The sequence below is a fragment of the Macaca mulatta genome, chromosome 10 (assembly GCF_049350105.2).
Source record: "Macaca mulatta isolate MMU2019108-1 chromosome 10, T2T-MMU8v2.0, whole genome shotgun sequence".
Taxonomy (NCBI): domain Eukaryota; kingdom Metazoa; phylum Chordata; class Mammalia; order Primates; family Cercopithecidae; genus Macaca; species Macaca mulatta.
This window is the reverse complement of record NC_133415.1, coordinates 96,950,897-97,086,757: the sequence shown is the minus strand read 5'-3', so window position 1 is coordinate 97,086,757 and position 135,861 is coordinate 96,950,897. Positions and strand designations below refer to the sequence as shown.

General features: G+C 46.7%; 2 protein-coding genes and 2 long non-coding RNA genes across 5 annotated transcripts; 2 read left to right on the top strand and 2 right to left on the bottom strand.

The window, feature by feature from the left end:
- Positions 1 to 20,630: 20,630 nt before the first annotated feature.
- Positions 20,631 to 30,411, bottom strand: LOC114670320 (uncharacterized). The gene is made up of 3 exons (XR_013399976.1): positions 30,050 to 30,411; positions 26,347 to 26,463; positions 20,631 to 23,961 (listed from the first exon to the last, which is right to left on the bottom strand). It is a non-coding gene; the product is annotated as an uncharacterized LOC114670320 (long non-coding RNA).
- Positions 30,412 to 30,633: 222 nt separating this feature from the next.
- On the top strand, positions 30,634 to 43,774 carry OSER1 (oxidative stress responsive serine rich 1). Its single transcript, NM_001277969.1, has 4 exons — positions 30,634 to 30,707; positions 34,455 to 34,572; positions 38,054 to 38,167; positions 43,087 to 43,774. The coding sequence occupies exons 2-4, from the start codon at positions 34,496 to 34,498 to the stop codon at positions 43,772 to 43,774; spliced, it is 879 nt and encodes a 292-aa protein (NP_001264898.1). The 5' UTR covers positions 30,634 to 30,707; positions 34,455 to 34,495.
- A 9,512-nt stretch (positions 43,775 to 53,286) lies between these two features.
- On the top strand, positions 53,287 to 131,300 carry JPH2 (junctophilin 2). Of its 2 annotated transcripts, XM_001083346.4 has the most exons (6): positions 53,287 to 54,576; positions 83,542 to 84,331; positions 124,320 to 124,438; positions 126,614 to 127,335; positions 128,142 to 128,236; positions 129,506 to 131,300. In XM_001083346.4, exons 1-5 carry the CDS (start codon positions 54,198 to 54,200, stop codon positions 128,220 to 128,222), a joined length of 2,091 nt encoding a protein of 696 aa, XP_001083346.2. In that variant the 5' UTR covers positions 53,287 to 54,197; the 3' UTR covers positions 128,223 to 128,236; positions 129,506 to 131,300. The 2 variants fall into 2 exon arrangements, with proteins under 2 accessions (XP_001083346.2, XP_077807961.1); XM_077951835.1 differs by lacking the exons at positions 83,542 to 84,331; positions 124,320 to 124,438; positions 126,614 to 127,335; positions 128,142 to 128,236; positions 129,506 to 131,300 and adding an exon at positions 62,909 to 67,988 and having other exon boundaries at positions 53,341 to 54,576.
- LOC144332177 (uncharacterized) lies at positions 93,697 to 105,571 on the bottom strand. The gene is made up of 2 exons (XR_013399981.1): positions 104,745 to 105,571; positions 93,697 to 99,042 (listed from the first exon to the last, which is right to left on the bottom strand). It is a non-coding gene; the product is annotated as an uncharacterized LOC144332177 (long non-coding RNA).
- Positions 131,301 to 135,861: the final 4,561 nt, after the last annotated feature.

Sequence of the window (135,861 nt, the reverse complement as noted above, 5' to 3'; positions counted from 1 at the left end):
TTCTACCAAGGCATAACCAGGTAAGCCCAAAGAAAGCCCATAATGCCTTTGCTGTCACAAAGTCTGCCCTAAACATTCATAAGAACTTCAGAAAAGTTCCTTAATACACCTATACTTCCATTACTATAAATACTGTGTTTTAATTTATTTACCATTGAGGAAATACAGAAGCAGACCCTGGGACAACAGATGGAAATAGATGTACTAGGAAGATAAGCTCAGTCCTCCCTCTTACCCCCGACCACCCACCCCCATCCATCATGCTGCTAAGGACTCCTGGGTACCTCATCCCCCAGGCTGTAAGCCGTACTCAAAAGGAACCAGTGAACCTCCTTCTACCAGGTAACAGATGTTCTGTGGCCCCTGGGTTTCCCTTTTGCCTTGGCTGCCACAAAACCTATAGCTACATTTTCTATCAAGTCTCAGTTGCTACATTAGCCTCCCTCGTTCAGCATACATTTTTTGTCACTCTTTTGTGAAATTTTTGTTGTTGTTCACTGTTCGATTTTGCAAAAAAGGGCATGGTATATCTTGAAGGAAAATTCAATCCTGTATGCTCCCAGGGTCACAATCTTGCAGGTTTAACAAGTGCCATAGGCGATTCTCATGAGATGCAAGGTTGGTGATATGGTTTGCATCTGTGTCTCCACCAAATTTCATGTTGAAATGTAGTCCCCAGTGCGGGAGGTGGGGCCTTGTAGGAGGTGATTGGATCATGGGGGTGTACCCCTCTTGGCTTGGTGCTGTCCTTGCAATAGTCAGTGAGTTCTTGTGAGATCTGATTGTCTAAAAGTGTGTGGTCGGGAACAGGTTAAGAAAGCAAAATAAAAAAATAAGTATGTGGCACATCTTCCCCTACTCTGTCTTGCTTCCTCTCTCACCATATGATATGCCAACTTCCCCTTTGCCTTCAGCCATGATTGGAAGCTTTCTGAGGCCTCACCAGAAGCCAAGCAGGTGCTGGTGCCATGCTTCCTGTATAGCCTGCAGAACCATGAGCCAATTACACCTCTTTTCTTTATAAATTACCCAGTCTCAGGTATTTCTTTATCTCAATGTGAGAATGGTCTAACACAGTTGGGAAACACTGAGATAGAGGAAAGATCCCTGGATTGGAGGCAGTAAGATAGGGCTCCTGGTTGGGTGACTTCTCACAGGTCACTTACCCTCTCTGAGATTCGACTCGTCATCTGTGAAGTAGAGATGATGATAACTGCACGAGGCAGAGATGGATCACTGTCACCCAGTGTTCTCAGTCCATAGGACACAGTAGTTGTTGGAAGGTGGCTGCCACTCACCAGGGACTACCCCACTTTGCCTTGAGGTGGGGCAACCACATGACTGAGTTGTGGCCAATGAATGTGGGCAGAAGTGAGGAATGCTGCTGCCCATAAAACCCCCATGATCCTCCACTCTCTCTTCCCATCTGCCTATTGAATATCAATGCCTGGAGGAACTTGAAAGCCCCAAGGGAAAGTTGATAAAACTCCTTGTTCCTCCCCACACCTGCTGCCAAATGGACTTTATATGAGTGAAAATAAAATTCTATTGTGTGAAGTCACTGAGGTTTGTATCTGTTATAGCAACAAGTGCTGGGTTACTGAACATACTGCCTCTAGCAGTGTGGCAAAAGTTAAATACGCTAATGCAGAAGTTGCAAACTGACAATGTGTTGGCTTGGACCCACCCTGCAGATATGTTCTCTTACGCCTACCCCAGTGTTATTTTATTGACAAATTTTAAAATGAGCAATTTCACGCAAACATCTGGATTTCCAGGTTCATGAAAACCCAGAATAGCTGGCACCTGGGTTTGCATGCCAGCAGTTGGACCAGGAGCGGCCATCCTGTTGGGTGGAAATTTGATGGTATGGAAAATCTGGCCCCTATCGATGTCTTGAAACTGGTGGCATTCAGGGAGCCTGACTCACAGCAGTCATGCTCAGATACGTGTTCATTCCCTCAACTAATATTAATTGTGGACCCACTGTGTGCCAGGTGTGTTGCTAGGCACCAGAGATATAGCAATAAGACAGACAGACAGACAGACAGACACTGGCCTGCTCGTTGGCTTGTTCACTTAGCAAGACATCTTGGAAAGAGTTTCCTATCAGCACAACAGGTCTACCCCTATACTTTGTAGGACTCTGTACTATATGGATAGATCACAAAAAATTTACTTAACTTCTACTGATGGACATATATGTTGTTTCTAATCTTTTATAATAAAGATAAAGCTGCAGTGAATATCCTTATTTATATATATTTGCCCATATTTCTATATAATCTGTTTGCTAAATTCCTAGAAGCAATTGAAGGGCATGGCTTTGCCAAACATCACTTCAAAGAGGTTATACTACAGTGCCCATTTCCCTCACCCTTGCCAACGCAGCCTATTTTAAAACTGTTTCTTTGTGAATCTATGGGTAGAAAATGGTATGTCTTTAGTTTGCTTTTTTTTTTCTTATTATTACAAAACAATTTCAAACATGTGAAAGTAGCTCAATGAACATCCATATATCTATCACCTAGGTATAAGCATTGGGAAAAATTTGCCATATTTGTTTAATTGGGGAGTGAAGTATTTTGAAATAAATTATAGGCATCATGATATTTCTCCAACTAAATATATCGGTATTCGATACTTATAAAGTATCAAATAATTTGTATCTAACATAGGTCATTTTCTTACATAAAATGCAATTTTCATATTAAGAAATTAACAATATGAAGGCCAGGTATGGTGGCTCACGCCTGTAATCCTAGCACATTGGGAGGCCGAGGCAGGCATATCACTTGAGTCCAGGAGTTTAAGGCCACCCTGGGTGACATGGTAAGGCCCCATCTCTACAAAAAATACAAAAATTAGCCAGGCATGGTGTCATGTGCCTGTTGTCCCAGCTACTTAGGAGGTTGAGGCGGGGGGAATCGCTTGAGCCTGGGAGGTGGAGATTGCAGTGAGCTGAGATTATGCCACTGCACTCCAGCCTGGGCCACAGAGTGAGACCCTGTCTCAAAAAATATATTTATATTCAAATCTCTCCAGTTTTGCCAGAAATGTCTTTGCAGGTGGTTTCAACCAGGATCCAATCAAGGACCACGTAATGGATTTTGTTCCTGCAGTCTTAAGTCTATTTTAATCTAATATGGTCCTCACTCTATTTTTTTTTTTTTTTGACCCCCAATGGCAGTGACTCATGAAGAGACTGGGCCAGTTGTCTTGGACAGTGTTCCTCTCTGGGATCTGTCACGTTGCTTCACTGTGGTGTCCTTTAACTTCCTGTACTCTCTCCTATATTTCCCAAAAACTAGTATTTACATCCAATGGATGGATTAGATTTAGATGGAACATTTTGGGGTAAGAAAGTAATTATATTTCACGAGTGGTGCTATGTGCTCCATTTCACCTCACTTCATGTCTAACTGTCCCACTGCTAATAATGCCAAGCCTGATCATGGGCTTCAGGCGGTGACCACACCTCTCTAGGTAAATGTCCACTTCTCCTCTTCTGACCAGCTCCTTGTGGGTGTCCAGTTCCTCATTCATTGATGGTCTGTGACTGAATCAGTTACTATCATTAGAAAATGCTGATTTTCTAATTTTGTCCTTTTGTTGCCATTTGTCAGCTGGCATTCTTTATGTGAATTTCATTAATTATGAGTGAAATTCACCATACCTTCAACTGTTTAAAAACCAGGCCGGGTGTGGTGGCTCACACCTGTAATTCCAGCACTTCTGGAGGCTGAGGTGGGTGGATTGCTCCAGTCCAGGAGTTCAAGACCAGCCTGGGAAACATGGCAAAACCCCATCTCTAGTAAAAATACAAAATATTAGCTGGGTGTTGTGCCACACACCTGTAGTCCCAGCTACTTGGGAGGCTTTGCAGTGAGATGGGAGGATTGCAGTGAGCTGAGATTGCGCTGCTGCATTCCAACTTGGGCAACTGGAGTGAGACCCTGTCTCAAAACAAACAAACAAACAAACAAAAGCCAACTTAACTTCTTTCCTGGTGAATCATCTGTGTTTTTGTGGGGACCTGGACAATGATAGGACTGTGTGATAAGTGCTGTGACTGCAATGGGAAGGGGGTGTGGTAGAGCCAGAAAGGGACGTCTGGATCCCCTGTCTGAGCACTGGTGATGCCAAGGAAGGCTTTTCAGAGGCAATGGCTCTCAGTATGGGTTCCTGCCAAGCAGACCCTAAGACACGTACTCAAGGGCACATAATTAACTTTCGAGAAAAAAGACATCCTGGGAGGCAAGTGGGGCAGACAGGAAAGACAGCCAAGGAAGGTGTATTGCCAAGCAAGTTACTACTGTGGGTGACCAGGGCTTAATCCCAAAGGGAAATTCTGAGAGCCACACGAAGGCCCTCAGCATTACCCTGCCCAAGGAGGGAAAGAACTGGGGTATTTACACAGAAAGTCCTGTCAGTCGTTGTTTGAGGGCTGCTTCTTGAGAGAAGTTTTAATTCCCTGGCACTTCAGGCCTGCCCTGCAGTTGGCAGAGTGGTTCCCAGTGGCCACAGAAAGCCCTCCGGCAATAAACATGAGTGTTTCGAGCTAGGGGTCAGCTGATGTGCACTGAGTGGGAAGAGTGGGGCGTCCAGGCAGGCATCATCAGCATTTGCTCAGGGACTTGAAGCAGAGGCTTGTGGGATGAGGGGGCATAGCCAGCTGGGGGGAAGGAGGTGGAAAGGATGCATGCTCCAGGTAGAGACACAGGCCCAGAGGTGGGACAGGGGCAGAGTGCTTGACAGGCTGATGCTCACTCATCTGCTGGAGGCAGAGTGGAGACATGAGGCTGAGTGGTACTGCTAGGCCACTTAGGCCACCTGTAGGAGTCATCACATTGTGCCAAGGGCACTGGGAAGTCCCTGAAGAGTAGTTTTTTTCTTTTTTTGGGTGGGGGATGGAGTCTCGCTCTGTCGCCCAGACTGGAGTGCAATGGTGCCATCTTGGTTCACTGCAACCTCTACCTCCTGGGTTCAAGCGATTCTCCTGCCTTAGCCTCCTGAATAGCTGGGAATACAGGCGTGCTCCACCATGCCTGGCTAATTTTATATTTTCAGTAGAGATGGGGTTTCACCATGTTGGCCAGGCTGGTCTTGAACTCCTGACCTCAGGTGATCTGCCTGCCTCGGCCTCCCAAAATGCTGGGATTACAGGTGTGAGCCACCATGGCCAGCCCCCTAGAGAGTTTTAAGTGGTGAAATTATTGTCCAGTTTGGGTGTCAGAAATCTGAAAAGTACGTATTCCTCACAGGGTGGGACTACTCTTCCCCTCCTTCTGTGACACCTAGAAATGGACTCAGCCAAGTGGTTGCCACTGAATGTGAACTCAGGGCACAATGAGATGGGACACCTGGGGAACATCTCACCCAGACCTATACTGGCAGACTGTATAATAAAAATGTCTGATAACACATATGATCATATGTTATCATGACATAATAACAGCCAGGAGGATGTTCCATGTGCTCAATACCTCGCTAAGCACCCCACTGCCATTATCTCATTGAGGTCGATACTGTTATCACCTTGATGTGAGGATGGATGGTTCAGTTGGCCCATTCTGGGATTCCCCAGCCAGTGTCTCTCCTCCTTGAACATGGCTAGGACACACGGCTGACTTCTGGCTCTCTGGGGCCGCCTTTCCAAGTTTTTTTTACTGACTCTCTGTCTCCTGTCTTTTTCCAGGCAGGTTTAATACAAAGATCTCAGGGGTGTTTAGTGACTCACAGTCAATCCTCCAGTGGTGCCTCATCTCACACAGAGGAGGGCCAAAGTCCTAATGACTTAAGGTGCTACCCCATCTGGCCCCGTCTGGTCCCCATCACACCTCCCCATCTCCTTTCGCCCTCCCTTGCCCGCTGCCCCAGCCCATCGGCCTCCCGACTCTTCCCTGGAGGCAGTGGGTGCCGCTCCACACTTTGCCCAGGGTCTCTTCACTTGCTGTTCCCACTGCCTGCCATGCTCTTTTTTTTTTTTTTTTCCCCAAGCTGTCTCCCTCAGCACCTTCATATCTCTGCTCATGTAAATGCCAGCTTAGAATTAGCTAAACCTGGCCGGGTGTGGTGGCTCAAGTCTATAATCCCAGCACTTTGGGAGGCCGAGACAGGTGGATCACGAGGTCAGGAGATCGAGACCATCCTGGCTAACACGGTGAAACCCCGTCTCTACTAAAAAATACAAAAAACTAGCCGGGCGAGGTGGCGGGCGCCTGTAGTCCCAGCTACTTGGGAGGCTGAGGCAGGAGAATGGCATGAACCCAGGAGGCGGAGCTTGCAGTGAGCTGAGATCTGGCCACTGCACTCCAGCCTGGGCAACAGAGCGAGACTCCGTCTCAAAAAAAAAAAAAAAAAAAAAAAAAAAAAAACAAGAATTAGCTAAACCTTTCTTGACTGCCCATGTAAAAGAGGTAGCTACTCTGACCCAGCACTCCTTTACATGACTTTATTTTTCTCCATAGCACTTACCAACAGGGGGTCTGCCACGCAGGGTTTTTCTGTTTGTTTTTTGTTTGTTTGTTTGTTTTGTTTTGAGACGGAGTTTCACTCTTGTCACCCAGGCTGGAGCGCAATGGCTCGATCTCGGCTCACTGCAACCTCCGCCTCCCAGGATCAAACCATTCTCCTGCCTCAGCCTCCCAAGTAGCTGGGATTACAGGTGTGCGCCACCTTGCCTGGCTTATTTTGTATTTTTAGTAGAGACGGGGTTTCTCCGTGTTGCTCAGGCTGGTCGCAAACTCCTGACCTCAAGTGATCCACCGCCTCGGTCTCGCAAAGTGCTGGGATTACAAATGTGAGCCACTGCACCTGGCCTGCCGTGCAATTATTATCTATCTCTCTGATAGGGATATAAGCTCCATAAGGGTAAGGATGTGGTAATGTTCACTGCTGCCTTCAGCTCCTGGCCCAGAGCCTGACACAGAGTAGGTGCCCAGTATTAAATAAACAAGTCAATCAATGAATGACCCCTGGCCTGCCCCGGAGATGACCTCTGGTCAGCCTGATGGAAGTTTGCCGTGACCCTAAAGTCTCCGTTCCACACTTTTAGGCAATCTCTCAATTCTCTTTTTCAGAACACTAATCGCATTCACTGGGTATCATTTTAATTCGAGAGGTGACATTATTTCCAAGGTCTTGAAGGGCACTGCTGCTCCCCATCATTTTCCCTTCCACCCCAAAACACTTTAAATCCTGCTTGGACTTAAAGAGTAGGGGAAGGGCTGACAGATTTGATACACAAAGCTTAACAAATTTTGTACCATGAAAATTATAAAATAAAGTTAAAAGAAAAGCAATAGACTGGGAGAAATATTCACAATTTACATAAAAACATGTATTTATCCATTTCCATATTGCTATGAAGAAATACCTGAGACTGGATAATTTATTTTTATTTTTATTTTTTTTTGAGACGGAGTCTCGCTCTGTCGCCCAGGCTGGAGTGCAGTGGCGCGATCTCGGCTCATTGCAAGCTCCGCCTCCCGGGTTCACGCCATTCTCCTGCCTCAGCCTCCCGAGTAGCTGGGACTACAGGCGCCCACAACCGCGCCCGGCTAATTTTTTTTTTTTTTTGTATTTTTAGTAGAGACGGGGTTTCACCGTGGTCTCGATCTCCTGACCTTGTGATCCGCCCGCCTCGGCCTCCCAAAGTGCTGGGATTACAGGCGTGAGCCACCGCGCCCGGCCAAGACTGGATAATTTATAAAGAAAAAGAGATTTAATGACTGAAGAGGCCTCACAATCATGGTGAAGGTGAAACAGGAGCAAGGACATGTCTTACATGTACTCTCTTGGCAGCAGGCAAGATGAGTGTGTGCAGGGGAACTGCCCTTTATAAAACCATCAGATCTCATGAGCCTTATTCATTATCATGAGAACAGCACATGAAAACCCACCCCCATGATTCAATTACCTCCCACCAGGTCCCTCCCACAACATGTGGGGATTATGGGAGCTATAATTCAAGATGAGAGTTGGGTGAGGACACAGCCAAACCATATCAAGACATAATATTCGTCATACATAAAGAGTTCCTGCAAATCAATAAGTAGTAGTTAAAATTAGAAACAAGCAATTCATACTAAAATCTGCAGTGGACACTGTAGTTGTCTGTCCAACATCCATTCTACACACATCTACCTCCCCTCACCCCACCCCTTCATGTTGCAGCCAAGGGACTAGGGTGGGGCTTACCTTGACTTCTGCCCCAGTGGTCAAAGCCAATCAGGTTAATCTCATCCTCCCTTGTTCCAGTGATTGTTTCTAATACGTGAGCCAGTCAGCCCAGAGCATTTTGCTGGTGGTCCAGGGGTGGTCCTGTTAGTGCAAAGCTCAGGTTTTTGTGCAGTGCCTGTGGGATGTGTCTGCTCTTTTTTTTTTCTTTTTCTTTTTCTTTCTTTCTTTTATTTTTTGAGACAGTCTCACTCTGTTGCCCAGGCTGGAGTGCAGAGGTGTGATCTTGGCTCACTGCAACCTCCACCTCCTGGGTTCAAGAGTTACTCCTGCCTCAGTCTCTAAGTGTCTGGGATTACAGGCATGTGCCACCACACCTGGCTAACTTTTGTATTTTTAGTAGAGACGGGGTTATACCATGTTAGCCAGGCTGTTTTTGAACTCCTGACCTCAGGTGATCTGCCCACCTTGGCCTCCCAATGTGCTGGGACTACAGGCATGAACCACTGCACCCAGTCATGGGATGTGGCTGCTCTTTTTGCTAAACTTTGGCCAGGAAGCCTGTAGCCTCCACTGCTCCTGGCAGCCATTCTTGAGGGGAGCCAGGCTTGAGTGAAGCTGACACCAAATGACAGGGTACTGAGCTGGAAGCAAATGACCTCTGGGTGAAATAACTGAGTTGCTGTCTTAAGCAACCCTGCAGCTCCAGCCCACTAAACTTGCCAGTTATGAAAGCCAATAATTTGCTAACTGCAATTTTAAAGTCCAAAGTTATAAAATCAAAAGTTTTCTCTCTCTATCCCCACTGCAAGTTACAAGTTTAAGACAAACTCATTTAGTGGCAACATCTGCAGTGAACTGATATGAGACTATGATTTTTATTTATCTTTCTCTAAAGAAACATTAATGTATTTGATTATGAGGTGCTGCCCCGGCCCCCACTGGGAATTTCATTAATATTTAGTATAGTACTACATTACCTTTCTAAAATCCCACAAAAGCCAAATTCAAAAATTCATTTCAGATAAGAGATTGTGGATTTGCCTAGCCTTTCAGGAAGAAAATTTGGTGAAATTTAACGAAAATCTGTCAAATGTACTTACCTTTTAGGAATTTATCCTATAGAAACTATTGGCTAGGTATACAAGGTTGTACAAATTTATAATAATCATAGTAACAGCTACGAGGGTTTTCCATGTGCCAGACAGTGCGCTAAGCACTTTATGGACATTATCTTGAGAAAGATATTGTTATTATCCTGATAATATACATCGGGAAACTGAGACTCATCTGGATATGAATGGTAGTAGCCTAAAGTCAAGAGCTAATGAACACTAAGTCCATAGAAAATGAATTTTGAAGTGTCCAGACAATAGGGGATTTGACTTAAAAATTAGAGTATATCTATAACACAGTTGGATGAATTGATTGATTGAGAGGGTCTCACTCTGTTACCCAGGCTGGAGTGCAGTGATGCAATCATGGCTTACTACAGCCTCCACTTCCACAAGCTCAGGTGATCCTCCCACTTCAGCCTCCTGAGTAGCTGGGACAACAGGCTTGTGCCACGATACCCAGCTAACTTTTGTACTTTTTGTAGATATGGGGTTTCACCATGTTGCCCAGGCTGGTCTTGAACTCCTGAGTTCAAGCAATCTGCCCATCTAGGCCTCCCAAATTATTGGGATTATAGGTGTGAGTCATCATACTGCACCATGGAATAATTCATATCCACTAAATATAAGGAAGGATTTCATGATATGTTTAAATTTTAAGAACAGGTATTGATTATATAAGGTGTTTTAAAAATTCTATTTAGCTTAGGTTATTACAACCTTTAAAATGTAAAGAGGAAAAAAGCAGGTTACCAAAAAAGTATGTACAATTCAATTTTTTAAGACATATAAATAAAAGTTTAATAGTAGTCATGTGGTTATATTGAGATGGGTAGAGACAAGGGTAAGAAGAGATCATGAGTGGGGTTTTTTTTTGTTGTTTATTTTTCTTTCTTTCTTTTTTTTTTTGAGATGGAGTCTTACTCTTGTCACCCAGGCTGGAGTACAGTGGCACAATCTCGGCTCACTGTAACCTCCACCTCCTGGGTTCAAGCAATTCTCCTGCCTCAGCCTCCCAAGTAGCTAGGATTACAAGTACATGTCACTACACCTGGCTAATTTTTGTATTTTTAGTAGAGACAGGGTTTCACCATGTTGGCCAGGCTGGTCTCGAACTCCTAACCTCAAATGACCCACCCTCCTTGGCCTCCCAAAGTGCTGGGATTACAGGCATGAGCCACTGCACCTGGCCTGTTATTTATTTTTCTTAATTGGAGTTTCTGGTTTTCCTTCTGTTATGGACTTAATTGTGCATCCCAAAATTGATATGATGAAGTAACCCCTAATGTGGTTATATATGAAAATAGAGCCTTTGAGGACATAATAAAGGTTAGATTAGGTCATAAGGGCGAAGCCCCAATTCAACAAGACTCTTTTCCTTCTAAGAGGAAGAGACATAGGAGTGCTCACAGAAGAAAGGCCCTGTGAGGACACAATGAGAAGGTTGCTGTCTGCAAGTCAGCAAGGGGGGCCTCAACAGAAACCAACCCTGCTGGTACCTTAATCTTGGATTTGCAGCTTCCACAACTGTGAGAAAATGAGTTTCTGATTTTTTTTTTCTGTCTACTTCTTTCATTTAGTTTCTGATGTGTAAGCCACCTCGGGTGTGATATTTTGTTATGGCAGCCCAAGCTGACTAATATACCTATTGTAGACATGCATTATTCCATCGTTTTTAAAAATTTTTTAAATCTAAGTTGTTCAGAAAAAAAAAAAAAAAAGATACTGCTTGATTTCCCTGTGCCAGTCCTGGTCCTCACACTGCAGGAAAAGGGAAGGGACTTCACATTGTCTGAATGTCCTTCTGAGCTAGACCTGTTACCAAAATCTCATGGAAAGGGCATTAATGTCCACATTTGACAGATGGAAACAGTGACTCAGTAAACAATAAATGCTGGCCAGGGCTGTGGCTCACACCTGTAATCCCAGCACTTTGGGAGGCCGGGGCAGGCGAATCACCAGAAGTCAGGAAGTCGAGGCCAGCCTGACCAACATGGTGAAACCCTGTCTCTACTGAAAATACAAAAATTAGCTGGGCATGGTTGTGGGTGCCTGTAATCCCAGTTACTTGGGAGGCTGAGGCAGAAGAATTGCTTGAACCCAGGAGGTGGAGGTTGCAGTGAGCCTAGATTGCGCCATTGCACTCCAGCCTGGGTGACAAGAACGAAACTCCATCTCAAAAAAAAGAAAGAAAGAAAGAGAGAGAGAGAAAGAAAGAAGGAAAACAAGAAATGCCTGGCCCCCAATCCCCAGCTAGGAAGCAAGCATAGCTGGCGTTGGGACCCAGGGCTATCTGACCCCCAAATCCAGTTGAGCTTGTCCCATCTCTTACCTCTGCCTCCATATAGTGGATGCTGAAATGGCCACAGATATGGGTAGGGTTGGGGTGGGGAACATCTTTCAGCCTGTAAGGAGCACCCAGAATATTTTTGCTTCCAAATTCTGGGCAAGAATGGCTTTCCTGAGAGTAAGAAGTCACTTGAATTTTGCTGTGACAAATCTTAACAGCTAACGCATCACTTCTACATCTATTGCATCAGGGTTTATAGCAGGACGAGCCGCAGACAAAATTTCTCAGACACCAGATTAAAGAAGGAAGAGGTTTTTTTTTCCGGCCGGGAGCGACGGCAGACTCGCGTCTTAAGAGCCGAGCTCCCTGAAGAAGAAATACATGACCTTTTTAAAGGCTTACAACTTTAAGGGATCCATGTAAAAGGGTCGTGATAAATCAAGCAAGCATGGAAAACGTGACGAGGGGCTACATGCATCAGCTAATAGAACAAAAAGTTTTACAATGCTTTCTCATACAATGTCTGGAATTTATAGATAACACTAGTAGTTTTGGTCAGGGGTTAATATTATTATTATTATTTTAACCACCAGGGCCAGGTGGTGGTGCCAAGGTCATCTAGCTATTTATTTATTTATTTTACTTTTGTTTCTTTCCAACTTTTTGCTTTCTCCCCCTTCTCCTGTCTTATAAACTAGGGAAAAGGGGAGATGGGGAAAAGCTGGGAAGGACAACAGGAGAAGTGGTGGTCTCATTCTATAGGTTCACTGACTTGAGAAGCTGCAGGCATGGGAGAAGTGCCATGAATGAGGCAAGCCAGGCGTAAAGCAATGCTGTGTGGTGGAGACTGTGGCAAACTGGAGAGCACAAGTTCTTCTCAACACGACAGTCGCTCCTCGTCCAGCCACTGGAATGCAAACCCAGGTGCCAGTGATTCTGGGTTTTCACGAACCTGGAAATCCAGATGTTTGTGTGAATTTGCTCATTTAAAAATTTACTGATAAATTCGGTTGGGTGCAGTGGCTCCCGCCTGTAATCCCAGCACTCTGGGAGACCAAGGCGGTGGATCACCTGAGGTCAGGAGTTCGAGACAAGCCTGGCCAATATGGCGAAGCCCCGTCTCTAAATACAAAATTAGCTGGGCATGGTGCTGTGCAGCTGTAATACCAGCTACTTGGGAGGCTGAGGCAGGAGAATCGCTTGAACCTGGGAGGCAGAGGTTGCAGTGAACCAAGATGGCGCCACTGCATTCCAGCCTGAGTGACAGAGCGAGACTCCATCTCAAAAAAAATAAAAATAAAAATTTATTGATAAATTTATATAAAAAAGAACACTGGGGCAGGCATAACAGAACATGTCTACAGGGTGGATCCAAGTCCATACATTGTCAGTTTGCAACCTCTGCATCAGAGCATTTAATTTTTGCCACACTCCCAGAGGCGGTATGTTTGGTAACATAGCGATCCTTACTGTAACAGATACAAGTCTCAGTAGCTAAACACATGGAAGTTTACTTTTCACTAATATAAAGTCCAGTTGGCAGCAGTGTGGGGAGGAACAAAGAGTTCTATCAACCTTCCCTTGGGGCTTTCACGTTCCCCCAGGCATTGATATCCGATGGGCAGATGGGAAGAGAGAGTGGAGGATCATGGGGGTTTTATGGGCAGCAGCATTCCTCACTTCTGCCCACGTTCATTGGCCACAACTCAGTCATGTGGTCGCCCCACCTCAGTGCAAAGTGGAGCTGGGAAATGCAGTCCCTGGTGAGTGGCAGCCTCTTTCCAACACCTACTGCGTCCTATGGACTGAGAACACAGGTCTCTGGGGGCAGAGATGGATCTCTGCCTCATGCAGTTACTATCATCATCTCTATTTTACAGATGAAGAGATGAATCTCAGAGAGGGTAAGTGACCTGTGAGAAGTCACACAGCCAGGAGCCCTGTCTTACTGACTCCAATCCAGGGATCTTTCCTCCATCTGTGTTTCTCAACCTTGCATCTCGTGAGAATCACCTATGGCACTTGTTAAACATACAGGTTCCTGGTCCTCACCCCAGACTTTGAATCTGAATGTTCAGCAGAAGAATGTAGTAATCCTAGATCGTTCTTATATTAGACTCTACACTGGTGGCTGAACCTCAGCAGCATCTGGGTAGCTTTCTGAAACAATAATCTCTTGGCCCTGACACCTAGTAATTCTGATTCAGTTGGTCTGGGACAGGAGCCCTGACATGGACATTTTATAAAGCTCCCAGGTGATCCTGAGAACCACTGCTTCTGCTCCAAACCAAACTGGGCTGGCATCAGTGTCACCCAGTAGAGATTTCAAGCTAAAGCAGTGAAAGAGAAGGTGGCGGGGAGCGGAGGGGTGTCAGTCAGTGATTTTTTACCCTGTGTGCACTTTAGAACTAACTAAGGTCTTTATTTATAAAGTAGCAATGCCAGGAACCCAGCCCTAGAGATTCTGATTTAATTGGTTTATAGTACAGCGTGGGAATCCACATTTATTTATTTATTTATTATTTATTTTTAAGATGGAGTCTCACTCTGTTGCCAAGACTGGAGTGCAGTGGCATGATCTCAGCTCACTGCAACCTCTGCCTCTCGGGTTTAAGTGGTTCTCCTGCCTCAGCCTCCCTGAGTAGCTGGGATTACAGGTGCCTGCCACAACAACTGGTTAATTTTTGTATTTTTAGTAGAGATAGGGTTTCACCATGTTAGCCAGGCTGGTCTCAGACTCTTGACCCTCAAGTGATCTGCCCGTCTTGGCCTCCCAAAGTGCTGGGATTACAGGTATGAGCCTGTAATAAAATAAATAAATAAATAAATAATATAGAATATAAATAAAATATAAATATAAATAAAAATAAATAGGTGCCCGGCCTATTTATCAAATAAATTTATAAAAATTAATTTATAAAAATAAATATAAATAAATAAAACATAAATAAATAAAAACTGTAAATATAAATAAATAAATAGGCTGAGGCAGGAGAATTGCTTGAACAGGGGAGGCAGAGGTTGCAGGGAGCCAAGATTTCACCACTGCACTCCAGCCTAGGTGACAGAGTGAGACTACGTTTCCCTAAAACAAATGAAAAAGAACCACATATCTGGAAGGCTTCCACCAGGACGCCATGGCCTCTGAGTGGGTGGCATCATGGGTGTTCTTTAGGAGTTACTTTTTGCTTGGCTGTATCTCTTTTTTTTTCTCTTCCTGTTCTGAGCATTGCTTACTTTTGAATAAGAGACAGGAGCTGGACTTACTCTAAACTCTACTTTAAATCTCTAGTTCATTTTAGCCAGCCTTCTCTAATTGGCAGTGTTTTAAAGAAAACTTCAGATTGAAAAAGGGTGAATGCTTTTAATAAACAGTTAATGAAGAAGCTGAAACCCAAGAGGTCCAGTGATTTATCTGCCCAGGGCAGGCGGCAGGGCAGGCTGAGAACTCAGATCCGTCTCCTTACGTCCTCTCCGCCCCTCCCGCTTACTGCCATCTCTCCAAGTCAGCAATGCCTAGGTGTCTCAGGCATTCATGGCCTCGCAGCTTGGACACTCCGTGCCCGACATGACTGGTGTGGATTCTAGGGAGTGGAGACTTAGACCACGCAGCCTTCATATACGCCTTTGCTTTACTGGAAAACCACACTGGGCTGCAGATCAAACACACAGAACTGCTGGCAGAAGTCCTGTGCCCAGCACCAGGGCCAGGAGCTGTCTGCCCACTCTGAACGTCGGCTATTGGAGGAGCCCACTCCACATGATTCACAAGGGCTGCAGGCAAGTCTACGCCACTTCTACCACGTGGGACATTTTCTTGGGAATATCCAAGTGTTATCAACAAGTTCCCCAGGACACTTCCTCCAGGCTGACTCTGGCTCGCTCTGCACCAAGTGGAAGGAGCACGGCACTGCTCCGGGAGTCCTTGCCCTGCCGGGGAGCGGGTGGGGACTGGGAGTGGGTAAGACTGGGCTCCACTCCATTTCCACTCTGACGGGATGTGGTGGAGATGAGGAGGGAATGTGACCCCCACCAGAGCCTATGCCAGCAGCTCCAGCTCTGCAACAGCACCAGGGGGCTTGGCTCAGCTCTGACAGCCCTGGAAGGTCACTGGGCAAACAGATCTCAGATTTCAAAGCTGGGAAATGAACGTGAGCATGAAATGTGCCCCTGGGCAGATGAGTCCATGGAGTATGTGCTGGGTTTCCCAGGGTCAGCCGCAAGGTACATTTTGTTTTGGAGGTCTGCTCAGTGGTAAGGAGTCTCTCTGGGCCAAGATGATTCTTGGAGACAGACCCTGGGCCTGGGTGTCCACCAGGTGAAAATGGTTTGGAAGAGCAATAGAGGAATTCTGAAGGCCAGAGGATGGGAGACTGGAACCTGAAGCACGATGGATTCTCAAGGCCCACACTGAGGACTTCTTTCTATACCTTATCAGGGAAAAACAAGCAGGCACATACACAATTGTCTTAGGAACACACTGCAAAGTCAGTCAACAGTTAATGGTCCAAGAGGTATAGATCTTTAAAAAAACAAAAAAACAAACAAAAAAAAACCTTAATGGCGCCAAGTGCAGTGACTCATGGCTGTAATCCCAGGTCAGGGGTTCGAGACCAGCCTGGCCAACATGGTGAAACCCCGTCTCTACTAAAAATACAAAAATTAGCCAGGCATTGTGGCGGATGCCTGTAGTCCCAGCTACTCGGGAGGCTGAGGCAGGAGAGTTGCTTGAACCTGGGAGGTGGAGGTTGCAGTGAACCGAGATCATGCCACTGCACTCCAGCATGAGCAACAGAGTGATACGCCACCTCAAAAATAAATAAATAAATAAAAGATCCTTAATGGCTTTTCAAAAGAATTATAGAAATCATACATGTTCATTATATCAAATTCGAGTAATATATAAAGAAAGAAAGAAAAGATTTCTCTATTATCCTGAAGAGGTACAGAATAAATTGTCATTTTGCAAACTACCAGATTGGCAAGACTGAAAAGAATGACACTGCCAACCATTGGCAATCTTGGTGGAGGCCAGGGTTTCTCATCCTTGGAACTACTGACATAATTCTTTGTTGTGGGGGACTCTCCTGTTTATTGTAAGGTGTCAAGCAGCATCCCTGGCTTCTGTCCACTAGATATCAGTAGCATCTCTGTCACCATCCCCCAAGTTGTGACAGCCAAAAATATCTCCAGGCATTGCCAAATGTCCCCTCAGGGGCAGAACCTCAGAGGAAGAAGCATCTCTGGCTGAGAACCACCGTAGGCCAATGGGTGCCCCAAACACCACTGGTGGGAGTGGAATCCAGGAATTCTGCCTGTCCATCAGATATTACAATCTGTGTTACCAGCAACTTCACTTTAAAATACATTTACAAGAGTACAAACTTGTTTGACAAGCATTTTAATGCAGCACAATTGGTAGTATTTTAAACATTGGTAATAACCAGGCCAGGTGTGGTGGCTCACGCCTGTAATCCCAGCACTCTGGGAGGCTGAAGCAGGTGGATCACCTGAAGTCAGGAGTTTGAGACCAGCCTGGCCAATATGTTGAAAACCCATCTCTACTAAAAATACAAAAATTAGCCAGATATGGTGGCGCACGCCTTAATCTCAGCTACTCGGGAGGCTGAGGCAGGAGAATCACTTGAACCCGGGAGGTAGAAGTTGCAGTGAGCCGAGATCGCACCACTGTATTCCAGCCTGAGTGACAGTGAGACTCTGTCTCAAAATAAATAAATAAATAAAATAATAAAAATTGGTAATAACCCAAATTAATACATTAAATATATATACCTGTAAAATGCCCAGATAGTGAGAAGAGTTTCTATGTCTTTTTTTTTTTTTTTCTTCTGAGATGGAGTTTCGCTCTTGTTGCCCAGGCTGGAGTGCAATGGCAAGATCTCGGCTCACTGCAAACTCCGCCTTCCGGGTTCAAGCGATTCTCCTGCCTCAGCCTCCTGAATAGTTAGGATTACAAGCGTGCGCCACCATGCCCGGCTAATTTTTGTATTTTTAGTAGAGACAGGATTTCACCATGTTGGCCAGGCTGGTGTTGAACTCCTGACCTCAGGTGATCCACCCGCCTCAGCCTCCCAGAGTGCTGGGATTACAGGCGTGAGACCGTGCCTGGCCATGTCTTTCTAGAATAGAAAAGTAGCTCTGATATAGCAAGGTCTTAAAATTATGAGGGGGATAAGTCGAGATGCAGTATAGAGGACATTTTTATAAAATTTAAAGAACAAACTGTATGAACAAGTGCACGTGTACATGTACTGAAAAAGTATACACAGAGAAATATGCATGGGTTTAGTTTATGTAAAGCCTGGAACCAGGTGTACTAAACCACAAACAGTGGCTGTCTCTCTGCAGAGGAGAATGGAAGGGCATGGTGGAGCACGTGACAATTTTCATTTCTACTTTAAGTATTTCAGCACCATCCCAATACTGGATATATTATACTCAAAGGAAAAGAAATCATTCTACCACAAAGACACACGCACCCATATGTTCATTGCAGTGCTATTCACAATAGCATAGACATGGAATCAACCCAGGTGTGGATCAACAGTGGATTGGATAAAGACAATATGGTACATATATACCATGGAATATTAGGCAGCCATATAAAAGAATGCAATCCTGTCTTTTGTAGCAACGTGGATGCAGCTGGAGGCCATTATCCTAAGTGGATTAACATAGAAACAGAAAACAAAATCATGCATCACTTTTTTTTGTTGTTGTTGTTGTTGTTGTTTTGAGACGGAGTCTTGCTCTGCTGCCCAGGCTGGAGTGCAGTAGCGCAATCTCAGCTCACTGCAACCTCCACCTCCCTGGTTCAAGTGATTCTCCTGCCTCAGTCTTCCAAGTAGCTGGGACTACAGGTGCCCACCACCACGCCTGGCTAATTTTTTGTGTTCTTAGTAGAGACAGGGTTTCACTGTCTTAGGATGGTCTCGATCTCTTGACCTCGTGATCCACCCACCTCGGACCCCCAAAGTGCTGGGCATGTTGTTACTTCTAAGTGGGAGCTAAACATTTGAGTACACAGGGTCATAAAAACGGGAACAGCAGACACTGGGGAATACAAGAATGGAGAGGGACGGAAGTAAGGGCTGAAAAATACTACTTATCGGGGACTATGCTCACCACTGGGATGACTAATTCATTCGTACTCCAAACCTCAGCAGCCCACAATATACCTATGTAACAAACTTGTACATGTACCCCAATCCTAAAATAAAGGTTAAAAAAGAAAAAAAAAATTCAGCAACACTTGTTTCATCTTACAAGGGCATTGTAAAATAATAAAGATAAAAGTTAAGAGATAGGGAAAGAAAAAAAAGGGAAAAAGAAAAGAACCCTCATTGGAGTCCTGTTCTGCCCAACCCTGGAGTTACTAAGTAAGCCCAACTCAAGGGGTCGCTTGAGCTCCAGACTTTAAAGCCCCCAAGGCAGCAGCATCTACACCACCTTATCAGATCCTCAAAGCAATTCTAAGTTGGTAGACTGGGATAGTTATTTCCATTCTGCAAATGGGGAAACTGAGACTCAGAAAGTACAGTGACTTGCCCAAGGGCCCACAAGAAGTGGTGGCCCTGGAGGGATGAGAAGGAACGTGTTCCCCAGCTCTCTAGAGTCTCAGGCCGCTGTTCCTTCTGCTGCAACTCCTCAAGTAACAGGAACAGGTGCAACAATGGGCCTTTACAATCAAGGGCCAAACACGCAACCCTGTTCAAGCTTGCGCCTCAACTCCTTCAATTCCTCGTCAGCTTTTATTCCTTCAAAGCTGGTATTCATCTTTCTAAAGTAATTTTCATCCTTCTGGCTCTTTTCTGAAGGCAGCACGCTTTAGAAAGAGCAGGGCTTGAGATCTGTCACTCACGAGCTCAAATGGTTCACCTCTCTGGGCCTCATCTGCAAAATGGAGATAAACTTATGTAACTCCCAGAATCATTCTGAGGATCAAAGTAGTCATGTGTGAATGCATTTTGTAAAATACAGAGCACTGGGGAATACTGATTTTACTTTAACAAAATAAAACTCTAGCCCTCTTTCTGGGAGGTCAGGATACTAGTAGTAGGGTAACTTAAAGGGTGAGTATACTGAACGGGAATCTGAAGTTGAAACAGACACAAGTATTGGCAGTATCAGTTGGGAAGGTCACACACAGATTTCAGATAATGGGCCAGTCCAGCTAAGCTTGTACCTGAGTCAGATCTCTTTAAAATCTATTACTGGGCTTTGGGACTGTGCTGTCACCAGGGAGGGAGGCCACATGCTAAACACCTTAAAGCAGGGGCAACAGAGAAACAGAAAAACCAACGTATTGGCCAGGCACAGTGGCTCACACCTGTAATCCCAACACTTTGGGAGGCCGAGGCGGGTGGATCACTTGAGGTCAGGAGTTTGATACCAGCCTGGCCAACACAGTGAAACCCTGTCTCTACAAAAAGTACAAAAAAGATTAGCTGGACATGGTTGTGTGAGCCTGTAATCCCAGCTACTCGGGGGGCTGAGGCAGGAGACTTGCTTGAACCCAGGAGATGGAGGTTGTAGTGAGCCAAGATGGTGCCACTGCACTCCAGCCTGGGCAACACAGCAAGACTCCATCTCAAAAGAAAAAAAAAGAAAATTTCCAGCACTGAAATTATATTTCCACCCGCAGGAAAACAGAGCAGGCAGGAAACAGGTAAATATGTCCACCCAGGGCTTATGGGACTGCTAGCTAATTTAAGAACATTGTAACAGGCAGCATAGCTGGAAGCACCTTGGGCATGGGACCTACCCCCACCATCCCAGGGACACGTAGTAAAACCTGCCTTGTAAATAAATAGCAACAAAGGTGAACTTTAAAAAAAGCTCGCCTGGCTGCCTGAAAGGGTGTGGTGAGGACAGCCCTAATATACACACTGCTGAGAGTAAACGGTTGAGAGCTTTCCTTTGAAGCAATTATCAGTGTGTTGCTGGAGACTTTAAACGTTTATACCTTCTCACCCAGGAGTTCCAGGTGTAAAATTCTACTCTAAGAAATAATCAGACAAGGATTTTTGGTTTAGAGTTTTTTATTACAACAAACACCCACACACACCCCTAATTGTCCAGAAACAGGTGAATGGTTAACTACAGAGTAAGTTATGAATATATTTAAATGATGGACTATTATACAGTCATTCAAATAATGTTTTGAGGAATATATTGTGACATAAAAATGCTCATAATAGTAAATGGAAGGAAAGCAGGATATAACCCGTATGCCCAGTGTATGGGGCTGTTCATGCACTGATATAAATAAATGCCTGAGTCTGTGTCTTTATAAAGAAAACAGGTTTAATTTGTTCTTGGTTCTGCAAGCTGTACAGGAAGTGGGGTGCTGGCATCTGCTTCTGGTGAGGCCATAGGGAATTTACAGCCATGGTGGAAGGCAAAGGGGAGCCCGTGTGTCACATGGCAAGAGCAGGAACAAGAGAGGGGGGAGGTGCCGCACACCTTTAAACAACCAGATCTCCTGTTAGTTCACTCATCACCACGGGGATGGCGCCCAGCCAAGCATGAGGAATATGCCGCCATGATCCAAACGCCTCCCACCAGGCCCCACCTCCAACACTGGAGATTACAGTCCCACATGAGATTTGGAGGGGACGGACATCCAAGCCAGCTCACACAGTGTACCAGCAGTTAAAATGCACACACTTAAAATACTAATGATAATAGTAGCAGTGGCTAATGTTGTTGGATGCTGTATTAGTCTGTTCTGTGATGCTATAAAGGAATATCTGAAACTGCGTAATGTAGACAGAAAAGAAGTTTGCTTGGACCACAGTTCTGCATGGCACCAGCATCTGCTTGGCTTCTAGTGAGGTTCTCAGGCTGCTTCCACTCATGGCGGGACGCGAAGCGTAGCTGGCCTGCGCAGATAACACAGCCAGAGAGGGAAGCAAGAGAGAGGAGGTGGGAGGTACCAGACTCTTTCTAACAACTGGGCCTGGGGTGAACCCATTACCATGGGAGGGCACCACACCATTCCTGAGGGATCCACCCCCAAGACCCAAACATCTCCCATCAGGCCCCACCTCCAACAATGGGGGTCACATTTTGACCTGAGATTTGGAGGGGACAAATATCTAAGCCATTATCAGATGCTGTGAGCCAGGCAGTGTTCTACCACATTGGTCATTCCATTCTCTCCTAGCCCTCTAAGGGAAGCCTATGATTACTATCATCATCCCCATTTTTCCGAGGAGTAAACTGGGCGCAGAGGCTTGGGCAGTGTGTCCAAGGCCACACAGAGGGGTGGGTGTGTGAGGCAGGGCTTCTCAGAGTAAGTGTGGCTCCTAGGCACTCTGCAACACCATGACCAAATGCTGCCAAGGGACATCCTCAAGAGGGGGCCAAGTCGAGTCCTTCTGAGGCAAAGGCCAAGCCCCTCAACTGAGTATCCCAAAGACAAGACCGCCTCCAGCTTGCAACCAGAAAGACCTGGGCTCAAATCCGGCATAGATCCTTCTGACCTGTGTGAAAGCAGCAAGCCACGTTCCTCTCTGAGCCTCAGTTTCTTCATCTGTAAAATGGGGATAAATAATACTGTCTGCCTCCCAGGGCTAAGCAGGGGATAAAAAAGATAAGGTGCCTGAGTCCTTATATTTTCTAAATTTTCTACAGAGGTATATTTTTCTTTTGTTAAAACTACTTTTTATTTAAAAAATAATATATTAACACATTAAAATATTTCCAAAGTTTGGGGGGGTATTAACCCAGAAGCCAGACGGATGGGAGGAGGTGAATTACATTCGATTTGATTCAATTAAATTGGAAGGCACTGGGGAAAGGCCAGGAGACCAGGCTTAGAGGGAAAGATAACCTGCTCAATTAGAAACACATCATGTTTCACCAGGTGTCAGAGGGACATCCACGTAGGCGACTGACTAGGAGGACAGTGGACACAGAGGCATGGTGTCGAGGAGACACACAGGCTGCAGATACGAATGCGGTATCAGCAGCAGGCAGACGTGACCTGGAGCTATGGAAGACATTGACTGTTTCTGCCTGCCCTTTCCCTCCACCCCTTTTATGGGTGACAGCAGCCCACTTTTCCCTTTGGAGAAGTACCCCACCCCTCTCCACACAGTCTTGGTGAGACAATCAAAGTGTCCTGCCACCCAAGCAGTGGGCACATCTGCCAAGACAGGTGTAAAGGAGGATATTTCTTGAGATAAAACCAATGCACTTCTGTTGTAGCTAATTCCTAATTCCTAGTTAGCCTGCAGCTCCCTCCAGCCAGTCAGTCAATGGAAGCCATTGCCTGGCTCTGTTTTAAATTAGATTTTCTTGAGTCCACAGCATGAGACATTAGTGTTAAAATGTGACTTCGTTGAGGCAGAAAAAGTTTTCTTAACTTCCAAAATCTTCCTTTTACAGAGCAAGAAGACAACTTGGAGATTAAATTATTACATATATGTACAAATGTCATCTACAGGGTAGATTCTTAGACTTGTAATTTCGGTAGATATTGCCCAAATCAACAGGGCTGTCAATTTCACAGTCCCACTGGTAATGTACTAAAGGGTCTGCTATTTATTCTCCCGACTCCCCCACCTCCAGCCCCATCCACAGGGCATGCTGTCAAGCTTTGGGATTTCTGCCAATCTGACAGGTTAAAAATGGTATCTCCGCATACTTTCAATAAGCACTTCTCTTTGAAGATTGAGACTGAGCACCTTTTCATACGTTTAAGGGCTATTTGTATTTCTTTTGCTGTGAACCATCTGTTCATGTCCTGTGCTCACTTTCTCTATTCGGCGGCTGCTGCAGAAGTCCTTAACCAGTCGTTTGTGGCTTTCACAGAGGAAGGGAGGAAGGGCTGTCTTGTGACTCAGATAAGGTTAAGAATTGTAGGGAAAAGAACAGCTCACCCTAACCTGACACCTATTTTGTGGTATACATAGAAATGTTTAAGTTTTAAAAACTTTAATTGAAGTTTAGTTATACACACAAAAAAATGTACATATACTACATTACAGCACACACTCCTATAACCAACATCAGATGAAGGAACATTACCTGCACCCCAGAAGCCCCTCTCAACACTCCCAATCCTTACCATGTGGAGATTCTTCTGCAGTGTTATTTCTTGATTCTATTCTAAAGGCAAGTGATCCACAAATCCAGGGTCTTCCACAGTTTTGAAGCCACAGTGAACGGCTTTACCACCGGTAAGGAAAGAGGCCCTGTGGTCCTAGGGCTCCCTCTGCTGGTGATCAGCAGTTACCTGGAGCTCTGAGGATTGACTGGAGTCTTGGAAATCAAATCCATGCAGAATGGGAATCGGCACACTGGTGCATGGCTGAGGTATCACAGACTCCTCCTTCACTCTCCATCCTGTTAACATTTCGGGAAAGCAACTATCAAAACAATAGACCACAGTAGCTTGGGGGCTATGAAGAGAATGACAAGAAAGAGCAGCGAATGCCCGCTTCCCAAACCTTGCCTATTCCCCACCCACAACAACAGGAGGCTGTTGTGAAAGGTCCTGCTGCTCAAATCAACTGTCAAAGGCATCGACAGTCCCCAGTCATGTTTCTAGAAATCTAGTAGACAACTGGAATTATTTGCTAAGATGACTGACTGACTGATGGACTCCCTGGCTCCTGTGCTAGGTACAGAGATACAAAATGCAGCTCCTATTCAGGTGGACTGCATGCGAAGTCCCGTGGGACAATGCCGTCAGGCCATTTAACCCACACAGGGGAGCAGGGGTTGAGGGAGGGAAAGTCAACGTAATAGGTTCTTCTTGCCCTCCAGAAATTTAGAATCTAGCAGGAGATACAAGAAATGTTTGGATAAAGGGCTGAAAATAAGTTCAGGAGGGACCTGAAGAAGCTCCAGGTGAAATGTTACTGTGGTCCTAGAAACAGGGAGGGGACCTGAGCTGACAAAGTCGACGGGCGGTAGACAGAGGAGCTGGAGGCTCTTCCGTGGTAGGGAGGGGCAAAAAACAGATGCCCAGAGAAGCCAACAGGCCCACAGTGGACTCTCATGGTAGAAGAAAGTGGGGAGGATCACCACCACTGAGGCAGGTCCTTAGGGTTGTGGGTCCAGGAACCCCATTTTTGTCAGGGTACCCAGAGCCAAACAAATTCAGGGGGATGGACTGTCTGTTGACTGAAGATCTGTAAGCCAGGTGCAGCATATTCATTTGCAGAAGGGACTATGTCCTTCCCACAAGTGGAATGCTTGTTTGCCTTCTAGGGCTCCCTTGTTTCTTTCCTCCGATTATTTCCCACCCTCTCCTTAAGGGTCCTGTCCTTTCCTGTGGCTTCAATGGCCACCTGTATGCAAACTCCACAGTCTTTATTTCCAGTCCCCATTTCCCATGTGAGCTTCAGAACCATATATCTTCCTGCCTGCTGGACACCTCCACGTGGCTGCCCCACGGATCTCTCAGGTTCACTGTGTCCAAACTGAGCTAATTTAGAGAAATATCAGCACAGAGAGGCAGTGACAACACAGACTCTACCAGGTTGCCTGGGTTCAAATTTTAGCTCCACCACTTGTTAGCTGTGTGACCTCGGCGAGTTACTACTCTTTGCTTCGGTTTCCTCATCTGGAAGATGATGGTGATAATAGTAATCTCATAGGATTGTGGTGATAACTAAAATAAGTCTTCTGATACATAGGAAGAGCTATGAAAGTATGAGTTCTCATATGCTGGGCGCAGTAGCTCAAGCCTGCAGTCCCACCACTGTGGGAGGCTGAGGCGGGCAGATCACTTGAGGCCAGGAGTCCAAGACCAGCCTGGCCAACATGGCAAAACCCTTTCTCCACCAAAAAAAAAAAAAAAAAAAAAAAAAAAAATTCGCCAGGCATGGTGGCACACGTGGGTGACTGAGGCAGGAGAATCATTTGAATTAGGGAAGTGGAGGTTGTAGTGAGCAAGACTGCACCACTGCACTCCAGCCTGGGCAACAGAGCAAGACTCTGTCTCAAAAAAAAAAAAAAAAAAAAAAAAGGTAAAGAAAGAAAGAATAAAAGAAAGTATTAGCGTTACTATGATTCTCCATTTAAATGTCCTTCCTCTGCTCACTGTCAGCTGGGTTCAACAGAGTTTAATTGAGACGGGCACCAATATCCATTCAGTTGCTCAAGCTGGAAAGCAAAGTATCATTGTCAGCTTTCTCTGACTGCCCATCCTGTTCGTAGTCAATCTCTCCCTGAGGCCTGATCTACACAACTTTTCAATCGGCTCACTTGTTCTCCATACTTAGGGCCACCTGCCCCTTCGATCACCATCATCGCGGGCCTGGATCACCATGCCGGCTCATGCTGAAACCAGATAAAATAAATCCGGACATTTCTTTCCATAGCTCCTACAGTTCTTAGAAGGAGAAACCTTAGGATAAATCCCTTGCTGCAGCCTTTGGGACCTGATTCCTGGTTTCATCTGCACTTGAAACTTGTATGTTCAAAACCAAACCCTCCCACTCCCCAAACCTAGTCTTCTTGGATTCCCTTCTTTAGTGAAGGGGGCCACCTACTGGCTTGGCTCAGGCCAGACATCTCTGCTCAGCAGGCCGCCGAGCCCTGCTGGTCTCACCATCCTTCAGCCATGGTTCCCATTCTGGTCTTCCCTCAGATTATTTCGAGTGTCTTCTAACTGGTCTCTCTTACATTCCCCACCATCCCCATCTACTTTCTAAGAGTCTACTAGAATGATATAAATTGCTACTAAAAATAAAAAAATTAGCAGAGCATGGTGGTGCTCACCTGTAAGTCCAGCTACTTAGGAGGCTGAGGCACGAGAATCAGTTGAACCTGGGTGGTGGAGGTTACAGTGAGCCAAGATCGTGCCATTTCACTCCAGTCTGGGTGACAGAGCGAGATCTCAAAAAAAAAAAAAAAAAAAAGTTTCAATAGTTTCTGGCACACAACACTCAATGCCTTCCTTTAACAAGTAATTACTGAGCGCCAACTACGTGCCACATAGAGTTCAGGCCCTGGGGATACACGGTATTTTCATCAATTCCAAGACACCATGATTTTAAAGACTCACCACTTACTGTAGGTACAAGAAAGAAAAAAAAAATACTACCAACTAAACCAGAACACACTGGTGATTATAAGACACATCCAGATGTTCTAACTGCTATTAATAAATTGTGGGAAAATGTGCATCTTTGATTCAACAGAAATAGTGACTAAAAAAAAAAAGACACAAAGTCCCTGTCCTCAGGTAGCTTCTATTCTAGTGACGGGACCAAAGAATAACTATACATTGTCAGGTAGTGATAAGTGCTATGATAAAGCAGGGTAAAGGGATACAGAGGGAAGGGGGTGCTGGGGAAGCCAAAGAAGACCCCCCCACCCCGGAGCTGATATGAGCAGAGACTTTGAATGATGAGATGAACTGTGGGTAAACAATGCTCCAGGAGGGGAAACATCACATACAAAAGATCTGAGATCTGAGAGGGAAATATGCCTGCTGGGTTCAAACACATGCAAAGAAAGTGTGGCTGGAACAGTCCTAGGCCCTGGGCAGCCAATTTCCTCAAGCCCAGTGGTATTTTCCAGGTGAAAGCAGGTATCCCTGGTCTAGCTGGGTACCAACTACAGGAGGTAAACGTGGGGAGGCTAAGAAAAGCAGCGTAACTCAGCTATCAGCAGGGTGGATAGCCAGACTGCCTAGATTGGAATCCCCGTTCTGCCACTTACAAGCTATGTAACCTTGGACAAGTTATCTAACTATTCTGAGCCTAGTTTCCTCAGCTATAAAACAGACATCATAAAAGTACATTTCACAAATTGGCTATGAAGATACATGAGCTAACAACTTGTAATCAAGACAAACAATCATTATCACTACCTTCTATCCCAAAGTCATTTTCATTTTCATTTTAATTAATTGATTAATTAATTAATTTATTTTTTGAGACAGGGTCTTGCTCTGTAGCCCAGGCTGGAGTGCCATGGCATGATCTCGGCTCACTGCAACCTCTACCTCCTGGGTTCAAGTGCTTCTCATGCCTCAGCCTCCAGAGTAGCCAGGGTTACAGGCATGCGCTACCACTCCCGGCTAATTTTTGTATTTTTATTTATTTATTTTTTTTAGGAGAGATGGGGTTTCACCATGTTAGCCTGGCTGGTCTCGAACTCTTGACTTCAAGTGATCCACCCGCCTCAGCCTCCCAAAGTGCTGAGATTACAGGCGTGAGCCACCACGCCTGGCCTACCCCAAGTCATTAAGAAAAGTATATCCAGGTAAGAAATAAATTAATTTGAGTCTTAAAACATAAGAACAGAATATTTTCCAGATTACCAACTGGTAGGATGGCAGTCACATTGTTAGGGAAATAATTTTCTTTATTACTTTGAACTTGGCTTCTCCAAAGTTATTTTTTAAGCGAAACTATTATCTTCCTATATAAATTGTTCTTGCAGTACAAATTCATGGAATTAAGTCTCTCCTACTAAAGTATGTACAAGACACTTGTAACAAGAAGGAAGCACTGTTAGAGGAATTTTACATCTACCACAGCTTTTTAATTAAATGGCATTACCATGTGCATTAATACAAAGTTGATTTCTTGAATATAAAGTCCACACACAAATTCAGGCTTTTTTCCCATGGTTAAAAAGACCCGGAATTGCTGGTATAGGACACTGATCTGGCTTTTTGTTCACTCAGATCCACCCCATTTTGTTGCTTTTCTATCTCATTCCAAGTCATGATGTACCACACCGTGAGCCAGTCCTATCTATAATGACTTAGAACCTCCGGCCACGTCAGGTGTGTGAGTTAACAGGCTTCGGTATTCACAAGAGGTTCTCATCTTCCAAGTACTCCCTGAGTAATGAGTCACATTCTTGGAAAGCATCTAACGCTTTATGATGGAGATGTGCTTACACAAAATGAAATATTGTAACTTTTTAGTTTTTAGTATTTAATATAATTAGGGATGGAAAGCAGGTAAAATGAGAATTCATCAAAACTGTATTTAGTACCTACTAACCCCCAGGAACTGTGCTAAGCTCTGGGAACTCAATCAGGATTCAGACAATTCTTTCCCCTCAAGGATATATGAGATTTTTTTTTTTTTTTTTTTTTTTGACAGTTTTGCTTTGTTGGCCCAGGCTGGAGTGCAGTGGCGCAATCTCCGGCTCACTGCAACCTCTGCCTCCCGGCTTCAAGAGATGCTCCTGCTTCAGCCTCCTGAGTAGCTGGGATTGCAGGTGCATGTGCCACCACGCCCGGCTAACTTTTGTATTTTCAGTAGAGACGGGGTTTCGCCATGTTGGCCAGGCTGGTCTCAAACTCCTGACCTCAAGTGATCCATCCGCCTCGGCCTCCCAAAGTGCTGGGATTACAGGTGTGAGCCACCGTGCCCGGCCTTCTCAAGGATATATGAGATTTTATCTGAAGTTATATTTTGAAGTGGCAGCTTAAAAAGATGTATTTGGTCTTGATACATTTCACTTGGCAAGGTCTGAGAAACAAAAATGCATCATATTTCCCGCTTTTTCTTTTCCAAGAGATGTTGAGAAGGGCAGTTTAAATCCTGACTTACCAGCACTGTGAGACAAAGGACAAAGCCAGCTAGAACAAGTTATCTAATCTCTAATATACTCTAATGCTATCTAATTAGCATCATTAGGTTACAATGAACAGTTTTCTTTCATCCCGTCAGTTACTGAACCTCTGGTATGAACGACGAGAATTTAAAATGTTTTACCCAAGGCTAACTTCATGCTTTATGTTTAACAACGTTATACAATAAATTGTTAGATTTCATTTACGAATATAGGCCAGGCATTCCAAAGACTGGCTGTAGTTAAGCTGGACACAGTTAAACCATCTTCGGCAGCCTATCTAGTCAGTTGACTACAACTAAGGTATTGGGGAATGAGGGTGGATGGGGCCAGTTTTGGTTCAGGGAAAAACCCTCACTCTAGGGGTGGGCCACAATCAACACCAGCCAACTCTATTGAGCAAAATCATCTGTTCTCATGAAGCTTTGAGAAGTGCAGACGTGGAGCTGGAGACTGCCAGGCGAGGAGAGGCACAGCTAGATTAGCAGAACCAGTCCTGGTGATGAAGCAGGTGGCAGCTGTTGCACAGATCACCTTTTCCCGCCTGCCATCTGAGCAACATTCAGAATCAGAAAAATGTAAAGAACCCTAAAATTCATCTCCTTTGGTGAACTGCCTAAATCTTTTTGCCAAATTTGGTGTGTAGGTGCATTTCTTTGGCAAGAGGGTCTACAGTTCTTACCAGATTCTCAAAGGAGTCTACGCCTGAAAACATGAGATTCACCGATAAGGTTCAACTTCTTTACTTACTGGATGGAAAACTGAGAGGCCCAGAGGAGGAAAAGCAGTTGCCTCAAGACAAACACAGCGATATCAAAACCGAGGCATTTCAATTCAATTCTAATTCTGGCTTCACACTATTGACCCTGGCCACGTCCAATACCTCTTCGCTTCTCTGCAGGTCCTGAAAGATCACCAGGAGGCGAGGGTTGGTGTCCGAGTCCTGGAGAGGTCGCAGGCAGTCCAGATTCTAGCATCACAGAAACTCTGGCCAAGCGCTCAGCCGGGGATTGGCTGCCATAAAGACCCCCGCACGTCCTCGCCCCCGCCCCGCGGAATTCCGCTGCATAGGTGACTCCAGGTAGAGGACCAAGCACAAGGAGATGCCGGGGCGGTGGAGGCAGAGAACGACTGCGAAGAATGACACCTATTCACTCACCTGACAGAGAGGAGGAAGCAGGCACGCCCCAAAAGCTGCTCGGGAGGAAATCCACGCCACTGGGAGGAGGCAGACCGAAGAATAACAGGAAATTACGTAAGGCGCACGTGCTTCCGAGGGGGGCGGGTGCGGGGCGTTCGAGAGGCGCGGCCCCCGCCCTGCGCCTGCGCAGCCGTCCCCTGCCGCGCTGCCGAGTCACCGGGGTGGGAGGAGCATGGGTAGGGGGCGGGGTGCATGCCGGAGTGCGCAGGCGCAATGCGACTCCCGAGGCGCGGGCCGCCCCTTTGGCTGGTTTGGATCCGGGTCAGTCGGGCGCCGAGATTCGGGAGAGACGCTCTGAACTGACTGCACCGCATCACCGGAGCGCCCCAGCTGCGAGGCGGTAAGTGCCCTGACGTGACGGGGAGGGGCCGCAGCATAGCGTCTCGGCCTGCACAGCCGGTCTGGCCGCGGGCGGTTTTTCCCGGGCCCGCCCGCCTTGGGTCGCGTCGTCTCCCGACGCCTCCTGCCTGGGCCGGGCCTGGGCCTCTCCGCGCCCCCTTATCCGCCGCGGCCTGTGCCTGCTGGAGCTCCGACTCCGCGCTCTCTCCCCTTCCCGCCTTCCTGTTCTCCCGCGGACCCCGCCCCGTCCCGCTCCTCCGCCGTCTCCCGCCCAGCGACAGCTTCCCCTTTTCGTCCTCCTTGGCCGCCCTTTGCCCCTTCCCGCCCTTTCCCTCTCGCCTCGGAGCCCCATTCTCGTTGGCTACCTCTTCGGCCCCACTCCTTTCTTCTTCCGCATCCCTGGTGCCTCGCTCCAACTCCAGCCTCTCGTTCTGACCCCGGGAATCTCCCGAGGAGCGCAACTTTCCAGCTGGAGACCCCGGGCGGGCAGAGCCCCTGGACAGCTCCCTCCTCGGCGTTGTCCTCACACCTCAAGCCACTTCCTACCCCTCTGGGTTCTGACCAGGAATTTTCTCCGTTTGTGTTTAACCGCGACAGGCACAGACTCTGGGTGAAAAGAAAGAACTTCGTGGTTTGGCTGCAGCACTGCGAGTGTAAAGGGATGAGTGGGTTGCACGGAGAGGTGTGAATGTGCTTTTTGTCCTGGGGACCGATTGTTTCCTCCCGGTCTAGTTTGCCTCTTCGAGTTGCTGGACAGGGTTTTCTACCCCATACTCTACGCTTCCTGGTGGTCTGGGAGTTTCGAAATCTTTAACGTTGTGATAACAACGCTTACCCGCGCCATCCCTTCTTGATCGTTCTTAGGTCTTCTCGGGCGTGGAAATGTAGACCTAGACTTGAGGTTCAATGAGGTCTTGGTTAAAACGGCAAGATAGAAGTAAGATTGTGACGCATCCATTTCGTTGAAAGAGAAAACCAGGAATTCGTCCTTTTGATGGAGGAACTTAGAATAACTGTAATTTTTGTAAGGTTGTGGAAAATCCGAGGCAAAGTTAAATTGCCCGGTTTGATTTGACTTAACATGAAGTAACTTCGAATAGGCTTTTTAAAGTTTCATCTCTTTGGATGTTGTTCAAGAGTTCACTGCAGTTAAAACGCCAAGACCGCCTCCCACAAATTTGGTATTAATGAAGAAGGGCAAGCCAATTGTATCTGTTGTCCGGAGTTAGTTGTACAGCCCTTTCTTTGAGTGAATGGGGATCTGGGGATGCAGAGGAGCTTAATGAGCCTTTTATAATTACAGAGATGCTCTTCTCTGGCCCTTAAGGTCATGCCTAACGCTCACCTTTGCTTTTGGCTAAAATAACTGAGAAAAAAGGTGAGTAGTTAAAAATGCTAGAAGTCTGAAAATCATTTAGACAGAACTTCATTCCTGAAGTTGTAATCTGTAGTCAGATTTTAATTCTGGCCTGTTTTGGTTTTTAGATGATAGATCTTTTAGTGTGTCAACAGGAATGTAAAGTTTGTATTAACATCTAGGGTGATCACCTGCCATGCTATTAAGTCAGCATAGTATAATTAAAAGTTACATATGTGGGTTCAGAGCCTCTTAGCACAGTGTTATATTGTAAGCTCTTGGAGGGCAGGAATGAGATTCTTCTAGTCCTTACAGAAATGGAGTTTAGGCTTCTATCCCTAGCATTCATTCTAGTGCCATGCACGTGGTAGGTATTCTGTAAATATTTGTGAACGAAATGAATTTCTGCCTGTAGGGTTCAGTAGTGTATACTTAAATGTGACATGTACATAAATGCTGACTAATTTCCAGAGAGGGCGAAAGAGGACTTGTGTGGGGTCTGCGGGTTGGGGAGACTGGCTCAGATGATTTATTAACTCGGTAAGGGCTGAACATTGACTAACGGATCATAAGGTAATTGAGGAACACTATAAGTCAAACTTCAATTTAGTTCTACCAGCAGGAAGAATTTGTTTACAACCTACAGTAGTACTCTTTTAGATGATGTGAAGCTTTGAAAATACTGAAATAAGTGACTGCTCACCTCTCCCCCCAGGTATATAGGAATTGATTGTGTATTTGGGGGGATCCTACCCTAAATTGAGAATTAGAGACTAGTGAAGCATGGGATTGTGTGGATAATGTTTCTTCATGTTTATGTACTTAAATACCAGCAAAATATACGTGGAGAATGTATTTATTTATTTATTTATTTATTTATTTTTTTTTTGTCCTAAGAAGTTGAAGTGCAGGCTGGCTGAATTTTTTTTTTTTTTTTTTTTTTAAGTAGCTGAATTCTTTTGAGACTGTTTTCAGTGTTCCCCAGAGAGCTCTGCCTAAAATATCTTAACTTCTGCAAATAAATAAATAAATAAAGTGAAAAGTCCTGATTCCTTGCCTTTTTATTTTGCGCTGGTACTACAATAATGTAATGGTTACATTATATGAAACATGATGACACCTTGACCTTTGGAATATTAGAGGTCTCACAATAACTTCAGAGCCACCCTGAGAGAAACGAGCAGATATGAATCAGAGAGGACCCAAGGCCTGGTGGAGAGGCACTGCTCCCTCTGAGAATGCCTAAGTGGGGTGGGGGCGGGGGGCGGGTAACAGCTTAGAAATAAAGAGGTGAAGTGAATCTTTTGCTTCAGATATCCTCTATTTCTGTTTTTTTCGGTACTTTTTTCTTTCTTTCTTTCTGATTGTCTCTGATATGTTCATAGATGCTGGTTTGCTTAATTTTTATTCAGGATTTGGTACTAATAACCCTGAGTGAAAAAATAATTTGGAGACTAGATTCAAGGGTTTTTTAACAGACTTCTTCATTGTGTTTCTTGTTGCTTTGGTTGGTTCTTCATCTCCCTTTCTCTGTTTAAAATATAAAAATCAGGTGGAAAATATGGAGGACTTTGGTTAATCAAACTAGTTAAGAGATCATTTAATGGTACGTCTACACAATAGTCATTTCTATTTTTTTTCCTTTCAACCTTTAGGCTAAAGAAAAGTGTTTTTTTTTTTTCTTTTTCCACTCATGTGCACAATAATTTTTTGTGGGGTTGCAAGTATATAGTTCATTTATTTTCTTTCTTGTTTAACAATTAATTATATTATTCCAGGCTATGAATAAAAACACAAATGGAAGTATCAGCCTTACTGGTAGAGTGTATTTATAATTCTGCTTTCACAGTGGTAACGCCTTGTTCTGTAAAACGTATCTTCCTGAACATAGCTGTCTGGGTCAGGATTGCTCTAGAGAAATGCTATCATGTGTCATGAAAGTTATACTTAACTAGGGTTAGGCCAGACAAATACTCAGTGTCATTTTAAAGAATCAGAGTGCTATAATTTGAGCTATTCCCTTTTATTTCTGATGTCATTTTGTTCATAGATTTCTAGACCAACTGGGGAGATTCCCATGTTAAAAAGTATGTATACTGAAAATAGATTTCAGATCATCTAGTTTCCAAAATTGTGTAATAGGATATTGGCATCAAGTATGTGAACAGTTTATATTCTGTCATAGTACATATCCATTTTTGGTATCATTTCATTTGTTTTCCCTTAAGAAAACCTATAGTCTCCAGTTATCTACACTGAAACTTCCTTTTTGAAATAAAAATTTGCTTTTTTTTTTCTAACAGTAAAGGTAACAGGAATGTAAAATCTTAAAAAAAGGTATACTTTTGATCCCATCTGTTTTTACTTTGCTCACTTTATTTTCTTTTTTAGTGTTAACAGGAACATCGATAAGTAGTGTAAAAACTTGCACAATGAAATCCGAAGCCAAGGATGGAGAGGAGGAGAGTCTACAGACTGCTTTCAAGAAATTAAGAGTGGATGCATCAGGGTAATTAAATATGTAATACATTATTTGGAATTATTTGTTTACTCATTCAAAATAGTCTCTTCTCCCTAAAAAGCTCTTCCTCTTTTAAAATTTCTCATTATTGAAAGAAGATATAAATGCTAATAGTGCAACACAACATCCTTCCAGATTCTCTGCACAGTATTGTTTTAGTTTAAAAAAAAAAACCCTTTGGTTAAATTTGAAAAGTAATAGTTCATTTGCCCTCCTAGGTTGGGTGTTTTGGTTTTCGTTCACTTTGAGGAGGGCTTCCCCCCACCTCTTTTTAATAAAAGATTATCAAGTGGTGTCCCATCAGGGATTTTATCATACATCTCAAGAGAATCACAGTATTTTTCACTAAAAGTGGATTGGCTCAATAGAAATCTATGAAGACATTGTAGATTTCATGGTCTGTGATTGCTAAGTCTATCACTATGGAAACCTCTATTCAGTAGGGTTCTGTCACTGAGATCAATAACCTTGGACCCTTTGGCCAAACTAATTAGTGTACCTGCATACCAGCTGCTGTCTGAATGTTAATGTTTCACCCTTTGCAAAATGTTCTGTGTAAGACTCTTCTCACCCCAATTCTTTCTCCCAGGCCAAAAGAAATCAACATTTTTAATGGATATAAGAATTTCTTTTCATGAATGGAAACTAAACACTGGAAGCTCAGAGTAGAACACCCACAAGTAATAATCATCATCATTAGTGTTTATTATTTACTTCCTGTGCCCTAAACACCGGGTTAAGTACTTTGCACATTATTTAATCCTCACTACCACCTTAGTGCATGGATACTACTGTCATTTCAGTTTACAGATGAGACTCACACAAATTAAATTACTTACTAAAAGTCACATTGGTAAAAGTTGCAGAGCCAGGATCTGAACCTAGACAGCCTGTCTCCAGAACCTCTGCTCTTAACCATCCTTTATGTGGTACCTTGAAGACAATATGAAGAAATGCATGCAGTACCTAGCACAAAGTAAAAACTAGATGTTAGTTGTTATAGCCACCTGCCTGTTGCTAGTACTATTTTTGGCCTATCAAATTAAAAGGTTTATGCTGATAGATTTGCACAGTAGATACTATAGGTGCTCATATTTGCTTCCATGATACTTCTAAAACGTATCTTTCGTCTTGATGGTTTTCTAATGTGGTCGTCTTGCCAGTTCATATCAGTACTTTGATAAATCGTCTGGGGAAACAGAAGCAAAGCAGAGAAGCAGATAGTTCCAGATTGTGGTTGCAGTGTATCCTTTGTGATTTCTTATATAGGAATAATTTTTTTAAATCAGGAAAATACTAGAAATGTGTACACACAATTATACATACAAATCTCTTAGTGTGTAAATTTATATAAGTAACTCTTGATACACAGACTTCTTTCCTGATGTTTTAAAAGAAGTTGAAATGTAAAATAAAGCCAGGCTGGGCATGATGGCTCATGCCTGTAATTCCGGCACTTTGGGAGGCCGAGGTGAGCACATCACTTGAGCTCAGGAGTTTGACACCAGCCTCGGCAATGTGGCGAAACCCTGTCTCTGCAAAAAAACCCAAAAAATTGGCGTGGTGGTACATGCCTGTAGTCCCAGCCGCTCTGTAGGCTGAGGTGGAAGGATCACTTGAGCCCAGGAGGTGGAGGTTGGAGTGAGCCGAGATCGTGCCACTGCACTCCAGCCTGCGCAACAGAGCGAGACCCTGTCTCAAAAAAAAAAAAAAAAAAGTAAAATTAAGCCATTTTGGTATCCCTAAAAATTACTTGGAACATTATTTAAAAATTTTTCAAAATATATGGTCAAAAATTATGTATATGTAAAACCAAATGCTGCATGTTCTCACTTAGAAGTGGGAGCTAAGCATTGAACACACATGGACATGGGAACAGCAGATACTGCTGACTACTGGAGTGGGGAGGCCAGGAGCAGAATGTGGGTGGAAAACCTACCTATAGAGTACTGTGCTCACTACTTGGGTCCAGTATGCCCATGAACAATCCTACGCATGTACCACCTGTATCTAAAATAAAAGCTGAAATGAAAAAAATTATATATTTGTAGCATATATTCTGCCTTGAGTAAAATTATAAGGGAAGGAGAACATTTGAGAAAACAAAGAGAAGGGATGAGTCATTAGCATGACTAAGCAGAATAAGACTTGTGTAGTAGTGTATCATACATTCTAGTTGTTTTATATTGTTGCCAGTTTACAAATGGGACATCTGAGGATTGACTCATAAACTAACCAAGCCTTGCCAGGAATTTAGCATGATCCCGTTCAACAGGTTTTGACTCCTTAATGGTATTTGTCTTATTAGGACAAATCTCTATATAGATATAAATCGATATATATAACAAAACAATATCCTATTTATCTGACTGTAATATAATACATGCTTATAATAGAAAAATTTACGAAAACAAAACAGGATAAAAACAGAAGTAAAAATCACAGTTTACCATAACTACTGTTAACACCTATATCACTGGTTCATGATAGCCTATACTTATTTTACCTAGTTGAGATCATAATAATATGTATAGGTGTTTAACCATGCTGCTTTCTTCTTACAAGCATTCCCCTATATCATTAAAAGTTCTTTGTACACTTAATTTCTAATAAATTCCCAACATTTTACTGTATAGATGTGCCATAATTTAGAAATACAGTATTTTTTTTTCTATTACATCTTTAGGTTATTCCCAGTTACTTTTTACTTTCAATTATGTTTCATTGAACATCCTTTCATTTTAGTAGATTAATGTCTCTTTCTAAAGAATTTTGTCAGCACTATAGCATGTATAGTAGGAGGGGTGTGTGTGTGTGTGTGTGTATGTTTATGTGTGTTGAAAAAGTCTGTAAGGTTTTCCACCAATGTTCGATGTTGGTAGTCTCTGGGTTGTGAGGTTATGGATGATTCTGTTCTTCTTGCTTTTAGATTTTTTCATGTTCTTTACTGGGAACCCATATTATCTGTATAATTTTAAACCACAAGGATTTAACTCTGATTAATATTTCAAGTTTATTAGTTGCAAAAGTTAGAATATTTTTCTAAAAGTTGCATAATATTTGAAAATGTATTCAGTGTTAAGTTAGATGGAGTCTCCTAAAGTTTTTGCTTCTAAACTTAGTTCCATGACTCTGGTTTGCCTGCGTAAGATAAATGGTCAGTGTCATTAGCATTCTCTGACCATAAGGCCTGATCTGCCCCAGGGAAACAGCCTGAAAGTCTATTTATATCCTGCTGCTGGGTACACTTACCAATCATTCTTCGGCTTATGATTTTGCAGCCATGGGCTTTTAGGGATCCTCTAAATTTGGTTTTGAAGGAAAATGTACACTAAAAGCTGAGCAATTTTTGAGAAACCCAAACTGGAAAAAAAAATGTATGATAAAAATTGTATTTGAGTTAGTGAGAACAATATGTTCTCCTCATTTTATAGTGTTGTGTAGCCATAAACTTTGTTCTTGTCTTCAGGTCCATAGCATCTCTGTCTGTTGGAGAAGGCACAGGTGTCAGAGCACCAGTCAGAACAGCAACAGATGATACCAAACCTAAAACCACATGTGCATCTAAAGACAGTTGGCACGGGTAAGAGCTTCTTATTGAAATGATTTTCATTCCAATATTATAAAATATTATTGGATTTTCCTTCCTGAGTGTCCAGAAAAGAGTAGGTTATGATATAGAACCTAAGACCCAATGATTAGAGAAGGACCTATTCCTTCTTTTGCTGAATTTGCTGAGACTTTCTTTTTGGCCTGGTCCGTATTCAATATTTACAAATATTCTATGTGTATTTGAGAATATTGGGACTTCTCTCATTATTCTTGGATTCTATGTCCATTAAATCAGGCTTTTAAATGTGTTATTTGAACCTTTTTTTCAATTTTTTAGTTAACTTGACTTACAAATAATAAAGATGTATGTTGAAATCTACCCCATGGAAGTGAATTTGTCTATTTTCCCTTTAAATTCTTTGTTTTTGCTTTATGTATCTTGAGGTTATTTTGTTGGATTTATATAGCATAGGTTTTGAATGTTTTCCTCCTGGTGAATTGAAACTTTTATTATGTAGTGACATTCTTAATCCCTCATAATGGCTTTTGTCTTAAAGTTTTCTTCTAGTGAATGTTTCCCTTGTGTGTCTTTTTCTTTTCTTTTCTTTTTCTTGAGACAGAGTCTTGTTCTTGCTCTGTCACACAGACTGGAGTGCAGTGTCACAATCTCAGCTCACTGCACCCTTCGCCTCCCTGGTTTGAGCAGTTCTCCTGCCTTGGCCTCCCAGGTAGCTGGGGTTACAGGTGCCCGCCACCATGCCCAGTTAGTTTTTGTATTTTTAGTAGAGACAGTTTCATCACATTGGCCAGGCTAGTCTCAAACTCGTGACCTCAGGTGATCTGCCCACCTCGGCCCCCCAAAGTGCTGGGATTATAGGTGTGAGCCACACCTAGCCTTCTATTCTTTCAAGCATTCTGTGTTCTTGTATTTTAGCTGTGTTTCATATAAATATCGTATGACTAGGTTTTTTTTTTTCTGTTTTATTCAATGTGATCAGTTTTTTTTTAACTGCTGGGTTTAGTGTATTTACGTTTATTTGATTATTGATATCTTCAGAAGTGATTCTGCCATTTTACTTTATTTGTCCTGCTTTTTTGTTTTTCTTTCCTTTTTTTTCCCCACCTTACTTCTCCTGGTTTCCTTTCCAATTGTTTCAAAACAATTGTTTGCAAGGATTTTGTTTGTTCTTTTCCTCTGGTGGTTTGGAAATGGCATACTTTGTTTCTATTCTTTCAGTAGTTGTTAGCCTTGATTTTGCCATGCGTGCTTTTAACAAAGACACAAATTAATGGTATTTTAGCTCTTCTCCTCAGAACCCCTTTCCTCTGATCTCCTGACTTCCATGATGTAGTTGCCCAGTATTTTAGTTGTGTTACTTATTTTTAATCTCACAAACTAGGTTTTATTATTATTATTTAAGCAGACAGTGTTTATTTAGATTTTTCTACTTGTTTATAACTTCTTTTCTCACCATACTTTCACCTCAGACCTCCTATATACAATCACTTACTTTTTTCCTAAAGTAGTTTTTTCAGTGAAGGGTTATTGCTAGTAAATAGGACCTCTGCATTGTATAATTCCATATAAATACATTTGAAAGGGCCCCTGATGTTAACGTCATGTCCTATTGGTAAATAACAATCATCTATATCCGTGGGAGATCGATTCCAGGTCCTCCCCACTCACACACCTCTCTCAATACCAAAATCTGAGGATGCTTATGTCTCTTAGACAGAATGGTATAGTATTTGCTTACAACCTGTGCTCATTTTTCTGTATACTTTAAACCATCTCTAGAGTACTTATAATACCTACCACAGTGCTTACACAGCACTTCACTCACACAGACTCAGCATAGTGCTCAGAGCACAGCAAATTCAATGTTTGCTTTTTCGAACTTGGTGGAACGGATGTTTTCAGTCTGCTGCTAGTTGAATCCACAGGTGTAGAATCCATGGATACAGAAGACCGACTGTACTTTGCTTTCATTTATCTGAAAATGTCTTTATTTCATCCTTGTTTTTGAAAGATAGAGTTGATATACTTGACATTATATTTCTAGATTGACAGTTATTTTCTCTTAGCACTTAAATGAGGTATAGTTGATTGTCTTCTGGTTTCATTACATTGATACTGAAAAGCATATCTTCAATCCAATTGTTATTGATTTGGAAATAATCTTTCTAGTCTCTGGCTGCTTTTAAGATCTTCCTGTTGTCTTTGCTATTCTATAGTTTTGCTACAGAGTATTTCTATGTGGATTTCTTTTTATCCTGCTCTGGTGTATTTCCTGTGTTCATAGATTCTCTTATCAAATCAGAAAATTTCTCAGTCATTATGTCTATAAAAATCACTTGTCCTCTGTTCTCTGTATTCATTTCTTCAGAAATTCAGACTTACTCTGTCATCCCTCTTAACTTTTACATTTTTCCAAATCCTTGTCTCTGTACTGCCTTTTAGGTCAGGGGTTAGCAACTTTTTTTTGTAAAGCACCATATGGTAAATTTTTTAGGCATTGGAGGCCAAGAAGCAAAATTCCAAGGATATTAATAAGTGCTTAAATAAGAGAGAAAACTCCTACTCTACCCTGTTTGCCTGGGGTTGGCCATCCTGGCTGTTGGACACATTTTGTCTTCAGTTGCTGAGACAGTCGCAGGATAGAGTGACTAGCCTGAAAGGAGAACCTTGTGGAATGGGTGGGTAGCAGGTAGTGCCAGGGTCATTTCTACTCTCTGTTCCAGTGAGGCTCAGATCCCAGCATGCTCTTTTCTCCTCCAGAGATCCCAGCACTGGTTGGAGTCTTGAACTGAGATTCTGCCTCTCAACGATCAGCAGTTGCCAACAGTAGAGACTCAACATGTAGATGTTAGCCAGTGTGGGCGCTGGACAGTGGTGCAACGTGTCCACTGGCCAGGAAGGTGGTCAGGGAGAATAGGGACAGGGGAGGATCCTCTAGCCTGGTCTGTGGCTCACAGTGCTAGCCCACTGGAGCAATGTCCACAAGCTGTACAAAAACAGGCAGGGAGCCAGATTTGACCCACAGGCTGTAATTTGCTGGACCCTGTTACAAATAATTCAGATTTATTTTCCAGTCAGGTAATTCTTTCTTTAGCTGTGTGTACAAGTCTCCTGTTATCCATAGGGCATATGTTCCGGGAACCCCAGTGGACACCTGAAACTGCAGACAATATCAAACCCATTTGCCATCAGTTAGAACACGTTTTTGTTCATGTCTTCCACCCACACATTTAATGCCTTTTCTATCTTAACTAAGGACTTACATGCACTGTGGCTGTAACTTTTGCATTTGAAGTGCAACAGTAAGTCTATCACAAATTTGTTTTTCCTTCCTCACCATGTTTCAGACAGGAGATTCGTTTTTACCGTACATCTTAGCAACCTCAGTATGTGTTTTGTTTTTTTCCTTTCCTTATTAAGTCAAGAACTTTCACCTTTTCTCTTAAAGAAAGCTGTTTTAGTTCATTTTCTATTGCTGTAACTGAATACCTGAGACTGGGTAATTTTTAAAGAGACTTATTTCTTATATTTCTGGAAGCTGGGAAGTGTAAGAGCATGGCACCAGCATCTGGTGAGTGTATCATTGCTGCATCATAACATGGGGAAGGATATCACGTGGCAAGGGGGCTCGTGAGGAGTAGCCAAACTGGCTTTTATAACAGAGCCGTTCTTGTGATAACTGTCCCTCTCCCTCACTAACCTTTTAATTCATTAATCTGTGGATGGATTAATCCATTCTTGAAGGCAGAGCCCTTGTGACCCAATCACCCCCAAAGGTCTCAGCACTGATGCGTTCAGGACCAAGTTTACAACACATGAACTTGTGGGTGACACATTCTAACCACAGCAGAAGCACTTCGTGGCTTTCCTTGGTATACCCAAACTGCTAGCATCACTACTCTTGCACTTGGGGCCATTGTTAAGTAAAATAAGAGTTACTTGAACACAAGCACTGCAGTACCATGATAGTGGATCTACTAACCAAGATAGCTACTAAATGACTAATGGGTAGGTAGCATATACAGTGTGGATACCCTGGACGAAGGGATGATTCACATCCCAGGTGGGATGGAGCAGGATGGTGCAAGATTTCGTCATGCCACTCACAGTGGGGCGCAATGTAAAACTTATGAATTGTTTATTTCTGGAATTTTTTATTTAATATTTTCAGACCATGGTTGACTGCAGGTAACTGAAACTGTAGAAGTGAAACCATGGATAAGATGGGACTACTGTGTTCTGTTTAGCTCATTCATTTTAATTCCAAATAAAACATTTTTTTTTAGTGTCCTGTTTGGTTCTTGTCTCTAATTCACTTAGCAGTTTTGAGTATCTTTTCTTTTCACTCACTTCTTTATTTAAATGTTTTATAAATAGTTACCTTACATAGTGTGTCCAGTAATTCCCAGTATCTGAAAACCTCAGGGATTGTAAATATTGTTAGTTTTTTGGTTTTGATTGATTGGCTGTTACCAATGATAGAAACGAATCAAAAATCTATTTAATAGTAATGGCATAATGGTCATTTGTAACGTTAGCCTCACAGTGGTTCTGACGCTGCTATATTCAGGTTTAGGGCACAATATTTAGACTTTACGGGATTGGTTTCAGTTGTCTGTCTGAGGTGCTTCCCTCAGACTCACTGGTCAAAGGCTCCCAAGGTGTTCTATCCCAAATGTTTGGCCCAAGTGATTCAGTTTAAAAATACCATTATCTCACCTGGTTGTATAGCTTGCTAATAAGATGATTTTGAAGTTTTTGAGACACAAAGACTTAGGCAGCATGGAATTGGAGGCAGGTGCATCTTTTGCGGGAAATTTATGAGCTTAGACTCGTAAATCTGACGGGAGGTAAATTTCCTATTATCATAAAGAATCTGTTTAGGACAGCTCTGTATCCCAGCATCTTCTTGTGTATATTTTTCCTCTTAGGTCTACAAGGAAGTCTTCACGAGGAGCAGTGAGAACTCAGCGTCGTCGACGTTCTAAGTCTCCTGTCCTTCATCCTCCAAAGTTTATACATTGCAGTACAATAGCATCTTCTTCCAACAGTCAACTGAAGCACAAAAGCCAGACTGACTCACCTGATGGCAGCAGTAGGCTGGGAATTTCAACCCCGAAAGAGTTCAGTGCAGGAGAAAGCTCTACTTCTCTCGATGCTAATCACACAGGGGCAGTCGTTGAGCCTTTGAGAACTTCTGTTCCAAGGCTCCCATCAGAGAGTAAGAAGGAAGACTCCTCTGACGCTACCCAAGTCTCCCAAGCAAGTCTCAAAGCCAGTGATCTCTCTGACTTTCAATCTGTTTCCAAGCTAAACCAGGGCAAGCCATGCACATGCATAGGCAAGGAATGCCAGTGTAAGAGATGGCATGATATGGAAGTGTATTCCTTTTCAGGCCTGCAGAGTGTCCCTCCTTTGGCTCCAGAACGAAGATCCACACTTGAGGACTACTCTCAGTCGCTGCATGCCAGAACTCTGTCTGGCTCTCCCCGATCCTGTTCTGAGCAAGCTCGAGTCTTTGTGGATGATGTGACCATAGAGGACCTATCAGGCTACATGGAGTATTACTTGTATATTCCCAAGAAAATGTCCCACATGGCAGAAATGATGTACACCTGATAGCAAGAAGCTAATTCATATGCTTTAAACCAATGAAGGCTTGTCAAAGAGATTGAGTTAATGGCAGACCTTGTGGCCACTTTGTGTGGGAAGACATCTCTCTCTGCTCACTGTGCTTGCAATAAAAACTTTACTTGGCATCTCAGTCAATCTTCATTCTTTAAACTTACTCTCTGAGCTCTTCCGCACACTTCAAGGCAAGCAGATCAAAGAAAAATTTTGAAATGTTCCTGGGGGATGAAGAAACTATAATTACTTGAGACTGGCAACAGTGGGTAAAAGCCTTTGTAAAACAGTGCATTTTTCAGATTTGTTTAAGGTTTGGTAGCCAAGGAAAGTAAAATGTGATTTTGTAACTGCACTAAACATTTGTCATGCTGTAGTTGCCAGCCCAGAATATTAGAAGTTACAAGACTGATTTAAACCATCTCTGATTTAATGCAAGATTTATTGTGTCTATAAAGATTTCTCATGTTATTGTTAAGCCAGAGATCTAAGGTTTAGATTCATTTTGAATAAACTAGCTGGCCTGCCCTCTATTGTTTGAGAGAGTTATTAACCATCACTAAAGAAGCCCCTGCTGGTGCTATTCATCCTGAGACATGTTACATGCAGTTACTCAAGCAGCTTGGAATGGGCTGCTTCAGTTGGAGGGAGGAGGTGTAATATTTGAAACTAGTGTGTGTCTTCACCATCTCCAGCATTTTAAGTATATGGTGTGTTTTTTTGTTATTAGTTGTAATACAGGTCTCATACCTCAGTTTCAGATGTTCTAGATGGTTACCTCTTTGAGCTGCCCTGTCACCCCAGCAACCCCAAAAGAGAATTTTGTACATTCTGTATCCCACAGATTTGGTCAACCATTTCAAAATTCCCTCCAGTTTGGTAAAAAAATCTGTCTTCGGTTTCAGCTGGATGATGAATCCTTGTTTTTCAGGTGGCTCCAAAAAGAATGTTCCATGTGTTCAGACCATCCTAAGCAGAGCCACCAAATTTAGTGACAGTGTCTAGTCATGTTAGCAATAATGTTAACAGAAGCTTTTGTTTAAATTACAAAATACATTTATACTATTTACTAAAACATCGCACTGGCTGTCTGGTTGATTGATGATAATGGGATGTGGGCTTCAACAAATAGGTGATTTGTTCTTGGGGGAGAGGGGAAGGGTGTTTACTAGAAAAACCCTAAGCTTAAGTAGTGGGAGTCCTCTACTGGTCATTGGTTTAGTTGGATTTAGTGACATCTGAAGGCTTTGGTTAAAGGGAGGGAGCAAAATACCTTATCACAGCTCTAGAAGCTGTGACATATTTCCTAATAATGGTGACAGAAGGTGTACTAGTTAGTATATCTAAGGCAGAAATTCTCAAACTTTTTGTAAGCACCTCCTTTACACTGACAAATTCAGGACCCAAAAGGTTTTGTTACAGTCTCCAAAAGGATATATGTTAATGTTTACCATATTAGAAATTTAAGATAATTTTAAAATATTTAATTCATTACAAGCTAACAATTTCTGAATGAAAAATAGCTTTTCCAAAACAAAAAATATTAGAAGAGTGGCATTGTTCTACCTTTTTGCAAATCTTTTTTAATGTTTGGCTTAATTAGAAGACGGATTCTCATATGTTTCTGCATTCAGTCTGTGGGATATCGCATATTGTGTGGTCTCTGGCAAACTTTTGTACACTTGTGAGTATGAATGTGAAAAAGGCAACTAAAGGTTGAATATTGCTTACATGAAATACTTGGGACCAGAAGTGTTTCGGATCTCAGAATTTTTTTAGATTTTGAAAGATTTGCATTAATCCTAAAAGCCAAACTGCTCCAATGAGCAGGTCCTTTGATCCTCATGTCAGTGCTCAAAAAGTTCTAGATTTTGAAGCATTTCAGATTAGGGAACCTCAACCTGTAATGTTTTAGTACTATGAAAATAATGTTGACCTCAGATTTCCTAAAAGGGCATCAGGGACTCCCAGGGATTCCCAGACCAAAATTTAAGCTTCTGGTTGTAAAGGTACCACCCTGCTTTCACCTCCACAACTAATGTTTTGGCTCACCTTTAAAAAAACAAAAACTAGGCCGGGCGTGGTGGCTCACGCCTGTAATCCCAGCACTTTGGGAGGCCGAGGTGGGCGGATCACAAGGTCAGGAGATCGAGACCATGGTGAAACCCCGTCTCTACTAAAAATAGAAAAAATTAGCCGGGCGCAGGGGCGGGCGCCTGTAGTCCCAGCTACTCGGGAGGCTGAGGCAGGAGAATGGCGTGAACCCGGGAGGCGGAGCTTGCAGTGAGCCGAGATTGCGCCACTGCACTCCAGCCTGGGCGACAGAGCGAGACTCCGTCTCAAAAAAAAAAAAAAAAAAAAAAAAAAAAAAAAAACCAAAAACTGGGCTGGGCGCGGTGGCTCACGCCTGTAATCCCAGCACTTTGGGAGGCCGAGGTGGGCCGATCACAAGGTCAGGAGATCGAGACCATCCTGGCTAACACAGTGAAACCTGTCTCTACTAAAAATGCAAAAAATTACCTGGGCGTGGTGGCGGGCGCATGTAGTCCCAGCTACTCAGAAGGTTGAGGCAGGAGAATGGTGTGAACCCAGGAGGCGGAGCTTGCAGTGAGCTGAGATCGCACCACTGTACTCCAGCCTGGGTGACAGAGCGAGACTCCGTCTCAAAAATAAAATAAAAACTGGAGAGGAGTGGAGCTATTGTAATTAAGTAGTGAACTATTCAAGTTCATCTTAAGTGGGCTTAACATGTTCTTTGAATTAAGACGAGTTCTTAAGCCTTTAAATCCCTTTTAGTTTGCTTTCCAAGCCAGCGGTCTGGTTATTTGCTTAGTGCTGTATGTTAGTGCAGCAGTCACCAGAGAATGATGATACGTATATTTTTCATACGAAGGTGTTAGGGGTGTAAGGATTGAAAAGGGCAAAGTTCCAATGACCTACTAACTCAAAATCCAACTTGGATGAAAGTTGAGTCATTCCCGATTTGTGGGAATAAGTTGTAAGTTATCTACATCTCAGCAAAATCTTCCTCAAAACATGAATCTTGAAGTTAAAAATTACTCTGCTCAGACCCAGTTGGGCCAACTTTAACATCAGGGTCCCTTTCTTTTGTGAATGCGACTTACCAAACTAATCTCCTTTCTCTCATACATCTAGGAAAATGGATTTGGTTTGTGGATTGAGGGATTAAGTCTCACTCTGATGTTCCAAAAAAGTAACATCTTGATTTCTACATGCCTTTATTGAACAAGTTTTCATTGAATGTTCATTCATTCATTCATTCATTCATTCAATGAGTATGAAGTGCTTACAACACATCAGGGACACTGTACTAGAGCCTGGCAATCGAACAGTAAGCAGAATAATATCCTTGTCCTCAGTAGAGAAAGGTGATGAACATACAAGTTGTATGGAGAGAAGAAGAATTAGGAGATAGAAAGGGGTGGGCTAGGGATAGGGTTGCTATTTGGGGTGAGCAGAGAAGATGCTGTGATAAGGTGATATTTGAGCAGAGACCTGAAGGAAGTAAGAGAGTGAGCCATGGGGGCATCTGAGGGAGGGGCATTCTTGGCAGAGGGAACCACAAGGATGTCAATGCAGCTTGAGCAGGTGGGGTCAGAGAGAGATGGGTCGGGCCAGATCATGGAGGGCCTGATAGGCCATTTCAAAGGTGTTGACTGTTACTGTGAGTGAGATAGAGAGCCATTTGGAGGGGCAGAGGAGAGAGACATCACCAGACTTAGCTTTTTTTTGGAGACAGAGTCTTGCTCTGTCACCCAGGCTGGAGTGCAGTGGCACGATCTCAGCTCACTGCAACCTCCACCTCCCGGGTTCAAGCAATTCTCGTGTCTCAGCCTCCCAGGTAGCTGGGATCACAGGTGTGCGCCACCATGTCTGGCAAATTTTTTTTTTTTGTATTTTTAGTAGAGATGGGGTTTTGCCATTTTGGCCAGTCTGGTCTTGAACTCCTGACCTCAGGCAATCCGCCCACCTTGCCCTCCAAAAGTACTGGGATTACAGGCATGAGCCACCATGCCCAGCTGAGACTTAACCTTTTGAAAGAGCACTGGCTACTGTGTGCAGACTAAGGGGAGGCAAAGAGGACAGTTAGGAGGCTACTGCAGTGAGTCAGGCAATAGGTTTGGTACTGGGTACTTGGCAGTGCAGGAGATAATATGTGTTCTGGAAGGTTTTTGTTTTGTTTTGTTTTGTTTTGTTTTAGACGGAGTCTAGCTCTGTTGCTCAGGCTGGAGTGCAGTGCCGCAATCTCAGCTTACTGCAATCTCTGCCTCCTGGTTCAAGCAATTCTCCTGCCTCAGCCTCCCAAGTAATTGGGACTACAGGCGCATGCCACCACACCCGGCTAATTTTTGTATTTTTAGTAGAGATAGGGTTTCACCATGTTGGCCAGGCTGGTCTCGAACTCCCGACCTCATGATCCACCTCTGCCTCCCAAAGTGCTGGGATTACAGGTGTGAACCACTGTGCCCAGCCTGTTGTAGAATTATTTTAATCCAAATCCCTTCAGGGATTTGCTGATGGACTAGATTTAAGGTGTGAGAGAAAGACAGGAATGAAGGTTGACTCCAAAGGTTTTAATAAGTTTGTGGAGTCGGCTGGAGGGACAAATTTGCAAGTGGAGACTGAGAGTTTTGTTTGTTATTGTCAAATCTGAGATGCTCATGAGTTATTTAGAAATGTTGAGTAGGTGGCTGGATGTCTGACAGAAGATCAGGAGAGTGGTGCAGACTGGGGACGCAGACTTCGAAGTCATTGGTAGAGGGAGTTTATGCAAAGCCATGTGACTAGAGACCTTCTCAGAAATGAATGTAGATAAAGAAGCCAGAGAATGAAGGTCTGGCACATTCCCAAGGTACAGAACTCAGGGGGATGAGGAGGAACCAGTAAGGCAGGAGCAGAACCGAGAGAGAGAGAGTCTAGAAGTCAATTGAAAAAGGATTTCAGAAGGGGTCATCAGCTGCTAGATGCTGGGAAGACCAGGAGCACCCACTATGTGCAGGCACTGGGTAGACACAGATGAGCTGCAATACCTGCTGTACAACAGGTGCTCAGGTTTTTTAATAATTTTAAGTTCTGGGGTACATGTTCAGGACATGCAGGTTTGTTACATAGGTAAGCATGTGCCATGGTGGTTTGCTGCACCTATCAACCCATCACCTAGGTATTAAGCCTATGAAGCCCTGTATGCATTAGCTGTTTATCCTGGTGCTCTCTCTCTCTTCCTGCTCCCCCACCCTACCCACAGGCCCCATTGTTCCTCTCTCTGTGTCCATGTGTTTCCATTGTTCAGCTCACACTTAAAAGTGAGAACATGTTTGGTTTTCTATTCCTGTGTTAGTTTGCTGAGAATAATGGCTTCTAGATCCATCTGTGCCCCTGCAAAGGACATGATCACGTTCCTTTTTGTGGCTGCATAGTATTCCATGGTGTATCTGTACCACATTTTCTTTATCCAGTCTATCATTGATCGACATTTGGGTTGATTGACTGATCACTAGAGAAATGCAAAATCAAAACCAGAATGAGATACCACCTCATACCAGTCAGAATGGCAATTATTAAAAAGTCAACAAACAAGAAACAAAAGATGCTGGTACGGCTCTGGAGAAATAAGGATGCTTTTATACTTTTGGTGGGAATCTAAGCGAGTTCAACCCTTGTGGAAGACATTGTGGCGATTCCTTAAAGACCTAGAACCAGAAATACCATTTGACCCAGCAGCCTCATTACTGATTTATATTCCCAAAGGATTTATATTCCCAAAGGAATATAAATCATTCGATTGTAAAGATACATGCACACCTATGTTCACTGCAGCACTATTCACTATTTTTTGGAAAGAAGAAAATCCTTGCTTTAACAACTCATAGATTGGGGGAGGAGCCAGCATGTGGGAAGGGCACTAGTCCAGCCAGGAAACCTGCCTGGAAAGGCTTCCAGGGTGATGAGGCTCGCTCTGCTGAACCTTCCACGGCTGAGAAGAACCCCAATGGATTTCTGGGCACAGTCCTTCTCTTTGTTCTGGATTTTCAGTTCTCTCCCTTTGAGGCTCCCAGAGAAGCAGTCAAGCTTGAGAAGTTGAGCAGGAAATAGAGGGAGAAAGTGACCAGGGAACAGAACAAGGGAGTGGGAAGAGATCTGGGACGAAGAGAGGGAATAGGCTAGCTGCCTTTAAAACCAGTTTATAATTATTTCAAGTTTATTTTATTTTTTATTTTTATTTATTTATTTTTGAGATGGAGTCTCACTCTGTCGCCCAGGCTGGAGTGCAGTGGCATCATCTCGGCTCACTGCAATCTCTGTCTCTGGGGTTCAAGTGATTCTCCTGCCTCAGTGCCCCCAGTAGCTGGGGTTACAGGAAGGTTCCACTCTGCCCGTCTAATTTTTGTATTTTTAGTAGAGAAGGGGTTTCGCCATGTTGGCCAGGCTGGTCTCGAACCCCTGACCTCAGATAATCCACCTACCTTGGCCTCTCAAAGTGCTAGGATTACAGGCGTGAGCCACCGCGCCCAGCCTATTTATTTTTAAATGATAATAATTATTATTATTTTTGAGAGAGGATCTTGCTCCATCACTCAGTCTGAAGTGCAGCGGTGTGATCATGGCTCCCTGCAGCCTCGACCTCCCAGGCTCAAGCGATCCTTCTGCCTCAGCCTTCTGAGTAGCTAGGACCACAGGCATGCACCACCATGCCCAGCTAATATTTCAAGTTTAGTAAATTCCATTGGATTTGAAGAACTTGTTTTTTCTGAGGAAAGTCTGTTGTAATGCATGTAACACCACAAGAGGTCTCCCTTTCCCTGAAATGCATCCGTTTAAAAGGCAGGACGAGTGGTAACTTATCAGAAAGCTCTGGGCAGGTAAGGCCAGTACCAAATTTGGCAAAGAATCTTACTTAAACTTTACAAAGTCATAGTATCCCTTTACCAGTAACTTCGTTTTTCAGTTTAAAACATGAGAATAAGGAGTGCTTCGATGTCAAGATATTTAATATTTGGGAAGGGTTCTCTCTTCCCTCTTTGATGACTATTTTATTAAGCCTGAAAAGTAATTTAGTATGTAAGAGTAATACTCATAAGCGCTAACACTGATTATACGTGTAGTGTGTTCTGAGCCTTTTTACAGTATTAACTCTGTAATCCTCACCCAGTCATATAAGGTAGATACTGTTATTCTTGATACCAATAATCCTCTGAGGTAGGGACTTTTACAGATGAAAAACTTGCATTTTAGAGAAATTAACAATTGGTCCCAGGTCACACAGCTTGTGAGGGGCAGGACTGGGATTTGAAGACGTATCTAACTCCAAAACTACTCATCCTGCAGTAAACGGATTCATGAATCTTTATGTTATTAAACAGTTTCTTAATTTGAAATTTTACCATGGTTTCGTTGTTATTTTCTATCTATCTATTTATTTATGTTTTGAAACAGGGTTGCCCAGGCTGGAGTGCAGTGGTACCAAAATGGCTCATTGCAGCCTCCAACTCCTTGACTCAAGCAATCCTCCTGCCTCCGCTTCCCATGTAGCTGGGACCACAGGTGTGTATCACCACACCTGGATAATTTAAAAAAATGTTTTTTAAATTGTAGAGGCGGGGGTCTCACTTTGTTGTCCAGGTTGGTCTCAAACCCCTGGGCTCAAGCAATCCTCCAGCCTTGGCCTCCCAAAGTGCTGGGATTACAGGTGTGAGCCCCTATACCAGGCACTTACAGTGTTTTTAACCAGAGATGAGAGTCAGATTCATCTGACGAGCTTTTAAAAGAATACGACTGCCCAGGTCTTCTCCCAGGACAATCTAATTCTGTAGGTCTCAGGTGGGGCTCTCGGATCTCTTTATGTTTTTAAGTTCCGTAGGTGGTTCTTGCGTGTAGTAACCCTGGGTAGAGAGCGACCCTAGGGAGCTGCTATGGATGGACAGTGGTTAAATTCACATAGGTGCAACACCCTGCTAAGATGCAGCAATGGCCGCCTGGCCTAAGCGTATGATTACAATATTGAATCCGCAGCTCAAACTCCCCTAGCTTCCAGTTGGAGATGCTCTTCCCCTGACAGCAGAGCTCGAAAAAAGTTTGTGATTCTCGGAAGTCCTCAGTGAGAAGTGGCGAAAGCAGAACTCCCCAGGAGTAGCCCTGAGGTGTTCTTAGAAGTGAATTGTGCAAGCAGACTGTCAGTCAACCTGGCCAGGGCTCACACCTAACTACCCAGAGGACACAGTCCTTATCCACTATGTGCTCCCTGTCAGCTTGGCAAACAGACGGTGACAGTGAGCCCAAGAGGCTGGGTGCCTCTACCTGGTGGTGAAACGCAGATACAGAAGAGGCTCTTTAAGGTCAGGGGCTGTGACCAAGGATGAAACCAAGTCCTGAGAACAGATAACCCGCTGGAAGGAAAGCAGGGAACATTTTTTACCCACTTCCCAAACAGGAACAAGACTTCCGCAGTGACTTTACGTGGCCTAAATTATCACGGGGTTAGGAAATATGTCAGATAAATTTAAAGTCAGATAATTGTCTGATGTTCTCTAGCACCTTCTGTGCTTAGTTCTCTCTTTCTCTTCCATCCCCATCTTCACACACACACTCACACACAAACACACACACAAACACACTCACCACACACACTCGCAACACACTCTTGCCACAGACACTCTCATACACTTCACACACACTCTTACACACGTTCACACACACTCTTACACACACATTCACACACACACACAGACACACACAGATGTTCCTGGTGGCTCTTACCTTTCCCAGAATTCCTCTATACTCCCATTAACCTTGGGCTTAGCTGGGATTTACAATCATTAGCTCTGGCCACAGCTTCTTGCCGTGGAGATTTATTTGTTCTTTTTACTGGAGTTTGGTGGGAACCTGAGTGGCTGGGAATCCACCCGGGCCCTTCTCTCCTGGCCCTGCCCCAAGAGCTTTCTGAAGTCTGGCCTCACAGGCTCCTAGGACACTAGAGGAAAAGACAGCTCGGAAAGGGAAATTTTTAAAAAAACATGACCCTTGAGAATTTCTGAGAGGACCTCATTACAGCACAACCCTGGGTTGACAGGAAGGGGACTCCTTTGACCCTCAGGGTCTGCCGGGTCTGCGGCAGGGAGGGCGCAGAGGTACCAAGGGGTGGGGAGAGGAAGCTAGCGGGAAGCCCAGTCTGTGTCTCAGGCAGCGAGGAGGGCAGGCTCCTCTCCCTTCTCTTTGCCTTTCAGGGGAAAGAGAAAGGAAATAGATGATTGCTTCTTGCCCAGGTTCTCCGGGGTGGAGGGAGCTCAGGGTGGTGCGTGAGCACTGGACTGAGATTTGGTGTATCTTCCAGACTCTGTTTCCACAGCCTCCCCTCTTTCTGACTTCCCTCCTCTGCTTTCGGAAGCACATGTGAAACTGTCCCCATTCCTTTCTCTTTAGGTCACCGGATTCCTTGATGGGGCTGGCAGTGGTGCTGTAACCCCAGGTCCCCTTAGGGCATGTGAGTGGTGATGGGGCTGAGATCTGCCAACCTCCTCGCTCTGGGGGATTTTCAGTGTTCCAGGACTGGGCGTTCTACTGGTCTCCGTCTCCCCTCCCTTCCCCGATTCCCCGGCGCCCTCCCTGCCCGCAGACCCAGGGGACTCGGAGAATGGAAGGCAGCTCTTATTCCCGGGAGAAAAAGACACCAGGTTCCCTGGGCTGCCTGCACTCAGTTCTCAGCCTCCTTCCTCATCTCTCCAGCCACTGCCCGGGTCTGCAGCACGGGCACGGTTTGAAATACCCCTCCTTCCCGCTTTGAAGGAGGCTGGGCTGGCCGGGGGTTATTTTGGGAGCAGCTTCTGAGATCCAATGGCCTTGTTAGGGCAACACTGACCTTTCCGTCCGGGGAGGAGGGCAGGATTGGAGAAGGGGGCGGGGCAGCGGCGGGGAGACCGACAGCCCCGCACACCCACTGGGGTGGAGAAGGGGGCCAGCGGGCTGCGGGAACCCAGCCTCAGGCGGGGGCTGTCACCGAGGGGAATTTCCCCTCTTTGAAAAGGCTGGGGACCCCTCCACCCCACGCTTTCACTGGGCTTCTTGAAGAGATCACACCGTTTTCCCTTGGACTTCTTGGAAGGCAGACTTGGGACGCTTTGTGGGGACTTTGAACCTTTCCTTTCTGCTTTCTTCCCAGCAGGCAGCCTTGCTCTGGCTGGTGGAGTCGGGGCTCCTGGGCATGGCACTGACTAGCCAACCCAGTGCTGACTTGGCGCCGGGGCTCTTTCAGCCTCTGCTGGCATCCTGCTTCCCCCCTCCTGGGGCGCAGTGGTGAGTCTGGGGGCCTGTCCCCGAGGGCACTGGAGGAGTGTTGCAGGCATCACCCACGCCCTCTGCACTCACCCTGGAGGACGGGGAGGTTGTCAGGGGCTATGATGAGATGAGCGGGGGCCGCTTTGACTTTGATGACGGTGGGGCGTACTGCGGGGGCTGGGAGGGGGGAAAGGCCCACGGGCACGGACTGTGCACAGGCCCCAAGGGCCAGGGCGAATACTCTGGCTCCTGGAACTTTGGCTTTGAGGTGGCAGGTGTCTATACCTGGCCCAGCGGAAATACCTTTGAGGGATACTGGAGCCAGGGCAAACGGCATGGGCTGGGCATAGAGACCAAGGGGCGCTGGCTCTACAAGGGCGAGTGGACACATGGCTTCAAGGGACGCTACGGAATCCGGCAGAGCTCAAGCAGCGGTGCCAAGTATGAGGGCACCTGGAACAATGGCCTGCAAGACGGCTATGGCACCGAGACCTATGCTGATGGAGGTGAGGCCAGCTGGGGGCCTGCAGAGGTGGGGCAGGGCCAGGGAGGGTGAGAAACCCTGGTGGAGGGTGGGAAAGGTGATGGGCAATTGGCACAGAATCAGATGGGCTAGGATGTGATTTGCTGTGTGGCTTTGGGCAAGCTGCTCTACCTTTCTGAGCATCCATTTTCTTGTAGTAAAGATGGAGCGAATAAAGGGGTTATCAAGAGGATTAGTGGGAGTGCTTAGTACAAAGCCTGCCATATAAGTGCACACTCAACACACAATAAAATATAACTACTACCGTTAGCATGTTCGGTATGCTCCAACATAAACAGCCATGAAATATACTCTAGCAGAATCGGGTTCTAGTCTTAACTTTGCCGTGAAAATTATTTTCAAGCAATAGATCATGAGGAGTATTCATTCGTCCACCCACCCATCTACCCATCCACCCATACATCTATCCACTCATCATCTATCCACTCATCATCTATCCACACACCAATCCACCCACCCGTCCATCCATCCATCCATCTGTCCATCCACCCACCCACCTGCCAGCCCATCCATCCATCTACCCACCCACCCACCCATTCATGCTTCCACCCAACCATTCATCTACCCATTCAGCCATTCATACATCTACCTGCCCATCCACCCATCCATCTTTCCATCCATCCATCCATCCATGATCCATCCATGGATTCTCTTTTTTTTTTTTTTTTTTTTGAGACAAGGTCTCATTCTGTTGCCCACGCTGGAGTGTAGTGGCATGATCTCAGCTCTCTGCAGCCTCGACCTCCCAGGATCAAGCGATCCTCCAACCTCAGCTTCCCTAGTAATTGGGACTATGGGCATGCACCACCATGCCTGGCTAATTTTTGTTTTTTGTTTTTTGGGTTTTTTTGTTCTTTTGTAGAGACAGGGCTTTTTCATATTGCCCAGACTGGTCTCAAACTTCTGAGCTCAAGCAATCTGCCTGTCTTGGCCTCTCAAATTGCTGGGATTACAGGTGTGAGACACTGTGCCCGGCCTACATTCCTTTTGTGTTTCCTTTTTAAAACTTTTTAAAGATAGGTCTTGCTCTGTTGCTCAGGCTGAAGTGCAGTGGCACAATCACAGCTCACTGCAACCTTGAACTCCTGGGCTCGAGCAATCCTCCCATCTCGGCCTCCTGAGTAGCTGGAACTATAGGCACATGCCACCACGCCTAGCTAATTAATTGTTATTTGTTTTTTTGTAGAGATGGGGTCTTACTATGTAGCCCAGGCTGGTCTCAAACTCCTGGGCTCAAGCAATTCTCGGCCTCTGTGGCTCACACCTGTAATCTCAGCACTTTGGGAAGCCGTGGTGGGAGGATCACTTGAGGCCAGGAGTTCAACACCAGCCTGGGCGATCTAGCAAGATCCCCATCTCTACAAAAGGAAAAATCAAAAAACAAAGATAGGCATGCAGGCAAACAATTATATACATTATACACAAGTATGTACAGATGCTGTTGTGAAAAGCAGCATTTAGATTTGAGGAGATCAGCTTTAAGTGGAGGTGACGCCTGAGCTTGGTCTCTACAGGAAAGTTACATTTGTGAGGGTGGGCGTGGGACAGAGAGAGAAGTGAGGACAAAGGCTCAGAAGCATGAGAGTGGTAGTGGGTTAAAGAAACAGAGAGGAGTTTTCTGTGGCAAAACAGCCCTGTGAAGTGGCAGAGCAGCCGTCATTACCTAGTCCACGGGGTGTAACATTGGGCATATCACTTAGCTAAGCCAGTTTCCTCATCTATGAAAAGGGACACTTTAGAATCAGCACCGCTCAAAATGTGGGCGGTGGGGGGACAGCATCAGCACCATCCATCCACCAGTTAGAAATGCAAATTCAGTGGCCCACCCAGACCTTCTCATCAGAATCTCTGATGAGAAGGGCCCGAACGCTGCTTTCACAAGCTTATCAGGCAATTTTTATACACAACAAAGTTTAAAAATTGTTGCTTTAAATTAGGGCCTAGCAAACCATAGATCATGGGCCGAACTGGCCCACTGTCAGTTCTGCACAGCTTATAAGCTGAGAATAATTGAAAAAAAGAAGAGCAATATTTTTTGGCATGCAAAATTATTTGAAAGCCCCTACGTAACATCCTCAATTTTGCTTCTTGTCCTGCAAAGCCTAAGGTATTTACTACCTGACTTTTTTTTTTTTTTTTTGAGGGAGGTTCTTACTCTGTAGCCTAAGCTGGAGTGCAGTGGCACAATCTCAGCTCACTGCAGCCTCTGCCTCGCAGGTTCAAGTGATTCTCCTACCTCAGCCTCCCGAGTAACTGGGACGACAGGCACCTGCCACCACACCCGGCTAATTTTTTTTTTTTTTTTTTTTGTATTTTTTGGTAGAAATGGGTTTTTGCCCCATTGGCCAGGCTGGTCTTGAACTCCTGACCTCAAGTGATCCACCTGCCTTGGCCTCCCAAAGTGCTGGGATTACAGGTGTGAACCATCACACCCCGCCCTACCTGACTCTTTATAGCAAAAGTTTGCTGGCTGCGGTTTTGAATGGTCATTCCAACTCTTTCTGATGCAGGATAATTCTATAAAGTCTTCCTAATGAGCTGCATTGGAAAGAGGAACTGACACAGATAACTCATAACTGGCTAATTTTTACAAATGACATTTGGTGTCAGAAGGCATTCGTAGGACATTGTATTCATCACTAGTGTCTCCTTTTTTGACAGTGGCTAGGAAATGTAGGACTGGGGCTGGGATCAGGGCAGCTGAGGCAGAAAAAGGCATCAGCCAGCCCAGGGAGCAAGGTTTGTTGAAGCCAAGGCTGTTGGACACATTGAGAGCAGCCTCAGGTGCAGGATAAATTTGCATCTGGGCTGCCAGTTGGTGGGTGTCTGGATGTTAACGAGGTCGCTGGAGTTTGTGCAGGTGCCTATGGCTGCTACCCAGCACTGGCTGGGAACTGAACAGCCCTGAGCACAGATTCTGGCTTCACCACTTGCTAGTTGGGTGACCTTGAGCTGTTTTCTGAGCCTCTTGAATCTAGTGCAATTCAGTTCAGCAGATGTTTATGCCAGGCACAGTGCTAGACACTGGAGACACAGCAGAGAGCAAGCCTCAGTTTCTCTGGCTAAAAATGGAGATAATCCTTGAGTGCTTATACGGCGTCTGTTACCTATGGTGCACTGTAGGCATGCGTAGAATGTTCGTTCCCGTCCCTCTTCTCTTCAAACCAAGGTGTGTGTGTGCGTGTGTGCATGTGTGTCTGTGTCCACGTGTCTGTGTGTGCATGTGTCTTTATGTGCATGTGTGTGTGTCTGTGTGTGTTTTGGGTCTGGATGTGAGTCACAGGACACAAAATCTCTGGGTCAAAATGAGCATAGGAAACCATAGACCCATCTCCTAATATGTCTAAAAGAGGAAAATCTATTCATTCATTCATTCATGCAACCAGTACTACTGAGCACCTGGTCTGTTCCAGGCACTGCTTCACGGCAAGTTCTAGGGCAGGGGCAGTGAGCAAGACGAGGTCCTCAAGGAGCTTCCTGTCCAGTGGAGAAGAATAAACTAGAAAACAAACATACATGTAATCTCCAGAAGTTACAAGTGTATGGAAAAAACTAATAGAGGCAGAAGAGGATGGTGTTCTTAGATGGAGTGGTCTCAGAGGCAGGATGGAGGGGCCTGGAGAGGAAGTAGGTCCCCTCAGGCAGACGGAATCCCGTTGCAAAGTCCCCAAGGCAGGTTTGAGGAACAGCACAAATGCCAGAGTGAGCGAGGGGTGCAGACATCGTGGGCCTGGGCCGGATCACACAGGCTTTGCAGGCCCTGGATTTTATCCCAGGTGTGCCCAGGAGCTCTTCAGGCCAGGTGACCAGAAGCCCTGCTGCCTTGGTTTATCAGAGCCCCAGACTTCTCCCAGATGAGATGACCCCACATCCAGATGACCCCACATCCACATCCACCTCACAGATTCTCTTTCCCAAGCCACACACGAGGTGCAACTCTCCAAAATTAGATGTGGCCACTGCTTCGGAAAATCTCTTTAATCAAGCTGTCACCAGTCCCCCAAGGGTTTGTTAAGGACCTGCCCTCACCCTTGGCCCCAACCTGGGTATCACTGAGGGGAATGTGGACAAATAAGATCCTGTGATTAGGAACGGTTGGGAGTCTGGCAGCCCTGCCCTGGGTCCCTTCCCTGGCCCTGCCACATTATTTAAACTCACCAAACCTTAATTTCCTTGTCTATAAAATGGACCTATCCTACTCTCTCAAAAGACTTCTCATGGGATGAATAAGTACTCAGTAAATGGTGATTGCTCTTATTACTATTACCTATTATTGATTCATCCAGTAAATATTTATTTAGTGACTATGATGCAGCTAGCACGATGCTACACCTGTAGTGTAGAAATAAGCAGAAGGGAAACACTCCCTGTCTTCGTAGCAAATCTAACAGGAAATTGTCCTGCAGTTCTGTGTTGGGTGCTAGGTAGGGACAGACAGCGGAGTAACAAAGCCAAAGCGGGCAGCTGACCAGACCCAGGCATTCAGGGAGGCTTCCTGAAGTCAGCTGCAAGCCGAGCCCCGACATACGTGCAGGAGTGAGCCAGGTGACAAGGGCGGAGGGAGACTCCAGGACGAGAGGACAGAGAATGCAAAAACTGGGAGGTCCACAACTTGCCACCAGCTAGGAGATAAAGCTGAAACTCGTATCTTATCCTCAAAGGTTCAGAAGTCTTCTCCACTGCCTGCTTTCCTGGCAGTCAAATGCTACAAAGGAAACAGCAGTTTTCTAAACTGGAGATGTCAACACATTAGTGGATGGTGAAGTCAATTCAGTGGGTCAGGACCTGCATTTTTCAAAAAGGAAAGAACAGAACAGAACAGAATAGAAAAGTATCGGAGTATTTCACAGAGAGTAAGATAAAGTATTATTTTCTGAAATATTTATTCAGTTGGGGAGATACACATATATATGCACACACACCATGTGTGAGAGTGTGTGTGTGTTCAAAAGTGTCTGCATTTATGTGTGTTTTGCAATGTAATATGTGTTTCTTACTGCAAGTCATGGTCCAAAAATTTTGACACTCATTGTTCTAAGGTGACTTGACTTGGCGTCTTCTTCAAAGCCCTGCCATTCCCGTCTGGCAGACCCCTCCCTGTCCTCTAGACTTTCTCTTTGGTCTGAGGATAAGCTCTCCAGCTCTCGCATGGGAAGGGGAAGGTGGGGCTGGTGCAGGAGCTCTGGCCTTCCAAACCCTGTTGTAAGCTGCTTGGCACCCCTCCCCCTCCTATAGCCCTCATTCCTCCCCTGGCCATATATAGCAAAGCTAAAAACAGCTGCTGACTTAAAGCACACGCACACGCCCCAGCCCTGAAAGAGTAATGTGCCTGTTGCGTGGCTGGCTGTTCCCACCAAGACACTCACGGGCTCCAGACCTCCTAGAGTCTTTAGTGCTTGTTGTTTTCTGAGGTTCTTGGTCCTGGGGCCCTTGCTTTGGCCTCAGAGACCCATAAATACCCTGAAACTTCAGGCGTGATATGAACATATGTGCAAGACTATCTGTGTTTTTCTGGGAGGCATTTTCTCACATAGTCTCGGATTCTCCAAGTCATCTCTGGCTCAGAGAAGTTCCAGAACCACTGATGACTTTATTAATCCTGTCCCCAAAATGTGCACTGGAAGAATCAAGCCCGAAGTGGACTTTTTCCATAAAGCTAATAAAAATAATAACAGTAAAGCCAATTGTGGGCAGACTGCTGGAGCCCAGGAGTTCAAGACCAACCTGGGCAACATGGTGAAACCCCATCTCAACAAAAAAGAAAAATACAAAAATTAGCTGGACATGGTGGCACTCACCTATAGTCCCAACTACTTCAGAGGCTGAGGTGGGAGGATCGCTTGAGTCCAGGAGGTCGAGGCTGCAGTGAGCCATGATCACACCACTGCACTCCAGGCTATGCAACAGAATGAGACACTGTGTCAAAAAAATAAAATAAAATAAAATAAATAATAATAATGATAGTTAACATGTTTGGAGTGCTTACTAAGTCCCAGGCACCATTCCTAGCACTTGAGGTACTTGAGGTATGTTGTGTTATTTATTGATTGATTGATTTTTTGAGATGGAGTTCCATTCTTGTCGCCCAGGCTGGAGTGCAATGGTGCAATCTTGGCTCACTGTAACCTCCGCCTCCTGGATTCAAGCAATTCTCCTGCCTCAGCCTCCTCAGTAGCTGGGACTATAGGCATGTGCCACCATGCCCGGCTAACTTTTTGTTTTAGTAGAGACAGGGTTTCACCATTTTGTCCAGGCTAGTCTCGAGCTCCTGACCTCAGGTGATACCCCTGCCTCGGCCTCCCAAAGTGCTGGGATGACAGGGGTGAGCCACCGCGCCCAGCCTGCTGTGTTGTTTAAACCTTCACCCAACAACCTCATGGAGACATAGTTATGGCTCCTGTTTAATATGAGGAAGCTGACATGGAGATCATGCAAGTACCTCGCTCAAGGTCATCTAGCTAATAAGAGGCAGAGATGCAATTTGATAATAATAAGTGATCATTAAACATTTGGTATTATAAATAAGTATTTTAAATAATAAACAGTAAACAATGATACAGAATAGGACATGCTTCATAATTCGTGAGACCCAGTGCAAAATGAAAATGTGGACCCCTTCTTTAAAATCATTAGAATTTTAAGATGGGGACAACAGAGCATTAACTCAGGCGCAGGGGCCTTCTGAGTGCTGGGTCCTACGAGACTGCATAGTTCCAGCACTCACGAAGCTGGCCTTGACAATAGTAATAACTGTGCCTGGCTACTAGTTAATGTGTCTTTATTATGTACCAGGCTCCAGCTAAGCGTCTTATGGGCATTGTATTACTTAGGTTTCCTCATAACCCTGTCATCTACTACCCTAGTGGCTTTTAAACTGTTATAATTGCAATCCCACTATAAGATATGTATTTTATTCCTTCTCTGGGCAGTGAATGCAAAAAAAAATGTATTTTACATTGTAATTCTATATCTATACACATATAAAAAGAATGCAAAACTGAAACAAACCATCGCGAAACAAGATTTCCCTTCCTAGGTACGATGCTTGCTATTTTCTCTTTTATTCTATTTTGTGGACAGAATTAAATGAGGCCCTGATCCATGTAAAGCTCTTAGAACAGGGTATGGCATGTGTTAGTGCTTTCATTACTAATATTATTATTATCATTACATGCTGAAAAGTTGAGACTTTATGTTTAATTATGACGATTGGGTCAAAAACCCAAGCGTTTGCGCTGTGGATCCAGTTTTCTTTCTTCTGCTCAAAGCTTATGATTTAAGCTAATGTTAGTCCAATTGACTCTGAACACAGGAGCAACGTGATTTTGCCAGACTGAGCAGTAAGTACCTGGTGTCACATTCTCTGGGCCTGTGATACATGTTCCTGGCAGAGAGAAGCTTGAAGGAACTTAACTTTCATATTTATTTATTTATTTGCATAATAGAATATCTTTTCTGTTGATCAGTTTATCTATCTTTATGCCAATGTCATGCTGCCTTGGTTACTATAGCTTTATATTGTCATAAAATCAGAGTAAATCCTTCAACTTTGCTCTTCTTGTTCAAGATTGCATTATTCTAGGTCATTTCTATTTTAAAATCAGCTTCTTCAGCCTGGGCAACAGAGTGAGACCCTGTCTCAAAAACAAAACAAAACAAAACAAAAACAAAGAAAAGAAAACCAGCTTCTTGATTTCTGAAAAGGCCTGCTGGGATTTTGATGAAGATTGTATTAAATCTATAGATCAGTTTGAGAGAATGGACATCTTATTAGCAGTGAGTCTTCCAACCCATGAACATGGTATATATCCCTATTTGTTTAGGTTTTCTTTAATTCCACACAGCAATGTTTTAGAGATTTCAATGTCTTATACATCTTTTGTTAATTTTATCCCTAGGTATTTTATTTTTTGTGATATTGTAAATGGCATTTAACATTTTATTTTTTCAATTGTTCACTGCTGGTTTATAGAAACACAACTATTTGTGTATATTGACTTTGAATTCTTTTACCGTGCTCAGTTAATTTCTTAGTTCTAGTGGATCTTTTTGTTTTTGTTTTTGAGGTTAAGAGGAATATCTTTTAACTTAAAACAGTTTGATTGTTATTGAAAATAAAGTGTAGAGGCCCTGAGAGAATCTGATATTACTAAAGGAAGACATATGATATTTAAACATCTGAAACTTAGAGTAGCCAGATCTGGGTTCAAATCCCGGCTGTTCCGGTTCTTAACCATATGAACCTGGGCGCACCATGTAACCTCCCCGAGCTTCTGTTTCCTTTTTTCCTTTAGGGATGTGCTAACATCTCCCTCAGAATATGGTCGAGACAATGAAACAATATAATACCTACGAAGCACTCAGCATCATGCCTGGCACGTAGGAAATGCCAAAATATATACTCCTGTATTTCCTTCACATTCCAAAGGGTGAATTAATTCAGCACGGCCTGAACCATAGCTGTCCCTGTCTTTGGGAGGATATTTGAGGAAAAAAGGAGTTTTTGACTTTGGAACAGTAAATAAGACAAGACTTTGATTCGCGTAGTTCTGCCTTGAGTCTTGCCAGTGTAGATGGAATCCATGCCAGACACAATTCCATTTCGAATGTAGAATCAGCATAATTTAACCTCATCTTGGAAATCTCATGTCCCAGTTCACAGCCAGGCATCAGTGTGACAGTCAGCTGAGCTGCTGCCTTGGCAGCCTCTGGGCATTCTACGGAGACCCCAGGAGAGCGCAGCAGACCCTTAGCAGGACAGAAAAGCGGACATCATTAGTCTTTCCTCTCCACGGCCTTGTTTTCAGTGATTCATGTGCCCGATTGGCCAAATCTCTGCAGACGTGCTCCTGTCCAAGGCCAGGCCTCTGGGATTTATCGAGCTTGCTTGTTTCCAGGGCCTACTAATTCCGTGACCAGCAGCTGTTCCCCGGAGGAGGCCCTGCCCTCCACACCCTTGTGAGGAATGCCGAGTCTCATTTTCTGAGGGCCCTGGTTGAGGGTGGGGTGTGGGGCCGGGGGGGACAGGGTTGCTTCCTGCCATAGACTTCCTGCCTTGGAGGGTTATCCTTGTTCTCACCTATACCTTCCCGAGCTGAAGCCACAGAGTAGGAGAGAAGTTAGGGCCGGCACTCCTCCCTCCCGTGTAACTTTCACTCCCTGCTTAAAGGGAACTGATGAGAGTTGCCTGGCACAGATCTGTGCCTGGCAGAATCCACAGAGCAGCCCAGGTGTGCTAGGAACTCCAGAGTGACCCCTGCTCCAGGCCAGGAATGAGCACCTTGTGCCTGGAGGTATTCCTGCCAGTGCTGGCTGACCATTGCTGTGGATGGGGTAGAGTTGGAGTCACAGTTGGAGGCCAGACGGCTGCATGCAGCCTGCAGGGCACACTCTGGCTGGCATGCACCATGTTTTTATTATTTCTATTTTTAATTAAATTGGAATCCCTTATGGGTAGAGTTTTGTTTTTTTTTTTTTTTTTTTTTTTTTTGTAGGGTCTTGCTCTGTCGCCCAGGCTGGAGTGCAATGGTACAATAACGGCTCACTGAAGCCTCAACTTCCTGGGCTCAAGCGATCCTCCCATCCCAGCCTGCAAGTTCCTAGGATTACAGGTGCACGCCACCATGCCTGGCTAATTTTTCTGTAGAGACGGGGTTTCTCCATGTTGCCCTGGCTGGTCTCAAACTCCTGAGCCCAAGCCATCTGCCTGCCTCAGCTTCCCAAATTGCTGGGATTATAGGCCTGAGCCACTATGCCCAGCCTATGGCTACCTTTTAACAAAGTGATCAAATTTAACATCATCAATGACAGACAAACCGACAGTATGTACCCTGGATGGGATGTACGGAGAAGGCCAGCACTTTAAGAGGCCAAGGCAGGAAGATTGCTTCAGCCCAGGAGTTCAAGACCAGCCTGGGCAACGTAGTGAGACTCTGTCTCTAAAAAAAAAAAAAGATAGACAGGATCTGACCCATTTGATGAGATTCTTTCAGCTACTGTGTTGAGAAGAGGCTGTTTTGGGAAGACAGGTATTGGGTGAGGGGGAGGTGGCATGGAGACCAACTAGTGAGTTTAACACAATTATTACTGGTGAGATGATGGTGGCTTGCACCATTACCTTGTGGCAGCAGGGGTGGTGAGAAGACGCATTTTGAAGCAAAAGCTTATAGACTGGACAGGATTGAGAGAAAGAGGAGTCAAAGATGGTCCCAAGGCTTTTGCCTGAACCATGGAAGGATGGTGTTTCCATGAACTGAGATGGGGTGAGGGTTTGAGAAGGGAAGGTCAGGAGTTCAGTACTGGACACCATGGGTGAGAGATGCCTGTTGGAAGTGTCCATGGGCATTGGGGTTGTGGGCAGGCCTGTGCACAGGTAGGTGGGGATCCTTTTAGACCCTCTCCCCTTGACCTTTCTTGCCTGCTGCACACACAATCATTTCTGGTCTCCAAGTCCCTCAGGGTTGCTGAGCTGACTCAAGGCCTGGAAATGGGCCTTTCCCCCAGGCCACAGGCTCCAGGGCTGTCAGCACCCAGGCGATGCCTCCTGGTTAATCCCCTGCTTTTGGGTGAGCTACGGGGCATCATCTTGGGCAGCAGCCTCTGGATGGAGGGGTGGTGGAGCCCTGCGGGCTCAGGGACTTGTCATCCACCCACTGCAACCTGACCCTGCTCCCGGGAGCTGGTCCCAAATGCAGCCAGCTCCTCTGCTTTGGGTTGTCTGTTGGTGATCCCAGGAAACCAGAGACTGTGGAGATGTGATGGACAGCAGCATTTGGAAGCCATGGGAAGGGACTTTGGTGCCAGCCTTGCAGGCCAGCCAGAGAGCAAGGCCTTGGGATTGTTATGGGAAAAATGTAACACAGTCTAAATGCTCACCGAAGGGACTGCTAAATTAATTTATGAGACCATGCGATGAACTACAAAAGGCCCTTAAAAAGGCAGAGGTGAACCCACCTGTATTCATACAGAAAGAAATCTAAGGCATTATAAGTGAACAAAAGCCACTTGGCAAATATCTATTGAGTGCCTGCTAGGTGCTAGGTATGTTCTCAGAGATGGGGTCAGTGGTAGACTGGTGAACAGCTAATCTTTTAGTCTATTTGTGATAAGTATATGGTTGCAAATTGGCAGAAAAAGGCCTGGAAGGATCTAAATCATTAACAGGAGTTACCCTGGGGAGATCGCACAAAGGTGTTTTCTTTTATATACTCTTCTGTTGTTTGGATTTTTTGCAATGAGCATATGACTTTTAAAATTTTGTCTTCTTCTTTTTTTTTAATTTGTGACAGGGTCTCACTCTGTTACCCAGGCTGGAGTGCAGGAGAGATCTTGGCCCCCCGCCACCTCCACCCCTGTACAATGCAGGGGGCTCAAGCAATCCTCCCATGTCAGCCTCCTGAGTAGCTGGGACCACAGACATGCACCACCACACCCAGCTACTTTTTTGTAGTTTTAGTAGAGAGAGGGATTGAGCAGGCTGGTCTTGAACTCCTGAGCTCAAGAGATCCACCCACCTCAGCTTCCCAAAGTGCTGGGATTACAGGCGTAAGCCACTGCACCTGGCTCAACTTTTGCAATTTTTAAAAAGTACTTCCTCCATACAAACAGTATTTACATGTAGACATAATAAGGAGCCCTCAGGATGCAAAAAGGGTTGGGGGTGGGGGTGTCTAAGCACAGTTTTCCAGAATCTAGGCTCAGAATCCTGGATTCCTCCTCACTCTGGGTACTCAGCTTTTCAATGCAAGGCAGGGTTGAAAGAGCATTTGAGGCAAGGGACCTGTTCTTCAGTCCCAGCTGAGCTACTCCCGGGCTGTGTGGCCTTGGCCAGGTCCCTCTACCTCTCTGAGCCTAAGCTTCCTCCCCTGTATAATGAAGGAATAAGACTATACTTTCCCATGAAGGTAAGCAGATTTTCTCACGCACAACACTGGCTAATCGGGTGGGACTACCTGTGGAAGTGGTGAGGGGGGACTGCAGGCTATAGTGCTACTCAGCCTCAGGACCCATTAGCAATGTCAGCTGTGGACACAGGATGGGGAATAAGTGGCCTATGTGATGAATTACTTATGGGCTTGGACTAGAAGATCTTATCATCGTCCGATGAATTTTTGTGTTTGTTTTTCTTGAGACGGAGTCTTGCTGTGTCGCCCAGGCTGGTGTGCAGTGGTACAATCTTGGCTCACTGCAACCTCCGCCTCCCGGGTTCAAGCAATTCTTTGCCTCAGCCTTCTGAGTAGCTGGGATTACAGGCATACGCCACCACACCAGGCTAATTTTTGTATTTTTAGTAGAGATGGTGTTTTGCCATGTTGGCCAGGGTGGTCTTGAACTCCTGACCTCGTGAACCACCTGTCTTGGCCTCCCAAAGTGCTAGGATTACAAGTGTGAGGCACAGCGCCGGGCCTTTGTTTGTTTGTTGTATGGATAAAATTAACTTATTGGGACAATGGCATTGTAGTAGAGAAAGAGTTTAATCGATGTAGGGCTAGTCAAGTGGGAAGATGGGGGCTTATTATTTAAATGTGTGTCTCTGAAAGTTTGGAAGGCAGCGTTTTTTAAGGGTAGGTTGGCGGGCAGGGGGCTAGGGAGAGGGAAATGTTGATTGGTTGGATGAGGGATGAAATTATAGGAAGTTGAAGCTGGCTTTTTTGTACTGAGGCAGTTTCGGGGTGGGGGTTACAGGACTGGTTGAATTAGTTTTTTATTATGAGTCACAGGTCTGGGTAGAAGCGTCAGAATGTAAAAGTTCAAAAAATATTTGAAAGGGCAATTTTAGGTTTTGACAGTAGTGATGTTATCTACAGGAGTCACTGGGGAGGTTACAAGTTCTGTAACCTCTGGCTATATTTCTCTGGAGTCATAATTTTATAAAGGCGGTTTTGGTCTCTGAGTCAAGAGGGCGTTAGTTTCAGGAAAGGACTGTTAACTGTTTTTGTCTTAAACTATTAACTCAATTTTTAGTTTGGTCTACGTCCAGGCATGAATGAAGACAGTTAGCTTGTGAGGTTAGAAGTAAGATGGAGTCAGTTAATATCAGATTTTTTTACTGTTACAGTATTTTTATGTCAGATTTTTTACTGTCACAATTTTTATAAAAGCTGTTTTAATCTCCAAGCTCCACTCCAGCTGTGACCTTCTCAGGATTGAAATATTCTCACTTACACCAGAGCTGAGGTTATCTATGGCTGTGTTGCAGATTTGCAATAGAAACCTGAGTGCTCATATTAAATATGGGTTATTGGGCCAGGCTTGGTGGCTCATGCCTGTGATTGCAGCATTTTGGGAGGTTGAGGCAGGAGGACTGCTTGAGTCCAGGAGTTCAAGAGCAGCCTGGGCAACATAGTGAGACCACATCTCTACAAAAAAATAAAATTAGCCAGGCGTGATGGCATGCACCTGTGGTCCGGGTTACTTGGGAGGCTGAGGTGGAAGGATCACTTCAGCCCAGGAGGTTGAAGCTGCAGTGAGCTGTGATTGTGCCACCGCACTCCAGCTTGGATTACAGAGTGAGACTCTGTCTCGAAACAAAACAAAACAAAAAGTATTTCTATATACACACATACGGGTTACGAGAGCCAGCTCCTACTGGCTCGTGAGAGCTCAGGAACTTTGCAGTCATGGTGGGGGTATTTGCACAGTGGAAACTGACTAATGTTACAAACTGAGGTTGGTTGCTTTGTTTTTCCTAAAGAGCTGGTTTGCTACTATATCCTGACTATTGTACGAATACGAAATGCCCTTTTTTTCCTTCTCACCCCAATTTAGGGTGATCAGCCATCTCAATTTGCCTGAAACTGCCCAGTGTTAGCACTGAAAGTTCCACATCCCAGGAAACCTCTCAGACATAGGCAAACTGGGATGACTGGTCACCCTACAGTCTTTTCCCATGAAGTGAAGGGAGCCAACCTTTGTTGAGAGCCTGAGATCTCTGCTAGATAAACCATGTAATACAGCAACCCTGCAAAGGAAACTTGCTATGCTCACTTTACTGAGAGAAGACAGACTCAGGGAGACCTTATTCAAAGCCTGTGCTTGTTAATGCATTGGACAGTATCTGCTGAATGTCTTCCATGTGTTAGTTCCTGCACGGAGTGCCGGGGATGCTGTGGTGGGCAAGGAAGACCTGTCCCTGCCCCCGAGTGCGTGTATATAACAGCAGAGACCGGTATCTAAATACAGTTACTTAAATACAAAATGTGATACATATTTTGAGGGAAGAATAAAAGAGTTTATGAACTGATAACAGGGAAACCTGGTCTGGTCTGATCATCAGAGAAGGCTTCCTTGAGGAAGTGATGTTTGAGCTGAGATCTGCAGGATGAATAGGGATAAACTGGGTGACAGGGGAGGCCACACAGGCAGGCAGAAGGGACAGCAAATGCAAAGGCTTGGAGGTGAGACCTGAGCATGCTGTGTTCCAGAAAAGGCTGGAGCACAGACTCAGAGGGAGAGTGGGGTGGATGAGGCTGGAGGGATTGGCAAAGCCCAGATCATGAGGGTTTTGTGGGTCACAGTGAGGAGCTTGGACTTCATCCTTCTGATAGACTCCGGGCTATCCCTTCAGACACTCCTTAGGACACATTCCCCGAGCTGCCAGGAGTGTTAGCAGCTGACAGATCCTAGCTGGGTATTTCTCTCCAACAAAGGGAGCTGTCTCATTCACATCCAATGACTGTAATGACCTGGCCCCCTTGCTTTGATTTTGGGCGACTCTGAAGGGCTATCCCAGCTTAAATGCCCCTGGGATCAGTTGACGATTCTGTTGCAGATGTTCAGCTTCTCACCCTGCCAAATCCTGCTTCCTTCCTTACACGTGCTCTTCCTGAGAGCGCTCTCTGCTAAGTCACCCACACATCATCTCAGCTTCAGAATCTGTTCCCTAGGGATACTGACCTGAGACAATTCTCAAGGCACTGGGAAGTTACTGCAGGGTTTTCAGAGGGGGAGTAACCTGCTGAGATTTGCATCTTACGAAGAAGATGAGTGGCAGCAGCAAAGGGTCAACTGAAGTGGGGGGCAGGGAGGATACTACTGTCATCATCAAGGGAGAAAAGGACGTGGCTTGGACTAGACAGATAGGGTGGTGACCAAGAGAGGTAGAAAAATTAAGGAATAGCGCAGTGCGTCATCATGAGAAAGTCATTTAAATTCTTAGTTTCAGTTTTTCCAATTATAACATCGAAATGATGATGCCTGTATCTGTTACAATACTTTCTTACCTATTTATTTTAACCATATATTAAGCAAAATTAAGGAGATATTCAGAGTCAGATCTATCTGTTTCTAAAGGGCGTGTAATTTCCATTATTCTTTGCTACCTCCAAAGATGTCTTAGCCCTGACTTACTTTCTCTGGGATGCTGGGTCCATAGTCTTTATCAAGGTGGGTTAGAGCCAAGCTGGGATGAGTCCCTTATACTCAGGAGCATCTGTGTGGTGTCTGTGGCACGGGCATGCGTGCTGACCGCAGTGAGCATTTCTGGTTCACCTGGTCTGATCTTGGTATGCTTGGAGAAGAGCCTCTAACCCCTGGACTCTCTGATGCTCACTCTATATCTGCCACGCGCCGTCTTAAACACTGTCTGAAATTTGTTGATGATACTTCTATGGGCCACCCAAATATCTTGTGCCAACATCTGGTACTATGTGAGAGGACTTGGAGAAGGATCAGGGATGGCTGGTAGACAAAACGGGCAAGATAAAGATAAGAGAGCTGCCATGGGAAGTAAGAAGTGATAAATGTCTTGGGCAATGAGAATCTGGAGGAAGGAAGGTGATTACCTGAAGGAGGTGGTTTGAAACTGGGCTATGAAGGATTTGGGAAGACAAGGCTGGGAAAGTGACTTGGAACCAGGTCATGAAGGGACTGGACTATCAGGTAAGGACTTCCATAGGCAATGGGGACTCCTAGAAAGGAGCTAGTCCTCGTTCCTTTCTCTCCATCTCTGCTCAGTTCTCCAATGTGTTAGTCTGCTTTCTGTTACTTATAACAGAATACCTGAAACTGTGTAGTTTATAAGAAACAAAATGTATTTCCTAGAGTTCTGGAGGCTAGGCAGTCCAAAGTCAAGGGGGCATATCAGGAGAGGCCATTCTTACTGGTGGGGACTCTCTGCAGAGTCCCAAGGTGGCACAGGGTGTCATGTGATGAGGGGACCAAGTGTGCTAGCTCAGATCTCTCTTCCTCTTCTTATAAAGCCACCAGCCCCACTCCCATAACCAATTAAACCATGAATCCATGAGTGGATTAATCACCTCATAAAGGCCCCACCTCTCAATACTGCCACATTGAGGATTAAGTTTCAATATAAGTTTTTTTGGGGGGACAAACATTCAAGCCATAGCACCCAGAACTGATCTTCCAACCTCAGATAGTTCCCTAGAAATAGGAAGGTGTCACTGGCCAGATGGGGTGGTGTTCTCAGTGTCCATTCTATATTTGGAGGCAGAATCCTGGTCTGGCCCATATGTTTCTTTGATATCTCAAACTGGATTCTGGATCTCTCAGCTCTTCCTTGGTGTCTTAGTCAATTTTGTGTTGCTATACAAGAATACCTGAGGGCTGGGTGTGGTGGCTTATGCCTGTAATCCCAGCACTTTGGGAGGCCAAGACGGGTGGATCACGAGGTCAGGAGTTCGAGACCAGCCTGGCCAATATAGCAAAACCCCGTCTCTACTAAAACTACAAAAATTTAGCTGGGCATGGTGGCAGGAACCTGTAGTCTCAGCTACTTGGGAGGCTGAGGCAGGAGAATTGCTTGAACCCAGGAGGCGGTGGTTGCAGTGAGCCAAGATCACGCTACTGCATGCCAGCCTGGGCAACAAAGCAAGACTCCATCTCAGAAAAAAAAAAAAAAAAGAATACCCAAGGCCAGGTAATTTATAAAGAAAAATGTTTATTTGGCTAACGATTCTGGTGGCTGGAAAGTTCAAGGTGGAGCATCTACCTCAGGCTGCTTCCACTCATGGCAGAAGGTGCAGGGGAGCCAGTGTGTGCAGAGATCACATGGCAAGAGTGGAAGCAAGAGTGAGAGTGAAAAGGTGCCAGGCTGTTTGTAACAACCAGCTCTTGTGGGAATTAATAGAGTAGGAACTCAATCACCCCCAAGGGAAGGCATTAATCTATTCACGAGGGATCTGCCCCCATGACCCAAACACTTCCCATTAGTCCCCACCTCCAACACTGAGGATAACATTTCAACATGAAGTTTGGAGGGGACAAACATCTGAACCATAGCACTTACATTTCTGAAATGGTCATGCTTTCTTTAGAGCTGAGATTTGGGTGAGAATTTTGGAGCCTTTAACCTGTCAGGGAAGTTCTCATATTCTTAGAAGTGAAAACACTAGTCAGGACACTTGGCTGTAACTGCCAACAACTGCCACATTGTCTCATCATGAGCAAGTCATTAAAATTCTTAGTTTTGGCTTTTCCAACTGTAAAATCAAAATGATGTTACCTGTATCCATTAAGATGCTCTTTTGTTTGCAGGTCACAGAAAACCCTAACTCCAAATGACTTAACCTAGCACTTCCTAATGGAAGTATAATATGAACTACAAATGTAATTTAAAATTTTTTAATAGTCATATTTAAAAAGGTGAAATTAACTTTAATATGTTTTATTTAACTCATTGTCCACAATAATATCTTTTTTGTGTGTAACCAATATACAATCATTAATGAGACATTTTCCATTCTTTTGGTATGAAGTTTTAAAAATTTAGTGTTCAATGACCACAGGTGGCTAGTGGCTACCATATTGGACAGCACACACTTAAACAGTGAGGATATTTATTATTTCATATAATCAAAAATCCAGAGGTAGAGGAGCCCCAGGATTGGTTAATTTGGAGGCTCAACAGCATCAACAAAGATCCAGCTTCCTGCCAGCTTTTTGCTCTGTCATCCGCAGAGTATCAGCTTTGTTTTCAGCTAGCTCTCCTCATGGTCCCAAAGTGGCTGCCACAGCTCTGGGATCACCTCCAGATGCATTGACATCCAGCAGAAGAAGAGGCTGTGTTTCTCTGCATGTATCTTTTTATGAGAACAAAAAACTCTTTTCTGCCTCCCCTCCCAGCTGATTTTCCCTCAGTCTCAGTGCTAGATTTCACCACATACTCATGTATAATCCAGTCATTGGCAAGGAAAATCTGAGTCTGGCTTAGAGCAATCACAATTTACCCCTAGAGTTGGAGATAGGCTTACCCTTCTCTAAATCTCATGGAGGAGAACTAGGCACTGGAACAAAACTGAAGTCCTATCAGCAAAGAAATAGAGAATTGCCATTGCCCAAAGTGGGTTCTGTGGAACACAAATCCTGGCAGACGCTCTGTGAACAGGATCTTCTGATTAAATAACATCTGCTTGGAGAGCCACAGTCGTCATGAGCACATTAAGGCTTCTGATAAATCCCATGGGAAGGAGACCTTTCATCTTATTTCACTTCGATTTTCTCAGACTTTCTGAACTTCAGAACTGTTCTTTATTCCCCCATGATAAAACACATTAACACAAGTTTTGAGAAATACAGTTTTGGAGAACCTGCCTTAATGGATTATTAGTTTATAGAGCAGGGAAACTCTTCTACAGGATACATGCTCATACGTTGGCCTCTTTTGGATACAGCTGAATGACCTGTACCAAACACACCAGGAAAATTCCTGTAGACCAGGCAAAGATAGAGTACCCAGTGGCTCAGCCCGCAATCATCATTTCCCTGTAAAAGAATGAAAAGTACAGTTTCCTCCTTGCTCAACTCATCCAAACCTTGGATTCACACCCTATGAAAAAGTCTCACATAAAAGCACATACTGAGGCCTTTGGCATATGGTGATTTGCTTATTTTCTCCCTCTCTTCTCCTCTCCTCTCCTCTCCTCTTTTTTGAGACAGAGTTTTGCTCTTGTTGCCCAGGCTGGAGTGCAATGGCATGATCTCAGCTCACCACAACTTCCGCCTCCTGGGTTCAAGCAATTCTCCTGCCTCAGGCTCCCGAGTAGCTGGGATTGCAGGCATGTGCCACCATGTCTGGCTAATTTTGTACTTTTTTTTAGTAGAGATGGGGTTTCTCCATGTTGGCCAGGCTGATCTTGAACTCCCGACCTCAGGTGATCTGCCCGCCTTTGCCTCTCAAAGTACTGGGATTACAGACATGAGCCACCAAGCCTGGCCAATTTGCCTATTTTCTTTATCATAGTCTTCATGGTCTTTCTGGTGTCTTCCTGAAATAGACAGATCTATTTGCCAAAGCAAATGTATTCAGACTGATGTTAAAACCACAGTAGAAGCCCTCTTATCAGATGTCATCAATACCAGTTATAAATTGGTTAATTGAATAAGTCAGTAAAAGCAGAGCAACCCAAAAATAGCCCATATGTCTTATATTTTTTATTTTAATTTAAATCACATATATGTATAACATATAGTAATTCAATCTTTACTTTTCATTCACTAGTCTTCTGATGACAAAGTCTTTAATGAATGGAGTTTCTCATTGTCTTTCTTGCACGCCCATAACGTGTAATCTACAAAAACTAGTTTCTTTCAGTTTCTTTAACGAGGAGTGAGAAGTTAAAAACGCTGGCAACCTGAGTGTAGAAAATGTCTAGGTTTTTATAATTTCATTCCCAGTCTTAGATAGGTATTTCATTTATACAGAATTTGAGGATAATTTTTTAGGAACTCTCTTTTATGAACATCTAAAAGTATCTGGCTTTTAAGCAACCCTCTTCATTTTTTGGTACATTCATATCCCATTGGTTTACATGAGAAACATCCATAAATCACATCATTTCAAAAATGAACACAACTGGAGTAAACAAGTTTGGGAATAATCTTAAACATCAAACTTCACATCTGGGTGCAGAAGCATGGAGACTTCTGAGAGCATGGTCTACTAGCTGGGAGCATCTGTGTGCTAAGGGCAACGGTTAGCAGGGTTTTTTTTTTTATTATTATTATTATTTTTTTTTTTTGAGAAAGAGTGTCACTGTGTCTCCCAGGCTGGAGTGCAGTGGTGCCATCTCGGCTCACTGCAACCTCTGCCTCCTGGGTTCAAGCGATTCTCCTGCCTCAGCCTCCCGAGTAGCTGGGATTACAGGTGTGCGCCACCATCCCTAGCTAATTTTTGTATTGCTAATAGGGGCAGAGTTTCGCTATGTTAGCCAGGCTGGTCTCGAACTCCTGGCCTCAAGTGATCCACCTGCCTCAGCCTCCCAAAGTGCTGGGATTACAGCCGCGGGCCACCGTGCCCAGATAAGGTAGCAGGTTTGACAGAAGCAATGGAGCATGATGGTTGATGGGAGGTCAGTGGGGAGAGTTTACAGCTCCCAACCCAGCCTGCACATTAGAATCATCTGGGTTACTTTAAAAAATATCCAATATCCAGAGCAATTAAGTCATAATCTCTCTCCAGGAAAGGGGATCTTGTACTGTAGATATGGCTGCCAGAAACTATACTGTAGTATGTGTTTAGGAGCATGGAGGTGAATGAACAGATCCCAACATTTTCTGACTCCTAAGGTCAGAAACTCTGAGGCCTTCTCCATGAGTCAGGGGTGTGCCCCAACCAGCAAAATCTGAGTATTCCAGAGCACAAACATGCTTTCTTACAAACAACTGGACCTGGGCAGAAAATTGGAGCTGGTCTCATTTTCTTCTTGAGCTCTCTCTGTCTTCTGTGGCTCCTTTTCATCTTTCAGTTAATCCTTTCTGGGCAAAGACTCTGATCTGTCAAAAATCTAGGGTTTATTGAACACTTACTATACACTAGGCACTGAGCTAGCTGCCTCACACATAGTTCATTTAATCTTCAACCCACCCTCCCCACTCCCTGCCACTCAAGACCTGGGGCATCACCTCTCATCTGGACTACTGCCGTGGCTGCATTTATTTCTGTGATTGGTTAATGAAATTTAGTCTATCCCTGGCACAAGACTCTAAGCCCCTTGCTGGCAGGGATCATGTCCACTTAGTTCACGACTGTATCCCAGCACCTAGCTAAAAGAATGCATGGTCTTCATCTAGCTTGTCAAATGCAAAGGGTTGTATGAACAACCAGATGAAGTAGGTATCATAATTTCCATTTTACAGAAGGACAAACTGAGGCTCTGCAGGCTTAAATAGTTTATGCATGTCTTAGAACTATTCAACGTCAGAGTGTAGATTTAAATCCCTGTTATTCTACACTCACCAGAAAAGCAACTGCAAGAAGGCTGTATTTAGGTTTTATTAATTTCAGGAGTTCTGTGCGGGGGACAGGACCTTATTTTTGCCATGGTTATGGCCTTCACCAGGATTTTACATGTACACTAATAACTCCTAGGGCTTGAACTGCTGAATCTGGACCTGAACACCCTTGGCAGCCACTGCTGTCCACTACTGAGCACCTACTGCATACCGAGTCATGAGGGAAAAGAGATGGGTTTCCTGCCCCTCAAAAGACATAAGACTGTCATTCAGGAAAAGAGTCGAAAAATCACTGGATGCTTACCAAGGATTTCCCTGGGCCTGGGAACTGTGCTAGACGGCAGGATCTTAGCAAGAATAAGGTAGACAAAGCTTCCTCCCTCTTGGAAGTCAAAGACAAGCAGGGAAGGCTTATGGTGAACAAATGGCACCTGTGAAAAGTGCTAAGAAAAATGGATGACATGATAACGTGTGGCTGTTTCTGGCAGCACTCAGGGAACGGGACTCAAGAAATCTTCCTGGATGAAGTCACGTTTAAGCCAAAGCTTGAGCTGTCAATAGAAGTTGGCCAGGGGAAGAAGGAAGAGAAGAGCACGCAAAAAAATGAGGAAAGCTTGTGCAAAGGCCCCAAGGTGGGAAGGCAAGTGTGAGTGGTGAGCAGTCCAAGATGAGGCAGGGGAGGTGGCAGGGGCAGCCCCTGCCAGGTTTTGTAGGCAGTTGGGGATCTTGATCCTTTCCTTTGGGGCAGTGGGAAGCCCTGCAGGGTTTACAAAGCTCAGTGAGGAGGCAGCTCAAAGGGTATTGGAGGAGCCCCTCCTTCTGCAGACGGCCCCTCTCAGCCAGGTGGCCATGGACAAGGGCCTCCCTCTCTCCCTTTGCAGATGCATTGTTCCTGTCCCCAGGGAGAACTGCCCTGTCTTGGAGAGATTTGGACCGGGGGTGGCCTCAGGAGTCGGTTTTTCCCCTTCCCAGGGCCCTGTCACTCCCAGCCTCCCCTGGGTGTCTGTGCCTCTTGCCATTCGCTTGTAAGTTTCCTAATATAGCCTGATTGTTTCCTTCCCAAATGGTGGCCAAGAGCTGCTCTCCTGTTGCAATCTCAGTTTTTCTTGGGCTTAAAGGGACCACGTCAGCCCATCTCATGCCAAACTGAAGCTAAAGGTAGGTTGGTTGATTTAATTTCATAAAGTTGTCCAACCCAGAGATTAGATTTCTTCTCTCTTTCTCCCAGTTTACCATCTTCTCTGCTCTCTGCCTGTTCACTTTCCCCTTTCATTTTTTTTTCTTATTTCTTCTGAGAAGTAGAGGAGCATAGCCAGACATGGATGTGAGTTTGGCTCTGGCATATTTATTAGCTGTGTCATCTTGGATGAGTCCTTTGTCCTTGATAGGCCTTAGTTTTTTCTCATCTGTAAAACAGGAACCATAAAATACCTCCCCAGAGCTGTTATTTCCACAGAGCTGTTTGCAGATGGACAAAACAGAAAGAAGAGAATAAACAGTTGTGGAATGCCTGCTGTTCATTTACTCATTCATTCATCCAACACATATTTACTGAGTACCTATTTGGCACAGTTCAAGGCACTGAGGATACCACCGTGAATAAAAAAAGAAAATAATCCTTGCCTTTAAGGAGCTCGCATGCCAGTGAGGGGGATGGTCAATAACACGAGAAGAAGCAAAATGTATGTTGCATTAGATATGCTCTAGGAAAAATAAAGCAAGGAAGGGAGATAGAAGACCTTGGGCAGGGGTTGAATCTTAAATAGGGTGGTCACGGGTGGCTTTGCTGAGACGATGACATTTGAGTAAAGGCTTGAAGATGGCAAGAGGGTGAACCATGTATGTATCTGGAGGAAGGGCATTACAGGTAGAGGGAACAGCAATACCAAGGTCCTGAGGTGGCTCCATGGCTCCTGTGTGGCAGCAAAGCAGCCTTTGTGGCAAGAGTGGAGGGAGGGAAAGGGGAGGATGCGGGGAGAGGAGCACAGAGGAGTGACGGGGATGAAGTCAGGTAAGACCTGTGGGTCACTAAGGACTTCAGCTTTTCTTCTGAGTGAGAAGGGAAAGTGCAGTGTCGTGATCTGACTTAATACATGTGAACAAAATCCCTCTGATTGCTGTTAGGGATGGATAGAGGGGCAAGGGTGGAATCAGCAGACCAGTGTGGCAGTGACTATGAAAATCCAGGTGAGAGAGAACGGTGGCACAGACCACCATCTAGTCGAAGTGGAGGTGGTGAGAAGCGGCTGGATTCTGGATTCATTTGGAAAGTACAGCTGACAACTTTCCTGACAGATATTTGCAGAATGCTATGCTGGGTTTGTTTGTGTGTTTGTTTTTCTGAAACACTTCTTTACAATTTATTTATTTACATTACAAACTCAACTTTATCAAGGTGTAATTTCCATAGGATAAAATGCATTTGAAATGTACGGGTGTGACAGATGTACACACTAGTGTAAACCATCAGCACAATCAAAATGCAGAACATTTGGCCAGGCGCAGTAGCTCACTCCTGCAATCCCAACACTTTGGGAGCCCGAGGTGGGTGGATCACCTGAGGTCAGGAGTTCGAGACCAGCCTAGCCAACATGGTGAAACCCCATCTCTACTAAAAATACAAAAATTAGCTGGGGGTGGTGGCGCATGCCTGTAATCCCAGCTACTCGGGAGGCTGAGGCAGGAGAATCACTTGAACCCAGGAGGCAGAGGTTGCAGTGAGCCGAGATCATACCCATTGCACTCCAGCCTGGGTGACAAGAGCAAAACTCCATCCCCCAACCTCCCTCCCCCACCAAAAAAGAAAAAAAGAGGCAGAATATTTCCATCAACTCAGAAAGTTTCCCTGTGCCCTTCTGCATTCGATTCCTTCCACACTCAGTCCCTGGCAACCGATCCACTTTCTGGCACTATAGGTTTGGTTTTTTTGAGACTTTCATGTAACTGGAATCACACAGCTTTCATCTCTAGCTTTGTTCATTTAGCATGTTTTGGAGACACATTCATGCGCTGTATGTAACAGTAGCCTGCTCTCTCTTCCTGCTGACTAGCACTTCACTGTGTTAGTTTATCCTTGTACCAGCTGATTGATACTTGAGTTGTTTCCAGTTTTTGTTGTCTCATTTTTAATCCTCAAAAGACCCCTGGAAAGTGGATATTACTTTTCCATTTTCCAGATAAAAAAACTGAGAATCAAGGCCGGGCGCGGTGGCTCATGCCTGTAATCCCAGCACTTTGGCAGGCCGAGGCGGGCATATCACGAGGTCAGGAGATCGAGACCATCCTGGCTAACACGGTGAAACCCCGTCTCTACTAAAAATACAAAAAATTAGCTGGGCGTGGTGGCAGGCGCCCGTAGTCCCAGCTACTCTGGAGGCTGAGGCAGGAGAATGGCATGAACCTGAGCTTGGCTGAGCTTGCAGTGAACCGAGATGGTGCCACTGCACTCAAGCCTGGGCGACAGAGCGAGACTCCGTCTCAAAAAATAAAAATAAAAACAAAAACAAAACAAAACAAAACTGAGAATCAAAAGGAGGAACTTGCCTAAGGTTCCCCAGCTTAGATGATATTCAAAGCCAGGTTGATTCCACATTCCATTCTGTCCTCAGCCTCCATCCAATGGGATCATATGTGAATGAGCTTGGGAAATGCGACCTATTGGTTTCCCATTTATCCAACTTCCCATTTTTCATCTGCTATACCACATTCTTATATTTCTGTTCATTGCACCTGCCACACAATCCCATTTCCCACTTCCTTAGCTTAAGTTGGACCTTAGTTCAAATCCCAGTTCTGCTCCTTTCTCACTGTGTGACGTTGGGCAAGTCACATAACTTCTCTGAACATCAATCTACCTATGAAATAGAGGTCATATTTGCCTCTTCCTCTATGAGATCATGCACAATGCTTTCTTCTCCATTTCTGTCTCTCTCCATTGCTCTTTAGCCCTTTTAGTGCTGATATTCCATGATCCTTGGTTTTCTGAGGCTGGTCATTGAAGGGAACAGAGCCCAGGTGTCTCTCCCTCCTGGCTGTTCTTTCTTGCTGTCCAGAGGGGCTGGAAGGACTAGGGACCTTCTCCAACAGAATAAACTGGAATTGATGGTGGTGAAGCCCAAGGATCAGTTGTTCTCTTTTTAAAGTTTCATTGGTGCTTCTAATGCACACCAGGATTAAGAGCCATGGGCTCGCAGCATACACTGTGGCATCAGACCAACTTAGGCTTGGATCCCATTTCCTTGGTCAAATTGCTTAACCTCTCATATCACCAGCATCCTCCTGGAAATGAGCATTATCATGGAACCCACCTCACAGGACTGTCGAGAGGTTTAGTGAGCATTGTACATGATCCTTAATGGGGGTTCTGGATCCTTAATTGGGGCTCTTCATGCAGAAGGGGCAGGGTGGGGTAGAAGTGGGATCTTGAGCTCAGTGTGTGTGCTGGGAGGGACCAGGCAGTGTGGAAGCATCTAGATGTGCCCTCCTTCGCCTCCAGAGTCACAGTGCAACAATTCCTAGAAGCTCAGCATCTCAGAGTTAGGTCCCGCCTTGGAGAGCTCTTCACCCAACACATCATTGACAGGCAGACAATGGAGGCGTTAAGAAAAGGAATTGCCAAGGTCACCCAATGAGATGGAATTTTTGAACAGGTTTAGTCAGTCAGCCATTTTGCAGATATTAACGGAGTACCTGTGTGTACCAGGCACTGTTCCAGGTTCTGGAATCCATCCAAGAACAAAATAGAAAAGATCCCTGCCCTCATGGAGCTTCCATTTTAGCAGAGGGAGAAAAGCAATTAATGTAATAAGTAAGTCATATAGTATGTTAGAAGGTGATATGTGCTACAGGAAAAATAAGGAAAAGTAGATAAGTGAGCAGGGTGGTGGGGTGCAGGCAGATTGCAATTTTGGAAGAAATGTTGTGGGTTCATAATAGATGTATATATGAAATATTTATGGGATATATGAGATGTTTTGATAAAGGCACACAATGTGAAATAAGCAGATTGCAATTTTAAACAGGGTGGTATTTTCGTCAGGGTTCTCTAGACAGACAGATCTAATAGGAGATACGTATGTGTATGAAAGTTTATTTTATTTATTTATTTATTTTTCAAGATGGAGTCTCGCTCTGTTGCCCAGGCTGGAGTGCAGTGTCGCCATCTCGGCTCACTGCAAGCTCTATCTCCCGAGTTCACACCATTCTCCTGCCTCAGCCTCCAGAGTAGCTGGGACTACAGGCGCCTGCCACCAAGCCTGTCTAATTTTTTGTATTTTTAGTAGAGACGGGGTTTCACCATGTTAGCCAGGATGGTCTCGATCTCCTGACCTCATGATCCACCCATCTCGGCCTCCCAAAGTGCTGGGATTACAGGCGTGAGCCACCGCACCCAGCCAGAAAGTTTATTAAGGATTAGTAACTTACACAATCACAAGGTCCCACAATGGGCTATCCACAAGCTGAAGAGCAAGGAAGCCAGTCCAAGCCCCAAAGCAGAAGAACTTGGAATCCGATGTTCAAGGGCAGGAAGCATCCAGCATGGGAGGAAGATGTAGGCTGGGAGGCTAAGCCAGTCTAGCCTTTTCACATTTTTCTGCCTGCTTTATATTTGCTGGCAGCTGGTTAGAAGGTGCCCACCCAGATTAAGGGTGGGTCCACCTTCCCCAGCCCACTGACTCAAATGTTAATCTCCTTTGGCAACACCCTCACAGATACACCCAGGATCAATACTTTGCATCCTTCAATCCAATCAAGTTGACACTCAGTATTAGCCATCACTGGAGGTCAAAGTAGGTCTCATTGAGCGAAGACTTGAAGGATATCTGGAGGAAAAGAGTTTCAGGAAGAGGGAAGAGCAGTGCAACAGCAGGTCTGCTGGGGTGAGTTTAGGAGTGCCTTCCTTGGTTGTCTACTCAGCCATCTTGCTCCTGGACATTTATTAGGAGGAAGACCTATTGGTTTTTGTTAACCAGGGAGAACGTATCAGCTTGTGTTTAAAACAAAGAAGCTTCAGAATTTCTGCCTTCGGTGCAGTGAACGTTATGTATCAGGTACTGTTCTACATGCTAGAGGTACAAAGATGAAGGCAGAGAACTGCCTTTCAGCAGCACTCCTGTGGGAGAGGAAGACCATAACTGTGGCCCAGGTGTGTGGGGGGTGAGTGAGGGGAGATGTGAGCTGGAGGTGGCTGTGTACTATCTAAGGGAACACAAATTTCCAAGGTGACATCTGGAGCTACCGAGGGGAGGGGAAGGGATTGGGGATATATGGGGTCAGCGGGACATAAATGGCAGTTTAAAAACACTAGATGATGCAATCATCTAGAGAGAATAGGAGAAGGTTTTGGATGAGCCCTGGGAGAACCACATGTCAGGATGGGGGTGAAGGATGAAGTTATTTTGGCAGCTGTGTATCAGCCTGTCATACAACTCGGGTGACCTCACACGTGAGCACAATTTTGTAGAATCGCAGTATCACACATATATCTTTGCTTTCAGAGTTTTTTGGAGACATTAACTCGTTTAAACCTCAAAAATCCCTAGGAGGTAAGAGGCAGTTATTACCTCTGGCAGATAAGGAAGCTAAGGTACAGGGAGGTTAAGTCAGTTGCCCAAGGTCACATAGCTAGTAAGGGCAGGGGCAGGATATGGACCCAGGGAGCCTGGCTCTGTAGTCTGTGCTCTGAACCGCTACTCTCTGCTGCCTCTCCACGCACGTAAGACTCGCATGGCCACTTACATAAAGCATCTCAATTCCAGGAGCTCACGGACTTGTGTACATGCAGGGCCTAAGTTGCTGACACCTTGTATACACCACTAGCCTTCCTCCAGATGGTCTCATATGGTCTCAGTGTCTCAGTTTCACTGATGCCCATCACCTCACACACTCAACCTGGAGTGCTACGTATTACTTTGTTCTTTCGCATTCTGATAGCCTTGCACACTCAGAACCTCATACACATCCATAATGTCACCTCCATGAGATCTCAGGCACTCACCCCACTGTGCACACACTGCCCTGCAACACATGATATATGTGTGTGTGTGTGTGTGTATGTGTGTGTGTGTGTGTGACAAGGTCTCGGTCTGTAGCCCAGGTTGGAGTGCAGTGGCACAATCATGGCTCACTGCAGCCTCAACCTCCAGGGCTCAGGTGATCCTCCCACCTCAGCCTCTCTAGTAACTGGGACCACAGGTGCATGCCACCACACCTGGCTAATGTTTTTGTAGAGAGAGGTTTCACCATGTTGCCCAGGTTGGTCTTGAACTCCTGAGCTCAAGCAATCCACCCGCCTCTGTCTCCCAAAGCGCTGAGATTACAGGCATGAGCCACCTTCCCCCGCCTCATGATCTTATATAATCACAAGACACCGATATGCATACCCACAAGTGTCTTGTACACACGATCTTGCACAAATACACACACAAACCCATGCTCTCCAACATTCACACTACTATGTCAACTCACTGGCTTATCCGTTCACGACTTGTGACCCTGCCGTGTTCCCACCAACATAAATATTCCCACCATCGTGCAAGCTTCTCCTGGCTCACCCACTCGTGTTATTGCACACTCTAGCAGACTCAAACACTCATAGCACTGTGCACTCTGACCCTCAGACGGCCGTGCGCCTCTTTCTCGGTCCCACCCTGCCTTGCCCACTCTTGCCCTTGCCCTCCCAGGCCACCGTGCACATGCGGGGATCCGTCGTTCTGACGCGCCCTCTCCTCGCCCGCAGGGACGTACCAAGGCCAGTTCACCAATGGCATGCGCCACGGCTACGGAGTGCGCCAGAGCGTGCCCTACGGGATGGCCGTGGTGGTGCGCTCGCCGCTGCGCACGTCGCTGTCGTCCCTGCGCAGCGAGCACAGCAACGGCACGGTGGCCCCGGACTCGCCAGCCTCGCCGGCCTCCGACGGCCCCGCGCTGCCCTCGCCCGCCATCCCGCGCGGCGGCTTCGCGCTCAGCCTCCTGGCCAATCCCGAGGCGGCTGCGCGGACGCCCAAGGGCGGCGGCCTCTTCCAGCGGGGCGCGCTACTGGGCAAGCTGCGGCGCGCAGAGTCGCGCACGTCCCTGGGCAGCCAGCGCAGCCGTGTCAGCTTCCTTAAGAGCGACCTCAGCTCGGGCGCCAGCGACGCCGCGTCTACCGCCAGCCTGGGAGAGGCCGCCGAGGGCGCCGACGAGGCCACACCCTTCGAGGCCGACATCGACGCCACCACCACCGAAACCTACATGGGCGAGTGGAAGAACGACAAGCGCTCGGGCTTTGGCGTGAGCGAACGCTCCAGCGGCCTCCGCTACGAGGGCGAGTGGCTAGACAACCTGCGCCACGGCTATGGCTGCACCACGCTGCCCGACGGCCACCGCGAGGAGGGCAAGTACCGCCACAACGTGCTGGTCAAGGGCACCAAGCGCCGCATGCTGCAGCTCAAGAGCAACAAGGTCCGCCAGAAAGTGGAGCACAGTGTGGAGGGCGCCCAGCGCGCCGCTGCCATCGCGCGCCAGAAGGCCGAGATTGCCGCCTCCAGGTAGGACAGCGGTGGGGGTGGGGAGGGGTCGCCTCCCGTCGGGGAAGGGGGTCTTGGGGCAGGGCAACCTAGGAGGCCCTGTCTCCAAGCCTGATTCTGCTTCTTTTACCCCCATCACCTTCAGGGAGTTAATTGGAGGCGCTTCGGGAGCTGATGGCTCCTGTTCACTCACCCATCCATCCATCCATCACTCAACTACACCCAGCCCCTCCGCTGACTTAACCCTACCACTCACCCAACCTTTCTAATATCCACCCGAACAACGATCTCTCCAGTTATCCACTCCATTCCCCTACCCATTCTACTTCCTGTTTACCCAGCCAGTCATCCAGTCATCCATCTATCCATACAACCTCGCAGTCAACCACCTAGACATCCACCCAATTCCTTCATTGACTAACTTCTCTAACACTCACTGAACAACCCCTCCACCCACACAACCACCTCCAGTCCCCCGTCACACCTGAACATCCACCTGGACAACAGCCTAACGTCTACCTAAACAACCACCCATTCACTCAAAAATTTACTCATCTATTCCATCCAACCTACTCAATTTTTCATCCTTTTACCTACTCAACCAGCTAATCACCATCCATCCATTAACTCAGCCACCCATCCAACTACCCAGATGCCCATTCAAACATATAGATACCCTTTCAATCCACACACCTGTCTCCTCACCCACCAATCACCTGCATTCACTCAGCTGCTTCCAGCTCCCTGGCCACCCATCTTAACATCCAGCCACTCATCCATTCACTCAAGTACTTCCATTTATCCACCCAGCGACACTTTTGTCCATTAGAACAACCTCCACTCCTGCCCATCCACCCGGTCATCCAACCATCCAGCCAGCCACCTCTATCACTCAACCAAACTTCTATTCATTCACCTCCCCCCACCTATCCATCTGCCCATGCATCCATCCACCCTCCCATCTACTAAACACCCACCCTATCATCTACATTCAAACCCCTTTAAGTCTTCTCATTGTACTTCAGATAAAGTTCTAATGTTGTCTCCAAACATTTATGGCACCTACTAGGTACAAGACAATTTTAAGTGGTTCACAAATACTGACTCACTCAGTCCCTTTAACAACCTTATGATAGGTACTATGTTTATTTCTGTTTTGCAGATGAGCTAAGTGAAGCTCAGAGAGATAAGGTGACTTGTCCAAAATTACCCAGTTAGTGAGTGGCCTTTTATAATCAGGTTCCCACCCTCCTACCCAGCCTTATTTCTTATCATTCTTTCCCTGAGCCTGGATATTTCTCCCCTCTATGCTAGTTCTTCCTTCTTTAGTTCCTCTTGTCACAGAGATTTTGTTCATACTGGTTCCTTTGCCACCCACTTAAGCTCTACTCCTCCTTCAGAGCTCAGGTCAAGCCCGACTCCCTTAGAGAGCTGATGAGGTCCATCGCCAGCCGCCGTTCTGTCCTTAGAGTGCATCACAGATGCAGCCTTACATGACTTACATGATTTGTTTTTAACCCACCGCTTAAATAGGATTCTGTATGTGCCAGTCACTCTTCTGAGGTCTTTACCTATATTAACTCATTTAATCTTACAAGGTCCTGGAGAGGTAGATACTATTCTTATTCTCATTTTACAAATCTGGAGTGAGCTGCAGGGACAGCAGCAGTGTGGTCTGGCAGGAGGGTGGTAAAAGGCACTCACCTGTCCTGGGACTGTAGCAGTCCTCCTGGGGATGTAAATGGCCTGGGCCAGAGACTGGGCACATGGTCTTCAGAGTTAAGCAGGCCTAGGGCCAAATCCTGGCCCTGCCATTTTTTAGCTCATTGACCTGGGCAGATCAGTGGCCTTTCTGAGTGTCAGTTTCTCCATCTGTGGCACCACCATTTCTTAGTTGTATGTCCTTGGCCAGATCCATTTTCTTCTCTAATCTCAATGATCTCATCTATAAAGACAAGTTGGTCTAACGGTTAGGAAAGACAGCACAGGTCAGGTGGCTCACAATCCTCTTGTGGGGTGAGTTCCCCGGGAAGCAGACTTTGAGATGAAGATTAACATGCAGGAAATGTATAGGGAGCACTCTCAGGATCAACACTGTGGGGAGGGGAAGAAGGCCGGACTGGGCGGTGGGAGACACTGGGTTGCAATGCAGTCTCACGAAAGCCTCAGCCAACCGTAAGGGATGCTCTGCAGTGGAGATGACCTCCACAGTCATCCCAAGTTGGGATGAGGGAGCTGGATCTTTTATACTCTCCACATTTGTATGCAGGCTACCCGCCAGAAGGAGGCTTGACTGGGGCTGGATAGCTCTCTTCAGCCAAGGGCAATCCCTGGAGAGGGCTGACAGCTGGCAACTCTCTGAGTAGCTGGGAGTGGGAAAAATAAGTCCATCAGCCCTGAAGGGGAGTCTGGGCAGCCCATCACAGTCACCACCACAGTGCTGGACACCAGACATGGCTTCATAAATATGACTCGTCATTGTCATCATACAATGAATTCATTTTACAGATGTGGAAACTGAGGCCCAGGGAACGAATGTAACATGCCCAAGACTACCTGGCAAGCAAGTAGGAGAACCCAGATGTCAGCCTCTAGCTTTCTGATTCAAAAACTTTAACTAGCATGTCTTGCTAATGCTAAACTTTGTAACCTTCACACTGTTATAAATGTGTGAGCAGTTGACATCACTAAAAGGGACAGAAGGTATGGGTGATTTTCTGAAAACTTCTTGGTTAGAGGTGACTATAGTTTGAATGTTTATCCCCTCCAAAACTCATGTTGAAATTTAATTGTCATTGTAACATTCAGATGTGGGACTTTTGAGAGGTGATTAGTTCTGAGACTAATCTTTGAGAGGTAATTCATCCTCATGAGTGGAATTAAATCCCTTATAAAAGGGTGAGTTTGACCCCTTTTTGTCTCTTGGCACTCCCACCTTCTGCTGTGTGAGGATCCAGCCTTCCTCCCCTCTGGAGAATGTAGTGTGCAAGGTGCCATCTTGGAGGAAGATAAGGGCCTCACCAGACACTGAACCCATTGGTGCCTTGACCTTAGAATTCCCCTACAAATGACCCAGTCCCAGGCATCCTGTTAAAGTGGCACGAATGGTCTAAGACGGGCAGGACCAGGCTTATGACCAGGTGTTCATATAATTTATTGTCTAAACCTGAACACTTCTATGAGTAAAAGGGAGCGCTTTTTAAAAATAAAACTTTCAGGTGGGAATAATTTTAGATTTACAGAAAAGTTCCAAAAAAGAATACAAAGAGTTCCCATACACTCTACCCATTTTCCCCTATTGTTAACTTCTTACGTTATCATAGTACATTTGTCAAAACCAACATGGCACGTTACTCTTCACTGAACTCCAGACTTTGTTTGCGTTTCACTAGTTTTTCCATGAATGTCTTCTTCCTGCTTCAGGATTTCATGAAGGATCATACACTGCATTTAGTTGTCAGGTGTCCTTGGTTCCCTTTGGTCTGTGATAGTTTCTCATTCTTTGCTTTTTTTGTGTGTCCTTGACTGTTGTTGTTGTTGTTGTTGTTTTCTTTTTTTTTTTTTTGAGGCAGGATCTCGCTGTGTTGCCCAGGCTGTAGTGCAGTGGCATCATCTTGGCTCACTGAAACCTCTGTCTCCTGGGTTCAAGTGATTCTTGTGCCTCAGTCACCAAAGTAGCTGGGACCACAGGTGTGCACCACCACACCTAGTTAATTTTTGTATTTTTAATAGAGACGGGGTCTTGCCATGTTGGCCAGGCTGTTCTCGAACTCCTGGCCTCCAGTGATCCTCCCGCTTTGGCCTTCCAAAGTGCTCGTATTACAGGTGTGAGCCTTGCCCAGCCCAACAGTTTTGAGGAGTACTGGTGAGATAGTTTGTAGAGTGTCCCTCAATTTGGGTTTGTCTGATATGTTTCTCATAAACTGAAGATGTTAACTTTGATCACTTGGCTAAGGTGGGTCGGCCAGATTTCTCTGATGTACAGTTACTATTTCCTCTTTTCCCGCTCCATCCTTTGGAATTCAGACACTCAGTGTAGCCCACACTCAAGAGGGAGAAGGGTCTGGAATTCAGCTAAACCTTTTGGAGGGGGAAATATCTACCTATGTTATTTAAAATTCTTCTGTATGGAAGATTTGCTCCTTCTTCCAAAGGGAACATTTTAAATAATTACACTAAATGTATCTGGTTATGACAAGTGTAAGCCCAGACTGTCCTGGGCCACCCTGGGCCACTTAGGCAGAGCACAGCAGGAAGGAGCTTAGGTTCTTGATTCAGAAGGCCATGAATTGGAACTCCAGCTCTTCTGAAGAGCTGTGTGACCTTGCCCAAGCTGCTTTACCACTCTGACCCTGGGATCCTCTTTCCTCAGGGTGGTTAGAAGGAGTAGGTGAGCTAATGCCTGTAAAATGCTTGGCACAGGGCAGCCAGCAGTAAAGACAATCATTGCTGTGATCTGACAACATTTGATTTTAAAGGTGAGGAAGTGGAAGTTTGGGGAGGAGGGACGCCCCCTTATTTTCCTTGCCCTCCTGGTCCTTCCTGCCAATGCCTGTGCCCCTGCATGTGGGGGTTTCCAGCTCCCGCTGAGAAGGCTGCCAGGCCCACAGCCGGGAGGTGAGCTGGGGACTGAGAAGTTGGGATCCAGCCTCTTGCATGCAGTGCTGCTGTGGGATTGGATTCCTTGTGTGTCTGAGGCAGGAGTCCTGCGTGCCCATGGAGATGTTGCCATGGGTGGTGGGGGTGGCTGCCTGGATGGGTTTCAAGCTCAGACCGAATTTCCAATTAAGGGAATTTTGGGGTCAGGAGGAAAAGCAGGATTGTGGCCATCTTCCTCAGGGACTCTCCCCATCCCTGGGGCTTAGTGAGTAATCTGGCTATGGAGAGACAGAAAGCGTCCCCAGCAGCCACAGCCTCTTCACACCCAGGCAGGCCCCGGCTTTCTCTCCATCGTGGCTTCCAGCTCCTCCCTCCGGGCTGATGTGGAACTTGTCAGCGCAGAGGCTACAATCAGACCATTTTTCCTAAGAGAAGGGAGAAAGATGAGACAGCTGTTCCCTGTAAAATGAGCTATGGATTGAGAAAGATTCTTGACCTGGGCTGTCCAGTATGGTAGCCACTCGCCACACATGGCTACTGGGCACTTGGAATGTGGCTGGTCCAAGTGGAGATGCTCTGTAAATGTGAAACATCCTGGATTTCAAATACTTAGTGTGAAAAGAATGTAAAGTAACCTATTAATGATTTTTAAAATATTGATTACATATTGAAATGGTTACATTTTAGATACATCGGGTTTGACAAAATACATTATTAAAATTAATTGCACTGTTTCTTTTTACTTTTTTGAATGTGGCCACTAGAACATTTAAAATTATATATGTGATGCGTGTTATATTTTTATTGAACAGTGTTGCTGTAGACCCATTCAGGGCTCTCAGAGTAGTCCCACGCCTGTCACTGAGCAGTTGGGGAGACTGAGGTGCAGAAAGGGATCTAGATATACTCATAGCCACAAAGCGATCGAGAGGGAACTAGATTTATGTCTTCTGATTTTGTAGCTAAGAACTCTTTTGTGATACCTTTTAAGGTCATAGATACTGGATTGTGGAGGGAAGCTGGTATGTTTGGGGAGGCGCCTAAAGTTTTCAGGTTGTCATGCCAACACCCTGATAAATGCCTGTTTTCTGGAAGGAGCACAGGGAGTGTGAAGAGTAAGGCTTAGACTCAGCCCCTTAGACCTCAAATTTCTAATTTCTAAAATTTCTAATTTCTAAAAGACCCACCTCGAAGAGTTTTCACAAGGTTAAAGCAGAGCCTCTAAACGAAGGTTATATACACACGTCACAGGGCTGACAAGTGGGAAGCAGTCTGTAAGCGTCAGCTGCCATTGCTGTTGCCTGGTCTTGCTGTTGTACCCCCGTGGCAGAGGCAGGGCATGGCCCAGAGTTCTCAGCTGTCCTAGGGTGTGAGGTTTGGAGCATCTCAGGTTTTGTACCAGGGTGGCATCTGTCTGTCTTCTATCCCCTCAGCCCCTGATCTCCATCTTCTCCCCATGCTGGCTCTGGAAACTCCGAAGCTGATCATAGCTGAGAATTGGTTTTTTGAGTTGCTGGGAGCTGAATTTCTCTGGTGAGCAGGAACCCATGTGGTCCATGGGCAGTGGCATTGGATGGACCTAGGTTTGAATCTGGCTTCAGCCTCTTATAAATTGCGTGACCTTAGGCAAGTTACCTCATCCCTCTGGGCTCACTTTCCTCTTTAATCAAATGGGAATTATATTACCTCCTCCCTGAAAGTAGTGCTGCAGAGAGTAAAAGAAATAGCTCATGTAAAGGGCCGGTGCTTGGACAGCATGCAAGGAAGCGTAAGCTGTTATTATCAATCCTGTATCATTCTGCACTGACTGAAGAATGAAATTGCCCCAAGGGAAGGCCCTGTCTTCTCTCTCAGTCCCTACAATGGTGCTTCCCAAATGTTCATCTTCTGCTAAGTCCCAGTTTTTGTTACATTCACACACCATCTCTACTTACTGTCTTAATCTTCATCTTCGAATCAGCTTATTTAAAGAATACGTAAGTACATTTATTGAAAAGGAAGACTTTCTAATCACTGTTGAAAATGTGAAATCAATATCACAGGAAGTTCTGAAAACAGAACAATGCTATTCAAGTTCCACGTCAAGCTATTGATGTCCAAAGGCACTTAGCCTAAAGTTTGTTTTCTTTTTGTTTAAAAGAGAAATTGGCAAGAGATTGACCGGTATGAAAGAGCCATAGGCACCTACAGAGGCCTTTTCCTTAACTAATGAGCAGAATGGATCTGGTGTCACTTCAGGCTGTGACTCTGCACCGCCAACACTCATTTCCATGCCATGGGGGACACAGGTCACCGGAGGGAAGAGGGCCTGACACTGGACTAGGCCTCAGGGAGGGTCTTGGTAATTGCCCATCTTTGAGTCTGCTTATTTAATTTTTATTTAATGTGCATTCATCTAGTCCTTATTTCTGGGAGCCGGGCATGATTTTAAGTACCTTACATGTGTTAACTTTTTATTCCCCCTTTTTTTGTGGAGAACAAGGTCTTGCTATATTGCCCAGGCAGGTCTCAAACTCTTGGGCTCAAGCTATCTTCCCGCCTTAGCCTCCCTAAGAGCTGGGATTACAGGTGTGGGCTACCGTGCCCAGTGGGGATATATTAATTTATTTAATCCTTAAAACAACGCTGTGAGGAAGGTACTGTTATTCTCATTTTACAGATGAAAAAACTGAGGCACAGACAGGTTAAGTTTCTCAAACAGGTTGCACAGCTGAGTCATGGCAGAGCTGGGAGTTGAAGCCAGGTGACCTGGTTCTAGAATGCTCTTAACCATGATCTGACCTTTGGTTGGTTTTCCTTCACCAACTTTAATAAGCACCTACCCTGTGCCAGCTTGTGCCAGGGCGCTGGGCACCCAGTGGTGAATCAGTGTGGGCAGCGTCCTCTGGGGACTCCCATGTTGAGGGCGAAGCCACGCAGGGATTGGACAGTCGGTGGTGGAGGAGAGGGAGGAAGGAACTGAAATTGATGGGGTCCAACGGAAAGAGCAACTAGCAGTCCCAAGGAGGTCTGGAAAAGCCCCCTGCAGGGGCCACCTCTGGTTGGGAGTCTGCCAGGTGGAAAAGAGAGAGAGAAAGGTCGTTCCAGGTAGAGGAACTAGCATGTGCAAAGACATGAAGGTAGGAATGTGCATGGTGTATTTTGGGAGCAATGAGTCATCCAGAATGCTGGAGTGGGTGGGGAAAGATTAGAGATGAGGCTGAGAAGGCAGCCTAGGGCCAGGTTAGGACAAGCTTTGAATGCCTGGTGGAGTGAGGGTCTGACGTTACAAGCTAAAAGGTTCCAGGGTCCAGGCAGGCCGCAGGCTTGTGTCTTACTGACTAAAGGGTGGTGGGACCATGGGAGCCAGGTCTCCTCGGTCTCTGCAAGCCTCCTTGGGTAGAGCTGCCTCTTCCTAGCTAATGGCTGCCCTGGAGAATCTTAGCACAACTCTTGATTTTTCTTTCTCTTTGTTTTTTTTTTTTTTTTTTTGAGACAGAGTCTTGCTGTGTCACCCAGGCTGGAATGCAATGGCGTGATCTTGGCTCACTGCAACCTCTGCCTCCCAGGTTCAAGCGATTCTCCTGCCTCAGCTTCCCGAGTAGCTGGCATTACAGGCATGTGCCACTACGCCCCACTAATTTTTGTATTTTTAGTAGAGGAGGGGTTTCTCCATTTTGGCCAGGCTGGTCTCGAACCCCTGACCTCAGGTGATCCACATTCCTCAACCTCCCACAGTGCTGGGATTACAGGCATGAGCCACTGTGCCCAGCCAACTCTTGATTTTCCAAGACAAACTAGATGTTTGCATTTTGTTATAAAAATTTCCATTTTTGACTTTTTATTATGGGAAAATATGAAGCATATATATAAATAGAGAGATACAGTGAACATGCATGTACCCATTAACTGGATTTAATAATTGTTAGTAATTTTTCCATATTTACTTTATCTTTTTGTTTTGTTTTGTTTTAGAGATAGGGTCTCACTTTGTTGCCCAGGCTGGAGTGCAATGTTGTCATGTCAGCTCACTGCAGCCTCCACCACCCAGGCTCAAGTGATCCTCCCACCTCAGCCTCCCAAGTGGGACTACAGGTGCATGCCACTACAACTGGCTAATTTTTTAAAAAATTTTATTTGTAAAGATGAGGTCTCACTATGTTGCCCAGGCTGGTCTTGAACTCTTGGCCCCAAGTGATCCACCCATCTAGGCCTCCCAAATTGCTGGGATTACAGGCACGAGCCACCACCCCTGGCCTGTATTTGTCTTTTTGTTGTTATTCATTGACTAGACTCTCAATTCTGTTCCAATGATCTGTATACATCCATCCTTATGCCAGAGGCTGGTCTTGATTACTGTAGCTTTGTACTAAGTTTCGAAGTTGGGAAATGTGAGTCCTTTAACTTTGTTCTTCTTTTTTAAGATTATCTTGGATATTCTGAGTTCCTTTCATTTCCATATGGATTTTAGCATCAACTTGTCAATTTCTGCAGGGGAAAAAAAGGCCGCTGGGATTTTGTTAAACCTGTAGGTCAACTGGGGGAATATTATCCTTTTAACAATTTTAAGTCTGCCAATCCATGAACATGGAGCACTTTTCAATTTATTTAAGTCTTTAACTTTTTCCAGTGATGCTTTGTAGCTTTCAGTGTACAATTTTATACTTATTTTGCTAGATTTCTTTCTTTTTGCTGCTACTTTAAGTAGAATTGTTTTTAAATTTTATTTTCAGATTGGGAGCTGTGTCCTAAATCTCTTAGTCTAGAACCATCCTTCTCATTTTTTTTATGACATGACATCTTCTGTATTTGCTGGACTGATTCCTTATGGTGCTGTTTAACTTGCTTCTCTCTTTCCTGTACTTCCTGTAAGTTCTGTCTCAAATGGATTCAGATTAGATTTTTCTGGCATGAAAACTTAATAAATAGTTCTGTGTACTTCATCTTGTATCACATCAGGGGGCATGTAATGTCTGGTTAATATGAAATCTTCCAATTTTTTTTTTTTGAGACAGAGTCTTGCTCTGTTGCCCAGGCTGGAGTGCAGTGGCATGATCTCGGCTCACTGCAACCTCCGCCTCCCAGGTTCAAGCAATTCTCATGCCTCAGCCTCCCCAGTAGCTGGAATTAAAGGCATGCGCCACCACTCCTAGCTAGTTTTTGTATTTTTAGTAGAGATGGGGTTTCGCCATGTTGCACAGGCTGGTCTCAAACTCCTGACCTCGAGTGATCCACTGCTTCAGCCTCCCAAAGTGCTGGGATTACAGGCGTGAACCACCGTGCCCTGCACGAAATCTTCCAGTTCTTAAGTACTTTGCATAACAAATTGGAGGACTTGATTTAGGAGCAGGGGTTGCGGGGAAGAGGGGAGAAGGAGGTGGTGAAGGAGAGGGCAGGGTCACAGGCAGTGGGATGGAGCAGCAGGGAAACGGGGAGAGAGGCCTAGCACATCTGTCACTAAACCCCAGAGCTCTCAAATCCATGCAGGAAAACTCACCAACGTGTGGCTACGTACATGCACATGCACACATACACACACGACAAATATGCAGGTGGACAAATCATATATGTGTGCTATATGCTACCCTGCCCCGCTTTGTGAGTGGGTAGCCACGAGAGCTGGGAGTGGCCTGCTCAAATGTGTATGACCACACCTGGACCATGGCTCTTGTAGCGAGAGTATGGCAAGGGCTAGGCTGTAGGCTGGGCATCAATGAGGAGGCTGCTGCAGGGATCTGGGGAGATGGTGGAGACCTGAAATGTGGCAGAACCACTGGGGTGGGAAGAGAGGGCCTGGTGGCACCATCAGGTGGCTGGGCTTGGGCTTCTAGAATCCTGGGGCACGATTAGTCAAATTGTCCTTCTTGTTTTTTTTTTTTTTTTAATAGGAGGAGGGAGAATGTTGATTTTTTAATTGGAGGAAGGAGAGTGTTGAGGTGGCAGTCTGCCCGGTGTTGAATCAGGGGGCTTGCAGGTGTTGAGAGAGGCCCACCTTAGATTATGGGGGAGAAGGGAGGGGAAATACCCAGAGCCCACACACAGAGAAGGGTGGTAACGAAGCCAAGGCCACGTGGCAGCTCAGATCGCCTTCGCCCAACACAGTCCCCCTTTCAGCATCCAGGACGTTGTCAGCAGGTGGGAAAGAAACGAAGAACTCTTTGTTTCCTTTCCTTGTTCCCTCACCGCACTCCCTTTCCTCTTCGTTCGGGGAAGGCCATTGTGTCAGAAACACAGGCAGGCACTTAGAGCAGAAGGAGCACTGGAACGGGAGTCAGGAGACCTGGGGGCTGACCCAGCCTCAGAATCCATTTCCAGTCACGCCTCAGCCTCAGCTGTCTTGAGGAATCCCAGGAGATCTGCGATAATAATGGCCAACACTATTGGATGACATTCACTGAGGACTTAATATGTGGTGGCCACTAAGTGCTCAGCTAAATTAACTCATCTAATTCTAACTTAGGCATATAGAGAGGTTTTTTTGTTTGTTTGCTTTTGTTGTTGCTGTTGTTTGAGAGAAGGTCTCACTCTGTCACCAAGGCTGGAGTGCAGTGGTGTGATCTTGGCTCACCACAACCTCTGCCTCCCGGGTTCAAGCAATTCTCCTGCCTCAGCTCCCGAGTAGCTGGGAATACAGGTGCGCATCACTACTGCCGGCTAATTTTTGTATTTTTAGTAGAAACAGGGTTTCACCATGTTGGCCAGGCTGGTCTTGAACTCCTGACCTCAAATGATCCACCCACCTCAGCCTCCCTAAGTGCTGGGATTACAGACATGAGCCACCATGCTCAGCCCTTGTTTTGTTTTTAACATGCCTTAAGTCACACAGCCAGTAAGCGACAGAGCTGAGATTCTGGACCCAAGTCTATGTTCCAAGCCACCAGCCTATGCTGCCACTTCAGATACAGTGAGTTCTTTCTCTTTCCTTGTTTCTTTTCTTACATTGTTCTAAACAACATATCTGTCGTTAAAATCCAAGGAAGGTCATACACATACAAAATAAAAAAGTAATAAACCCCTTGTTCTACTTCCACCCTGGTTGCACCTCTGAAGTGACCGTTGTTTACAATTTGCTTATAGAATTCTTCCAGTTACCTATTCTGGTTTTGTTTGTTTTTGTGTTTCATAACTAGGACTACCTACATCATGTTCTGTAACTTGCGTTTTTAATGTAATATGTTTTGAGATCTTTTTACGTTATGCACATAGATTTATCTTACTCGCTTTAGCAGCTGTATGCTCGTCCGTAGTGTGGAGGTACCATGATTCATTTAACCAGATCTCTTTTGATGGAGATTGAAACCATTTCCTGTTTTCTTGATCATAAGTGAGGCTGCAGTGGACAGCCTTGGACCAATATCCTTGCTCACTGGGCTGGTTAAAGGAATGGCCCAGCCAGGTGGTGTATCCCGACAGGGACATTCAAGCAGCACTGGAATACATTGGGAATATAATGGCGATTCATGTGGGCCTTTGCAAGGGACTGACCCCTGACATTTACTGTCAAAATGTCAATTTGGTCAATTTGGTTCCTCCTGACAGGGGCCATAGTATCCCTGCATGAATTCAGCAAAAATCCAGCCAACCCCATCCAGTGTCTCACCCCACCCCTCCAGTATATCTTCAACAAATATTTAAAGAATAATCATTGCAAGGGAGATGCAGTTTATGGGTTATGGGTTAAATTCCTGAAAACAGAATTTGGGGGTCAAAAAGAATGTGCATTTTAATTATTATGAGAACCCAAGTTAACATCCAAAAGGGTTGCACTCAATTTCTAACCCCCCTAACAGTGTACACGAGTGCAGTCTTCCTCACACCCTTGCCGCCGGCGCTATGTGCTGTCAGTCTTTTGCATCTTTGCCAAACTGTTTAAAGAAAATCTGGTGTTCCGTGAACCCAGTGGCCACCTTCAACACTCCTCCAAACAACTGCCCATATCCACAGAGGCTATGTCTGTCCTTTTTCTCAGTGTCTCTGGCTCGCCTCCTGAGATGCCTGGATAGGTAGGAGGTTCCATTAAGCGAGACTGAATTCCCTGAGGATGGGCTTGAAGTGTTGGAAAGGCCCCCGGCCCGGACTCCTGCCCTACACCACATCCCTCCTTTGTGAATGACCAGATGGACAAAATCCCTGTGTGCCCAGAAACTGAGGCGCAGTAGTGAATGGAATTTCCGGAGTTGTCAGAGCCGGATTCTCGAGACATAACACGAGGCAGCTGTGACTCCAAGGCTGAGTGGTCTAGGGAGAGAGAGGAGCTTGCCTGGGTCTCTGGCAGCAGGCAGATGTTAGAACAATGGTGACCATGCATTTGGGGGAACCAGGCCTTCCAAGCTTGGAGCGTAGAGAACTAGAGAAAAGACCCAGCATGCTCCCTTCGGTCCCCAGAAAAAGCCGCTCAGAGCTGGAAGGTGCCTTAGGGAAGAGGAGGCCCGATGTGCTCATTTCACAGATGAAGAAACTGAGGCCTCCCAGGAGGCAGAGACCCAGCTAGGGTTGTGCAGGGAGTCCCGGTCAGAGCAGAGAGGAGTGTGGCTGGAAGGCGGGGTGGGGGAGGCTCTTGTGAAGCCTCAGTTGGTTTCTGGGTCACAATGAATAAATCAAGTGAAAGAAGACAGAACTCTGCAAAGTGGAAAGGAGTATTTTCATCTCCTCCACCTCTATAAATGGTGCTTAGGGCCTAGCTCCAGAATGTTTCCCGCTGTACTTTGTTGTTGTTGTTGTTGTTGTTGTTGAGATGGAGTTTCACTCTGTCACTCAGGCTAGAGCGCAGCGGTACAATCTTGACTTACTGCAGCCTCCTCCTCTTGCGTTCAAGCGATTCTCCTGCTGCAGCCTCCCGAGCAGCTGGGACTACAGGCACGCCACCACACCCAGCTAACTTTTGTATTTTATGTAGAGACGGGGTTTCACTATGTTGGCCAGGCTGGTCTTGAACTCCTGACCTCAGGTGATCCGCCCATCTCAGCCTCCCAAAGTGTTGGGATTGCAGGCGTGAGCTACTGCGCCTGGCCCAGCTTTACTTTTTAGCCCAAGTAGCAGAGTCAGAGAACACACAGGCCAGCAGCCTGCACCTTCAGGAGAAAAACATCCCTTTCCCACAGATGCAAGAGTTTTCCCACAGTGAGACCAGTGCTTGGCCCTGCTCCTGGCTCCTGAGCTGAGCCCCAGGGATTCGGGTCAGTGCTGGAAGGGCCCAGACCGAGAGTGTTGATCTAATAGTAAAAATGAGAATGCTAGTGGCTGCCCCAGGGTCAGTGAGAGTTCAGGCCAGGGTCAGGGTCTGGGCTGTAGTCCTGCACTCTTACTGGCCTCGTGGCTTTGGGCAAGTGGCTGTCTCTTAAGCTTCCTGTACCTCCATTTCTTCATCTCTAAGGCGGGGATCATGAGAGAACCTGCCCCGTGCGGCCTAGGAGTGGGTCATGTTGGTGTTGATAAAGGTGCAGTGCTGGGAGCAGTGCCTGCCATGGACAGGGCATCTCTCGGTGCCCCCTTCTCGCCTGCCAGCCTCTACACTGAGTTCCCTTCTATGGCTCATTTCATCTAAGCCTCATGAAGGAAGTGCTATTTATTACATTAGCCCTTTTCACAGATAAGAAAACTGGTACAAAGTAATAAGAACTGATACATCTGGGCTATTGATTCTCTGAGCCAGACCACCTTCTTCACCACGGTGAGAAGAGAAAGTCTCTCAGCTGCTCCCAGGCTGACACTCCGTGCCTGGACCTCGGTGCCTGGCCATGCTTTCAAATGGCAGAGCGACTGAGAGTGCAGGCTGGGGAGGCTGGGGAATCGAGGCTCAGATCCCACTCTGTTACTTGCCCACCAAGTGTCCTCGGTCTTCCCTGAGCCTCCCTTTCCTCGGCTGTAGAATGGGGACAGTAACAGCCCCGTCCCCCCAGGGTTACAGTGAGGACCATACGAGGTGATGTTTGTAGAGGGTTTCGTGTGGCCGTGGCATTCTGTGGGTGCCTGGTAAGGAGAGATCCGGGGCAGTTTTATCATCGTTCTTACCCGAAGCTCGAGATGAGTAGAACGTGGTGAGGCCAGCTGTCTCCCTTAAGCTTCATCCTTCCCCAAATGCCGCTTCTCTCTTCTGGGTTTCCAAAGCCCAGTCCAACTTCCACTTGACTTCCTAAGTCCATACCGGCGAGTCCCTGCCATTGGGAGTGGAGTTAAAAATAAAGCCTGTCTTTAAATCCTTCAAGTAAACACCCAGCTCTCTAAAAATAACCCCTTTGCAGCAGGTCTTCACAGCCAGGCGGGGCTGGAGGGATGGAACTTGGTGAGGCTGATTCCCAAAGCCAGGCATGACCCAAGCCTGGCCTCCATGTCACCCCTCCTTGCCTCCATGTCACCCCTCCTTGCCTCTCAAGCCTCTGGTTCTTTGGGGGAGCCAAGCACCCCCTATTTGTCTCCATCCCCTATTTGTCTCTTTCCACTGCCACCAGTCCAGTGCCGGCTACCAGCCCCTCTCACTGCCCCTCTGCAAGTGTCCCTCACTGCTTGTCATGCCTCCTCCTGTCCCCATAGTCTTCTCCACACAATAACCAGCATGAGCTTTAAAAAATGTCAGCCTGCACGTGCCATGCTGCTGTACAAAACTCTCGTGGGGCCCTTGGTTAGGGTTCCTGCAAAAGCAGAGCCTGAGACAAGGATTCAGGTGCAGATAGTTTATTGGGGAGGTGATGCCAGGAGGGAGGCGCTGAGAGGGTGTGAGCAGAGAGTGTGAGAGACAGAAGAAGGACAGGCAGTGCAGATGTGTGTTATTGAGGCATCACTGCGGACCACAGGGACTGGATCCAGCTCGGGCCTCAGGACCTGCAGCATTGTCGGTCTGAAGGATGGACGCAGGCTCCAGTGCTGCATTCACTGGGAGTTTCCCATGTGGCAGAGGTTGAAGGGGCCTCCTGCAGCCTCAGAGCAGGCTCTGGGCAGGAAGTGGACAGCTGTGCTTGCATGGGATCCTGACAGTGCTGAGTAAGTCTGACCTTACATAGAGCTTGCCTCCGCAGCTACAGGGGAAACTAGGGGTAGACACAGGAACTGGGATGCAGGCACCAGGGGTGCTGCTTTTAGGAGAAATTCCAGATGGGCCCCAAGTCCCTTCCTATCTGGCTCCACTTAGCCCACCAGCCTCATCTCATCCTATTCCCCCCCATCATTTGCCTTCAGCCGTGTTTCCTTCAAAGGGCCATTCTCTTTCCTGCCTGCAGTCCTTTGCGCATGCTGTTCCATTTTCCCAAAATGCTTTTCCTTTACTCTCTCACGAACACCTACTCTTTTCATCTGGCTTCACTCAGCTTGACTGTTTCTTCCTCGGAGGAGCTCTGAGCTCCCTTCTAGTCTGGGTTTCCTGTTTTATGTGCCCCTGGCAGCCCGGTCCCAGGTGCCAGCACCTGGCGTAGCACCCAGCAGGTGTGTGTGGCCCAGGAAGCCTGGTTGACTGACTAATATCAGGCCTTAAACACCCTGTAATGGGAAGAACCCACAGCATGGGGCACCCTCCGTGTTACTCATTTCAGCCTTGAAATACATCCAATAAGTACTTATTGAGAGCCTGCTCCATGCCAGGTAATGTTCTAGGCTCTTGGGGAAGAAAACCTGAAGATCCCACCTTCATGATGCTTGCCCTCCCGCTGGGGAGACAGACAACACAACAGATGTACATAAAGACAGAGCCTGTGGTCAGGCAAGTTGCCTTTCAAAATATATGGTCAGGGCTGGCCTCGCTGAAGAAGGCCTCGTTGACATTGAAGCAGAGACACGGAGCTGAAAGAGTTGGCCAGGGTGCTGCATCAGGGACAGCCACCCAGGAGAGGGAGGGGCCAGGGAAGGCTCTGAGGTGGGCGTGTGCTTGGCGTGCTCTGGGGACAATGAGGAGCCCAGTGGGGCTGAAGTGGAGTGAGGCGGAGGACAGCAGTGGGAGAAAAGGCCAGAGAGAGTGTGAGGAGGCGGCGGGGATGGATGGCAATGTTGTACAATCTGGGAGCCACTGGCAACCTGTGGCTGTTTAACTGAAGTTAAAGAAAGGAGAAGTTTCCTTCTAGTCTCAGTAGCCTCGTATCAAGTATTCGATAGCTGGGACAGCACGGATATAGAACATTTTCCTCATCCCTGGAAGTTCTATTGGATGGTGACTTCAGGGGCCTTGCAGGTCATGGTAGGGCATACGCGCTTGCCCATACATAACTGGGCACGCATCCTGGGGGCCTTTCCTCACCTCCCAAAGTGGGTATGATTAAAGCATGCAAGGCCGTTTGGTCCAACCCCAGCCAATGTCAGAATGCCTTTCCCATCGTCCTGCCAAGTGGTCATTCAGTCACTCAGTCACTGCGTCTGTCTCTCCAGGCGTGGGGAGCTTGCCATCTCTTGAGATGGTCCGGCCCAGCTTTTGATAGATTTGCCTTTTGGATTTGCTAAAACCAGAAGGACTTTCTGCTTCTCTGTAGCTTCTACCCACAGGCCTTGGTGCTGTCCTTGAGGACTGTGTAGATTAGAACCGTGCTCAGCTGCAGGTAATAGAAGCTGTCTGTGGCTGGGCACAGTGGCTCCTGCCTGTAATCCCAGCTTTTTGGGAGGCAGAGGCAGGAGGTTTGCTTGAGGCCAGGAGTTCCAGACCAGCCTGGGCAACACAGTGAGACCCTGTCTCTACAAAAATTAAAATAAAAAAAAATAAAAATATTAGCTAGGTGTGGTAGCATGCACCTGTAGTCCCGGTTATACCAGAGGATCCCTTGAGGCCATTTGTTCAAGGCTTCAGTGAGCTGTGATCACACCACTGCATTCCAGCTTGGGCAACAGAGCAAGACTCTTTCTCTTAAAAAATAAAAAATAAAAATAAAAATAAAAAAAGCTGCTTCTACTGCCTCACCCATTGGGCTTATTTTCTCACATAATGTGATCAGAGAAGCTGTGCCAGGCTGAATGGCAGCTCCATGACGCCCTCAGGGACCCAGCTCCATCTGCCTTTCCCACCTCTGTCCTTAGAGGGTGGCTTTTGTCCTCATACTCAGGGATAGCCACTGCACACCTAGCTTCAACTCTGCATTCCAGGCAGCAGAGGTCCAAATGCAACAGCTTCTCTCCATGCAGAAGGGAAGACCTTCCCCAGATGTAGAGAATGGGAAGGTGAATATTTTTAGCCAGATGCATTGCTTCCCTGAACAAATTAGGCTTCTGTTAGTGGGAAAGAGGGAGAGGGTGGATATTTGGTGAGCAGCTAGCAATGTCTGTGTCAACATCCTTGCAGAGGTTTGAAGACTGTGACCTTAATATCCCGAGTCTTCCCTGGTCACCGCATCTCTAGTCCCTTCACTGCACCTCTGTTTTCACATCTCAATCTCCATTTTGCAGATGGAGAAACAGAAGCACAAACATCATTCATGGTCAAGAGCACAGGCTTTGGGGTCAGATAACACTCGTTCCTTGGGCACATCACTTCCCTGAGCCTCAGTTTCTCCAAATGTGGGAGGTGGTAGAAATTGATATAGTACTTATCACTGAGGGTAAAATGAGATATAACCCGTGTCAAATACTGCACACCAGTCTTCAATAGTGGCAGTTTCAAAAAATTATTCTAACTATGAATACTCTTGCTTCAGTGATTCTTCGTGGTGTTATTGAAGGGTGAGATCTCTGTGGGGATCTCCCAAGTGTTTCCATAATCCTAGCGATCATCCCAGGGAGAACCTCTCGCCTTAGGCTGCTAGAGGACGTGTGCCATAGGACCAGATAGGAGGGAGGGGTAGCGGTGGGGATCCATTTTCAGAGCTACCTTTGACCAAACCATATCCTCATGGGGACCTATTGCATTGCTGCTGAAGCACTGTTCCCATCGGCCCTGGCTTCATGTGGCCCTGTCTGGGAAGGGGGTACTCCTACAAAGTCATGGCAGCCTGGTGCCAAAACCATCATCGCACAGGACTTGCTGTAGCTTTGCCAGAAGCCTGGCCCAAGGGGTGGAGGCCCCTGGAGCTCTGACCCACCACATGGAGGGTGGGAAATGCCACACAGCAGGTTCTCTAGAAGGGATTTATCAGAAGCTAAACTGGGGTGCCCCCTGGACTCAGGCCTGCACAGTTCCTCCCTGACCACCCAGCTGGGATGGATATAGAGACAGGTGTCGTGTTGCAGAAAGCCTGCCCTAAGAGGCCTTACTGATGTTTTCCTTTATTAAAAAAAAATCTCGGCCAGGCGCGGTGGCTCATGCCTGTAATCCCAGCACTTTGGGTGGCCAAGACAGGCAGATCACGAGGTCAGGAGATTGAAACCAGCCTGCCTAACACCGTGAAACCCCATCTCTACTAAAAATACAGAAAATTAGCTGGGCATGGTGGCAGGCTGCTGTAGTCCCAGCTACTCGGGAGGCTGAGGCAGGAGAATCGCTTGAACCCAGGAGGCAGAGGTTGCAGTGAGCCGAGATCATGCCACTGCACTCCAGCCTGGGCGACAGAGCGAGGCTCCGTATTAAAAAAAAACAAACAAAAAAACATACCTTCATTTGGTTCAAAACCCAACAGTTAGAAAGGTGTTACTGTAAAGAGTCCATCTCCTTTCCCTGTCCCCATCTTGCTGCCACCTCCACACCCCATAGGCAACTCTTATTTGTACTTTCTTTCCTTTCCTTCCAGAGTTACTTTCTATTAAGATGGAAAATATGAAATTGCTAATATTTGACCAGGTTGGACCTATAAAATGGCGATTTCATACCGTTCAACCTAATATAAGCAAATACATGGATTCCTGTTCTTCCCTTTTTTTACACAAAAAGTAGCATATTATACTATAGGATATACATACTGTTTGGAATCTTGCTTTTTTCTCTTTGCCGTGTGTATGTTAGAGATCTATTCATGTTTTTCCAAATATAGAACTTAATCAGTTTTTAAATGCTTGTGTAGAATTCCATTATGTAGCTGTGCCATAATTTATTGAATCAGGTCCCCGTTGTTGAACATGGATGTTTGGGTAGTTTCCAGATATTTGCTGTGTTGGATCAGTATTTCACCCATGGGTTGGTGTATCTCTAGAATAAATTCCCCCAACTCGCAGTTGCCAGATCAAAGGCTGTCTGTGGTGGTTGTCCCATTTTATCTTCCTGTCCACATTGTTTTAGGGTGGGAAGGCCTCTGCCACTGACTTGCTGAATGACCCTGGGCAAGTCCCTGCCCCTCTGTGGGTCTCCATTCTCCTTGCCTTGTCCTTGGGGGCAAAAAAAGCCGGCCCAGTTTCACTTCCTTGCTTGGCTTTTCCCACATCCCAGTCATGGGCAGCTATTGTTACTGTGGGCCCTTTGGGAGATGACTTTAGCTCAGAGGGAGTCCAGGGCAGCCCAGTGAGGTCAGCATGGAAGAGCAGACAGGAGGACGAGGCAAGGCAAAGGCACAGTGGTGTGGCAGCTGGGGCAAGGCAGCGATTCCCAAATGCCAGTCACTGCCGTACCTTCCTGAGCCACGCTGTGTCTGCATGCCGTCTGGATCTCCTTACTATTTAAAAAATATTTTAACTTTTTAAAATCTAAATTTACTCTTATAAATAAACTGTAGATCATTACCATAAATAGAAATCTAGGGTTAGATGAGAAAACGTTAGCCAAAAAAAAAAAAAAAAAAAAAAGAGAGAGAGAAAAGAAAAAGAAGAAAAAGAATACAGTGAAGCAAAATATCATTAAATCTCTCAGTTGCTTATTAAAATCTCGGCCAGGTGCAGTGGCTCATGCCTATCATCCCAGCACTTTGAGGGGGCCAAGGCAGGAGAACTGCTTGAGGCCAGGAGTTTTGAGACCAGCCTGGGCAATCTAGTGAGACCCCATCTCTACAAAAAAATAAAAAAGTTAGCTGGGTGTGGTGGTGCTCACCTGTAGTCCCAGGTGCTGTTCGGGAGACTGAGGCAAGAAGATAGCTTGAGCCCAGGAAGTTGAGGCTTCAGGGAGCCATGATCGCACTACAACACTCCAGCCTGGGCTAGAGAACCAGACTCTGTCTGATAAAACAAACAAACTCAGACTCAAGGCTGCTTGCTGCTGTGCTCTCAGTTAAAAAACAGCGTGTAAGAGAGGCCTTAAAGTCCAGGCGCGGTGGCTCACGCCTGTAATCCCAGCACTTTGGGATTACACTTTGGGAGGCCAAGGCAGGTGGATCACTTGAGGTCAGGAGTTTGAGACCAGCCTGGCCAACATGGTGAAACCCCATCTCTACTAAAAATACAAAAATTGGCGGGGCGTGGTGGCGGGCACCTGTAATCCCAGCTGCTCAGGAGGCTGAGGCAGGAAAATTGCTTGAACCCGGGAGGCAGAGGTTGTAGTGAGCTGAGATCAGGCCACTGCACTCCAGCCTGGGCGAGAGAGCGAGACTCCGTCTCAAAAAAAAAAAAAATTTTTTTTTAACTTTTTCTCTTTTTACAGATACACTTTCTACAATGTTACTTAATGAACGGTCTGGTACCTCTTCTCATTCTTGGTCCTGCCAGTAGAAAGCATCCCATCCTTTAGAGACGCTGGCCTGAAAAGACAGATTCCTCCTCTCCCTCTTCCCAGTCTCAGAGAGAAGGAAAACCAGTCTTTGAAAGGGCTTGTTCAAAATCCAGTCTTTGAAAGGGCAGGATTCAAAAACTTAGCCCAGTTGTGACTGCTATGATGGGGTAAGGCAACGGGATTGGAATCTCCTCTGGACCTCCAGTACTTGGCACGGCACGGTGCCTGGGGCCAAATCCGATCTCTGGAAGTGCGGTTTTGAACAAAGAGATGCAGTTGTCCAGAGGAAGGCTGGGTTCGGCCCCTCCTGGTGGCTTCTTCCTCCCCTGTCCCTGTGACAGCAGGGTCGCCAGCCCCCAGGAGCAAATGGAGCTGCCTGGAATTCCTTCCCAGAGCTCCTTTATCAGTTTTTAGAGCAGCCTGGGGTGGGGTGCCAGTGGGTGTCAGTGACACTGGGGGCTGCTCTGGGAAAAGCTGGAATGCCCCAGCTGAGCCCCACCTGGGGAGGGGCCGGAGGCGGGGGAGGCTGCTGGGCTGGGAGGACTCAGCTGTCACATTCCTCCGGCTCACAGAAAGCTCTCCTGGGCGCCTTGTCCTTATTTAGGCAGGAGATGTCTGCTGACTGGGGCCTTGTAAGATGCCATTGCAGGCCAGCTCCCGGGTGGGGTGGGGCGGGGCAGGGGCAGAGCACACCAAGAGCTAAGTCAGCAGGCTCCTAGGCAGGCGAGCCCCAGGGTGGGAGCCCAACCTTTGGGAAGAAAACCTGCTAAGTAATAATAACAAAAAATAGCAGCTAACATTCATGGGATGCCTACTATGTGCTGGGCGCAATGCTGAGCTGGTCTGTAAGCTCCAGAAGGCGAGTCTCTCCTGTTCACAACGGGACCCCAAGATTAGCCCAGGTTCTGGTACACATAATGTACATATATACTGTATACTATATGCACATTCAGAATATCCAAAAGGGTTGGATGAGTCTGGGTTCTGGCAGGAAAGAGTGTTAGGTGCTTAGTAAATACTTGTCACAGCTGAATGAATATACCCTTCACATGCCACAATTTACGCAGTCCTTACAAGAAGTAGCTACTGGTATAGCTAAGTGCTATTAGTAACCCATTTTACAGATGGGGAAACTGAGACTGGGAGAGGTTCCATGACCTGGCAAAGATCACGCAAGTTGGAAGTGAGGGAGCTGGGGTTTGAACCAGGTTGTCTGACTGCAGTCGTAACTAGTGCTTCCATCTTCTTGTTTTGGTGTTAAGCCACAATAGAATTCCTGGCTTTCCTCTTTCCTGGCTCTGTGGATTGGACGGGTTACATAACCTTCTCACCTGCAAAGTGGGGATAGTGAAATCTGCTTTAAGGAATATTGTGAGAATTAACAGAAAATATATGCAAGTGCCGGGCACCTAGTAGGTGTGCAGCAAGTATTGCCTATTCATAATGGTGATGATGATGACGATGATGATGATGATGATGGCAATGAGTCCCAGGGGATTCAGCATCCTGTTGCTGGGTTGCACCCCAGGAGCAGAGTAGGCAAATGGGGAGGCCATTTTTCCAGCAGACTTCGTCCCCCTCCAGGAGCACAGTGACAGTCATGGCCCTGTGGAGAGGGTGGCAGGACCTTCATCCTGCCTGTGTTTCCTGAGGAGAAATGTTCTCCACTCCTAGGCCATCTGAAGCCTCCAGGTTCCCCAGGCAAGAGGCTGGAAGGGGTCTGGGGTTGGTTTTACCCTCTGTTCATCCATGGTACATGATCACATTTTTGTGTCAGCACAATTGCCCAAGGCTTCCATGAGCACCTCCTGTGGACCCAGACTCACTTTCCATCCCTTGCTGTCTGTGTGCAAGTTGTCTTGGGCAAGTTATTGAAATGCTCAGAGTCCCGGTTTTCTCAAGTGTACACTGAGGGGGATAACAATATTGTTTCTCTCATAAGGCTGCTGTTCAGGTAAAGTGACATGATATGTACAAGCACTTACAATGGGGCCTGTCATGTAGTACATGACCCTTCCAGTATATCTATAACAGAGTAACTTTCAGTGATTGGAAATTAAAACTGATCACAGAGACTTCTCTGGGCCTCAGTTTCCCCTTCTTGTTACTGTGTCGGTCTTAAAAGAGATGAGATGATTTCTGAGGGTCCGTCCAGCTCTGTGAGTCTCACAGTCAAGTATATGTGATTCATATAACAAAACGTTTATCCAGCACATTCCTGGTGAGCCTAAATATTTTCGGATAAATAATCCTGCTCTGTGCCAGCCTCTGCCTCTGTCTGGTGACAGGCACACAGCAGTGACGCTTCTGCCTCTTGTGGGACTCACAGACTAATCAGAGGAAGACAAAGTGACCTGGCAGGGAAGTGCAGGAGACAGTAGAGTAGAGAGCTGGCAGTCAGGGTGAGCTATCCTGGGGAAGGGTCCTGAAGGATGAGTAGGAGTTTTTCACCCCAGCCACAGAAACAATAGACAGGGCACATTTGAGGAACTGGAATTTTCTGTCTGACTAGAAGGCTGAGTTTGGAGTCAGACCAGAGACATTGGCAGGAGCTAAGTCATGAAGTCATATGAAAGCATTTCCATGTCATCCTTCAGGCACTAGGAAAGGCACTGTGGGGTTTTAAGCAGAGATTTAAGACCAAATTTCCTGGGGGTGGCCTCTGGGAAGGTTTCTGGACCAGACGAAACATAAGAAGGAACATTACATCCAGGGTTAGTATCTAGCTGGGCACCCCAGTAGGTACGGTCATGCCACTTGTTAAATATTGAAATAGTCTATACTGGTTTGTAACTAGCAGCCTCCAGGCATCCCCCCTACGCTTGTTAGTATTCTGTCCACTTGGTCTTTCCCAGCACCCAGCAGCTAAATGGTTAGCCCCCTGGCACAGCAGGTGGTTTTTAATATATAAATATGTATTTATTTCTATCACCCCCTGCCTACATCTCAGTCGTGCCTTCCAGCTCTAAGAAGGCATTAGAGAGCATCAGATGGAACAGGACCAGCCTGGGAAACTTGGGTTTTAACCCAGGCCGTTCCCTCTTCTTGCTTGATAGGCAGGAGATTAGACTGGAATCTCCCCTAGGGCCGTCCTGCCGAGATAGAAGGGGAGTCGACACCCAGCCCCCTCTGGCCTCTTGCTGCGGCCCCAGTCGGCTGGGCACACTGGAAGCCAGTGAGCAAGGGTGCTAGTGATGAGGCTTAGCACAGCCTTTGGAATCAGGTAGACTGCCGTTCCATCCCAGCCCAGAGCCTCCCAGCTGTGTGGCTGCCCCCAAAGGAGGCCTAGTTTCCCTATTCAGTGGACATCATAATACTTGCCCCCTAGGATTGTTGTAAGGAAAAAATGAAACCACACTTCTAAAAGTTCTAGTACCAATAGATGTGAGATTTTAAAAATATGTATTTATTTATTTTGGAGTGAGTATAATTTATGCACATTCGGACTCCGAAGGGTCGTATTAGTCTGCGTCCTGGCAAGACAGGGTCTGTTGCAGGTGTTTAACTGGGGAGAGTTTAATGAAGGTGCTGTTTGCAGAGATGTGGGCAGAAAAATTAACAAGGTGTGTTAAGGCATCCAGGACCAGCAGCCACGAGAGCCGCTATACCCCAGGCCTGAAGGGGCAAGGGGAGGGGGAGAAGGAAATGGTGTGATGCCTGGAGCAGGAATGGGGCCGGTGGGGGTGGAGAGAGCTGCAGCTGTGGAGGGGGGTGGTGGGGGTGGATGAGAGCTGCAGCTGTGGAGGGGGGCAGTGGGGGTGGAGAGAGCTGCAGCTGTGGAGGGGGGTGGTGGGGGTGGAGAGAGCTGCAGCTGTGGAGGGGGTGGTGGGGGTGGGTGAGAGCTGCAGCTGTGGAGGGAGTGGTGGGGGGCAGTGAGAGCTGAAGCTGTAGAGAGGGGCGGTGGGTATGGGTGAGAGCTGCAGGTGTGGAGGTGGGCAGTGGGGCTGGGTGAGAGCTGCAGCTGTGGAGGGGGGCAGTGGGGGTGGGTGAGAGCTGCAGCTGTGGAGGGGGGTGGTGGGGGTGGAGAGAGCTGCAGCTGTGGAGGGGGGCGGTGGGGGTGGGTCAGAGCTGCAGCTGTGGGGAGGATGGTGGGGGTAGGTGAGAGCTGCAGCTGTGGAGGGAGTGGTGGGGGGCAGTGAGAGCTGCAGCTGTGGAGAGGGGCGGTGGGTATGGGTGAGAGCTGCAGGTGTGGAGGTGGGCAGTGGGGCTGGGTGAGAGCTGCAGCTGTGGAGGGGGGCAGTGGGGGTGGGTGAGAGCTGCAGGCGTGGAGGGGGGCGGTGGAGGTGGGTGAGAGCTGCAGCTGTGGAGGGGGGCGGTGGGGGTGGGTGAGAGCTGCAGGCATGGAGGGGGCGGTGGGGGTGGGTGAGAGCTGCAGCTGTGGAGGGGGGTGGTGGGGGTGGAGAGAGCTGCAGCTGTGGAGGGGGGCGGTGGGGGTGGGTGAGAGCTGCAGCTGTGGAGATGGGCGGTGGGGGTGGGTGAGAGCTGCAGCTGTGGAGAGGGTGGTGGGGGTGGGTGAGAGCTGCAGCTGTGGAGGGGGGCGGTGGGGGGTGGGTGAGAGCTGCAGCTGTGGAGAGGGTGGTGGGGGTGGGTGAGAGCTGCAGCTGTGGAGGGGGGCGGTGGGGGTGGGTGAGAGCTGCAGCTGTGGAGGGGGGTGGTGGGGGTGGGTGAGAGCTGCAGCTGTGGAGGGAGTGGTGGGGGGCAGTGAGAGCTGCAGCTGTGGAGGGGGGCGATGGGGGGTGGGTGAGAGCTGCAGTTGTGGAGAGGGTGGTGGGGGCGGGTGAGAGCTGCAGCTGTTGAGGGAGTGGTGGGGGCGGGTGAGAGCTGCAGCTGTGGAGGGGGGCAGTGGGTGTGGGTGAGAGCTGCAGCTGTGGAGGGGGGCAGTGGGTGTGGGTGAGAGCTGCAGCTGTGGAGGGGGCGGTGGGGGCCAGTGAGAGCTGCAGCTGTGGAGGAGGGAGCCAGGCAGGAAGAGGGAGAAGTGGAATAGACACCCACCCCTCTCCAGCCTCTTACTGGGGCTGCCAATTGACGGGGCACACTGGAAACTAGTGAGCAAAGGTGCTGGTGATGCAGGCTGTAGAGATGATCTCCCTGGGCACACAGCTAGGTGGGGAATGGATGGGGGTGGGCAAGGGGAGGAGATGGGGCAAAAGGAAAATAACCAGCCCAAATGTCTGTGTGTGTGTGTGTGTGTGTGTGTGTGTGTGTGTGTGTCTGTCTGTCTGTCTGTCTGTCTTCCTCCCTTCCACCTCATTCCCAGTGGGGCAACTTGTATTATAAGTTTCTTACCTATCTTTCCATAATTATTCTCTATATAAAAGAGCAAACAGCTTGTCTGTTTACACAAATGTTACATACAATAGAAATTATTTTACACCTTGCTACCTGACTTAACATATCTTGGAATTCACTCTTTGTCATACATAGAAATCAATCTTATTCCTAGGATTGGCTACATAATACTCCTTCAAATGTCTATGCCGTAATTTAGTACTGCTGGACTTGGCTTTGTTTCCAATCTTTTGCTGTTACAGTTACAATAAATACCATGGAGCTCACGGACTAATCAGAGAAAGGCAAAGTCACTTGGCAGCTAAGTGCAAGAGATGGTAAGAGCAGACAGCTGGCAGTTAGGGTAAGCTTTCCTAGGGAAGGGTCCTGAAGGATGAGTAGGAGTTCACCAGATAAAGAAGTGAATGATGGTTATGGGGACAAAAGTTTCCAGAAGTCATTTGGGACTTGTACAAAATGTGTCATTTTGAGTATATCTGTTGGTCACATTCCCAGAAGGGGAATCACTAGCACAAAAATATGTAGATGATAGATTTTTAAAGAAAAAAAAATGGTTGAACAATTAAATGATAAATATCAGTATATGAAACATGGAAAATTACTTAAGGGAGTAAATTATAAAAGTATGGCAGGAACAGCTAACAATTGTATAGTGCTTAAGAAGAGTGCAAGGCACTGTTCTGAGCCCTTTGTGGCCATTAACTCATTTAATTTTCATTACCCTATGATGTAGGCACTATTATTATCCCCACTGTGTTAGTTACCCATCACTGCATAACAAATTATCCCCACACAGAGCAACTTAAAACAACACACATTTGTTGTCTAATCTGCAGGTCAGGTGTCAGGGCATGGTGACTGAGTCCTCTGGCTCAGGGTCTCTCTCAGGCTGCAGTCCAGGTATTGACCAGGGCTGTGGTCTCATCTGAAAGCTCCACCAGGGAAAGATCCATTTCTCAAACACGTGGTTATTGTTAGGATCCAGTTTCTTGCAGCCTATTAGACCGAGGGGCTCAATTCCTCTCCAATATGGCAGCTTGCTTCAGCAAAGCCAGCAAGAGACTCTGGTGGCAAGAGAGAAGTCACAGTCTAAACAAATCACGGAAGTGACATCCCATGACTTTTGCATATTCTGTTCTTTAGATGCATGTCTCTAGGTCCAGCCCACACTCAAGGGGAAGGGATTACACTAGGATGGGAATATAGGAGCCATCTGAGAAATCTGCCTGGCGTCTCTTACTTTTAAGAAGAGAAAACCAATGCACAGAGGGACTAAGTGACTTGTCTAGGTGAAAGCTAGTAAATCAGGGATTCACTCCCACACAGCGTGACTTCAGAGTCCATGCCATTAACCACCATGCCTCAAAAATGGAATCTTTACTGTGTTCACAGCCCTGATAAAAAAATAGGTGTGTACATTGTGTTATAAATGGAGGGCCCCCCCCCAAAAAAGGAAAAAATAATAGGTTCACACCTGAACAGACAAGGAAGTCTCAAAAGCTAAAATAACTATTGTGTTAGCGAAGTAACTTCAGCGCGTTGTTGCTTTAACATGATGGTTTTTGTAGTTTGTAAAATTTTAAAATCAGGCATAGATTTTTTGAAAATGAAGTTTCCCTGTGTGGTTTCGAAGCGCTCTGTCAACTCATGCAGTGAAAGCCTCTTTGCTGGCAGCTAGATCCAGGTTAAACTGCAGGGTCCAATACTCTGTTGGTTGGTGGGGGAGGAGCAAGGTGCGAGGTTCCCTCCCTGTCATTTCATTGGTTGCCAAAATGCAGTCAGACCTCCGTCCTGCAGAGTCAGCCAGGCGATGCCAGGCCCCAGAGAACTAGACTTTTTTGCAGATATGAAGGATGTGGGGAACATGCTGGTAACCCAGCCCCAGGCCCTCTCAGACAGGCAGCAGGAATATCAGGAACGTAAAACTCAAGGGCCTCCTTGATATCCCTAGGGGACGAGGCTGGGCTGAGGCAACCACAGCTGCTGGGCCCTGTGGAAAGTGGGCATGAGCTGAAGCGATGTGGCAGATGCAGGGGTCAGCAAAGGCTTTGGTGCCAGGGAGACCTGGGTTTGGGCTCGAGCCAGCTCTGGACTTACTAGCTATGAGCCATGGGCAAATGATTTGCTGAGCCTGCGTTTCTTCCGCTGTGAAGTGCATCATTTTGAGGACGACATGAGATCTCACAGGTCGTTTTGTTGTCTTTTGTTGCTGCAGTAACATTACTACAAACTCGGTGGCTTAAAACAATACAGATATATTTTTTGACAGTTCTGGAGGTCGAAAGTCTAAAGTCAGATTTCCTTCTGGAGGCTCAAAGGGGAGGATCTCTGCGCTTGCCTTTTCAACCCCGAGTGGCCCCCTGTGTTCCTGAGCTATGACACCTTCCTGTCTTCAAAACACATCACTCCCATCTCTGCTCCCATCATCACATCAGCTTCTCCTCTTCTGTTATTAAATCTCCCTCTTATAAGGACGCCTGCGGTTACATTTAGGGCCTTCCTGTCTAATCCAGGATGATCTCTCAATCTCAAGATCTTAATTTAATCACACCTGCAAAGCCCTCTTTGCCATAGAAGGTGACGTCCACAGGTTCCAGACAGTAGGACAAAATATCTTTGGGGCCATTATTCAGCTGATACCTTTGGCTGAGTGTCTGGTGCATAGTTAGCTCTCAGTAAGCAGCACCTCTTTTTTTTTTTTTTTTGAGACAGCCTGGCTCTGTCGCCCAGCCTGGCTCTGTCGCCCAGTGGCGAAATCTTGGCTCACTGCAACCTCTGCATCCCGGATTCAAGCAATTCTCCTGTCTCAGCTTCTTGAGTAGCTGGGATTACAGATGTGCACTACTGCGCCCAGCTAATTTTTATATTTTTAGTAGAGACGAGGTTTCACCATGTTGGCCGGGCTGGTCTCAAACTCTGGACCTCAAGTGATCCACCTGCCTCTGCCTCTCAAAGTGCTGGGATTACAGGCGTGAGCTGCCACGCAAGGCCAGTAAGCAGCAACTCTTATTACTTTGCCCGGTCTTCTAGGCTGAGAGCTCACACACCCACTTCCTCACCGGAGGAGGCTTCGCTCCAGCTGGAGGCTGGGCGATTTCAGTGGAGCTTCCAAGATGGAGAGGTTCTACATAGGACCTGAGGGCTATCACAGCCCCCCAACCTCAGAATCCCCAACACTACCCTTACTCCTCACCTCAACTAGAACAAATCTGCATCGAGCTTGCTGTGTGCCAGGCCCTGTTCCCAGCGCTTTCTGCCAGTCAGTTATCTCTCTAATCCCCACAAGCCTATGAGATAGGGGCTCTTCATAACCTCATTTTACAGATGGAAAAATCAAAGCACAGAGAATTTCAATAAGTCGCCCACAGTCATGCAGCTGTGTTCCTGACCAACTTGGAATATACCACCATGTTAACCAAATACAGTGATGTGCCCCTGTAATCTGAGCTACTTGGGAGGCTGAGGTGGGAGGATCACTTGAGCCCAGGAGTTCAAGGTTGCAGTGAGCTGTGATTGCACCACTGCACCCAAGCCTGGGCAACAGAGAGAGACTCTGTCTCTTCAAAAAAACATTTTAAAGAGAAAAAGATGAAAATGTTAATAGCAATTTTTTATTTTAAAAAATGCTCATTTTCTAAAATTTTCTTTTAGGAAGCCATTTTATTTTTATAGTATATACAGTATATATTATATTTATAATATAGAAATAATAAAATACAAATTATGAACATGTCACCCACCCCGTGGGCTTTCTCCTGCCCCATACTCTTGCTCTGTACTCAAGACTTTTTACTTGGTCTTATCTCTCTTAGCAGACTCTACATCCTTCAAGAGCAGGGGCCATGTCTGCCTTCATTATTATTATTTTTTTATTATTTTTTTATTTTTGTATTTTTTTTTAGACAGTCTCGCTCTGTCGCCCAGGCTAGAGTGCAGTGGCCGGATCTCAGCTCACTGCAAGCTCCGCCTCCCAGGTTTACGCCATTCTCCTGCCTCAGCCTCCCAAGTAGCTGGGACTACACTGCCTTCATTATTACTTTGATTATAACAAGAATGAGCAAATGACCTAACCTCCCTGTGCCTCAGTTTCCTCTTCTGTAAAGTGGTGGTAGTATCTACCTCATAGGGTGTGATGAGCCCTTAGGTTATTTCCCATTTTTTCTTATTAGAAACAGTGTTCATAGAACTAAGTATAAGAACTAAAACCATAAAATTCTTAGATGAAAATATGAGAGTAAATTGTTATGACCTTGGGTTAGGCAAAACCTTCTTAGCTATGACACCCAAAGCACAAGTCACAAAAGATAGCTAAATTGGACTTCATTAAAATAAAATAACTTTTGTACTTCAAAGGAAAAAAATGAAAAGAGCCCAGAGAATGGGAAAAATATTTGCAAATCATATATATGGTAAGTGACTTGCATAAGAATATCCAAAGAAATTTTACAACTCAATAATAAAAAGGAAAAAAATCCAATTAAAATCTGGCAAAGAATCTGAATAGACATTTATCCTAAGAAGACATACAAGCAGCCATGAAGCACATAGATGCTCAGCCTCATTAGCCATCAGGAAAATGCAAATCAAAACCACGAGATGGCACCTCCCAAACCTCTAGCATGGCAACAATCAAAATGAAGGATGGGCCGGGCGCGGTGGCTCACGCCTGTAATCCCAGCACTTTGGGAGGCCAAGGTGGGTGGATCACGAGGTCAGGAGATGAGACCATCCTGGCTAACATGATGAAACCCTGTCTCTGCTAAAAATACAAAAAATCAGCCGGGCATGGTGGCCGGTGCCTGTAATCCCAGGTACTCGGGAGGCTGAGGCAGGAGAATCATTTGAACCCAGGAGGCAGAGGTTGCAGTGAGCCGAGATTGTGCCACTGCACTCCAGCCTGGGCAACAGAGCGAGGCTCTGTTTCCAAAAAAAAAAAAAAAAAAAAAAGAAGAAGAAGAAGGATGATATCAAGAATTAGGGAGGATGTGGAGAAACTGGAATTCTCATGTGTTACCAATGGAACATAATATGGTACAGCCATCTCAAGACCAGTTCGGCAGATCCTCAAAAGGTTAAACATAGAGTTACCACAGGACCCAGCAATTCTGCTCCTAGGTATATACTCAAGAGGAATGAAAACATGTCCACCCAAAAACCTATACATAGATTTCCATAGCAGCATTATTCAAAATAACCAAAAAGTGGAAACAACCCTAATGTCCATCAACTATTGAACTGGTAAACAAAATACGGTTTATCCACACAATGGAATATTGGTTGGCAATAAAAAGGAATGCATACTACAATGTGGGTGAACCCTGAAATGATGTTTAGATGACACATCCATTTGTTGGCAAATGATAGAATTTTGGAAGTGAATGCTGGTAAGCATTGTTATAATAGTAACAAAAACAATAATGATAGCTAATATTTGTTACATGCTCAGTTTATGCTAAGCATGTTTGTGCTCTCTCATTTCAGACTCCCGGTAATTTTGTGAGATTAGTATTCTTGTCCCCATTTCTGAGTTGAAGGAACTGAGGTCAGAGAGGAAAGGTCAGATATCTAGATGATGGTGCTATGAATTGGACTTGGGTTTGTGCCCTTAACCCCTCTTGTGAGGGGCTTCCCAGTAGGGCACTGCCTGCCTCATTGACCACTGTCCATGTCTCTAGCACCCAGTTCTGGGTTCTAGTTAGCAGGGGCTCAGCACACATTTGCCGAATGAGAATGAATGGAGTCCTGGGTGGAGAGAGGAAGGTCCCATGGGTCAGCGTTCCCTGACTGCACCTGCATCCTTGGGGACAGAGGGGGCTTTCTCCTAGGGAGCTCTCTGGGCCAGTGGCTGGACACCCAGCTGTGGTCCTTCCTCTAGATTAGCCTGACCATGGTTGTTCTGGGGGAAATGGCCATGACCAGCCAGAGCTGGGGATGAGGGGCTATTTGGGGAGAGGGTAGGTCAGTGACGTCGGAAGCATCCCCACCTCGGGAAGATGCTGGGCAGCACTTTCCCTGTAACCACCTCAGCAGCCTCCAGAGAGGCTGGCAGTGGCCTGAGCCAGGGACCCAGATTATCTGCCCCATCATCCAAACCTACCATGGGATTCCTGGGCTGCAGGGTTTTTAAATTATTATTATTATACTAAAGTGAACAATTCAGTGGCATTTAGGACATTCAGGATTTTTCTTTCAGTCCCCTTCAAAACACTGTGCCTTTTCTTTCCCTCCTCTCCCCTCCCCTCTCCTCCCCTTCCCTCCCCTCCCCTCCCCTTCCCTCCCCTCCCCTCCCCTCCCCTTCCCTCCCCTCCCCTCCCCTTCCCTCCCCTTCCCTCCCCTCCCCTCCCCTCTCCTCCCCTTCCCTCCCCTTCCCTCCCCTCCCCTCCCCTCTCCTCCCCTTTCCTTTCTTTTCCTTTCCTTTCCGAGATAGGATCTTGCTTTGTCACCCAGGCTGGCGTGCAGTGGCGTAATCATAACTCACTGCAGCCTTGACCTCCCGGGCTCAAGCGATCCTCCCACCTCAGGCTTCCAAGTAGTGGGGACCATTAGCCACTATGCCTGGCTAATGTTTTTATTTTATTTTTTTGTAGAGACGGGGTCTCACTGTGTTGCCCAGGGTAAAACTTCACCTCTCATTTTATGTAACAAGCCCTTAGGTAGCACTTCCTGTGTTCTGAGCCACATGAGTGTAACTAATTTACTCCTTACACCATTCCTTGGAGACACATGCCCTCATTAGTCTCATTTTACACATGAGGAGACTGGGCTCGAGGTGATGAGCAGAGCCAGGGTGTGCACCCTGGCAACCTGGCCGGAGTTACCCCCTCTTTGCCACTCCACCATGTGGTTTACAGACTTTGCTCTGAGCGCCTGCTCATCCATGGACTTCCAGAAATGTTGCCTGATTGACCTGGCAGGGCTGCATTAGGCTGCGAACTCCGCAGGCGTCTGCTGGGTCCTATTCATTCCCATCCTCGGTCCCAGCAGATGATGGACCTGCCCCAGAGATGGTAGCAGGAAGGCAGCAGCTCGGTGTCATGGGGAAGAGCCTGGGCAGGTTCACTTTGTAGTGTGTGACCTTGAGAACGTGCCTCCAGCTCTGTGAGGCCATATGTGTTTACACAGGAGGCCATGGCATTAAGGCTGGTCACAGAGTGCTCAACAAATAACCAAGATTAATATTATTCATCATAATAGTAGAGGAGACATTCATTGAGTGAATACATTGAGTACAGCGGTCAGCAGACTTTTGTAAAGGACTAGATGGTAAATATTTTGGTGTTTGTAGGTCATATGGTCTCTATGGCAACTACTTAACTCTAGACAACATGAATGAGCATAGCTGTGTTTCAACAAAATTTTGTTTATAGGGACATGGATATCTGGATTTCATGTAATTTTCATGTGTCACAAAATATTACTTTTTTTTTTTTTTTTTTTTTTTGAGCCAGAGTCTCACTCTGTCACCGAGGCTGGAGTTGGAGTAGAGTGGTGCAATCTTGGCTCACTGCAACCTCTGCCTCCCAGATTCAAGTGATTCTCTGCCTCAGCCTCCTAAGTAGCTGGGACTACAGGTGCGCACCACCGTACCCAGCTGATTTTTGTATTTTTTTGTAGAGACAGCATTTCACCATGTTGGCCAGGCTGGTCTTGATCTCCTGGCCTCAAGTGATCCACCTGCCTCAGCCTCCCATAGTGCTGGGATTACATGCATGAGCCACCATGCCTGGCCCTTACTTTTGTGTTTTTTTTTCTAACTGTTCAAATATATAAAAACCATTCTTAGTTCATGGGTGGTACAAAAGCTGGCAGCAGGCTGGGTTTAGCCTACCACTGTCATCTGCTGACCCATGCCCTGGAATGTAACCTCTGCAAGGGATTTTTGTTTCCTTTCTTTCTTTTCTCCTATTTTTGTTTAAGATAGAGTTGGGGTCTTGCTGTGTTGCCCAGGCTGGTCTGAAACTTCTGGCCTCAAGTGATCCTCCTGCCTCAGCCTCCCAAAGTGTTGGGATTACAGGCGTGAGCCACTATGCCTGACAATACAAGGGATTTTTGGATGTTCAGTTTGCCTCTATGTCTTCAGTGCCCAGAAAAGTGCCTAGCACATAGTAGGCACTCCATAAAGTTGTACTAAATGAATTAACCAATACATAGAGGTGGGTCTTAAACTGACTCTTTAAGGCCAGGATCACAGCAGGAGGGAGAGAGCCTTCCAGGTGGGGGAACAGCCTAAGCAAAGGCCTTGAGTCGGGGCAAGTCTGGTGAGTGTCCCCCTTTGGCCGCATGAGGCCACCAATGCCTGGTGGAGACAATTGGGAAACAGCCAGGCAGTTAGAGGCCTGGGAGGAGAGATGGGGAAAGGAGGCCAGGGTGGGGCGGGAGCTTCTCGAAGTGGCTCTATTGGGTGATAGCCCTGCTCCTATCCCAGATACACCAGCCTTATTTTTAACCCTGCTGACGAAAGTTCATCCGAATGAAATCAAGAAGAGTTTCCCTGTTCCTCTCCCAGCCCCAGTGGCTGCTCCCTTCCCCCAAGCAGGGTCAGAGCCGTCCTCCAGACCCTCACCCAGAGGCATGGATCCAGAGATGGTGAGTGGTCAGGAAATGCTTCCTGCATTTCCCCAGCAGGGCCCTGATTCAGGGAGGGACCTTGGTGCTGAAAGGAAAACATCCAGGGCTCCCATAGGGGGTGGAGAAGGCTGGGAACAGCTTCAAGATGGAGCTAGCTTTTCTCTCTGCAGAACATGTGCTTCTCAAACTTTGGTCAGGATCTGGAGTATAAAACACAGATTCCTAGGCTCGTTCCCTTCAAATTCCGATGAGTCGGTCTGGGCAGAGCCTGCGAATTTGTATTTCTGAGCTTCCGGGTGATGAGGATATTGCGTGGGGGTCACAGACTGCATTACGAGAGGCCCTGGCCTAGAAGCAATAGCCTCCCAGCCATAGTGATTCTGCCCACCCTTCACCCTGTGAGCTGCTGGTATACCCCATCTACACTGCCTCGGGCAAGGGTCTGGAGAGCCTTGAAGGCCATACTCAGTAGCTAGGGTTTTATTGTGAGCACAGTAGGAGGACTTGCAAAGATTTGAAGCAAGGGGTGAGGCCACGGGTGCGTGCTTAAGCAGGCTCGCTGAGCTGCTGTGTGCAGGAGCAGCTGTAGGAGCGAGCTGGCAGGCAGGGGAGACACACGGGAGGGGGTGCAGGAGGAGTGGCAGAGGGTTCAAGAGTTAAAAAGGGAGCCGGAGAGAACGGCGTTGGTGACTGATGGGCTGTGGATGTGGAAGGAGGTGGGAAGGGAGGGTGCTGAAGAACGCCGGGATTCCTGGCCTGAAGGCTGGGATCAGAGACTGGGAGCATGGGACGGGGGAGAAGCGCTGATAGGATGCAGCGGGCCAGGCGGTTGGAGATGGACAGGGTGTGCTTCCTTCCAGCACAGCAGCCCTCATTGCCCTGGGCTGTGTGGCCGCCCCTGTTCTGGCTGTACACAGTTGTTCCTCCAGGATCTTCCAGGGCTGTGGGGAGAGGCTGCGTTTCCTGCCTGAGGAGTCCTCGGCACAGCTTCCAAAGGCACCAGAAAGTGGGCATCCTTCCGCTCACATGACCAACAAAAGGGGCATTTTCTCATTTTGAAGGTTTATCCAGCCCTTTCCCTCCTCCTTCCTCCTGGGGTTTCAGGTTCCCAGAGAAGTGGCTCTAAAAAGTTTAGAACTTTGTCTCACACATACTCACATGTAGGCAAAAATAAGCCTGGGGATATGCATGTAGCACACTCAGTTTTGATGTACAAATGTCATTCTCCTCCTCCTCTTTCACCACCGCCACCAATACCCCATCATCATCGTCGTCATCATCATCCTCGAGGCTAAACACTTTTACGTGTTGTCTCTCACTTAGTTTTCACAGCAAGTTCAGGAGGGGAGAATTACTATCTCCACTTTACAGATGAAGAAACTGAGGCACAGAGAGGTAAAGCTATGCATGCATCCAAGGTCCTAGAGTCCCAGTGGGGTGAGGTGAGTGAGTAAGTGAGGGATCTAAGTGCAGGGTCCAATCCAGGCTTTATTTAAAATTTTCTTCATAGGTTGTTCATCAAGGATTTATTTTTGCATTAATTTTGACTTTTAAAATATTGCATTAAAATGTGATTCCTCTTGATCCCTGAGTTTTTTTGGCAACCCCGTAAATTTTGCCCCTGAGGTGAGTGCCTTGGTCAGCTCATTCTGTCCCTGGCCTTGGCAGAGCCCAAATTGGAATCCAGGGCTTCTAATTCCAAAACTATGTGCTCTTAACTCTTCCCTAGGCTGCCTCCTTGCCCCTACATATGTGCACGCCTGCATGTGTGCCTTCAGCCATGTATTCATTCATTCAGTAAACATTACTGTGGCAATATGGCATAGTGGAGAGGCAGGGGCTTGGAAATCAGATAGCTCCAGGTTTGGAATCTTACTCTGCTGCTTGCTATTGAGTGGAAATTGAACCTGTGGTTAGGATGCAGACTCTAGATCCCAGAATGCTTTGATTTGAATCCTTACTCTGGTACTTACTAGCTGTGTAATAAGTTTGGGTGGATTCTTTTTTTCTTTTTGAGACGCAGTCTTGCTCAGTTGCCCAGGCTGGAGTGCAATGGGGCGATAATAGCTCACTGCAGCCTTGGTCCCCTAGGTTCAAGCAATCCCCGACACCTCAGCCTCCTGAGTAGCTGGGACTACAGGCGTGCGCCGCCACACCTGGCTATTTTTTTTTTTTTTTTAATTTTTAGTAGAGACAGGGTCTTGCTATGTTGCTTAGGCTGGTCTTGAACTCCTGAGCTCAAGTGATCTTCCTGCCTCAGCCTCCCAAAGTGCTGGGATTACAGGCAGGAGCCACCGCGCTGGCCTGGGTTCTTTCGAACCCTCCTGTGCCTTGGATGTCTCCTCTGTAGAGAGGGATGATGGGAATAACATCTACCCTGTAGAGTTATTGGGGGGTTAAATACGTTAATTTCTGTAAAGCCCTTGGCATGTATTAAGTGCTTTGTAAATGTTAACTGTATTTTGTTTCCTTGAGCAAGACACCTTTCTGAACCTGTTTCCCCACCTGTGAAATAGGGACAGGTAAACACTACCTCACTACTCACAGTTTTGAGGTTTGTAAGGGATAAAAGGCCTGGTGCATAGTAGAAGCTTAAGAGAATTTATCCTCCTTATTGTGCACCCAGTTCTCTGCTGGAGACTGAGATAAAGACACACACACATCAATTCCCCAAGGAATTAACTCATCTGTAGAGAGTGGACACTCTGACTTGGCTTTGAAACTCATCGAAGGCATCAAGCTCTTCCTCAGTGTCAGAGTCCTTGCACGTGCCCTTCTGTCTACCTGGTTCATTGACCCACCCACCTCTTATGGGCCTAATGTATGTGTTTCTTCAAGTCTCAACTCAAATGTCAACTTCCTCAAGGAATCCTTTCCTGACCAGGCCACCTCCACCACCCATCAACATTAAGTCTTTCTGTCCTGCATTTTCATTGTATTCTCTATTCCTCCTTCACGGCATATTTCACAGTTATAATTCGGTACTTTTTATTTAATTGCATTTTATTAAATAGTTTTTGTGTCTTTTACTAGCCAGCTCCCTCATCTGACAGTGGCCTTTCTGGTCCACAGAGTCTCTGTCCTCAGTTCCTGGCCATGCTTATTAGCTCCTGGCAGAGGCTCTGGCACATGCTCAGCTGCTGGTATAGAGCAAGCTTGTCTAACCCGTGGGCTGTATGCAGCCCAGGACGGCTTTCAGTGCTGCCCAACATGAATTCATAAACTCTCTTAAAATGGTATGGGATTTTTTTGTGTGTGTGTGTGTGATTTGGTTTTTTTTTGTTTGTTTTTTGTTTTTTTTTTTTTTTTGAGCTTATCAGCTATCGTTAGTGTATTTTCTGTGTGGTCCATGACAATTCTTCTTCTTCCCATGTGGCCCACGGAAGCCAAAAGATTGGACACCACTGCCCTAGAGTTACGTTGCCTGGGTTCAAAATCCCAGCTCCTGCACTTCAGGACTCTGTGACCTTGGGCAAATTGCTTAACCTGTTTGCGCTTCAATTTTCTTTACTGTAAAATAGGGAGAGTAATAACAGCACCAGCTTCCTAAGCCATTAGAATGAGCATATGAGATAATCTTCATAACTCCTTTAGAACCATGCCTGGCCCATTCAGAAACTGGACTGTTATTACTTTAGTGGGTTTTTCTGTGAGTTAAGCTAGGCTAACAGCTGAAACAGACATCCCCCAAATCTCAGGTACTTAACACAATGAATGTTTAAGATTTGCTCCTGTCACGTGCAACTGTGGGGCTGTGGGAAGGGGCTTTGCTCCACGCAATCATTTTATAGGCTCAGATTTCTTAACTTGGAGTCCATGGGAGGGTCTGTGGATAGATTTCAGGTGTCCATGAACTTGGATGGTGAGGGTTAGATTCGCCAGAAGTGGAGCCTGAAGTGGGGATTCTTGTGTAAGTGATTTAATGAGGGAGGCTTTCAGGAGAGAGGAGAATGACACGCAGGATGGCGTAGGGAAGGAGCTGAGTAAAGATGTGGTCTCAGCTGGAGACCTGCTTCAGCCAGTCCAGGGGGGACTCTGGAGCGTGGATTGTACTTGCTGCAGCTGAACTTCCTTCCTCTTGAGGCAAGAGGAGGCTGACCAGTACCAGTCATTGGTATGCGCTGCCTGGGTTTAGGGGTAGGCAGGGCAGCATTTTAACTTCTGGAACAAGGTGGCTTCTATGGGCTACAGTTCTCTGGGGTAGTAAGGAGCCATTAGCAGCCAACACTCACATCAGCCGGGGGTGGGCACATTTGCCCAGTGAAGGGATCTGCATAGGGCACCAGAAGTACCCTCTACAATGGGAAAAGCTACATCTATATTTTTATTAACTCCAACTGAAATGTAGCCTTCTCTTCAATTATGGAAATGGGCAATAAACCATAATAGTAGTAGTAGCAGCTGTGACTTTGTCACCAATAGAAATCTCACATATTTTCATGTCGTATTACATGTTGTAATTAGATATCCTTGAAATATCCTTTATGCTAATCTATACTTTAAAATTACAGTAGTTAACAGACCTGATATTTTGTTTAATGTGATTATAAATATACAGATTATTATTTTACAAATGTGTTGTTTTAAATATTTTGGAAACAGTATGTCAAGTAACTGCATCCTTTTGTAATCCTATGTATTTTATGCATTTGAAAACATTATTCTGAGAAGGATTTCATAGGCTTCACCACACTGCCAAAGGGATCTGTGACACAGAGGTTAAGTTCCCTATTCTGGGGTCTCAGCCTGCTCTGCATTCAACCAGCGATGCTGGGGAAAAAAGAGAAGTCACAGAGGTTTTTATGGGCCAAGCCTGGAAATAGCATACATGATGTCTTCCCATAATGCACTGGCCAGAACTCAGTCACTTGACCACACCTAACCGCAAGGGAGACTGGGAAAGGTAGTGTATCTGTGCGCTCAGAAAGAAGAAATGATCTGGAGAGTGCATAGCAGTCTGGGCCATGAGGCTCAATAAATATTCATTGACTGCCTGAGTGAAAGAACGCTCTGTTTAGCATGTCTCTTTGTGGGTTGGGGAGAAGGGGCAGAAGCCTGGTTCTCTGGAAGGATCCTGAGTCTTCTGCCACATTGTCTCCATAGGACAAGCCACGCCAAGGCCAAAGCTGAGGCAGCGGAACAGGCCGCCCTGGCTGCCAACCAGGAGTCCAACATTGCTCGCACTTTGGCCAGGGAGCTGGCTCCGGACTTCTACCAGCCAGGTAGGGCCAGCCAGGGAATGATGGGCCGGGTAGGGCTATCCCTAGGGTGGGTGCTTTTCTCTGCTTACTGGAATCTGAGATGTCCAAGTGGTTTCCTGGATGCCTGTGACTCTCGGAAACTGGGGCATGGTGCAAATGTGGGATGGGATGATGCAAATGTGGGATGGGATGATGCAGGGCTAGGTGGGGAGACACATCTCTGCCTGCATGCTGAGCTCGTGGGGAGGGCAGCAGAGGCACTCCAATTGGTCTTTTCTCTCTGATCTGAGCAGGGAAGACAGCTGGAGCTGGTGAAGCTTAGAGGGGAGAAGTCACTGGTGGATGAGAGGGAAAAATGGCTTCTTGCACTTGCCCAACAGTTTCAGTCAAGCATTGAGCACTGTCCATGTGTCAGGCACCGTGCCGGGCTCGGGTTACATAAGTGGGGTCCAAAATCTAGGGGAGCAGAGAGTCACAAAAACAACAGAGCTAGGGGTACAATAAACAGACTCTGCATTCGTTCAAACCCTGATTCTGCTGCTTCCCAGCTGTGAGACTTTGAGTGAGGTGTTTAACCTCTGTAAACCTCAGTAAACCTCAGTTTCCTGATCTGTAAAATGGGAGTAAGAACTGTACCTGCTTTTTCGTGGATGGATTACATGCATGTAAGGTACATTCCCAGTCCTCAGTAAGCTCTCAGTGACTGTGGCTGTTGTCTCATGATTACGGTTCCATTGCGCACAGCAGGATGAGCACTGTGTGGTTAGAATGGGAGCGGATGGAGCTCACAGGAAGCAGTTAGGCAAGAGGAAGTGTTAGAGAAGGCTGCCCTCAGGAGAGACCATTTGAGCTGAATCTTGCAGGCTGAACAAGAGTCTATCAAGTCAGTGGGTCTCAAATTTGACACAGATTTCTGGGCCCACCCCCAGAGTTTCTGATTCAGTAGGTCTCAGGTGGAGCCCATGAATGAACGTGCATTTCTAAGGATCAGGCAACGCGGCTACTGCTAGTCTGAGGCCGCACTTTGAGAGCTGCTGCACCAGATAGTGCTGGGTGAGATGAGTGGAGGAGGCGCAAAGGCGCAGAAACTCGGACAGAGCAGCATTCCAGGAAGCCAGATCACAAAGTAGGCCGTGGGTCCCGAGAATCGAGGCTGCAGAGTAAGGAGGACCTCCTGGCCTTGGTAGAGATCTGGCACGTGGATAGAGTGGTGGGAGCCCCTGAGGGACAGAGGTGGGCATTCTCTGCAATGAAGGTTTTGGGTTGTTTTGTTTGTTTGTTTGAGATGGAGTCTCATTCTGTCACTAGGCTGGAGTGCAGTGGTGCCATCTCGGCTCACTCACTGTAACTGCCGACTCCCTAGTTCAAGCAATTCTCCTGCCTCAGCCTCCTGAGTAGCTGGGACTACAGGCACACACCACCACACCCAGCTAATTTTTGTATTTTTAGAGAAACAGGGTTTCACCATGTTGGCCAGGATGGTCTCCATCTCCTGACCTTGTGATCCGCCCTCCTCAGCCTCCCAAAGTGCTGGGATTACAGGCGTGAGCCACCATGCCCAGCCATGTTTTAATGTTAATGAAACATTTTTAAATTTAAGTTAATGACATGATCAGATGTGCGTTTTCTAAACGTGATCCTGGCTGCAGAAAGGAGGCCAAAGGAGGCCAGATGGAAAACCTAGGAGCAAAAACCTGTGCTTGGGAGGATCCCTCACTTCTGATCACAGCGCTCCCCCTGCTGGTCTATGCCGGTGCCGGGCCCTGAGCTCCGCCTTTGACATACATTTTCTCAATCCTTACATTAGTATTTATAAAATAGGTATGATCAGGCCCATGTTTCAGATAAGGGAATGGAAAGAGACTCGTGCCATAGTAAAGGGCATCGCCTCTGGAGCCAGACTGCTGGGTACTAGTCCTGGCTCTGCCCTTTGACAGCTGTGTGACTTTGGGCAAGTGATGTAACCTCTCAGAGCCTCCCTTTGAGGTTCACAGTAGCATCAACTTCATAGGGTTACTACAAGGATTCGATGAGTTAATATTTGGAAAGTGCTTAGAACAGTGCCTGGCACTTGCTCAGTGCTATGTGAGTGCCTACTGAGCCCATGAATGAGGCTCGAGAGGTGAAGTGGCTGGCCCAGGATCGGCCAACAGTGGTGCCGGGTTTGAACCTAGCCTCCCTGTGTGCCCCTGGCAGGTCCAGAATATCAGAAGCGCCGGCTGCTGCAGGAGATCCTGGAGAACTCGGAGAGCCTGCTGGAGCCCCCCGACCGGGGCGCCGGCACAGCGGGCCTCCCAGAGCCGCCCCGCGAGAGTCCTCAGCTGCACGAGCGTGAGACCCCTCGGCCGGAGGGTGGGCCCCCGTCACCTGCCGGGACGCCCCCGCAGCCCAAGCGGCCCCGGCCCGGGGCATCCAAGGACGGCCTGCTGAGTCCGGGCGCCTGGAACGGCGAGCCCAGCGGCGAGGGCAGCCGGCCAGTCACTCCTTCCGAGGCCGCGGGCCGCCGCAGCCCCGCGCGTCCAGCCACGGAGCGCATGGCCATCGAGGCTCTGCAGGCGCCGCCTGCGCAGTCGCGGGAGCCGGAGGTGGCGCTTTACCAGGGCTACCACAGCTATGCTGTGCGCACCATGCCCCCCGAGCCTCCGCCCTTCGAGGACCAGCCCGAGCCCGAGGTCTCCGGGTCCGAGTCCGCGCCCTCGTCGCCGGCCACCGCCCCGCTGCAGGCCCCCACGCTCCGAGGCCCCGAGCCTGCACGCGAGACCCCCGCCAAGCTGGAGCCCAAGCCCATCAACCCCAAAGCCGAGCCCAGGGCCAAGGCCCGTAAGACTGAGGCCCGAGGCCTGACCAAGGCCGGGGCCAAGAAGAAGGCACGGAAGGAGGCAGCGCTGGCGGCAGAGGCGGAGGTGGAGGTGGAAGAGGTGAGGCTGTCAGAGAAGGTGCGCCTAAGGTCGGGTTCCCTAGAGGTAGCAGGGCTTGAGGCAGGACTCATGGGGGGGGGGGATTTGGGGATCGCTGGGGTGCGAGAGACCGAAGCAGGATAGAGCAGGGGAAAATGCAGCAGGGCTGGGGATTAGGGGAGTATAGCCTTGGCCTGGTCCACAGAGGACTTTGGAGTATAAATGGCCCCATGGAGTCCTCCTGCCTTTGCACCTGGTATCCCATTGGCAGAGGCAGTTCTCATGAGCAGGGGGCAGCTGGGAGCCTGAGCAGCTGGAGGGTGGGTCCATTTGCCCAGTCGGGGGTTTGGGCTGGGCACCAGCAGCATCTGCTATAAGGTGTCGCAGTGAGGGCTTCCTGGAGGTGGAAGAAGGGCCCAACAGGACTTGGGTTATAGACCTCCTGACTTATGGGAGGCAGGGAGCTAGGAACCGCAGCAACAAAGACTGAAGCTGGGCTCTGAGGGACAGAAGAATGCGTCCCAAGGGGAATTAGCAGTGAAGAAGGCAGGATGCCTGGGTTCCAGGCCTGATCCACACACTATATGACTTGGAGCATGATCTTGTCCTTCCTTGGGCCCTGAGGGATTTGGTTGTGTCTAAGAGGCCTTTCAGCTGTGATGGTCCGCCATCCAGGTGACAGGATACAACAGTGAACAAAGACGGCAATGTTGTTAGGAAGGTCCATCCAGAAGTTCTTGCTCTGTCCAGCCTTGCTGTGACCTGGGTTGGTGGGGGGTGTCTCAGAGGCCATGGGGACTCAGGCAGCCTCTCTCTACCGCTCCCAGGTCCCCAACACCATCCTCATCTGCATGGTGATCCTGCTGAACATCGGCCTGGCCATCCTCTTCGTTCACCTCCTGACCTGACCCTCGCCTACCAGGTGCAGCCAACTGGCTGGAGGAGGGGTTGGGGGTAGGAGCCCCTGGGGAGTTCGGAGCCAGGGTGGTGGGAGGAGGGACCTACCCAGTACTTGGATGACAGTCCTGTGACTAATTGAGGTCCACCCACCTGCAGAAGCCAGGACCTAGAGTGTGATTTGATACCAACACACACACACACACACACACAGAGAGACACACACACACTCTTACTTTCATTAGTTCAATGTTCGCAGAGCACCTGCTCTCTGTCAGGTGACACTGAGGGCTTCATTCACTCATTCATTTGGCCAACATGTACTGCTCTGGCGGGAGCTGGGTATACCGCAAGGACTCACTGCTGCTTTAAGAACGTGGTGAACACAATGAAAGTAACCCTGAACTTAGAGCCCATGACAGAAAAGTCTTGCAGTTCAAACATTAAGCACAACAGGTGTAGACTGAGCTCACCCGGGATGGTGGGACACTCATCTCTGTGCTCCCTTTCTCTCTTCCCCACTTCAGTCTTTAATCCCTTGGTCCCCCAGCCTCCTCCCGTTCCTCTGCCCGTTGGTTCCCTCTCAGTTTTCTCCCCATGATGAAGCTGGGGGCTTGGGTAAATTCCCATGAAGTGGAGTGGGCTGGGCTGGGCTGAAGGAGAGTGGCCCTCACTGCTCTCAAGATGAAGCATCTACAAGACAAAATCTTCCCCCTGCTGGAACCAGCCTTCACAGCCTCAGTCCCATGCTTGGCGATAATAACAGGGCTTCTGCCTTTTCCCCAGGGCCCCCTGTTTGATCCTAGCTTAGTTTGGGCTAGAGGTTCTTAATCAGCTCCAGGAGAGTCTATGCTGTCACCACGTAAACAGTCAATGACAATACCAGCCTGGTAGGTGCTGCCGTGGGGGTGAACGCTTGAGCTCTGCAGGTTCCATGTTTCACAGGGGCGCTGGGAATGTTTCCTGCAGGCAGTGATTCCTTTAATGACCTGAAGGGTGAAAAGGAGTGAACCGGATGACAGTGTGGGAGGAAGAGGGAAGAGATGAGTGCACCAGCAAAGGGAATAGCATGTGCAAATAAACAGAGGCAGGCAGCCAGAGCCAGGAGAGGCCTCGGGGACCTGTTTGTGACCTGCTGAGTATCAGAACCAAGGGACAAGGCTGTCTGGGGGGATGCAGAGGTGGGATCTTGCCCCAGAGAAGATGAACCCTGAGGCTTGAGCCCTGCACCTGGCTTGGCGTCCCAGCCACTGCCCTCCCTCCCTCACCTGACCCTTTTGCTGTCTGTTTGCAGAGCCAGAAGTTCCTGCTGAGGACATGAGGACCGTCTTTTTGCAGTGCCGGGCAGGGTGGCCAAAGAGGACTGGACTCTGGACCTGGAGCCCCGCGGTCCAGTTCACATTCACCCAACAAGAGTTTCAAGAGGCCTCCCATGGTGCCTGTGCTGGGTGGCGGTGGTGGTTCCAAGAGGAATGGAATGTCCTGGGCTCCTTCAGGAGCTCTCTGCCCAGGGGCAAGGAGAGCCCAGAGAGAAGCACCCTGATCTCTTGAGCTTCCTGATCTCCTCCTGTCCCCTGCCCTCCTCCACTCCCTTGCCTTTCCCTAGGTTGTCCCCTCCCTGGGCTTTTGTGTGTTTTGGGAGATGTCGCCTAACCAGGACGTTAATATTCAATCCCATCCCCATTCCTCCCACCCTGCCCCGCTTTGATTTAATCCTTTGGCTGTGGGCTGAGGCCTCCCAGGGAAGCTGGGTGGGGTGGGTGCTGAGACCCCCTCAGACCAGTGCAGAGGCCTGTCCTTGTGCAGTCTGCACCCCGCACTGTCTCCCTTGCCTGTAGATGTTCTGGGTGACAGTAGAGGAAATGGACAAGGTCAGTTTGAATATCCCAGAACACAGTGCTGTGTCTCCTCCCACCAGTCCAGTCAGCTTCCCTTCTGGACCAATAGACGAGGGGAGACCCCATAGAGCCTCTGGCTGGGAAGCCGCTGGCCAGGTGGCCAAGGGGCCGGGGTGGGAAGAGGGGTTAAGGTGCAGTGATGATGGCCTGCTTTGGAGTGTGTCTGAGACTGGGATTGCATTTGGGGTTTCCCGTGTGCTGGGGATGCTAGAGGGTTACCTGCAGGAGGCCTGGGACTGGTGAGAGAAATCTTCTGTGATGCCCTGTGGAATGGCTTGTCTCCTCCCCCATCAAGGCCCACCGAAAGCTCAGGGGAGCACAGAAGCCCATGGAAGCCCAGGGAGATGTCCCTGGGGCAGACACTGAGGCAGGTGTTGAAGACACGCTGCTTGTCAAGAAGCATTTCCCGGCAGGAGAGGAGCAAGTCTGGGGCTCCAACTGGGTACAGTCTGGGTGCAGTTATAAGCCCCTTTGGCTTACTTGGCAGAAGACGGCTACTTGGATGTACCTCACTTAAAGATGTTTTGTACCACACTAGGTCTCTGGGCCCTTGCGTTTCCTGGGGGTGGGGGGAGGGCCAAAGGCCATGGTTTCCTGCCTCCAGGAGGATGGAGGGAAAGAACTTCCAGGCCCCTCCAAGCCTGGGAAGGACGTGGCCTCCAAGCTGAGCCAGAGGGAACTGCTGCTGTCCTCCCTTCATTTCTGTGGACCTTGGGGGCTTTGGCTTTGTGGCAGGGCCTCCCCAGGCAGCTCTGGGACCTAGGAGTTTGCTTCTGATGGGGTCGGCTTCCCCATTTCCCCTCAGTGCTTGGGAACCTTCTCCCTTAGCTTCACACTTGCTGTTTCAAGCCCTGCTGGGACCTTGTGACTTGGCTGGAATCTGGGACTGCATTTTCATGGAGGAGAACCTGCAGATTCTTCCATCCTCAGCTGGCCATGGCCCACAGCTCTGTATCTGCATCTGAGCTTCTCAAGACTCCTGGAGCATGAGGGGAATGGGGCAGGGGCACTGCTCAGTGCTGACGGGCTCCAGGCTCAGTCTCAGAGATTCTTGTCCTGTTTTTTGTTGGCTGGTGCTGGAGACAAGCCTGTGCCTGCCAAAGCTCCCAGGCCTAGTTTGGGGGCTGGTGTTTGGGGTTGGGGTTCAGGATACTGCAGTCTGTGCAATAATAAATCTGCATCTGCTCATGGGCTCTGGCTGGGCTGCAATGTGCTTGTGGGTCCAGGATGAGGGGCTGGCTCAAGGAGGGTGGGTGGAAAGAGGCTGGGAGATGTGGGTCCTGCCCGTCTGTGTCCTTGCTCTCACGATACTTGAGGGGCAGCTGAAGGGCTTCAGTTTGAATGGGGGCTCAAAGGCCACAGAGTTTCTACAGTGGAGTTTCTAAAGCAAACTTCCAGAAACTTCTATGAGTAGCTGACAGTAGAATCAAGAGCCCGCCCTTTGAGGTGGAGTCCCCCCAGTCTCCAGTGCTAGCCTGGCCACTTTCTTCACTTCTCTGAGCCTCTGTTTTCTTATCTATAAAATGGGGATAATAACAGTGCCTACCTCCTGGTAGTGGGGATTACATTAGATGTTGAGGCTGTAGAAAGCAGTGGAGAAATGAAGACGAATGTTGTTATCACACTGCGGTGCTGTTAGCTCCGCTACAAGCCCTCTTGCATTTTGATAGAGGATCCCAGGGACCCCAAAGGGGTGGAGGTGATTCAGATACTAGTTGTTTAGTCAGAATATCTCAATCAGTGGGGGACCCTGATGTGATCTCCACACTTCACAGAGGCTTAGAGCAGAGGGACTTGCCCAAGGTCACGCACACAGCAAGTTGGTGGCAGGAAAGCAGTTCTCTTGACTTTTTAGGAATAAGCACTGCCCATGAAGTTACTCTCAAAGTTGGTGGTTCCCAGCGAGGGGGTTGGAGAAGAGGGTCCCTCAACCAACAGTAGGCTTGAGTTCAGGCACACCCTGTCCTCAGGAGCCTGGCTACCCCACCCAACCCAGCCCTGTCACTGATGAGCCGTGTGTTCCCTCACTCCCTCTTTCTATGCCTCAGTTTCCTCCTGCTGAGGAGACTGCAATCCCTGCCCTACGGCCTTCTTCATAGGCAATGCAGTTGTGAGGCTCAAATGAGATAGATTATAGTGATAAAGAGGTTTTAGGCTGGGCATGGTGGCTCACACCTGTAATCCCAGCATGTTAGAGGAGGCTGAGGCAGGTGGATCACTTGAGGTCAGGAGTTTGAGACCAGCCTGGCCGACATGGCAAAACCCCATCTCTACTAAAAAAGAAAATACAAAAATTAGCCAAGTGTGGTGGCACGTGCCTGTAAACCCAGCTAGTTGGGAGACTGAGGCAGGAGAAGCACTTGAACCCGGGAGGTGGAGGTTGCAGTGAGCCGAGATCAAGCCACTGCACTCCAGCCTGGGTGACAGAGCAAGACTCCATCTGGAAAAAGAAAATTTTTGAAAACTCTGGAATGATGCTGGGATTCCAGGAAGGATGGACTTGGAGGAACCACAGGAGGGGAGGTGGGAGTGGGAATGAGGAGGGAATTGTTTTAATCTGTAGCCTTTGATAAAAACCCACAGAGGGAGAGCAGGTGGGTAGCCAGCCCAGTTGGCCGGTCTGCAGACACTGTGTGTGTGTGTGTGTTTGTGTGTGTTGGATGAGTTGGGGGCGGGGGTGCCTGTATTAAACTCACTTTGGATGGTTTGCAAAGGAGGCAGCTTTGGAGACTCAGAGCCAGGTAGGGTTGGTCGAAGATAGCACCCCCTGTTGGCTCAGGGGTAGGACACAGCCAGGCTGATGCCTCCTCTTCCAGTCTTGACCACAGGCAGCTCTAGGAAGTCTGATGGGTCTCCTGCCATGCCCGGAATGGTGTTTTGTACCATGCATGAACTTAAGAGCATTGCTGGTCCACTGCCTTGAGGTCTCTGCAGGACTCTTCCAGGGCAGTGTAAGGGAGGGGACCTAGGAACCATGGGGGTCAGATTTGGGATTCGGGCAAGAAGGGAAGTTTCATAATCTGATGGACCCACAGAAGACCCAGCTGTTCTGGAAGAGATGCAGGCCCAGATGATGACCTTTGAAGGTGCCACGCCTGAAAAAGTTATATGAAGATGCTCTCCGCCAAATAAGAACTAAAAATACAAATAATACCTAAACTGTAAAACATGAAACTTGCATGTATGCTGAAATTAAAATAGCTCTTAGGTTTTTGCTTTGTGCAAAACTCTGACTATGCCTATGGAGGCCAAAGTTCCCACTCCCTCTCGCTCTGTCGGCCTGTCTTGCTGGTACACTCAATGGAGTCAGGTGGCCATAGGTCAGGCCCTGTGCTAAGCCCTTCACCTCCTGTATGTGGTGGCAGAACAGCTGTATGGTTCAGCACATGGTTGCTGGTTCACATCTTGGCTCTGTCCCTTAACATCTAGAACTTTCTTTCTTTTCTGGGGGTGATGAATACTATGTTACCTGCCTCTTCAGATTGAAAATATGAACACGGAACTTAGAACAATTCCCAGCATGGTGTGAGCAGATGGTAAATGCACTGTTATTTTCCATTCTTCACAATATCTCCATGATGTATGTATTCATCCACCCATTTTGCAGATGAGGAAAATTGAGCCTTGGGGAGATGGAATGATTGGTTCAAGGTATCACAGTGAGGGAAGGACAGAGCTGGGACTGAAACCCAGAGCCTGTGCTCTCTTACAGAACCACACTGCTCCCACCATGAAAGAGTGAACTTCCCATCACTGCAGATGAGCCAGCTGAGGGGAGATGCTAGTCAACAGGGATGCGGCAGGAACATTTGTCTATTGGATATGAGTGAACGCAATGATTCAGAATTCCTGAAGGAGCTCAGGGAAGGAAGGAAGGGGTCTCTGAAGAAGCCTGAGGAAATAACTCCTTAGGTTGTCAGAGATGGAGGCACTCTAAGATATCAGCTCATCTGGCCCCCTGTTTTTCCTATGGGGAAACAGGTCTGGAGAGAATGTCGTGATTTGTAAGGATCACACAGCAAGTCACTGACAGCCTGGACTGAGCGGGGAGTCATATTTTGTCCACAGACCAACTGCAGGTAATACCCTCATGTAGGGCAACAGATGCCAGGGCACCCCATGTGTCAGAACATTCAGTCCAGGCTGTCTTGACCAGGTGCCTACATCACAGTTACTACTATTACTACTACTGCTGCTGCTGCTATTACTAGTACTACTACTACTACTACTACTACTAGTAGTAGTACTTCTTCTTCTTCTTCTTCTTCTTCTTCTTCTTCTTCTTCTTCTTCTTCTTCTTCTTCTTCTTCTTCTTCTTTTCTTCTTCTTCTTCCTCTTCTTCTTCTTCTTCCTTCCTCTTCCTTCCTCTTCCTCTTCTTCTTCTTTTTTTTGAGATGGAGTCTCATTCTGTCACCCAGGCTGGAGTGCAGTGGTGTACAATCACTTCTTAGTGATCTTTTAAAGCTATTTACATCTTGAGGCTGTAGAGTCACAGCTACTCTCCCTTCAGACACCAGATACAAGTTTGGGGGTCTCCAGGGCCACCATCACTTCATACTGACTGGCTACAAACAAGGGGGTTCCTGTGACTACCCTCGAACTCAATAATTCACTAGAAAGACTCACAGAACTCACTGAAAGCTATTCTACTCAAGTCACATTTATTACAAACAAAGAATGTGAATCAGAACCAGCCAAGGGAAAGGGACATAGGGTGGAATCTGGGAGGGTTACAAATGCTAAACACCTGTGTCCTCAGTATCTGTTACCTAGCCAGCATTGGTAAGTAACAGTTTGTCAAAGTATGGCCAACCAGGTAAGCTAACCAGTGCTTTAGTGTCCAGAGTTTTTATTGGGACTTCATTATGTAAAGGTGATCGGTTGAATCATTGCCCACATGGTTAAACTTAACCTCCATACCCCTCCCCACACCCAAATGTCATGCTGACATCACATAGCCCAAAGCCCCAATCCTTTAACTCTGTGGTTGATTTTTCTGGCATGGCCAGCACTCACCACAAGCCATCTTGTTAGCATAAACTATGAGTTGTGGTCCCAGGAGCCCACCGTGAATAACAAAGACACTCCTGTTAATCAGGATATCATAAGGGTTTAGAAATTACTTCCTAGGAGCCAGGACAAAAATCAGACCTCTCCTTAGAGGCCCAGTTCCTAACTGCACAACCCTGTATCTCTTCCTATCCACAGCTTCTCCACCACACTGAGTTCCCTGAGAGAGGGGCTATCTGTGATTCCTCTCTATATCCATGCATTAGTTAGTGTAAGCTTGGCTGAGGTGATAGACTCCACAGTTCATAATTGCTATACACCATGTAAGTTTGTCATGGAACAGCCTAGAATAGCTGTCCCTCATCCCAGTGATTCAGGGACCCAGGTTTTTTCCATCTGTGGTTCTACATATCCTAGGGCTTTGTTGGTCTCTGCATCTGGCCAAAGGAAAAAGAAAGAGAGTATGGAGGATGGAATTTGCTTCCTAAAAACCTTCACCAGGAAAATAGCACACATCACTTCTGCTCATATTCCACTAGCCAGAGCTCAGTTATTTGGCTTGATTCAACTAGCCTCAAGGGAGGCTGGGAAATATGGACTACATGTGTCCTCAGGGAGAAGAGAAAGATGTGGGTTTTGGTAAACAGACAAGACAGTACAGCCTCTAGTACCATCCCCATTGTCCCACTTAGGTCTTGGGGCAGAGTAGACATTCGGTGAGTGCTTATTGAGGAAATGGATA

Coding starts and splice junctions, on each gene's coding strand:
- JPH2 (XM_001083346.4), top strand. CDS start 54,198: ATGAGCGGGGGCCGCTTTGACTTTGATGACGGTGGGGCGTACTGCGGG. Junction 84,332..124,319: donor GCCGAGATTGCCGCCTCCAG/GTAGGACAGCGG, acceptor TTGTCTCCATAG/GACAAGCCACGCCAAGGCCA. Junction 127,336..128,141: donor CGGAGGTGGAGGTGGAAGAG/GTGAGGCTGTCA, acceptor TACCGCTCCCAG/GTCCCCAACACCATCCTCAT.
- OSER1 (NM_001277969.1), top strand. CDS start 34,496: ATGAAATCCGAAGCCAAGGATGGAGAGGAGGAGAGTCTACAGACTGCT. Junction 34,573..38,053: donor TTAAGAGTGGATGCATCAGG/GTAATTAAATAT, acceptor TCTTGTCTTCAG/GTCCATAGCATCTCTGTCTG. Junction 38,168..43,086: donor TCTAAAGACAGTTGGCACGG/GTAAGAGCTTCT, acceptor TTTTCCTCTTAG/GTCTACAAGGAAGTCTTCAC.